Raw genomic sequence first — 144,179 nt, 5'->3', positions numbered from 1 at the left:
TTCACCCCCTTTTACGGTACTAAGTTCGAATACGTTGATTTTTAAACTTAAAAAATACGATACATAAGATGGTTAGGTATTTTGACTTAAGAACCAAAGCCTCCAATCGGCTATCAATAACATTGTCCTTTAATTAGTTAAATTATTACTAGGGAATAGCTATTTTATTTATTTATTTTTTATTTATTTATTTATTTATTAATTATAAACGGGCGTGAGCCCATGATACAGATATGTATGGTGTAATGTTGACAAAAATTACATACTAATTTTAAGTGTGGAACATCGGTACTCCTTACATGAGTTATATATAAAAACAAAATAAAAGATAATAGTATAATACTATGGAAGAAATGACGGGTCCTCATTGGCTAATTTCATCATACGGTTTATTGGCTCGTTTTGTAAATATTTTGTAGGACAATGAGGAAAAAAAAAAGTATGTGTGTTGCGGGTGCACTTAACAGGAACTTTAAAGTTAATTAGTGCAAGGAGTGAAGGGGAGTCAACAGATCCCGATAAGATTTTATTAAGAAAAGCAAGAGCATGCGAGCGGCGACGGTCAGCTAAGGAAGATAAGTTCATGAGACGGAGTAGAGGAGTATAATCATGAGGGGGGTAGTTAACATTCAATTTGTGCTTCATATAGCATAAGAATTTACGCTGAACACGTTCGAGTTGAATACAGGCATCAGCAGTTTGAGGATCCCATACAATAGAGCCATATTCAACGATTGGGCGTACAACTGCACAATAGATGGATTTGAGAGAGCTGGTGAGTTTAAATTCACCAGATATTCTTTTAAAAAAACCCAAAACCTTGAGAGCTTTGCAAGTAATTTTATCGATGTGGGCACGAGGAGAAAGAGAGGAAGTAAATGTAAAACCAAGATCACAAATGCTAGAATCAACGGGAATTAAACAAGAGCCATTCAAAACGTAGGAGTAAGTGATAGGAGAGCGACTTCTGGTGAATATCATTGACCGGCATTTATTAACATTTAATGTAAGACCAAGAGTTTCTGCCCAGGCAGAGAATCTATTAAGATCATCCTGGAGTTTGAGACAATCATCGACCGTGTAGATCTTAAGGAAAAACTTCATGTCATCAGCAAAACAGAGTAGTTGGCTGTGTTTAAGGGAGGTACAAGCACTATTAACGAACAAAGAGAAAAGAAGGGGTGATAGATGTCCACCTTGGGGGACACCAGAGGTAGATAAAAATATGTCAGATTTTGTATTGAACATATTAACCCATTGCGGTCTATTTAATAAGAATGAATTAAACCAAGATAGGATAGGATCGCCAAAACCAGAAGCACGAAGTATAGAGATAAGAACCTCATGATTAACTGAATCAAACGCCTTAGCAAAGTCGGTATAAACAACATCAACTTGAGATCCTTCTTTAAAAGAACCGTGTATGTAATTGGAAAAGTTAAGGTTACAAGTAACCGTAGATCTGCCTGGGCGAAAACCGTGCTGTTCGTTGGCTAAAATCATGTTAACTGAAGGCTGGATTGAGTCTAGGACTAAGGACTCAAAAATTTTAGACATATGTCCTAGAATTGAAATTGGTCTATAATTTGTGACTAGTGATGGGTTGCCTGATTTTAAAATGGGAGTAATAGAGCCGATTTTCCACATGTCAGGAAATGTACTTTCATCAAGGGATCTTCGAAATAGAGACCAAAGAGGATTGAAAATAACATATCTTATTCTGTAGAGGAAATCCCCTGGTATTCCATCGGGTCCTAAAGAAAACACATTTTTCAGACTGTTGAGCTTGAGGAGAACATCATTAGGGGTGAAGTAACAGTTGTTTGGTAAGTCGTAAAATGGTAAGTCTAAAGACTGGAGGTTTGGAATAATTGATTTTGAAGAGTAGACAGAACTAAAATGTTTAGAAAATAAATTTACACTTTCCTGAATACAAGAACTATCGACACCATCGAAGGAAACTATGTTCGGAACAGCGTTGTGAGAACGATTCCTACGTACAAAATCCCAGAATTTCTTGGGATTCAAGGATAAAGATTTTTCTGACTGTTCAACAAACGTTTTGTGACATTTTTTAGACATGTATTTGCATTTTGAACGGAGTAGAGAAAAGACTCTATAATCAGCAGGATCAAATGTAGATTTAAACATAGCATGAGCTTTATTTTTACGATAAACTAAGGTTTTGAGATCTTTAGATACCCAGGAAGGAAAAGTTGATTTATAAAAGTGGGACAGAGGGACGAACCTCAAAATTGAACTGTGAAGAGAATCAGTGAAGGTATTAACCGAAGTATTTAGATCAAGGTTGGATAGAGTAGAGACCCAATCGTAGGAAGACAGAAAATGTATAATACAATTGTAATCCGCCTATTTGAAGTTGTGAAAGGAATGCGAGTTATTTAACGTAGTAGAGGTAGAGATATTATGTAGCGAAATATTAAGAGGTGGGTGATAAGGATCAGGCGGAACAAACGGTTCAAGAGATTCACAAACTATAGCGGAATCGGTGTTACAACAAATTAGATCAAGAATGGAACCTTTAGAGTTTAAAACAGAATTTTTTTGGTAGAACCCATTGAAGGCAAGTAGTTCAGGAACACAAGGCACACGAAGAGGGGAGGAAGAAGTATAAGTAAGGCCATGTGAATCATTAGACCAGGAAATATCAGGCAAGTTGTAATCACCACAGAGTAAGAACGTGTGTTCAGGATGTTGTTGATATATAGTTTCCAATAAGGACATACAATTTTCAAATAAAAAAGGTGGACTAAGAGGAGGAAAATAAGCAGCATTAATTATGAACCTATAGGACCCAACAGAGAGCATTACAAATAAGTGCTCGACGTTAATTTCGTGAACAGCAATTAATTTGGAAGATAAATCTTTTCTCATCCCAATGAGAACTCCGCCACCCCTTAAACAATTGCTAGTATTAGAACATCTATCATATCTGTAAATATTATAATTGGTAAGACCAAGTTCACTATCAGCAAAAGAATCGGTAAACCAAGTTTCAGTTAATACAAAAAAATCATAATTTATACAGGCTACATTACATTTAAAATTTAAAATTTTCGTCCGGAGACCACGGCAGTTCTGGTAAAAACCAGAGACAGACTTGCTAGCTGATGAATGAGTTAAGGGTTGTTGAATGTGGGCCTCTGGTTGAAATTTCCATTCCTAGGATTGCTAAACACGACCTTCGGGAGACCATTTATATGAACAATCTGCAGTCCAACTTCGCTATCCTGAGACCTACGCTCAAGTTCAGAGTGGCAGTTACGCAGTAGGGTACGTTGAAGTAGAGTCTTATCTTTTACAATTCGGAAGTTTGGCGGAAAGTTAGTACCCTTTTTCTTTACCTCATAATAGATAGCTAGTAATTTAGAAGCGCATTCTTTAGATTCAAAAATTATTTTCAAGGGACGAGGGTTGTTAGCCTGAGCTTTACCCAGACGAACCATTTTGTATTGAGCAGGAAGATTGCCTATAAGAGGAATTACAATACTCTCAAAAGTTGATTTGTCATCAGTGATACGTTGAGTGTTGGATTCAGCGGAAGACTCAGGAACACTGTATACCAATAAATTAGTAGAGCATCTTTCTCGTTCAAACGTTTCCTGGAATACTTGTGATACAACAGTGGATGAAAAGGCAGGAGAATCCAAGGATTCCAGCCTCAGGACTTTATCCTTTAGAAAAACCACTTCATCCTTAAGAATGTTATTTTCAGCTTTGAGTTCCGCAAGAAGAGAGGACAGTTGAATTATGTCATTTTTCAGCTCTTTAAATTGATTGTCTTGCGTCAATGACAGTTTTTTAAAAGAATCAGAAAACTCAGTTCGAAAGGATAATAACGTAGTCATGATATCATTGTTGGATGGAGAACTGCTAGCAGGTGAAGAGGCAACATTAGGAGAAGCGACAGCCAGTAATTTAGCGCCACTGCGAGTGGTTGTTTTTGGATTACTCATGACACAATTGGATACAACCAGTTTAACAGTAATGCAAAGTCGGTTGCATACACGGCCAGTAGGCGAGAGTTAATGTAGTTTGGTACCTTGCGTTAAAGTCTCCAAGACAGGAAAAAAATAAACAGCTGATCCAAGTAGACGGTGATAATTTGATAGTGTGAAATCGCCAAAGTGATAACGGATACAACAATAATTGGTACTCACGGTCCAAGCCACAGGAAAAATGCGACCAAAAAGTGGAATCCTTGGATGAAACTGGACTGAAACACCAACAACGCACTTTGAAAATATTATACACTAAATATTTTAAAATATTATTCCATTCGATGTTTTTATAAATGCTTAAAATTGTTGGTAGTGATAACGCACGCGTGACCTAGCAGAAATTTAAAAAAAAACGTACCTAATACCTATGAACCTATTATATGCCTATGTTCTACTTTTACCCAATCGATAAACTATAAACATGTAGGTTAGGGTGGTCCTTAATTTTAAACTTTCAAACTTTTTATTGAGCACCCCCAAATTTTGTTCATTACTATAAGAAAATAATTTGGGTTAAATTTGGTGATGATAACTGACTGTAGGTACGTAGGTACGTAGGACTGTAGGTACGATACATTATTGAGACTGTCCAATTCGTACGATAAGATAAAATGAATAACCTATAATATATAATAAAATATAACAACCTATATAGAGATACTGTATATTTATACCTAAAGGTATAGTATATTAATATATAATATTATATATTATTATATATATACTGTATAAGGTACTACGTATTTTAATGTTTTACGATTTTTTTATATGCACGTTATTTTATTCATTAAAACTTATAATAATAGGGTAGTGTATATAATTGTGTACCCATTATATATCTAATATATACCTATAAATTATATAATTTATTATTTCAACTAATAATGAGCGAGTTGCGAATATTATTCAATTTGATCAGACAAGAGAGACATCATAATATTAGTATTATATACCTATTAGGATCACAGTAAAAGATAAACGTAATAATTATATAATAAAATAATTTTTTGTAAGTACCTACCTAGTAGGTACCTACCTACCTATAGGTAAACATATTATAAAGTAGTTACCTATTGAATTTTATTTTGTATTTGGAAGTATTAATTCTAAAATTATATATATTTCTCTGTGAGCATGGTATTTATATGCTTTATTCATAATAAAATGGTATTTATATAATCTATTATATTATATAAATGCAGAAAAGTAGCGTGTCGACGAGGCGTATTTTTTAACCCTAAGGCCAAAAGTCACTGCAGGCTACAGTGGTGGAAATATTTGGTAATAGAACTTGTTTAAGTCATGTATCTTAATCTTACAAAAAGACTAACACCACGTTTTTAATTTTTGGTTCATTTCCCAATTTTATAGATAGTTTTTTGTGTTTCCTGAACATTATGAAAAATGGACGTATCTGGTTTTTGCACCGGGGCCTTCAATTGAATTTACATATATATTGTACCTACATATTTTGTACACATATAAAACATACATAATATATAGTGTACCTACCTATAGACATAATAATAATGTATAATTTAGGTTTAAATATAATTATATGGCTACATAATTCATAATTATTATTTATTTGATATATTGTTTTTCTGAGTGGTAAGAATCTATATGCCTATAATAACATATAGTAGCTATATTATATTATATTAATAAGAATTTGAATCTTGTATTAAAATTGTATTATCTATTCCTAGGTTATTTATATATAATTATTAAATTTGTATTATATTTATTTTATTTGTTTAATAAGACTATAGTTTATTATATTTTAATTATATATGTACTTATCTCTTTCTTTTTCATATATATTTTTGTTTCATCTCTATTGATCATAAAGTATTCCATTGCTTTGGCATTATAAAACATTATACTTGAATATTCATACTACCAGTAACATAATTTATATTTCTTAAATTAGAAAATTAAATATATTATGTATGAATAGTAATTATATATTATATAGTATAATTATATATTATAAACCTAGTATAATATATTATAGGCTTTCAAATATTTAACTAGGTACATAAAATGAATGCAGCTAGCAGTTATCGAACAGAGCGGAGAAAAATACAACAAGAGATGGAAATATTAGAAAATTTACTTGATGTAAATTTGTCAAATAGTTTAGAACCTCAATTTAATATTTCTCCAATTCAAGAAACGACCCAAGAAATTATTACTTTCAATAAAAGTGAAATTGATAATTTTGCTTCCAATAATTTGTATTCCTCAAAAAAGATCCCTCCAGAAGATGCAAGAGAAGACGGTGCATTGTGTTATAAGGATTTGCCTTCAAATACTTCAATAAATTATATTATTCCTAATGAAATGAATTATAGCAATGCAGTTTTATATGTTAATAAAGATGACATCAAAAAATCTCTTGGTGAGTGGGCCGTTGATTGTAATGTTCCTCAAAGCACAGTAAACAGGCTTTTGAGTGTCTTAAAATATAAAGCACAACTTACATACCTACCAAAAGATTGTCGAACATTATTAAAATCAACATCTACAAAGGTTTTAAATATAAGAGAAGTAAAACCAGGAATATACTACCACTTTGGCATAAAAAAAGGTATCCAAAGATATTCATCGATTTTGTCTACTAATGAACAAATAAAGATTGCTAGGAAGTAGGAATATACTATGGAAATGAAAAACCACAAGACAGTAACGATTTCCTTTTAGACTTCATTACAGAAATCATAGATTTATCAATGAATGGGATCGTTATTAACAATGAAGTAAAAAAAGTTAAAATTAAACTAATGTGCTGTGATGCACCAGCGAAATCATTCGTACTACGTGTAAAGGGTCATTCTGGTTTTTTTTCTTGTACACAGCGTGATTACATAAACAACCGTGTTTGTTTTCCTTACGACAAAAATGGAAGTATGAAAAGATTACATCAAGACTATGTACAAATGAAGTATGAAGAGCACCACATATCATCTACCATATCATGTGTTACATTAATACCAGATACTGATATTGTACATTTATTTCCTCTTGACTATATGCATTTAGTTTGTTTAGGGGTCACAAAAAAATTTATAAGTCTCTGGTTAAATACAGGGCCAACCAATGTTCGTTTACCAAGCTTGAAAATAAAAAACATAACATCTTCACTTAATAAGATAAAAAAATGTATAACAAATGATTTTGCACGAAAGCCAAGAGCAATTGAAGAATTTAAACGATATAAGGCAACAGAATTTCGTCAGTTTCTTCTGTATACTGGTCCTATAGTATTAAAAAATATTCTCCCTGATGACTGCTATCAACATTTCATGGTATTTAGTGTAGCTTTAAGAATTCTTTTGATTTCCGAACAAAGTTCTAAATATTTATGTTATGCCCAAAAACTTTTGGAGTACTTTGTAGAGCGATTTCAACAAATATATAGATGTCACTTTATATCCCATAATATCCATGGTTTACCTCACTTAGTTGATGACTATCATCTGCATGGACCACTTGACAATTGTAGCGCATTCACCTTTGAAAACTATATGAAGGAATTAAAGGGAATGCTTCGGAAGCATGAAACACCATTGCAGCAAATTGTTAGACGATACGAAGAGCGTTGCAATAATGAAAATATTGAAGTTATTGAACCCTCGCAATTCACATTTAGAGTTAATGGCCCCGATTGTTTTATCCTTTCAAATAGTGAAGATATTGTTCGTATTACTAAAATTAGTTCAAAAACTGACACCATAGTTGGTCAGAAATTTGAAAATAAAATAGATTTTTTTTTAAAGCCTATATGTTCTTCAAAACTTAATATATACAAAATTAAAAATTTAAGTGAAAATAATAAATTATGGAAAATATCGGATATTAAAACTAAAATGGTTGTTTTTGAAATAGAAAATGAACTTATAGCCATACCATTATTAAGATAAATATTATTTTTGTTTAGCAAAAATTAAGTTTGTAAAAAATGTTCACTCTTAAATTTGACAAAATATTTTTATTTTAATATGTTTTATAGTTTTATAGTTTTATATTCAATCAAATAAATTGTTTATTCATTTGATTCTTAATTTTTAGATTTTAAGATTTTAGAATTACCTGTATTTGAAAAAAATTAAGATACTTAAGTATAATATACTTAGGTACATAATAAGTAAATAATTATATATGTAAGAAATTAATACAGGCTATTAGCTATTGGCTTCAATTAGGTATAGCTGGTATACAGTATTGAACTGTTTTGTTGCTAATGTTGGCTGTAATTGTAACTTAAAGAAAACATTTAAAACCATAAATGGTAAATAATAGGACGTTTTTAATATATGTTGCTATACACTATGTATGAATAAATTATTTGATTGTATTTTCAAAATTAATTTTAGAACGGTTGTTTTAGTAAAATGTGGACTGTTGTTTGCTTCGAAGACAACAGCATAGCAGCTGTACCTCAATTTTGGTTTGAGAGAGGAGTATGCGCATGGCCCAAAAAATCACCGAGAAAATGTATAGAGCGACGCATAAAACCAAACGAAGTGGATTTTCAATACTTAAAAGCAAAAATTATTAAAAATAACATCAGTATGAAATAAAATACTTATTTATTTTATTGAAATTTGATGATTTAAATAATTTTATTAACTATATGATTATGATTTGAACTTTTTTTAGGCAGTCTTATTGATGCCCGTTCATTTGCTAAAGATAATTCTGAGGTTTCTTCAAATGAAATTTATGTGTTTGAAGAAAATAAAAAAAATAGAAACAAAAGTATTCAACGATCAAGTGCTGGTTCATCTAAGGAATTCATTGTTCCTAAACTTCCAACGGTTTCTTCTGATGGTAACTATAATAGCTATTTAATAATATAATATATTATCATAGGTTCCTTTAATAATATTAAATTTCATAAAACCGGTTTTTAAAGTTAAAATCAGTTAATTCATTCAATAATGAATATATATATATATAATTTAATTATAGCATTTTAATGTATTAATTATAGTGATATTATGTGTTATTAAAAAATGTAGTATTCCTATTATTGTAATTTTATATATTCTCGTATTCAATATAAAGTCACTAAAACGTGAAATGCATATTTCAGAATCTGAAGATGAAGAAAATCCAGGCAATTCATGTTATCCAGATGCATCATCATTATCCCAAACTGATGAACTATTCGCCAATAATAGTCCATCAAACTCTGTTGAATCTAACACTAAAAAAAAAATATTTCAAGATCAAATTCAGAAATTGATGAAGTACAGGAGTTTGTTAGTAACAAGAAATTAAAAGTTACTCGTGACACAAGTTCTGAAACGCCTAGGTGCCTATCTTATGGCTCTACTCCAAATAATAATAACTGTGAAAATGAAAGTGATCAAGGTATTATAATATATATGTTTTTGTTACAGTAAAATAACTAAAAACCTAATACTACTAAAAGTATTAATGCATAGGCATTTTATTTATACCTTATAAATGTTTATTTACTTTCCAGCTTTTAAAAAAATTGTAACCAGAAGCTTAACTTGCATGAAATATGAAATTGAGGTAGTTCAAAAACGATTAGATTCTATGGTTACTTTAATAGAGAAAATTCATGATAAAATTGAAAATCCATCTATATCTTCATTAAACCTTCATAATGTAATAAGTGATATGGAAATAATTAGTATTGACAACAATGAGTCTTTAGATGTTATGGAAGAACGATTGACTAACGATAAACCATTCAGAACTCAAATGGTAAATATTGAATGATTTTTTTTAAGTTAATTGACAATTATTAGTTCCAGAAATATTTATATTAATTTAAATGTTAAAGGTATCAGCATTAACACGTCTTATGGGAGATACCATATCAGAAACTGTGCGTAGAATAATGCAAAAGATCTTCACAGACAAATTTCTCTCCAATTATTCATACATTGGTCATAAGGGAAAATTAAAATTATCTAATCTACAAAGCTGTACTATAATATTTGGTAAATACTTTAAAAAAAATTATTTAAGACTACATATTTTATTTATTTACTTTAAATATTTTTATTTGTATTGTTTGTTATTTAGATGCAGTTCATAAAATGAAAAAATATCGTGATATACCTTTTAAAGATATTGAAAAACCTATAAAATTGTGGATGGCTCAAGTATCAGAACGCATAAAAAAAAGAAATGAAAAGAATACAACGGACAAAAGTGGATAATAATGTGACTTAACAAATAATTTTGCATTTAAGTAAATTAAATTATAATTTCAACTATATATATTTTGTTTTTTTAAATATTTTTATATGAACTGATTATTATATAGCTAGGAAAGCCATACGTATACCTAATATACTTATATATATATTTTTTAAACAATTTATTATTAACTGATTATATAGCTAAGAAAGCCACATTTCTATTTTTAATATAATATACATTTATTATTATATAGCTAGGAAAGCCATACATACCTACACCTAATATAATTTTGTACTTGTATATATATTTTTTTAAACAATTAATTATTAACTGATTATATAGCTAAGAAAGCCACATTTCTATTTTTAATATTAGGTATATACATTTATTATTATATTGCTAGGAAAGCCATACGTATACCTAATATAATTTTATACTTTTTTTTTTTAACTTTTTTGTCTATGTTGAAGAAAACATTGTAATAAACTATTATAATTAACTAGTTACATAATATTAGTATATTATAGTATTTGCAAATTATGTATTTACACGCAGTATTTAATTTGATTTTAATATACATTTTATTAGAACTATAACACAATTTTTTGAAATCTAATTCCTGTTTTGTACTAAAAAATTATATAGCAAATTGTAAGAAGTGTAAAAATTAAAAATATTATATTATAACATCGTCACAATATTGGAGTTGATTGTTTTTACAATATAGAAGAACAATATTATCATAATTACCTCCATATAATGTTATTACAACATTAAACTGAATATTTTTACAATCACCACAAATAACATATTGAAAACATGATGACATAGTATTTTGTGCCAGTGTTCTAATGTTAATTTCTTAACTGCAACGTTAGCACAGTGTCCAATTTCCTGTGAAATATCTGTTTTGATTAACATTGAAAACAATTTATTCTCACGAACACCGACTGCAATTACACGATTATCCATTTTAAATGTACAACCTTTACTGTCTGTCACCATTGTAATTCCTTTATCAAGGCATGCCCCACAAGAAAATAAATTTACTTTTATATCAGGTACATATAAAACATTTTCTAAGTGGCCCTTTATCCACTTATTGTTAACATAAGTATGAATATTTATGTTACCTTTTCCGACTGCCATAATGTGCTTACCATCCCCAATACGTACAGGCGAATGCACATCAAAATTTTTATAATCTACGAACCACTCTTTCCAATTTGTCATGTGGTCGCTCGCACCTGAGTCCACATACCATTTGTCTGAGTCGTCGATTCCTTCAATTTTTCTATGTACACCAATAAGCGCCAAACCGGAAGTTAATTTCTTTTCTTCTTGTTCCCTTTTGAATATCCTGCAGTCCCTTTTCCAGTGTCCTGGTTTTTTACAGTGGTTGCATTTTCCTGGTTTTGTATTATCATTTTTGTTCCCGTATTTTTTGTTCTTAATATACTTGCCTTTGTTTGCAGTCAAAGCAATACTTTCAGCACCATCGTTACGGACCTCCTGTCCTTGCACTTGTCGTGTTTCTTCCGCCATCAATCGAGTGGTTAACTGTTCTAGCGTTCTATTTGTACTATTCATTGAGTCCCATGCACTGTAGAAGTGCCTATAGCTATCAGGTAATGTCATCAAAATTGTTGTAATCAACATTGATTCTGAGATAGGTTCTCCCAATTGTTTTAGTTGTCTACTTAGATTTTCTAGTTTCGAAATATGACCGGCTATATTGTCCTTAGGATCCATTGTATAACGATAGAATTTTTGTTGTACTATTGTTATGCTTGTGTCCGACATCTGTTCGTACACACTAAGTAATTTGTTCCACATACCATTTGCTGTGTCACAGTTCATAATGTATTGTAGAGGTTGTTCATCTAGCGAAGTGACGATACATATTTGAGCCTTATTATCTGCCCTTTTCCATATTGAAAAATCAACACTATGCCTTTTTCTCGCTTCATCTTCAGTTTCATTACCGATTTTTGCTAAAATTGGTTTCTTTGATTTTCCTGTTACTACATCAAATTTTTTAGCTGCATTCGTGATAACCTTAATTTGAAATTTCCACATGTCCCAATTTGATGCATCTTTGAGTTTGTTGATTTTATATTGTTCGTTTTCCATATTTAAACAAAACGTACTTCGCGAATTATTATTGCTGTACACTGTCTGTACACAAAAAACACGCAATTCGTTAATCAATTATTATTTTACTAATTATTCACGACTTTAATATAAAGACCTTACTCTGGGCCCATAACCTGTTGAAGTACACCGATATACAGAAGTTAAAAGGTAAATAATAATATAATCGGATATATATATAATATAATAATAAGTATAATGATACGATGTACAATAGTGTTACCAGGCGTAATATAAATCAACGACTAACTATGTATACCCGGCTACATTACGCAGGTCATATATGCTGTAGTATATAAAAATGTATAGTCAGCGTCTGATGAACTACAGTGTGAATATATTACTTATACACTACATTATATAGGGTGTATGTTTATAATTCTAACAGAATTAAACACAAATATGCTAATACTTACTTCTCATTTTAATATTTTAATTTTTGTGTAAAATAAAAACAACCGTGATAATTAAAAACAGGCTGTAACAATTATAAATATAATAATATAACATATTTATATGTTTCATAACACTTATGTATATAATACGAACTCTACCTTATGTACGATTAACTGCTGATCGATACTTTAATATTAAAACAAACACACACACATAATTGCAAGGGTTATGACCAACACACACCATGGATTAGTAAAGCAGTTCACTATACACTTCATATCTCAATACACACTACGACTATGTATGACTACGATACAGTCACATATTATAATAGAACATAGCTTAGGTATATTATATTTGCGAGTATTATTATTATTTGTCAGTGCTTAGTAGACAATAAACCATAATTATAACTGAAATGGAATCCTAGTAATTTAAATATATTATTTAAGATTCTGATATCTACATATCTGCCCCTAACCTATGGTATTTATATCTATAGGATCCTACGATTTTCCCTGAATATATTATATTTAACTGCTCATCCCCCCGATCATGATACAAAGTTTTTTTATTTATTGGTAATAAATAATAATGCTACATAAGGTTACACCACAGCCGCACAGTGGGAGGAATACGAGTTCTAGCCGGCCAAAATGTATAACATCAAAAAATTAACAAAATTAATGCATTAAATATTGGTTAATATAGTGTGTTTGATTTATTATTTTTAGAATACATTTTTTTTAGTTAATACAAAACAAATCTTAAAAACTCTTCAATATTATATCTAAGTAATACATTTTAAAATTAAGTCTAGTCACTACTACTTTCAGCTTCTTCTTCGTTAGACTCTTTATCTTTGGAGTTTTCAATATTCAATAAATGTATTGCTTCCGGAGGTAATTCAGTTGATGATACTTTACTCTGAGGTCTTAACCCTGTTATTACTGGGTCAGATGTTATCAAAAGAAAGTTAAATAAATCTGTATTTGTGTTAACGCGCGACGATTTTCTTGTATGGTGTTCTCGCAATCGTATATAGTCTTTGTTCCGTGACTCTTGAGCTTCCTCAGATAACTGTCCAATAGGAACAAGGGCATATTTGATTGCTAAAGAGCCATGTATCAAAATTTTGTGTAGGCTTGGAGGCATTTATATGCCATTTATATGCAACCAATTATATAACTTTACATACAGTTTTGCAGTTTCTCTAGCATACTCATCAAATCTTTCGTAATTTATTTCATGACCACTAGAAATCACTGTTAATATAATTGAAAATTTATGGATTAAACGAACATCAACTCCTGTAATCTCAGAGACTCTTTCCGGGTTCTTAAAAAATCTTCGAGCAACATTCCCCGTATTTGATGTGCCCATACCCTGAACTACTCTGTCAACTTTTAAACCTAATTCTTCCCAAATACGAGATTGTATTTCTTTCTTTTTTTCTGAAATTAAAATTTTTTGTACAGCAGTTGTCCTTTTTGTCGTTGGAGCCGATTCCAATTTATATGCAATATGTAAAATGCACTCTAAAAATTTTATCCAGGCTTGTAATGTGGATAAACCGTACTTAAAATTATCTTCATTGATTTTAAATTTGTGCATTTGGTCTAAATTGTTCATACTTGTAGGATTGCATTTACAAATAAAACAAACTTGGCTTGAAGATCCAGTTAAAGTGTTTATTACCTTGCCATCAATCATTGTCATTACCATTGTATAATTAATAGACACAACATTATTATTTATATTTAATTTGAGGGGTTTTAGTTCTGTAATTTCTTTTTCCACTTTTTCTACTTCATTTTTTGTTGTTTCTACCGTCTCTTTATTATACATAAATTGTATTGGTCTACAATAGCGTGTAGACGAAGGTGTTGGATTTTTCCATAAAATTGTATTTTCTTTTGAAATTGTTGTGGTCCCTGTAAGTCGCAATGGGACCAAAGAAAATAAAAAAACACTTGCGTCTGTTATATTTTGACCATTGAAAGTTTGGTGGTACTCACTATGACCAGAACTCCCATCACAACCCCACTTACATAACAAATTTAAATCGGTATAAACTTCTAGATTTTCAATATTATTAAAGTCAAGCGTTTCACATAATCTAGTCAGTGTATGATCTAACAAATGTTGAAGTGGGACAGAAGCTTTTTCTTCACTAATTTCTATGCCTTCAGGGTAACATCTTTCTTTTGCCAAACGAATGCGATCATAAGAAGGATAAATATTAGCTCCACGTTGTTTGGCCCCAAGTCTAGTTTTATGATATGCATCTTTCGTCATGCGTGTATCAACAATAAATGCTAGAGCCTCATCTTCGGTATAAGGCATAACAGTTTTAGAATAATTTTTACACATTTTTTTAATTTTAATTGCTCTACACGGAGAGTACTCAGTTACTTGTGACAATATGTGAGCAGCTGTACGCTTACCTTCAGAGTACAATGTACTTTTCGTAGCACTAATTAATGTCTCACTTGTTATCGTTTTCCTTAAATGTTCGGTTTCTCTACGTTTTGAACGTTCCCATAAATCAATAAATAATTTACGTGGCCTACCGCGACTTGTTGTTGGCTGGTAGACCATTTCATTCTTTGTTTTTATTGGAATGTTGAAATCTAATTGCAGCCAGATTTTATTTTTAACTAAAAATTTTGACATACACCGATTAGATGCTTTCCATTTTTTATTTACTGAACTACAAAATCCTTCAATTTTCCCCTTAACGCATTTTTCAAAGTCCTCATAAGAATCCCACTCTTCGCCTATTTTACTATACAAATACATGGTCAACGTATTGCGAACCTCACAAGAACTTGTATGGAAAGCAGATTCAGAATTTTTGAATACTTCAAATAAACAATTATTTTTAACTCTTTTTCCAGTGTCAGTTTTACCTTTAAGAAAAAACAAAAAGTTATTGTAATTAAAATCGTAATTCAAAAAGGGGCAAGTGTGAGCAACTTTCCGATATAGTATTATAAAGAAAATATAATTATGTATAATATAAAAATAACGGCAACCTCTAAGAGCTCCTAAATAATTGTTATACTCTATTATTTAGAATGAAAGTATAATTTCTTTAATTGTATGATATATATTCATATTTTTTTATTTTAACTAATGATATAAATACGAATTAATACACTTACCTAGTACTATATGTTGATCCATTTTTGATTTAGAAAACTAGAAAACTACTTCTGTTCATATAAAATATCGAAAAACTGAAAAATATAATATACGCGCACACCATGTGGTAGACTGAAATTCATAAGTCTTTATGAATCATACCTACATTTATCGGCTCATTAGTTAATGATTATCGCATATTGCAGTATATTTGTTATCTTAAGATAAGTGGCAATAGATATTGAAGTTTATAGTCGCTGATTACGAAACTAAAATTTACTATTTTTGACCAGCTAAAAGTTTGATTACTCCCACTGTGAGCCGTCTCAATCAACATTCGCCAAACACCCCGCACCAGCACCATAACACTTATGTATATAATACGAACTCTACCTTATGTACGATTGACTGCTGATCGATACATTAATATTAAAACACGCACATAATTACAAGGGCTATGACCAACACACACCATGGATTAGTAAAGCAGTTCACTTTACATTTCATATCTCAATACACACTACGACTATGTATGACTACGATACAGTCACATATTATAATAGAACATAGCTTAGGTATATTATATTTGCGAGTATTATTATTATTTGTCAGTGCTTAGTAGACAATAAACCATAATTATAACTGAAATGGAATCCTAGTAATTTAAATATATTATTTAAGATTCTGATATCTACATATCTGCCCCTAACCTATGGTATTTATATCTATAGGATCCAACGATTCTCCCTGAATATATTATATTTAACTGCTCGTCCCCCGATCATGATACAAAGTTTTTTTATTTATTGGTAATAATGCTACATAAGGTTACACCACAGCCGTCTCAATCAACATTCGCCAAACACCCCGCACCAGCACCTACGCAATGTGAGACGTAGATTATTCTAATATTTATAGGAAATTAAATAATTTATATGAAACAAAAAGACATGATATATAAAAAGTATTTTCAATTATTAAAATAACATTAAGGTTTACAATAAATATTTACAAGGTTCTTACTTATCCATTAAATGGATTATAAAATTGTATCATTATCTGAGTAACATATATTTCTCGGTATTTCAACATCTTCTAGGTAATAATATATAAAAACGTATATGATGCCTCATCCATATTATATATCCAACGGTATATTAATTTTCATATCTCCTTTATACTTTCGAACCAACGGATACATTATGTATCAAACAACGTCTTGATCAATTGTTATGTAATACATCTGAGAAAAACAACTTTCATCAAGACTAGTCATGCATCGACATGTTTGTATGCTAATAAAACCTTAACTATTGTTAATCAATAATTGATATATTTTAAGAACGCATGAGAAAATCATACATGTAAAAGCCATATCACTTGTGTAATATTTATTTTTTACATTATATATCACACCTTGATCACTAATTCTTAATCATTACCTATCACTTATTCTTTATCCCTTGATCCTCTGATCTCGTGTTCTATATTGTTCATACCTGTGCATGAGAAAACACATACACGAACGCGCATACAACAACTTACATATTATCAATAACCTGACCGACATATATATATATATATTAATTCATGCATGTACACAGGAAAAACACACACCATTACCAGTCACAGTCACCACCAACAAAACCCTTCCGACTCGAGCAAAACATATTTTTTCACGCTTACATATGAAAAAACGCATGTGTGCTTGCACATCAACAACTTACATATCACTCAAGTGACCGATGCGTATATTTTATCAGCACATACGTACAACAGTCATATCACTTGAGGGGCTATATTTTAGCCGAAAATATTAAATCCGACAGTATTATAGCCGACAGATATTACGGCCGACAGTATTTTAGCCAACAAATATTACGACCGACAGTATTTTAGCCGACAAATATTACAGCCGACAGTATTTTAGCCGACAAGTATTACGGCCGAAAAATATTTGCATCGAACCGTATTTTAGCCGACAAATATTTACGCAGAACCATATTTTAGCCAACAAATATTCGTGATAAGATATTATAGTTGAAAATATAAAATGATAAAGACCTGGGTTGAAAGACGGCGGCATAAAATGTGTTGCCAACATTTAATTTCTTAAAATTATATTTTTGTATGTGAGGTTTCATCATTGTTCCACTGAATGATAATTATTATATTATTTGATAATAATTATATTTTATTTAAACTATATACCACGATTTAAGATAATATACTATATATACTGTATATCTTAAATCGTGCTATATACCCATAGATAATAAAGATATCTTTATTATCTATGTATATACCACGGTTGTCGGGTTGTGGCTGCAACAGAATTACAGATTTTGAGAACAGAGAGACATAAATTTCTCGAATATTTAAAAATTAAATAACAGCGTTTTCAACATACAAATACAAAAATCTTAATATAAAATATCTAAAAACCTAACTACTGCTAATAAATTATAACTACAAGTTAGCAATACTAACTTAAAAATAAATAAATTAATATAATAATTTATTGCTTAAGTTGTATACTACCGACGTACCTACCTAATACCTATTGGTTGTAACATCTTATAATACGTGTTTTGGGTATGACATTTAATTTTAAACTTTTAATTGAATTCTGATTGTATCAAATTTGTGATATTTGTGTTTTTAGACGGCTTATTATGCATAGATTACTATTACCACTACACTACCACCACACTCATTTGCAGGCCGTACTTCAAAATATTTTTAATATCACAAAAATATTGAGTTATAATGACACAGCCCACAAGTGTAGAACAAATTGGAAATGTATCTCTCATACAGATTTTTTACTGCTACTAAAATAAACATTATTATTTATATGTAATATTATACCTACTCAGCAACCTAATATTTTATAATTGGCAAGAAGACATACATTTGCACCACTAAACACATTATCTTTCTTGAATTACTGTTAGAAGCAATCATAATAAAATAAACCACTAAGTTTATAGTTTAAGTTAATTTTATTAAAAATATTATCAATTTCTTGTGTTAAATTAACAAAATTGTTTTAATACTACTTATATTAATTAAACAAACAAATCTGAATTATTTCAGTACACACTATGCTATGTTAATAACTATCAGGCACAGCATTAGAACTTTTTTGCAGGGGGTTCTGAGTGGTTCAGATACATTTTGTACATGAACAAAAACAGACTGGTTTTTTCATAAGATACAGTGATTACTAAAATGGTCTATGGTCGAAATACGTGCGATCATTTTTTCGCCCGTAATCGGAGTAGCAAAAAGTTGAAAAATACATTAAGTGATTATTCGTATAACCAGACGTTTTCTTATAGTATACGTCTGTATAACATTTTAAGTAATAAATATTTTGAACTTTTTTTCGCATTTATTTTAGTAGGCGTGTAGCTCATTATTTATTATTATAAATCGATAGGTATATAAGAATAACAAATTAAAACCTATAAAATAATAGGTCAATACACTCTAATATATATATTTGAGCAAACAACACAACATTGGATATACATTTTGAAGTACTAGTACCTTCAATATGGGTTGTATCGTCTTGTAATCTTTGAGGCTCAATGCAGTTAATTAAAGACGATTGGGACGTACATAGGAATTTCCACAAATAGTCTGTTGTCAATTTTATTGTACCTATTACTTATAATATATTATTATTGTCGAGTGAAATATTATTATATAATTATGTTTACGTAGCATAATATTCACTATTCAGTCATCAGCGTACCGTTATCGTGTTCGTAGCGCAGTGCGTACATTAAAATTGTATTAATTCGATAGCTTTTAACGTTGTTATAAAGAAGTGTATTATGGATACAAAAAATAAAACCAGTGGTGCATTTAAGCGAAAACAGAGAAAACAAAGAGAAGAAATGAAACAAAAGTTGCCGAAAATGGATAAATTTTTAACTAAAACTAAATGTGATATAAGTACTGTTAGTACTGAAACGGAAAATGTTGACTCATCAGTATCGAATGAAAAATTGACAACACCCACGATAAAAGAACCTTTGGTCTCCGAATTATTTAAAATGTCCAATGACTTAGGTAATTTTATACACAAAAAATTAAATGATACTGAAAAACGACTTATTTTTGATATGGGACCATTAAAACCTTCAGGACCATTTCCAAAAGACCCTCATCAGGGCAACAGGAGTTTTTCTGAATCATATTATATTTTTCAAACTAAATATGGACCAGTTAACCGTTTTTGGCTATGTTATTCCCCATTGCTAGATGCAACCTATTGTCAACCGTGTTGGTTGTTTTCTTTGCAAAGAAGTACTTGGTGTACGGGTCTTCGAGACTGGAAGCACTTATCAGAAAGAATTAAGGAACATGGTTTTTCGAAAAACCATATTGAGGCATGTGCTGTATACGAAATGTGGCAAAAAAATATAAATATTGACAAAGATCTTGAAAATCAAATTCGTAAAGAAGCATCATTTTGGAGAATGGTTCTTCAAAGGTTATTTGATATTATAATTACTCTTGCAACTAATTCTTTGGCATTAAGAGGACATCGGGAGGATTTAAGTCTAGAAGGATATCACGGCAATTTTTTATCAGTTGTACAACTTGTCTCCAGATATGATCAAGTCCTAAATCAAGTTTTGGAAATGCCAAAAGGTAATGAAATGTTTTTAAATATTAATCATTTTAATTAACTGTAGTTATTTTTATTTATAGGATCAACGAGATATCTCAGTCCAACCGTTCAAAATGAAATGATTGAGTGTATAGGTAATACACTTGAAGGCCATTTGTTGGAAAACATTCGAGCATCGCCATTTTTCGCTATTATTATGAATACCACGCAAGATATAGCAAAAGTAGATCAGCTGAGCATTGTTGTAAGGTACGCAGCAATATCCAGGTCTGAAAATGGGCAGCCAGTTGATATAAAAGTAAAAGAAGTGTTTCTTGGTTTTTATGCTGTCACTAAGCATAGTGCTGTAGATTTAGTTAAACAGGTGATTACATTATTTTCCCATAAAAATCTTGATTTAAAAAAGTGTGTAGGCCAAGGTTATGATGGGGCAAGTGTAATGAGTGGTAGGTATAATAGCGTACAAAAGCATATTAAGGATATTCAACCAAACGCTGAGTATGTACATTGTGCCAGTCATAATTTAAATTTAGTAATAAACGATGCTGTTCGCGGTTGTATGGAAATACAGCATTTTTTCGTTACTTTACAAGAGCTGTATAACTTTTTGGGAAACAGTATTAAGCGCTGGGATCTGTTATCAAAATTTACAAGCGAATCTGAAGTCACTTTGAAAAAATTAAATCCGACAAGATGGTCTAGTAGGATAAATACAATAACTGCAGTTAAACTCCGGTTTTTTGATATTATTAAATGTCTATCTGAAATAGCTCTTAACTCAAAAAATGTTGACGAACGCAATGAAGCAGATAATATTAAAAAAAAATTGTTTAAATTTGAATTTGTGTTGCTTTGTGAATTCATGTACCATGTTTTAAACAACATAAATTATGCATCCAAAATTTTACAAAAAGTTGATATTGATTTGGATCAAGCAAGTAACGTTTTAGAAGAGACTAAAGACAAATTGAAAATGTACAGAAATGACTTTGAATCATTTTACAATAAGGCCACAGAAACTGCAAAAAAATATGATATTGATCTTTATTTTCAAGTAAAACGGCAAAGTAAAATTAAAAAACACTTTGACGAATTAGCTTCTGATCACCGATTTGGTAACAGAAAAGAGATATTTAAAATAACCATTTTTAATAATATATTGGACATAATTATCACTCAATTAAATACACGTTTTATTGGTATGAGTAAAGTCAACAAAATATTTGATTTTTTAACTCCAAAAGTATTACGTAGTATTGACGAAAGAACTCTGTTGCAAAAATGTGATCAGTTTCAAAGCAAGTATTCAGATGTAATAGGACCAAATTTTTCGCTCCAGTTTCTCAATGTTTACCATCGAACTTTTCCTGAATTAACTGAGACGTGTAATGTTTACCAGTTATGCAAGGATATAATAACCAAATTCGGAGTGATGGAATGTGATATAACAGAAGTGTTCATGGCAATTTTACTATTTTATACCATTCCTGTAACTTCAGCAGGAGCTGAAAGATCCTTCAGCAAACTAAAAATAATTAAAAATTATCTTAGAAATAGTACCGGACAAGATCGACTCAAATATTTATCATTGATTGCAGTTGAAAACAAAGCAGCTTCAAAATTGGATTTAAGTGAAGTGATAGATCAATTTGCTAATATTAAAGCTCGTAAAAGATTATAAATTTGATTTGATAGCCTTTATTTTATTTTATTTGATTAGATAGAATTAATAAATTAATAATGATAAAATGTTAATATTTAAAATTTGTTTTAGTAATTAAATGGATTTCCTTTTTATTTTGAGTATCAATTTATTATGTGTTTATTTAATAAACACATAATAATAAACTTTATTATTTTCATTAATGGTATTATAGAGGTATTTATATTTTAAACAACAATGTAACGTATAATGTGGTCTTTCCTATATACAGAATTAAGGGGCCTAATTTATTAATTGCCCCGGGGCCCATTCCCATCTTGTTACGCCACTGCCTAGTTAATAATTGAGATAAAAAAACTATTACTGGCTATCAAATGATCTAGGTACGCTTCTGCTTCGGTCCTTGAAGGTTTCATAACGATAGAACTTATATTGAATGATTTAGGTTTTCAATATAATACGAAATTGAAAAACCTATCTAAAAGCTTAAATCCTTCAATAAAAGTCCTATCGTTATGAAACCTTCGAGGATCGAAGCAGAAGCGTACCTAGATCATTTGATAGCCAGTAATAGTTTTTTTATCTCAATTATTAAGTAGGTAAATAAAGTGTTCAATATTTGAATTATTCAAAAAAAAAATTGGCGAGAAATTTTGTTTTTCTAATTTCTCAAACTTAAACACGATACACGGTTTTTTTGAGAACATAAATTTGATCTAGAGGTGTCACTGCATTGAGCCTCGAAGATTACAAGACGATACAATCAATCTACATGCTATTTTAACTGAATATGGACATTTTGTATACACCATATTATAATGTTCAAAATATTTATTGAAGAGTTGGAATATACCAATTATATTTTTTAGTCCATAATTGACAAATGTACAACATAGCAAAAACTGTTTTGCGTGGGTAAGAACCGAAAAAGAGAACTTTGGCTGTGTAATATCGATTTTATTTATTCGTTATCGGTTAGGTTATTAAAGTTTGAAAAATAAAGGATTTTGAAACAATAAGAACTTTTTTCGTATAAGTGATATCGAAAAAATAAAAACGATATTGCACAGCTAAAGTTCTCCTTTTCACGTGGTGAAAATTTCGTTTCTTAGTTATGTAACTTTCTCGGTTTATTCCCCGTGCCAACACGTTTTTGAGTAAGACAGAGACAACACAATATGCGGGTACGACGTCTAGACGTCTAGACTACTTTCGAAGTAATTAAATAATTATAATGTACAAGATGTTATGATTTGTATTTTTATAATTGTATTCCTCAAAATCGTTCAACTAGCGGCGTTTTTACTTATGACGGCAGTGTTATACAACAGTATTTGTATTCAGTGTATTCAACCTAAATATTGATTCATCGTAATTTGTTTCTACATTTTTGTACTTGTCATTTGATCATTTAAATACAATTCCATTTTACTTGATCATTTTTATTTAAATAAAATTTATTAAAATTATTTTACCTTGCTTTGCTTGCTTGTTTGTTTTATTTTTTTTTTTTGAATTGGAACACGAAGGATTTCACTATAAAATAAATAAAACTCGTGGAGGTAAACGGTAAGTCAAGATCAAATTTTCATTATTTTTTTTTTTATTAAAAAATTACAGTTATACATAACAAATGGTTAGTTAAAATGTTGTCCCTAACATAATTATTACAGTTACTATATCTGTGCTACACCTAATGTGTACTGCAAAGGCACAGCTATACAAATGGAAAATGGCACTATTATAGCTAAAAAATCTCACACTCATGAAGCTCATGGTCCAATGTTTAATGAGCAAGAAGTTATTAAACGTTTTAGGAGCACTTTGATTGAAAGATCAAAGACAGAGACTACGCCTCTAAAAGTTATATATGATGAAGAAATAGTTAGGTATGGGTGATTTATAATGTATTTTAAAATTGTTAAATGCAAACAATATTTTTATGAAACATAAATTTGATAGGAATCCGGATGCGGCTTTAGTGTATAGTTGGCCTACAGCGGAGTCTTCCATTCGGCAGTCGCGAAGAAGTGTTTGTCCAGCAGTACCATCCACATTACGCGAGTTAGGGGAATACTTGGATATGAATACTGATAGGTAAGATTATATATTAATAAAATTAAAAATTATTGATTGTTGTAATTTAAATATCTCATTTACAGGTATCAATGCAACTATAATTTTTACCAGGAATGGATAGTGGACAATGATGGAAAGTATAGCGTGATGTTTACGTTCCAAGAAATCATTAGTGCTGTAGTGCATCAGGGGGCCACGGAACTACACGCTGATGCAACGTTCAAAGTAGTGCCGTCAATGCCTCATTGTAGACAACTGTTTATGTTGCATTTGATCCTGCAAAATCACGTAAAAAATAATTATTAATTACCATTCATTTAAATTTATAAATTACAAATATTAAACTACCTACATGCATTTGTCTAGTCTGTTCCTGTATGCTTTGTATTGATGGAAGTAAAGACTGAGGCTGCATATAGGAAAGTTTTGGAAAGATTTTCTCGTAAATTTCCCGAAGTCAGACCATTGACAATCACGATTGACTTCGAAACTGCACTCCGCAACGTCTTCTCTGATGTATACCCTGAAGCGACAGTATCTTCGTGTTGGTTTCATTTTGTACAGGTTTGACATTTTTCTTGTTTCATTTATTTTATTTTAACATTCCCCATTAATTATAATTAAAGTAATTTATTATTAAAAATAAATTATTTAGAGTTTGCTGAAAAATATAAAGAAGATGGGCTACTCAAACCACGTACAACAGCACAGAGAAGCTAAAATGTGCTTGAGAATGTGTGCAGTATTAGCACTATTGCCTGCTCATCAGATCGAGCAGGGTTTTCAAGACATAAAAATGCATGCCCAAAATAATAGTGTTTTGATACCGAGATTTTTTACATATTTTACCAGGTAAATTGAGTATAATAATACACATGAGTTATATGTTTTATTATCATTGGAGAATAAAATGTTCTCAATACAACCTAATAGTTTCAATTTTATAGTTTTTGGCTAACTCGCAAAGGCCCAGAGTCTTTTTCGGTTTACAACCAACCACGCCGAACGAACAATAATGTGGAAAGTTTCCATTCGAATCTTAAACAGACTTTTCAAGTGTCACACCCAAATTTGTGGAGAATGTTGGGTAAGTTTTTTTTGATTTATTTTTCATATAAAAAAAAATATTGTTTATCATGGGGATACAAAATATAAATAGTATAAATCTCTTCAATTTCTGTTAGAATCTGAAAATAAATAAAAATTGGCTTTCATTAATAATAGTCAAGTCTTAGAATTATATATATTTCTAGTAACCCAGAAATAGCTATATACTTATAATATGTATTATGTATCCATGACCCATGTACCTAGGTTATAAGACATTTTACTTTATTTAATAATTTAGTAACTATATTTTGTGCATACTATTTGGCAGGATTGTAGAGCATATAAATCTAACACCTAACCTATGAATAGTAATTGTTAGTTTAAGACCAATGACTAAAATCGTAAATGTATGTAGATGTAGATTAATTAATATTACTAAATTACAATGAATGTCCTTTGGAAATAAATAACTGAAATCAAATTTTGTGTACGCCTAGATCACTTGAAAAATATATCCATTAAGCAGCATATTGTGATTAATCAATTGGCAGCAGGAATGGCTACAACACGAAACACAAAATTCAAATTTATTTTAAATAGCTTGCGTATAAAGCATGCAACAGCTCTACTTGCTACAGGAGCAATAACAATAAAAGAATTTTTGCTCCAGTGCTCACACTGTGTGGATGGATATCTCACCAGAGAACTAAATTGGCATGATGCTACCGATGGTTATTATTAATGGACAATAATTGTTTGAAAGTTTTGTTTATTGAGGTACGATGCATTCGTATTTAAATTGGGCCACTACAATATCAATCTTGATATTATAATATTTATTTGATTATTTGCAGTTCGATTTCGTTATATTCCAAATACTATCAAAAACGAATTCTTAAGGTGCATATAACTGTGTTTTACCCTATATATTATATTATTAATAATTTTAGATATATATATATATATATATATTTAACATTTATAAATTATGTATGTGTATTGTGTCACATAAAAATGCTTCTTAAAAGTTATGAGAATGAAGGTGAAGTAGACCCAGGATACAATTTACTAGCATAAGTAATAACACCATTAGGAGCCACTACAATAAGTCCTTTCAATGTATTTTAATGTTTATATGAACTATACTTCCGTCAATTTTTGGTCCAGTAGTGGTTTAGGAATATTGAATGAAATTTCAGTACAGTCTAATGTTATTCTACAATTTTTAAAATTATTGAAACCTTCTGGCAAGCAATAATTTTGGTTGAAGTTAACATACAAAATGCCATGAATAACACTAATTAATGTTAAAATAGTACTACCAACAATGGATTCACTAGTTTTAAATCTGGCTAAGCTAAATTCAATCTTAATTGTATTAAAATCATGAGAATTTGGTCTTTAAGACAGAATTTTTCAACTTTCCAGCTATAAAAATAACTAAAATTAATTTTTGAACATAAATCAATAATTGTATCAAACATAGATTTAAGTACTAATAGTAGAATTCAAACAATATGTTATTAGATTCAAGAGAATGGTAACCAAAAGGATGATTTCTTAGGAAGGATTCTTCTTTTTTTAAATCTTCAATTTCTTTTTGAATTAAATACATTTCTGCTTGATGAGTTACACTGGTTTTGGATGTTTTAATATTTGTTTCTGTTTCAATAATATTTCATTTTCCTGTGAAAATTATGTATTTTTTACTTTTTTACGCCTTAAAACAGAAGTAGAATTTTAGTTTTTAATACCAATATAATTGTAATTTAACAACACAAATATGCAAGTATCATATAATTATGTTTACTTATTCATTCATTTACTTATCGAGCTGAAAAGCTTTATTCTAACTCAATTCTACACTACACATTTATTTGTGATAAAACAATTATAAGTAATAATAATAAAATATATATTTTACAAAATAAACAGTTATACATTGTATAGAAAAATATAGTATAAATTAGATTGCAGCACCCCATATAAGCAAAGCTTGTGCTGGGGGAGCAATTCTTATCAATACAATATTATTAGAATACATAATTAAGACCATTATATTATATAACACTCATTTGACCCAAAACTCTATTATGAATAGGAGTAGTATATATATACCATTCCTGGCGCAGTCCATATTATATCAATAAAAGATCACAAAGAAAACAATGTGTAAAAAGATCAGAAAATCTAAATGCAATAATAATTAAAATATTTTTCGCAAAACTTATGAAATGCAATAATAATTAAAATATTTTCCGCAAAACTTAATTATTAAAAATAAAAATCGAAATGCAATAATAATTAAAATATTTTTCGCAAAACTTATGATATTAATAATTAAAATATTTTTTAATAGAATTGTTCTATCAAAAATAAAAATCGAAATAGCATATTTAATTGCAAAATGTATTAAAAAGAAATTGAAAAAATTAATTTAAAAATTAAAAATATAATAAATAATAAAATAATGGAAACAACTATCAATGATTTTAATAAATTACAAAAAAATGAAATGCAAAACGAAATAGAAAACTCAATATTAAATAATGAAATCTTTGTTAAGTTTTGTAAATTTGAATACTATAATACTAATAAAAATAAAAATATTAAAATTATGAAATATAATCTAAATAAAATTCCAATTAAAGGAAATATTTTAATTGTCGATCATGGACACAATATTTCTGGAAATGGAAAACCTTATGCTTCTAAAATACTAGAATCACCAACATGGCTTGAAATTTGTAAAATTGCTAATGATTTAATAAATACAACTGGTACTTATTTTTTCAAATATCTTCATGATATTTGTGTTGTTCAAGATTTAGGAAATATTAAAATATGTTGTCTTGGTATGGGAGGTACAGATTCCGATCACAAAATGCTTAGAATATAATAATTTAATTAATTTAATTTTTAATAGAATTGTTTTATTAAAAAAAATATGATATTTAACACTCACCCGAATTGGGCACGTGTTATTAAAATCCAAAAATCTTTGAAAACAATTTTACACTATGATACTATGAGGGGGACTTATAAAGAATTAAAATCAAAAATGTTTAATGTAAAAATGAAGACTCTAACATAAATAGCAACGGAGTTATACTTAAATGAAAAATATGAAGCGGGGGGTAAACTTTTAATATGTAGTGTAGATAAGCATATAAAACACATCTGTGTTGATCCGACATGATAATATCAAATATTAAATGAAATATAGGACTTGTAATATTTAACTTTGTATAATTATACGAACTCATTATTAATAAAAAAATGCAAAAAATTTGCAAAATATCTGTGTTGTACAGACATCCAGAATGGTGGCCACCTCTCACTTTTTTTTTATTTTTTTATTTTTTATTTTTTTAACTGGTTGTCTGTACAACAGAGATATTTTTTTTACCTAAGCACTGTGACGTGGTGGGTTAGACAGGTATTTATTTGTAGAATTTAAAGTCAGAGGTGGACATTATATACGTCAGCCTTGGAACAAGACTGAGGTAGATACAAATCAAGGTGACAACGTAGGCCGCACCACGTGACAACCTACATTCGCATGTAAATCACCAATCGCCCGAAGCGCTACAATTGCCGGCTTTATAATGCCCCCCACCTAATTTCAAATCCTACTACGAGAACAAACACAGTAGGAACAAATCTGCTGCAGTCAGATTCGAACCTAATATGTTCAGTCTCAAAACACACGCCTTAACCCACCACGCCACAATGCTTAGGTATGTAATGTATACTATGTAACACTATTTAAATAAAATTAAACTAGTATAATTATACCACGCTGTATACTTCACACTGTATACATCACACTGTATACTTCATATTGTATAGTAGTCAGCTGATAACATTCCACAACAGGATGTTAAAAAATAATCAGTCGAGTTACATATTATTATTAAAACTAGGTCATTACACTTTAATTATTATTATTCGAATCATGTAATTCCTCTTGTATTAATTTACGTAGTTTGTTTAGTGAAAGTTTAATTTCATTATAATATAAATATATTTTTTTTAACATCGAATTATTAAAACATACATATGAGTACATCAACGACTCGTTAACGTAAAAAAACGACTCGTTAACGTAAAAAACGACTCGTAAACGTAAAAAAAACGACTCGTTAACGTAAAAAAACGACTCGTAAACGTAAAAAAACGACTCGTTAACGTAAAAAAAACGACTCGTTAACTCGTTATTTTTTAATAGAAATATTTCTATTAAAAAAAATTATGATATTTAAATAAATTTTTTATAATTTTCAATAAATTCTAAACATAAATGACCACATATAGGTGGATCATTATAGTATTGAAATTGGGAAACAGTACAAAAAAGATTATCTTTACCCAAATATTTTAAAAATTCTTTTGGTGGCTCACCAACTATATGACCAAATGGGTCAAAATATATTTTAAATGTATTGTTTATTTTTTTCCATGCAACCCAATGAGAACCATTTTGAGTAGAATCATTTAAATTAAATACTCCACATTCATTTTCCCATGGTGTTGTAGGTAATTCATTTAACATAAAACATCCTCTATAATTTTTTATTTTATTTCCAAAGTAATTTATATCTATATTACTCAATGGGTCAATTTTTATATTATTTTCTTTAATCCAAAACCGTGTATAAATACCTTCAAAATTTTCAATATTATTTCTAAATGTTTTTATTTCAAATTTATTCATTTTTTTAATTTTTTTTTCAATATTTTTTTTTTTTTTTTCAAACCAGAACCTTGTGATCTAATTTTTTCCATCTCTTTATTATGTCGAATTGTTTCTTCTTCCAATTTTTTTTTATGTTTAGCATCAGTTATTGCTGTATAAACTGCACTTGCACCTGCAGCCGCAGCACTTAAACCTTCAATCACAGCAATAGCTATTGGTAAAAATCCACCTTTTTTAATTTGAACATGTTTAAGTTCTAATCTTGATCTGGTATTATTTTTTTTAGCGTTTTTTAATTTTCTTATTTGTTCTGGCTCAAGAATAAATTTATGTTTTCCACTATCAATTTGATTATTTTCAATTAGAATTGATACATCTTTATTATTTTTATGAGCTTCCAATATTTTATTAAATTGTTTTTTATTTAAATTTAGATTCATTTTATAATACAAAAAAATAAATTAAATTAAATTCATTCCAAATCGTCTTTTAACATTCATTACATTTGCTGTAAAAATGGCTGCAGTTTTTTCACCTATAGAACTATGAGGATCATAAAATCTTTCCATTGCTTTTTGTTCTAAAATTTTATCAGCAATATGTCTTGTTTTAGTATCTTTATTAACTTTATAAAAATAATCATGTTCTCTCGCAGCTTCATCTAATTTGTTTATAGGTTTTTTATTTTTTTCTAACTTTGTTCCCGGTCCTAAATAATTATAACCAGGCCAATGTATTTGAGGTAAACTTGAACAATTCAAAAGAAAATTAACAATTCCTGAACCTGTAATAATTTTCTTTGGTAAACATGAAACATATGATGATAAATAATCTGCACCAATAATAGGTATATCAATTAATTTTTCCATTTCTCTAATACAAATATTAAGAATATCAAGTTTTTCATCATGGTAAATATTATTTCCTGTACTTTCTTCAATTGATATATAATGTATACGTTTAATTATTTTTTCTTTTGATATATTTTTCACATCATTTGGTAAACAAGTTACATATTTTAGTAAATATTCAATACCTTCAGGAGTATCAATATGGTTTTCCATAATTATTTTAAACAAATGAAGAATACCAAGTTTTTAGTTTTTAAAATTATTATTTCCAGCTCTTTCCTCTGCAGAAATAAATTGTAAATTATCTATAACTTGGTTTACATTACTAATATAACGATATTCAATACGATTTTCTGTGTATTTCTTTAAACCCTCCCCTATTTGATTATCTTCAGCTAATATTTCATTATTTTCTTTCTTTTCCATAATTTCATTATCATCATTATTTTCTTTCTTTTTATTAATTTTTTTATTATTTTTTTTATTATCAGTAGTTTCTTTCTTTTTATTATCCGTAGTTTCTTCATCATTTTCATTCGTTTTAATTCCATTCATTTCTCTCCAAATGTTTTTAATCATATCATTATATTTTTCACCACGACTTGATTTAGCTCTTTTCGTTGAAGGATCATTGTTTTGATATATAGAATTAGTTTCAATTAATATATTTTTATAAATATTAAAATCATCATCTGTATAAAATTTCGGATTGGTAGTATCTACATGAGTTAATAATCTCCACAAACCTAGAGTTCCTGTATATGTTTTTCCATTTAAAATTATATTATCATTTTCAAAATTTATTTTATCTTTTCCAATCATATGAATATCATCTTCTTTATTATAATATATTCCAAAAGAATTAGTATCTTTTACAGTTGGTAAATATCTTGTCGAAATAGCACCTAAGTTTATAACATTTTTAGGTAATGGAGAATTACTTGTTGATTTTTGACTAGAATATTTTGGAGTTCCAAAAGTCTCTTCTGAACTTGTTAATCTTTTTAATTCTGGATTTCTAGGTTGATAATAATAGGGTTTATTTAATTTTTGAATGTCTCCTTCAGTTTTAATAGCAACATCTTTAACTGCATTCATTGTTGTATTAACATTTGTTAATGCGTTTATTATTGGTCCAAACTTTTTTTGTTGTTCTTCAATTACATGTTTTTGTTTTACAACTGTATTTCTAAATCTATCCTGTAAATTTTTTTGAATATTAATTATTTTATTTACATCTGTAGATTTATGTTGTTTTTTTTCTTTTTTAATATTATCTTCATCTTCATCATCTTTTTTTATAATAACAGTCTCTTTTTCATTAGGTTTAAAAAATTTATCTTTAAATCTATTTTGTAATTTTTTTTTAGTATTAATTATTGTCTGAATCTTTACATCTGATGTGTTTTTTAAATTATTTCCTACCTTGGAATTGTTTTGTTTTTGATCTTCAAATGTAACATTTTTTTTAATTTTTTTTTTTAATTCTTTTTGAATTTGTTTAATATCCATTTATTATACAAAATAAAAATAAAACATAATCATTCATCGATTTATAAAATTGTATTACCTTTACTGTCATAGATTAAATTTTTTATCAAGTCTATTGTTATGAAACCATATGATTTTGTTTTACTTTTTTTATCATATTTTTTACAATAAGTTCTATTAATTTCTTTAAATTTTTCTAAAGGTACATCTTCACTAATCAAATCGGACCATATTTTTTCAATATAATAATTTGATTGATTAAAAACAATTAAAACATTCAAATTATTTCTTATTGTTTTTATATCTACTGAAGTATAACTTTGTGTTAAATAAATAACACTAATATTCTTTGATCTTGATCTTATAAAATATTCAATTATCATGTCTTGTTTTTCTTTTAGAAAATCATCAAAAATCACTAAACTATTTTCTTCACAATCATCTACAGATATTATTTCATTATTAGAAAAATGTGTGTTTATAGAAGGTATATCATCAAATATTTTTTTAATATATTTATAGGCTGGTTGATCAATATTTTTTGTAAAAATATATAGATTTAAATAAGGAATCCAATAATTTATAATCAGATTATACAACAAGTTTGTTTTACCACAACCAGATGGTCCTATAATTAAAACACGTGAAGGTAATTCAAATAAAGATTTTTTTTTATTTTCATCTTCAATAAAAAATTTTACTTTTACTTTATCCATTTATTTAAAAAAAAATATATATTTGGTAATATAAATAAGAAAATGGAAAATATTTTAAATAAATATGATAATTATATAATAAATAGCCAATATGAAAGTTATATACCTCAAATCACAACAGAATTAAATAAACCAAACCGAAATACAATAGTTATAGTAGATGGTAAAGATAAATTTCTGAATGTTAAAAATTCAAAACTTTATTTATTACTTGAATATGTACAAGAAGATGGTACTAAATATCCAGCAAAATCTAATGTTATGTTATCTGATAATGGTGGAGCATTTTTGTTTCAAAAAATTACAATTAAATTAAATAATAAAATTATAGATGAAAGTGAGAATACTGGAAGACTAAGTACAGTAAAAGGTTATATGAGTTATGCTGTTGATGGAAATGGTCCTACACAAAATTCAGGATTTCAATCTACATCTGAAGGAGGAGGAAGTGTTGAGCTCATCATTCCTTTATCACACTTAGGTTTAGGGTCAATGAAAGATATAAAACAAATTTACAATGCTAGATTTGAAATAATTTTTACAAGAAATACTGATGATGATGCATTGATTCTAGAAACAAACACTGAAGCTACAGCAGAGTCAAAAAATGTTAAAGCAAAACGTGGTAAAGTTAATATTTTAGAATTAAAAGTTCAAATGCAAAATATAGAATATGATGAAATAACAAAAATTCAAATAGTTGATGAATTAATTAAGAAACCGTTTATTTTAGATTTTAAAAAATGGCAATGTATTGAAATCAGAAATCTTACTGGAAAAAATATAAGATACGATTTATCATCTAATTATCGAAATAATAAACATCCATTTTTTGGTGTTGTTTATTTTCAAAAAAATAAACTAGACAATCAAGATAGTAATGCTGCTTTTTTTGATGATTGTAATGTTGTAAATTATTCTTTTAAAGTTAATGGAAAAAAATATCCTAATGAATTGCAAAATCTTGATTTTAATGATTTGAAAATTTGTCAAGCATATGAAGATCATATGAGTTATAAAAAAACCTATTATAAATCACATGAAGAAAATCCATTAATGTATTTAGATAAACAAATGTTTAAAAAGAGACCATTTTTTGTTGTTAACATGAGTAGACACCAAAGTCAAATTGCGGTCACCAACTGTACACTAATTTTAAACGTAGATTTCAGTAAAAATTTACCTGAGAACACAATTTGTTATGTTTGTTTAATTTCTAGTGCAGTGTATACGTTTGATATTGAAAGAGGAATAGTTGAGGAAGTTTTATAAAAAAGATCGTTCCATACTTTATTTTTTCAAGATATTTTATCTTGAAAAAAAACTTTTCATATTTATTTTTTGATTAGATCAAGAACACCAATAAATTCTTCATCAAAATTAACAATATTACCTTTCAAATCTACAATATAAATTTCTATTTTTTGAAACCGATTTTTACTCACTGGTCTATATATCATTTTATGAGGTTTAATCAAAGCACTATTAGAATTATATTGAAATAAAAATAAAACTTCATCATAATGAGATAGCTCATCAATATGATGTGTAATAGATTCTTCAATTATATTACAATGTACTTCTAATATTTTGTTGTTATTATTTAATGATGAATTTTCTCCATAATGTGTATGTATTGTATCATTCAATCCTAAACTTAAATTTAAATCTTTATCAAATGAAAAATAATCTTTTGTTGTTATTTTAATGTAATCACCATTATTTTCCAACTTCATAATCGAATTGAATAAGATATTTAAATGCTCAATTGAATAATTTCCTTTTAATAATGTTTTACTATTTTCATTAGAAATAATACCATTTATTTCTTTTAAGAAACCTTGAGTGTAAAATTGTGGAGTTTTTATTCCTATTACTGTATAAGCAATATCTGGTGCTGTATACACAACACCTAATACAATTTCTTTCCCTTTAGGCCATGTTTTATTAATAGGGATTAATTTTTTTATAAAATTAAAGCCTAAACAATTTGATAAATATTCATCAAACCACAGACCAATTGAAGCAGTTATTTTTAATAAATTTTTATTTATTTCAAGATTTATTTTAGGAAAATTTTCCACAAATTTAGTTCCGAATGAATTAAATAAATTTTCAATTTCACCTATTGAATAAATACCAATAAATATTGTACCTAGTGGGATTTGACCATTTCGACCTAATCTAAATTCACATTCTTTTTCAATATTTATGTAATATTCACCATCAATAGGAAAGTACATTTTTTTCTCACTTGTCATTGAAAAATCTATATTACCATTAAAACCTAAATATTTTTTTAATTTTTCATCTAATTTATAATAACAAGGAGATTTGATTGTAATTCTATTAGTTTCATCAGAAAATGATATAATAAGTGGTTCTATTTCTTTGTTCAATTGTTCAATACTATATCTACCTGTTTTTATATGTATTATATTCTGTTTAATTGTTATACAACACTCTGATTCAATATTAATAAAATTGTTGCCTTTCAAAACTAATGAATAGAGACCTAAAAAATGATCACTATCATTATTGTGAATAGGTTTGTTTAAATGAATACAACCCTTTTTAACTTTTATAAATACCATTTATAAAAGTAAATTTATTTTTTTATTTAAAATCAAAATCATGTCTTGTTTTCCCATTCTTTAAAATTTTTTCACAATTATAAATAAGATTCAATTTTGTTTCCGAACATGTATTATACCGTGTTATTTTGTTTTCTGTAAATTCATTTGTATATCTTTCTGGTAAATTTAACATATATTCATCGTTTAATACAACACTTATTCTTTTTCCAAACTTTGTATCAATCATTATGAACTTATTTACTTTGTATGGTTTTCCTTGTTCCAAATCATTAAATTTTATAAATGTATATCCATTGTTCATTTTATTTAAAGCATCTTTAAAGTTTTCCATTTCCATTTCTTATTTATATTAGAAAATATAATTTTTTTTTATTTTCAATAATTTTTTTAAAAAATTTCTATTTAAAAAATTTTTTTCAATATAAATATAAAAAATGAACGAAACTATATATTGTCTTAAATGTAAAATTCAAACAAAAAATATTAATGCAAATAAAATTCAAACAGTTAATGGTAGATGGAGAATTTCATCAATATGTTTTAAATGTAACACAAATAAAAGTAAATTTATAAAAAATCCTACAATTGGACATAATATTTCCAATAAAAAATTAAATGACCCAGATAAAATGATATTAGCTAAAGAACTTCATAAACCAGTTAGAAAAAAATTTCCTAAACGAAGAATAATTACTAAAGGTATTGATGATTTATGGGCTGCTGATTTAGTTATAATGAGAAATTATTCTGATGAAAATGAGGGTTATTCTTATATAATAACTGTTATAGATACGTTTTCAAAATTTTCTTGGGCTTTAGAACTCAAAAAGAAAGATGGAATTAATGTTTCAGAAACATTTCAAAAAATAATAAAACAAGCTATATCACAAAATCATCAAGCACCAAAATTACTCCACGCAGATAAAGGTTTGGAATTTGAAAATAAACATTTTAAAAAAGTTTTGCAAGAATATGGAATTAAAATGTATCACACCCAAAATGAAGAAAAATCGTCAATTATTGAAAGATTTAACAGAACATTAAACAGTAAAATGAGATTACATTTTGAAGTTACAAATTCTAAAAAATGGATTAAAATTTTAAAAAGTTTAATATATGAATAGATATATAAATATATAAATTTCAAAGACATACATCGATCTATTGGTATGAGACCTTGTGAAGTAAATAAATCTAACGAAGATGATGTTTTTCATAAATTATTTTCTACAAAAAACAAACCTAAACCAAAAATTAAATTTAGTGTAGGTGATAGAGTAAGAATAACAGCTTCTAAAAAAACATTTGGTAATAAATATAGTAATAATTGGACAAAAGAAATATTTATAGTTAATGAAATTTTATACACAAATCCTATTACTTATAAAATTATAGATTTAAACAATGAAGAGATTATAGGGAGTTTTTATAACCAAGAGTTACAAAAAACAAAATTTTAAATGATATTTTTTAATAGAAATTATTCTATTAAAAAATTGAATGTAAAAAAAAAAATAATATTTTCTATAATAAAGAATGGAAGGATTAAATAAAATTGAATCTTTAGTTAAAGAAATTGATATCAATAATAAAATGGATGTATTAAATAAAAAAATATATCCTGCTAAAACTTGTGATAAATGTAATTTAACAATTGGTTCCAAAAGTTGGTCTGCTCATTTGAAATCTATTCGACATCAAAAAAATGATATAGATCAAACAATTTTACCTTGTAGAGTTAATACAAAATATAATGGTGTACCAATTAATCAATATAGACTAAAAAATTTTAATTTTTTGAAAGTAATGCGAAATGAAATAAAAAAAAGTATACAAAAAAAAAATAATAAATGTTATGTGAAATTTTGTGCTTTTGAATACTATGAATATTCTGAGAGTATTAAATATAATCTAAATAAAATTCCAATTGATGGAAATATTTTCATTATTAATCAAGGAGATGATGGTTTTGGAAATGGAAAGCCTTATGTTTCTAAACTATTACATTCACCAACTTGGTTAGAACTTTGTCATATAGCCAATGATCAAATTATTGCAACAGATGATTATAATCACTATTATCTAGACGATATTAAGATTGTTCAAAATTTAGGAAATATTAAAATGTGTGAATTTAGTATGGGATCTTAATATTATTTAAATATTATTTTTAATAAAAATTATTTTTATTAAAAAATTGAATGTAAAAAAAATAATAATATTATCTATAATAAAGAATGGAAAATAAAAAAATTGAATCTTTAGTTAAAGGAAATGTTAACAATAATAAAATGGTTAACAAAACTTGTGAAAAATGTAACTTAACAGTTAGTTACAAAAATTGGTCTAGACATTTGAAATCTATTCGACATCAAAACAATGATCCAGATCAAACAATTATACCTCGATTTAGACGAACATACAGAGGTACAACAACAACAAATGTAAGAACAAGACAAGAGAGCATACAAAGACCTGCAGATAAAACTTGTGATATTTGTAAGATAACTGTTAAATACAACAGTTGGTCTAAACATTTGCAGTCTATTCGTCATCAAAATAATGGTATAAGACCAATACAAGAGAGAATACCCAAACCACATAAAGTTTTCAATTTTAATGCAAAAATGTTTGAAAATAACAACACGATTAGACCTGTTTTAAAAAATGAAGAAACAGCATTTCAAAGTAGATTAAAAACTTATATTATTAAAAATAATATGGGTATTAAAGATATACAAACATTTTTAAATCGTTTAGATAAACCAGTAATAGGACAACTTAAACATTTATTAAAGAATCAAAATTTAAAAGTTAATATTATGTTTCTTGCTATATATAAGAGAGGTACTAATAAAGAAAATATGGAATATGAGGAAAAAAATTTTAAAACAACAAATAAAATTTTAACTACAAATTCTGACTTAAATGTTTATTATACAAATGAAAAAATTAAAATTGTAAAAGAAGAAGAAGATTTTATAATAAAAAATTCTCAATGGAGACTTCATCAAATTTTAAGTTTGGGAATAAATATAAATAAATATGTTCCTTTTAAGGGTTCTTCATATATTGAATTACCTAAAAACATTGGAGATAAACATGCTATTATAAATGTTAAAAATGAAGATGATAAATGTTTTCTTTGGGCAATACTCTCAGCTTTACATCCTGCTAAAAAAGATGGACAAAGAGTTACAAAATATAAAAAATGGGAAAATGAATATGATGATGTAATTAAAAAATCTAAAATAGAATTTCCAGTAAGTACCAAAGATGTTCCAAAATTTGTTAAATTAATTAACAATTTATCTGTTAATATTTACTACCTAGAAGAAAAAAATAAAAATAAGCATATAATTGTACCATTAGAAGTAACTATAAATGAAAAAACAAATCATATAGATTTGATGTATTTAAGAGAGGATAATGAGAATAAAGGTCATTATTGTTGGATTAAGGATTTATGGAAACTTTGTGGAAGTCAAATGACAAAAGATGGTCATAAAAGAAAAATATGTAAAATGTGTTTAAATAGTTTTGATACAGAAAATAAGTTAAATGAACATAAACATTATTGTGCTAATAATAAAGCTGCTAAAATAGTTCTACCAAAACCCTATAATAAAACTTTAGTATTTGAAAAATATAATAATTCCTTAAGAGTACCTTTTGTGGTTTTTGCTGACTATGAATGTACTCTTAAACCAATATATACTTGTCAACCAAATGATACAGAGTCTTTTACTAATTGTTATCAGAAACATATACCCAATAATTTTTGTTATTATATTAAATATAGTAATGGTGATTATAAACCTCCTGTAACATATTCTGGTCCAAACGTAGCTCAAGTATTTTATGAATGTATGAAAAATGAAGAAATAAGTATTTCTGAAATATATGATAAAATAGTTCCTATGAAATCATTGAATGAAGAACAATTAAATAATTATTATAATAAATCTAATAAATGTCATATTTGTGAAAGATATTTAAGTGAAATACCTCCAATGTTAGAGAAAAAATTTAAAATATATAAAAACACTATTGAATATTATAAAAATACTGATGATGTTAAAAAATTTAAATTGTATGAAGATAAACTTAAAAACGAAATAGAAAATAAAAATAAAAATATGAGAAAAGTTCGGGATCATGACCACTTAACTGGAGAATATAGAGGAGCAGCACATTCTATCTGTAATCTTAACTACCGAAATCCACGTTTTATTCCAATTGTTTTTCATAATCTTTCAGGTTATGATGCCCATCTATTTATAAAAGAATTTGGGAACGATAATGAACAAATAAAAATGCTCGCAAATAATGAGGAAAAATATATTTCTTTTTCAAAAATTATACCACGTGTAGTAACTAGGAATGGCAAAGACATAAAAATATCTACAGAATTAAGATTTATAGATTCATTCAAATTTTTACCCAGTTCTTTAGACAAGTTAACAAATAATTTAAGAAATGATTCGAAATTAAATTTAAAAAATAAATTTAAAGAACTTAGTAAATATTTTCCTGAAGAACATTTAGATTTAGTTACTAGAAAGTTAGCTTATCCCTATGAGTATATGGATTGTGAAGAAAAATTTAATGAAACATGTTTACCTCCTATTGAAAAATTTTATAGTTCTCTCATTGATAAAAATATAACTAAAGAGGAATATGAAAACTCACAGAAAATTTGGAAAGTGTTTAATATACAAAATATGCGTGAATTCACTAGTTTATATAATAAGATCGATGTTTTATTATTAACAGACATAATAGAAAATTTTAGAGATATTTCTTTAAAAAATTATAAATTAGATCCTATGTGGTATTTTACAACACCAGGATTTGCATGGGATTGTATGTTAAGAATGACAAACGTAAAATTAGATTTATTAACAGATATAGATCAAATATTGTTGTTTGAAAATGGAATCAGAGGTGGTTTATCTCAATGTAGTCAAAGATATTCAAAAGCAAATAATAAATATATGGGAGATAAATTTAAAAAAAAAGAGGAATCAATATTTTTAGAATACTTGGATGCAAATAATCTTTACGGTTGGGCAATGAGTAAATATTTACCTACTGGAGATTTCAAATGGGTTGATAATCTAAATGATTTTGATGTAATGAATATTTCTGACAAATCATCTAAAGGTTATATTTTAGAAGTCGATTTAACTTATCCTGAAGAACTTCATGATCTACATTCAGATTTCCCTTTAGCACCGGAAAGACATTTTGATGACAAACAACTCCCAAAATTATTAACAACTTTGTATGATAAGAAAAAATATATAATACATTATGAAACACTAAAATTATATATTAAATTAGGTTTAAAAATAGAGAAAATTCACAGAGTTTTAGAATTTAGTCAATCTCCTTGGTTAAAAGTTTATATTGATTTTAATACTAATCTTAGATCAGAAGCTAAGAATGATTTTGAAAAAGAATTTTTCAAATTAATGAATAATAGTGTTTATGGACGTACTATGATGAATGTTCGAAATCATGTTGATATAAGATTATGTTCTAATGCACTCCAAGTAGAAAAATTAATTGCAAAACCAAATTTTGATCGAAGAACAATTTTTACTGAAAATTTAGCTGCAGTACATATGAAAAGATGTGAAATAACTTTCAATCAACCAATATATGTAGGAATGTGTATTTTAGATTTATCTAAAATGTTAATGTATGATTTTTATTATAATATAATTAAACAAAAATATGGAAATAGAGTTAGATTGTTATATACAGATACAGATTCACTTATATTAGAAATAAAAACTAATGATTTTTATCAAGATATGAAAATTATGTTAGATCATTTTGACACTTCAGATTATCCAAAAGATAATATTTATGGTTTACCTTTAGTTAACAAAAAAGTCTTAGGCAAGTTTAAAGATGAATTAAATGGAAAAATTATGACTGAATTTATAGGTTTAAGATCCAAATTATACTCACATCGAATCTTAGATTCTGAAAAAGAAATTAAAAAAGCTAAAGGTGTTAAAAAAAATGTTGTGAAAAATAAAATATGTTTTAATGATTTTGAAAATTGTTTACTAACAAAAAAATCAAAATATGTTAAACAAAATTTATTTAGAACTAAGAAACATGATATTTTTACTGTAGAACAAAACAAAAAAGCTTTAAGTGTTTATGATGATAAAAGATTTATTTTAGAAAATGGTATTGATACATTAGCTTGGGGACATTATAAAACAAAAATAGACAGAAATGATTTTGTAGACCATCTCAATACACTAATTAGAAATCAAAATCAAAAAGATTAGAAAAATATATAATAATAACGTGTGCCCCATTTGGGTGAGTGTTAAATATATAAGTTTTTAATACATTTTTTCATTTAGATTTTAATTATTAATATCATAAGTTTTGTGAAAAATATTTTAATTATTATTGCATCTAGATTTTAATTATTAATATCATAAGTTTTGCGAAAAATATTTTAATTATTATTGCATTTCGATTTTTATTTTTAATAATTAAGTTTTGCGGAAAATATTTTAATTATTATTGCATTTCATAAGTTTTGCGAAAAATATTTTAATTATTATTGCATTTAGATTTTCTGATCTTTTTACACATTGTTTTCTTTGTGATCTTTTATTGATATAATATGGACTGCGCCAGGAATGGTATATATATACTACTAATAGGTATAAAATGTTTATTTTTCTAAAGTTCCACTTAATTAAAAATATACCTAAAATCATTTACTTTTAGTTCTTTATAAATTAATGTGATACTTGTATGAATTGATAAATTAAGTAGATATTTAATTATGCAGTTCATAGTTACTATTAATGTGGATAGATGATTATTGAAAGTTCCTCCCCAAATTCAAATACCATAAGTATAAATAGATTGTACCAAGGATAAATAAATAATTCTTTTTTGTTCATTATTAAATATATATAACTAATTTATTTTATAAATGATTTTAAAGATAACATTTGTCGCGGGAAGTCAGAATTTATTTATTTATTTGTTAACGGGCTGGGCCCTATTCAACAGTTTAACATAATACAATAATTCATAATTTATGATAATTAATACAATGACATAATTAAATATATATAAGATAATAATTACAGAATAATAAGTATAATAATGATAATAAAACAATATAAAAATATATAATAATAAATGTATCAGTTTTTATGAACGGTGCTCTCATTGGCCAGCCACATCATGCGGTCTAACGGATTATTTCTGCCATAATTGGTAGTGTGCGCAGGAACAACGAAAGGAGCATGGTATCTAGTAGTACGGGAAGGAACTTTGAAATTGACTATCGAGAGAAGTGAGGGAGCATCTATACGACCATCAACCAGTTTATTCAGAAACTCTATGTTAGCGTTAACTCGCCTGTCAGCCAGTGAAATGAGGCTGAGTTCCTGCATAACTAAGAAATAGTCGTGGGGAGGATGATTTATTTTTAAGACAAAAGCTGCGCAAGATAAGAACCGTCTCTGAACACGTTCTAATTGACATGAGTCAGATACCGTATAAGGGTCCCATAGGACCGATGGATACTCTTAAAGTGAACGGACCAATGAGCAGTATATAGTTTTTAATGAAGAAGATAGATTGAACTCCTTTGATATGCGCATTACAAACCCAAGCGTTTTTAAGGCTTTGCAGCATATCATTTCAGTGTAGGAGTGAAAATTGAGATCGGAATTAAAGATAATACCTAAGTCTTTCTTACTACAAACCGATGTTACACCTGAACCATTGATGAAGTAAGTATAGTTAATAGGGGAGCGGTGTCTTAAAAATGACATGGAATGACATTTATTTACATTCAACTGTAGACCAATATTATTAAACCACGAGACTAGGTTGTTGAGATCATTCTGGAGCGTAGAGCAGTCAGATAAGTTATCAATTTTCCTAAAGAGCTTCAAGTCGTCGGCAAACATGAGTAGTTCAGAGTTTTTGACAGTTTCCTTGATGCCATTTGCATACAAAGAAAACAATATGGTTGATAAATGTCCTCCTTGAGGAACTCCAGAAGAGACCTTTGAGATGGATGATTTGCATCCGAACACTTTTACCCACTGGACTCTGTCTGACAAATAAGATTTGAACCAAGACAACAATGGTTCACCGAACCCAGTTTTGTATAGGGTCTCGATTAGGCGGTCATGGTCGACTCTATCGAAGGCTTTAGTAAAGTCTGTGAAAATAACATCAACTTGGATGTGCTTCTCGACAGCCTTCCCACACAGCATTTTTCAATGAAACTGATTTAATAAATATTTGTTTTAAATATAATTTTAAATATTGAAAATTAAAAATGTATTAATATTTTAATAAATATTTAAGTAAAAGTATTTAAATTTAAATATTTAAAAACATTCTACTAAATATAAAACAATAAATATTAAATTACCATTGCATATTAATATTTTATCAATTTATTAATTTAAATATTAAACGAACACAATTATTATTCAATGTTAACAATTAATCTTGATTAAATTTTTAAAATGTATGTTTAATTAATAACAATACCCAATTTGTAATAAATATATTTATTGTATATATAATGTATTTAATAATATATTGCAGTTATATAACAAAATAGGTGGTAAATTGTTATTTTTAATTTTAAAATATAAAGCATTTTCTAGGAGCTGTACAATATATTCACTATTATATTATATAACTACACGCTGCTCATATACTTATATATACGTATTGTATATTTGTCGTGTTTACTATACTACTATGTATTTATTATAATATTATAGAGCGAAGATTATATTGCGTATCTATTACGTATAATAAGATAATTTCGTTTAAATGATCCCTGCAACTTAGCTAGCGTGAGTCTATGTTAACATACAAATGCATACTTACTATACGATGAGGTGTTTAATTTAATTTAAAAATTAAAAAAAAAAAATAATAATAAGAGGTAAGTACCTATATATGTATAATAGTTATTTTTTGGAAATACTATTTAATGCAGATACATGTATCTATCATATTATGTATTATTATAATTTATAATTATATAACATTTGATGTACGAGTCAAATATATGTATTATATTGGGAATGAGATCTCATATTTTTATTAAATAAAGCATGTTATAACCCTTTCAGCCCGAGCTAACAAATTACCATCGTAGCAATTTTCACCTATCCTACACTTATGTGCATAATAATTAAATACCGAGCCTAAGTTTTATTTTAGTTCTTATTGTTTACTAACCTACACAAATGTGTAAGTTAGATTCAAAATATTGTATTATTTTTATGAAATATGATACGGGTTTCGTTCCTACACAACACGATTGTGTATGTTACCGATAACCAATCAGAATAATTCTACAATTTCCTATTTATAATTTAGTACATATTTTTTTTTTTTTTAATTTCTCATTTATACAGTCCAAATATAGTCAATTTCCGATGGTTATAAATAACTCGTATTTAACATATTATCTTATCGTAATACATAAAGACTTAAATTAAAATCTTACGAGGTTTTTAATTTATTTATTAGACATTAGTTGTTGTTCACCATTCACGTGAAATAACGTCGTATTGTTGACCTACACATTAGTGCGTGTTCGGCTTATGTGTTAAGTAGGTGTCATAATAATTTTAAATATTTTTTGATTTTATTGAATTTTAATTTAAATATTAACTATGCGTCGTGCGAAGTTAAGTACAAGTTTTATTGAACTGATGGCTACATTAAGTGATTCAGATTTTGAATGTGAGAGTGGAGATGATTCAGATGCTGATCGTACTTGGAAGCCCAAAACTTCATAAAATGTTGGAGAATCTGATTTTTTAGATTCAGATGGAGATTGTGATCAAAGTATACATAATGGTAATGTACCAATTATTATTCCTAATCAAATTGAAATACCAATTATGTCGGTCCCTGAACATGCAATAGGCGATTCTCTTGTACAAAATGTAGTAGAAGTAAACATTGGTTGGTCACAAAAACCATTTACTGGAACACTGTTGCCAGGATATAATACATATGGACCTCACTTACCAATTAATATTCCCTCACCTCTGGCTTATGTTCAAAAATATCTATCAAATCAACATTTTGAAAACGCTGCATTATACACCAATATGTACGCTTTAAATAAAATGGGTAAAGAACTTAAAACAACAGCTGACGAAATTAAAATATTATACGACGTTCATGCAATGATTAGCATAATAAAGTACCCACGACTTCGTATGTACTGGAATAGAAGTTATGGTTTGATTTGTATTTCTCAAGCTATAACTAGGGACAGATTATTAATTGTACGTACTTGTCTACACTATGTTGATATAAATAACCATCCAACCGATAATAATAGTAAACTTTGGAAAATTCAACCAATTGTCGACCAAGTTCGTAACGCTTGTAGGAGTATATCACGTTCGGTTGGCTGTTATTCAATCGACGAGCAGATGATACCTTTTACAGGTCGATGTCCCAACAGGCAGTACGTAAAAAATAAACCCCGACCTACAGGTTTAAAAAATTTTGTTATTACAACGTCCAAAGGCAAAGTTTTAGATTTTGAAATATATCAAGGTGCCGAAACACCGTTTCAAGATAAAACGTTGGGACTAGGACCTGCGGTTGTCATTCATTTATCTCAAACTATCCCTGAAGGATCAGTTTTATTTTTTGATCGATATTTTACTACAGTGCCGTTAATGGATCGATTGATAAGCAAAAAAATAATGGCTACAGGTACAATAATGTCAAATCGGCTTAAAAATGTTCATTTTAGTCAGGACAAAAAATTTGAAAGAGGTGCCTGGGAAGAGTTCACTAGAGGTGATAACAAAATTACAGCAGTTAAATGGAAAGATAGCAAATGTGTTACTTTACTATCTACTATAACAGGAGCAGAGCCACATGTTACGGTAAAGAGGTGGAGTAAGACAGAAAGCAAAGAAATTGAAGTTCCTTGTCCAGCTATTGTAAAATCATATAATCAATATATGGGTGGAGTTGACGTATGTGATCAACAGATTGAATGTTATCGAACATGGGTAAAAACCAAAAAGTGGACCCTAAAAGTGGCATTACATTTTATCGATTTAACTATAGTGAACGCGTGGATGGAGTACCGTGAAGATGCTGAAAAAATGCGACTACCTAAAAAAGAAATCTTGGACCTTATGAACTTTAAAATGTCTGTTGCTCAAGAATGGCTATCTACAACTGTAAAAAAACGTTCATTACCTGAAGAATCCAGTTCGTCAGATACTGAAGAAGTTCCTCAAAAACTATATAGGCCACAAAATTATAGAGCTCCAGTTCCACCAACAACAAATGTAAAAGACGGATTTGAACATTGGCCCGAAGTAAGTAAATTATCAACGGCTAGGAACTGCAGGATGAAGAATTGCAAAAGTAGAACGAGGGTAATATGTACAAAATGTAATATTTATTTATGCCTTACAGCAAAAAACAACTGCTTTACTAGTTTTCATAAAAATAAATAAAATATAGTCATATTTAATAGATTTTTTAAACTAAAAATTAACTCAGTATAGGTACTTACTGTTTTTATAAGTTTTAAAATTAAAAGTTAAATAATTATGTTAAAGTCGAGATGACTTATTTTTTTTTTGTTTTTATTTTATAAAAAAAATTCAAATTGTAATAATTATTTAAGAAATAAAAGTATGGGTATATTGGTGTATAAAAATATATTATTTTAATAATTATTACATTTATTGATACCTAACCTACACAAATGTGTTGGTATGTTTTCTGCTAACCTAATCAACAAATAATATTTTTAATAATGGTTTACAAGCCTAGAATACTATAATGATGTGTATATAATATATTTAAGTGTTATAAGCACTTGGTATATCTCAGGTTTTTAGGACAATATTGATTTACCTACACAAATGTGTAGGTCAGTACCAAAGTTATATTATTGTACAAATAATTTAAGGCTATTAAGTGTATTGCATTATCATACACAAATGTGTAAGTTAGAGCTGAAAGGGATAAGCAAAGCGTTGAGAAATTATACATTTCGATATTTAGTAGGTATTAACGATGTACAGATAAAGTCAATATAAGATCGAACAAAATCGTATTTATAGAGAACGCTATACCTATATGCATTTGTTATGTGACCGACTTACCACGCACGGCATGACAAATTTTCGTTCCCTAGTTTCAATAGTGTGCAGCTGTTCGTTTTGTTATTAAAGTGAATTGACCTATTATAAATTTTTTAGATAATAACATTATCAGATGTGCCTATAAGCTTTGGCGATTTTTCAATTTTTGAAATTGACATTCCTAGAAAAAAACATAAAAAAATAGGAAAATGATGAGTATGTCAGTAAACAGTTCAAAACAAATCAAAATATTTTGAAAATTTTATCGTGTATAGAAATCGCTAATATTAATAACCAGTAAAAATTTCATGAATATACGGTCATTTGTTTTAAAGTTACAGTAAAAACCAAAATTGATTTTGTCAAAATCCGATTTTGCGTAAAAATTCCCGTTTTTCCTTAATTTTTCTTTTGTTTTTCCCTGCGCTTTTGAAAACTATTGGCAAATGACCCTTCAAATGCACAAACTAGATTCACTTTCCAATCGAACAAGCTACTGAAGTTCCAAATCGAAGCATTATTTCAACTACTTATCGTGTACACGGACAAAAAAAAAAAAAAAAATACATCATTGTAAAATCAATACATTCATCGCTCCGCTCAGAATCTAAAATAACAGCACACTATTGTCTATTGAAATTAGTGAACGTAATTTTTGCTATGTCGTACGTGGTACGTGTGTGAGATGGAGACAATACATAAACGTATGGGTAGCATATAATCCTCTTAATAATATTTAAATTATTGTAAAATATTTAACCAGGTTTTTGGTCTGATGTTATTTTAATAACAGGCTTTACGCATTATTATTGTTGTTCTTGTTAGTAACAAATAATAATTATATAAGATAAGGACCGGATACGGATAAACTGCAACTGTTCGCAACCACTATATTATAATATACCTATATTTATATTTTATTATTATTTATTATTGATCTTTCCCCGAAATACGAACACAATAATATTACAAAAATAGCTTATTCCAATATACCTAATTCAATATAAATATCAAAATACTTATATTTAGTATTTACTATACCTACATGTACGATGTACTGCAGGCTGTGTATTGCCCGTGTATACCACTACCTATACTCTGTACCAAATAAGAGCGCACCGGGCGGCACACGAAAACCGGTCGAAACTCGCGCATGTCAGAGAGCGCTGCCGTAGCGTATTCCGGCGCAGGTCAGGTCAACTCTGAATACAGAGTGTTGTATATTATCACAACCATTTCAACGGTATACGCGGTTATACGTTGTTATATTTTTTGCGCGCATTGGCGAATATTTTGAATTTTTCTTAAGTTTCATTTTTTTTTTTTTTTCACACGTGTCACTGTATGCACTATGGCGAATATTTCACCTTCAACAAAAAATCCTATGGGAAAGGTTAGTAAAACAAATATGTATCTATTATGTATTAATATTATAAATATTATATTATATTATATTATAAAAAAAATTACATATTATAAATAATAGTTTGTTTTAAATTACGATAGTAATATATTATGTGTAATATGCCTCGTGCCTACATTCAATAAATTATTGTTTGATAATTATTATTATTATTACCTACCTATATTTTGTATAATATTTTTGTATACTATGTTATTACTTTTTAACTGTATTATTTGACGTATCGATCATTCGAAATATTTTTATATGCCATATTTGTGAAGTTGTTAATTTAGTTAAGTTGAATTACACATAATATATTATCGTAATTTAAAACAAAATATTATTTATAATAAATATTTTTTTTAATCATATAATTATACGTATTTATATTAATAATGTGGTAAATGTGGTTTTTTTCCCCCAGGATTCATATTATACATTATTTAACATAGTTTTTTTTCGTATTTTTATTCCAGCCTGTTTCATCGCAATCACGAATAATGATTGTTAATTGCTACAAGACGCAGTTAAAAAAAAAATCCGACGTTAACAGTTCGAGAAGCTCGTATTTGTATATCACAAGAACTTGGCATTGGACAGCGAACAGTGTCGAATGTTATAAGTGAATATAATTCCAGAAAAACCTCTCCGTCCAAAACTCGTAATAAGCCGTCAATTAAAGACAAGCTTGATGACATACAACTAAATACAGTACGAAGGCATATTCATTCATTTTGGTTCAATAAAACAATACCCACATTGGACAAAATATTGCAAGTTGTTAAGGATGACGATAGTTTGCCAGATATATCAAGAATGAACTTACAACGTTTGTTGAAATTCATGGACTTCGTATACACGAAACGCAGTCGCAATAGTGCGCTCATTGAGAAGGATGAGATTGTTGTGTGGCGAAGACGGTATTTACTTAATATACTTAAATATCGTGAAGAAGGGCGAAGTATATACTACCTCGATGAAACATGGGTCAACGCTGGGGACTGTACAAGTAAAACGTGGATAGACAAGACCATTAAATCACCCCGTGATGCATTTTTGCAAGGTCTCACGACGGGGTCTCAGAATCCATCTGGCAAAGGCAAGAGGCTCATTGTTCTACACATTGGGTCGGAAGACGGGTTCGTGCCAGGTGGCCTATTATGTTTCGAGTCGAAAAAAACCATGAACTACCATGAAGAAATGAATGGGGAAACATTTTACAACTGGATGACAAACATATTACCACGACTTAAAGAGAACAGTGTCATTGTAATGGACAACGCTCCATATCATTCTATGAAGAAAGAAAAGATTCCAAATACAAATACCAAAAAACAAGACATCATAAAATGGTTACTGGAAAAGGGCCAGGTAATTGATCGACCTATGGTGATCCCCGAATTACTCGAAATGGTAAATCAAATAAAACCACAATTTGATAAATATCTAATTGACGAACTGGTCGAAACACACAACCGCAAAATTTTAAGACTCCCTCCTTATCATTGCGAGTTAAATCCCATAGAACTGGCGTGGGCTTCCGTGAAAGGTCACGTAAAATCGAACAACACTAGCTATAAATTATGTGACGTGAAAACCTTATTAATGGAAGGTATAGAGCGAGTAAATGAAAAAAATATGTGGAAAAATTTCATAAGACACACAACAGAACAAGAGGAAAAATTCGCTAAAATCGATTTTATTGTTGACGAAATGTTGACGGCAGAAACAGAACGGGTAACGATGACAGTAGGCGATACGTCTTCAGAATCTGAATTATCTGATAATTAATATTAATTATTTATTTTATTTTTATTTTTTATTTTCTATTTTATTGTAATTCTAATTAATTTGTCAATGTACAAGAATATAAAGAAAATTGTGTCCTATTAAATGTTGTTATTTATAATATAACCTATCCTATTTATGCAAAAAAATTAAAATATTATTTTTATTATTATATCAATATTGTATATAAAGGTGCATATGAAAAAAAAAATAAAACGTAGGTACACAAATAAAGGAAAAAAATGGTGGTAGGATCGGTAAGAACGTTTTTAATATTATATTGTGTTCAATACCTATGTTAAGAAAAAAAAACGAAAAGTATGTGTATTATTTTATTGTATAATATGCGTGTAACGCATTATTACTTCAGTTCCCTGTATTCACGGCGGCGTCGTCGGCGGCGGCAACATCGTCGACAGCGGCGAACCCGACCGACGATCGGCGACCAATCACAGAGCGAATAGACCCGACCAGGGGGTCCAGACGTCGCTCCGCGATTCATTTGGATGCGCCAGCGCGGTGCGCTCTTATTTGGTACAGAGTATAGGTACTGTGCAGAGTAAAATAAAACAATGATATTTGACCGCAAATTATTCTAAATTGAATTTATTTTGTTAAAATTATTATTTTAAAGTTCAAAGGTTGGTTTTACTGCAGACTGCAGTTGTATGTGTTTGGTCGTGTAAACAGTATTTGCAGTGTGCCCGTGTGCGTACTTCTTACTCACGTGTTATGGCCATCGGTATATAAAGAAAACAGAAGAAACACGTCGTGAATTTTGAAGTTATCCGCGTAGTGTATAAGTGTAATGTGTATAACATTAAACAACAGTGAACACTGCAGAACAACCGTTTTTGTTTGTCATCGAAAATACGGTAAGTTACAGGCTACAATTAATAAGTTAATAAGTATTATAGGTAGATATACTTATATAATATTATAATGTACCTATTTTGTACTCCGTAGGTATAAAAGGTATATAAATATATAATATATAGTATAATACTTTTGAATTTTGATTTTTGGCGGAAGCTTTTTATTAATACCTACCTATAGGCTATTATAATTTGACTTTTAAATATATTATACTGTATAGGTTGTACCTATGCATTTTTAGTTGTAGTGTACAGTATATTTTTTAAAAATCATATATTTTATACTTTATTATGTCGTACTCAACCATTAATAAATCTACTAAGCACAGAAGATATTTAGAGGAATTAGAAATGATAGAACTGTATGATGAAAGTGTCCATAGTGAACCAGAAAGTTTAGTGCCACCAAATATACCTAGTTATAGTGGCAGTTTAGAACTAAATTTTTTTTTGCCCGCACCACATCAAATTCATAATTTACCCTACGTTGATACAATAAATATGTGTAATGATGAGTACGATGCAATTAGTTTTTCATCCAATTCTGATACTGATAATGAATTAAGTAATAATGAATATCCAGATGAACATCACTCCATAGATAATGAAACTGATTCATCAATTTTAAATAATTTGGCAAAATGGGCTGTATCTTATAATATTTCTCAAGTTGCTTTGAGTGCTTTATTGAAGGTTTTAAAAATACACAAGTGTCATAATTATTTTCCTATAGATGCCAGAACTATATTAAAAACTAAGTCATCTGTGCAACCTTTACAAATACAGACTGTGACACCAGGTAGTTATTATTATTTCACAATATATAATAGTTTGAAAAATATTTCTAACTCTGACGATAAATATTTTGTTGAAGACAAAATTAAAATAGTTATCGGAATTGACGGTCTGCCCTTGACAAAAAGTTCGTCTAGTTGTTTTTGGCCAATACTTGGATATGTTCGTCATCCTGTTTATAAACCTCATGTTTTTTTAATTGGGTTGTACTGGGGTAAAGATAAGCCTCTCAACTGCAATCCTTTTTTGTTAGAGTTGGTGAACGAAACAAAAGAATTGTATCAAACAGGGTTTCAAACAGCATTTGGTATAAAACAAGTAATTGTAGATGCAATATGTTGTGATTTACCAGCAAAGAGTTTCATCTTAAAAACTAAAGGACATACTGGTTATTATTCGTGTACTAGGTGTTTAACAAGTGGTTTTTATTTTGAACGTAGAGTCTGTTTTCCTGGTACAGATTTTATCACTAAGAGAACTCACATAGATTTCTTAAATAGAACTGATGAAGAATTCCATATGACTGATGAAGTTTCTATTATAACTGAAATACCTGGTATAGATATAGTAAATAGTATTAGCATTGACTATATGCATCTAGTGTGCTTAGGAGTAACAAAAAAAAATAATTCTGTTGTGGCTTGGTTGCATTAAAAATGCTCCTGTTTCAGTTAGATTGCAAAGTAAAAAAGTCAATGATATAACTAAAGGACTTTTAGCTCTAAGACCTTTAGTATGTAGTGATTTTTCTAGAGTTCCTCGGGGGCTAAATGAAGTTGCTAGATGGAAGGCAACTGAATTCCGTCAATTCTTACTTTATACAGGTCCAGTTGTCTTACAAACCATTTTAAATAATGAATGCTACTTACATTTTCTTTGTTTACATGTCAGTTTTCGAATTCTATTAGCACCAAATGTTGGTACAGACCTTGTAAATTTTGTTGAAAAAATATTAACATATTTTGTAGAAAAATTTTGTGAAATATATGGTAAAGAATTCATATCACTTATTGCACATTGTTGATGACTATAAAAAGTTTGGTGCCCTCGATAGTTGCTCTTGTTTTCCATTTGAAAACTATATGAAAACTCTAAAAAAAATGATACGAAAACATGAGAAACCTGGAGCAGGTTATAAAACGTTACCATGAATTTCAAATGTTTGGTGAATATGAATTGAATACAAAGTCTAGGTCTAGTAGTATTGTTATTAAATATTTAAAAATGTATAGTGGTGGACCATTGCCAGAAGAATGCATAAAACCTGAATTTAAAATTGCTATAAAAGATAATATAAAAATTAATATAAAATCATTTTCTGATGCTTACATAGGTTATACTTTTGGAGGCAAACTTAATATATTTAAAGTTGTTAATATATGCGTTCATAAAAGTAGTAAGAAAAAAGTATTTGTAGCTCAATCATTCAAAACGATTCAGCCATTCTATGAAAAACCAATAAATTGTATGAAGATAGGTATTGCTATTGTGAATGAACTGTCTAATCACTTTATTACAATTGATATAGAAACATGTACTTATTCAAAATATGTTATTCTAAACAATAGTCTTGGTAAAGTTGCTTTCCCTATTTTACATTCATCTAATAATTAGTACATTTAAAAAGAAATTGTAATTAACTGTATATAATTACAATATTATATGATTTAGTTTTTTTTTGTAAATATTGATTAAAATGGTAATATTGTACCTAATTAAATTATAATATGATAAAATACTTGATAACCAAAATTACTACTTAAGCAAACTTGTAATAGCATATAATATGCTGAAACATTTTAATTTTCAATAAAAAAAAAAAAAAAATACTACTTAATTATTATTAATATACTTTAAATACTTTAAATACTTAGACTTGAATAGGAGGTACCTATCATGTTTTGTTATTTTTAATTTGTACCTGATATTTATATTTCAAAATTATAAATTTGTTGCACAAGTTGATATAAATAATATTTTATACCAACTAGTTTTGTTAATTTAAGCTTGTTTTTATAGTTATTATAACAACAAAATAATGGATACAACATATTCTGTTGTACATTTTTATGGAGACAACAGTGTAGCCGCTGTCCCAAAATGTTGGTATTCTGTTAAAAATGGCACTTGTGCATGGCCAAAAAAACCACACAATACCAAAAAATTGATTGAGCGTTGCAGCATACCAAATAAATACGAATATGAATTTTTAGAAGCAAGAGTAATGAGTTCAGGAATAGGTAATCATTAGAAAAATAATTGTGTTATTATATATAATGTATATTACTAATAATATCTCATTTACTTTTATTTAGAATCTTTGACAATTGCTAAAGAAAAGGCTAAAAAAGCAATGTATATTTCAGATCTTGATGAAGATGATGTTAAACCAAAAAAAAAAAAACTAAAATCTTCAATAATTGATTGCCCTGTTTTTTCAGGTAAACATAATATATATTTAGTTTGTATAAGGTATTGAAATAGACAGTGTTCTAACGTATATATCAATAGAATAGAATATGATTTGTAAGCAATATGATATATACAATTTGCATTTTAATTACCAAAATAAATTGTAATTTTTAGTACTATAATATGCTTAATTAATGAATAATGATTTATAGAAAATGATAATGGCCTTGATTATGTGTCTGATAAGTCTGTACTTATCCCTGAAGTCAATACTGACAAATATAACAATGGTCAATCCACTTCATATGTGAAGTCTTATAATGTTGATAAATCACCTGTTACATTGAGTGGTTGGTCACCATCTCCTCAAAGAACTGCTGCTAAAGGTAACTTATAAAGTAACAATTAATAGGTAGGTAGGGTAACAGAGCCAGTGAATGAACACCTAAGGATTTTTAAACCTTAAAACTAAATAACTCTATGGAATTCAGAATTTCTGGCCATAAAATATATTTGTATTATACATCAAAATGTTATGAAACATCAAATTCACATTTTGATTGTTGATTTTGACATTTTGATGTGTTAAAACAAATTATGTTTTTAAAAAGTCAATCATAAAAAAAAAACAAGTTTTTCTAGTAAATGAACAAATCGTCCATTAAATGAATACCAACACTCCTGTAAATGAACACTGATATTTACTATGATATATTCTTTTTTTTATCTTCTTTACTTTTTACTATTTGTTTATAAGGTATGAGATATTATAGTTTAGTAATAAAAACTATAGAAGTCATTAAACTTTTAGGCGGTTTTAGGTATAAAATATTTATTAAAAACAGTTGTAGGTATTTAAAACTACAATACATAAGATTTAAACAATTGCACATTAGGAACTACTAAAAATAATAAAATAAAATGAAATCAACAACATTTTCTTTTAACAGTTAACTTGCCTAGGTATATGGTGTTTAAAAAATAAAAAATGGTAATTCAGTTACTATAGAATAACATTAACAGCTGGGTACTGTAGTATTTAAAATTAAAATTATAAATATTTAAACAATTTAACATAGGTAAATACTAAAAATAGTTAAAAATAAAAAATACAAAATTTCCTTTTTAATAGGTAGGTAACTTTCCTACATGATCCTTATAAAATAAAAAATGATAGTTTAATAATGACAATACAACCTATATAATAACTGGATATTTGCTAATAATATACAGTTATATCTTAAATAATAGGAACATTAATTTGTTTAATTAATTCAATTTCTGGAACTGAATATGTAATTGCATCGATTGACAAATCTGCAACAAACTTAGGAGTTGCAATTTTTTCAATAATTTCATTTCTATTGAACCAACACAAATCATCCAACTCTGGCCATTTCCAATGTCTTCCTGACATAGCCATTGCTTTAACCTATAAAATAATAGGTAAATATATAAAAATAAATAGTTATTGGTTTTAATGCTATTTGATTTATTACCTTATATTGAGATTGTGTTTTCTTTATAGATTTTATTGCTCCTGGGAAATATTCTCCTTCATAAATCACAACGACATAATCACCCACATTCAGGGTCTTTTTGATTTTTTGTGCTTCAAAATTTGTTTTTTCTAAATTAGGAACATCCTTAGAATTAATGACTTTTGGTTTTTTAATAGCAACTTTGTTTATTTCTTTAGATTTTCTCTTATTTTCAGTCTCAATTTTTTTCATCAGTCTTGCGTTTCTTTTTTCTAAGCTAAGAGTTTCTTTAGCTAGCTTTTTATCTTCTTTTTCTTTTTGTATCTGCATCCATTTACTTGAAGTTATAGCATAAGGAACAGGCATTGTTTTAATTTTATTTTTAAAATCACTATTTTCTTCTTTAGACCATTTAAAATGTTTATCCCAAATTTGTTGAGTTGAGTTTTTAGTAAAATTATCTGGATCAGTTTCTTTATTTTTTATGGCTCCAGAAAGTTTTACTGTATTTTCTACTAATTCATAAATATTTTCACTGTCAACTTTGTCAATGTTATATAAACATTTTGTTGGATTTTTTACAGTACTAGAAATGTTTGTATAATCATTTTCATTGCGAATTGTATCACAGTTTTTTGAATCTTCTACACTTGAAACTTGTGTCACAGAAGTTTTTGATTTATTTATTACATGATCAAAAATATTTGAGCATACATTTTTTTTTACAACCAAGTCCAAATTAAAATTTTCTACATTTGAGTCTATTATATAATTTTCAGAATTTGTTAACAGCGATTCTTCATTTAATACTTCAATCCCTGACAACTCAAGTTCATTATCAGTAAACATGAGAGTTGACCCTTCAATTTCAATTGGCATGTCTAATATATTAAATTCTTGAGTTTGTTTATAACTAGTAATAATAGTATCATCGCTTCTACTATCACATTCGTTCCATATTTTGGCTAACAATGTATTATTATTTATAACATTTTCTAACTCGTGGTCTCTTAAAATATAACTGATTACATTTTTGCATACAAGATAGTCATTTGAATTTGGAGTTAAGAATGAGACCTCTGGTTGTTGAAGTTCTGCTATCCTTGTAGGAATGCATTTATTGTAGTCCACAGCATCAGGATTAAAAGGATATAACCCACATGTTCTAAACCCATTAATGATCGATTCTGGTTTAACTTTATCAAAAGCTTTTTTAAATATTATACCAAAATTATTTTTTGTGATTGGACTTTTTGAATTTAAATTATGTGCTCTGGTAACTTCTTTCCAATAAGATTTTAGAGGTTTGAATATGGAAACATCACAAGGTTGTAATATGTGGGTGGAATTTGGCAACAAGCAATACAAATGAATTTTTTTATCATAACAAAATTGAGAAAGTTCCAAGCTTAAATGGCTTTTATGACCATCGACATAAAGAATGACAGGAAACTCTATTTTGTTTTCAACTAACCATGGATAAACTACATTTGCAACATATTCATAAAATGTGGCGGATACCATCCATCCACTATCCGAACGGCCAATTGCCCAATCGTCTGACAAAGATTGGGCAATGTGCAAAGGAATCCTTTTGTATGGGTATATAATCATTGGAGGTAGTGATTTTCCATCTGCAGAATAAGTGCAAAGGACTGTAATATTTTCTTTTTCTGCACTTCTAGCTACTTCATAAAAATTATTCATTGTCCTAGGTCCTAAAACTTTGCCAGATTTCGGACATAACTGTAAGCCAGTTTCATCACAGTTTAAAATCCTTCTCGGATCATTAAGTATATCTAAGCTACCTTCTTCCTCTAAGTATAATTTAACATCACTAAACCAATATCGAATAGATCTCTCTGTTACTTTAGCTCTTGCTTTAGAAATAATCTCAGCATTTCTTTTTTTAATTTCTGGATGTCTTTTCAAAAATAAATTAAACCATTTAATGCCGGGTCGATTATTAATAAAAGAATTTTGTTTTGGGGATTCTTTTAAAATACTTTGTACTGAATCTTTTAATTGTTCAGGGTGCACTGGAAAACCAACTTTAGCATTTGACAATATCCAATTTACAATTTGATTTTCTTTGACAACTGATAAAACAGATGGTGGTCCCATTTTACGTTCTAAAGGAACTTTATTATTTACCTTGGTACTAAGAGTAGCTTTAGGTATTCCTGTTTCCTTGTGTACCTGATTGAGTGATTTTTTTTTACTCACAATAGCTTCAACTGCATTAACCAAATCATTATGGGTATATTGAAATCTTTTGTATTTCTTCCCTTGTTTTAATTTTTCAGATGATTCCGTTTCACTCATGTTTAAACTATAAAATCAAAATGTAGATAATGAAAACAATTAATAATATTTCTATTAGTTTACAACTATAACACTTGAAAGCAATTAAAAAAGGTTAATGCACCTAGTTTGAGTATTTTTTTTCCAAAATGTCAAGTGTTCATTCACAGGACTAAAGTTGTATTTGTGAATAAACCCAGTAAATAAACAGTTGTTCATTTACTGAATACAACAAATAAAATTTAAAACCAGTTAATGAACACTGTTCATTTAGTGGAATTTCGTTGATTGTAAACACCAGTGCTTAAACAGCGATTAAATAGTAAGAAAAATAAGAAAAATGCTTAAAACCAATTAAATATATGTATTAAAATATTAACTCTATCGAAACTTACCTTGTTTGAACCTCTGTCGATAAAATTAAAAACGTTATACGCTCTTAAAAAAATAAAAAAAAATCACAAATTAAATAATTTGATAAAAATTATGGTGATAATTAATGGAGGGAAAAGCTTATCATTCTAACAAATTGAATAATGCTCCTATGATAATACAATTTACAGTGTCACCTTATTATAAGTTCAACATAGTGTTAAGCTAAATACATTATTGTATTAATCGATGTATGCCTTATTATTTAAAGAAAACAACGAAGTGTTCATTTATTGGTGATTTCAGTTATCTGCTGTACGTTGACCTGTATGGTCGTTTGCGTTTTACGTCGGTCTCTTATCGTAGTTACCGTTTTATATCCATTTTTCCCGTGTATTTAGCAATTACGTCTATAATATAAAAATAAAATGTTGTTATGTGGAATTTGCAATGAAGAAATATTTGAAAATGACGACATTAAGTGTACAAAATGTAAAGTGTTTTTACATTTTGGATGTGCTGGTCAAAGGGAAGCAAATTTTAGAAAAATGAGCCAAAAAGCTATAGAAAATTGGTCATGTCTAAAATGTAAAAATATCATTGCAGGAAATGAATTATCTATTGCTACTACTTCGCCTATAAAGAATGATTGTTTTACTGGCTCGAATAAATTACTTCAGGATTTAACTGACTCAGTTAAATTCATGAGTGACAAATTTGATGACTTCAGTAACCAAATACAAGATTTGGTAACAGCGGTTAAAGATTTAAAAGAGGAAAACAAAAAAATAAAAGAACAAAATCTGAAATTAGGAAACGAATTACATATAATGAATAAACGAATCAACATATTAGAACAAGAACAACTTGGGAAACACGTTGAAATAATTGGTGTACCCATTCAAGAACATGAAAACTGTGGAAAAATAGTAGAATCTATTACATCAGCACTGGGCGTTCAATTAACTACAGTAAATGCATATCGTGTAAGATCCAAAAATGTGAACAATAAGTCTGGGAAAATAGTGGCGGAAATGAAGACAAAAGAAGATAAAGCAACTTTAATCGATTTAGTAAAAAAGAAAAGACTGTCTGCGAAAAATGTAAATGACAAATGGGATAATAATGGTATTTATATCAATAATTATCTAACTCAATCGAACAGAAATCTTTTTTATAAAACTCGAATGTTAGCCAAAGAACACAGTTACAAGTTTGTATGGTTTAAAAACAATAAACTATTTATAAAAAAATCAGAAAACTCCAATACAATCTATATAGATGATGAAAGTATCCTAGATAAAATTAAAAGTTAATTGTTTAAAATAATCTAGAGTTAAAAATATAAAATAAAAAAATAATTTTTGTTACATTATGGACAGTATCAGCACAATAAATAGTTTTTTTGAGTACAAAACAAATTATTTTGAATCATTTTCAGAGTTTAAAATTAAATATAATATTGTACAAGAATCTTTTATAAATATTTTGAGTTGTAATATTAGAAGTATAAATGCAAATGTAGATGAATTATTACTTTTACTTGAAAATGAAAAAAATATTTTTAAACCAGATATTATAGTATTAACTGAAACCTGGCATGATACAAATTCTTGTAATATATTTTTACCAGATTATGACATGTTTTTTTCAAAAAAAAAAAGAAACCAAAATGATGGTGTAATAATTTTATATAAAAATAATTTATGTTTAGATTGTATTGAGTTTGATAAAACAGAGGCAAACATTGTAAAAATAACTTTAAATATTGTAAATAGTATTGTAATTTTTTTCTGTATCTATAGATCACCGGCTATGGATAGCTATGACTTTTTGACCACTTTTAAAAATATATTATTAAATGAAAAAAATGTAAATAGTACGTCTACAGTAGTTCTGGGTGATATGAATATAAATATAGTGGGAACACATTCAGTAGATAATGATTACTTGGATATGTTATCTATGTGTGGTTTCAAATCTTATATTAATGTATACACAAGGACTCCTTTAAACTCTAGGCATTCATGTTTAGATCATATTTTCGTAAAAAATAACAAGTTAGTAGGAAATATTGAAGCTGGTGTAATTCAAACAACTATTACTGATCATTACTCTACGATATTAGCAATTCCATTAGTAAAACAAAATAACTCTAAATCCCAATATAATATTAAATCAATAAATTTTGATAAAATAGTTAACAATTTAAAAACTGAACTATGGATAGATCTATACAATAGCAAGAATGTAAATAAATGTTGTGATATTTTTTATAACAAATTAAACAATAGTATATCACTGGCAACGGAAGTTAAAAATATAAGTGCTAAGTACAAAAGAATAAAACAATGGATGACTGCAGGGCTACTGTGTTCAGCACGAAATAAACAGAAAATCGCAATGAAAGTTAAAAAACATCCAAATAATACAAACTTACTAAAGTATTATATCAATTATAAAAATAATTTTACAAACATTTTAAGACTCACTAAAATAAATTTTTTTAAAACAAAATTTAAAAATGTTGCATCAAGTCCAAAATTGACATGGAAATTAATTAAGGAAATTACAAACACTGAAGTTAACTCATTGAACGAAATAAAATCTATATTAATAGATAACAAAGTCGTAAACGCCGTAGATAATCCACACGCTGTTTCAAATTTTTTTAATAGCTTTTTTACTGAAATAGGGAAAAATACATTAGAGAATAACACAAATTTTAAAGATAACGAACTTAAAGATAATAAAAGTGATCACTCATTTGATGATATTTTTAGTACAAAAATTACAGAATCAGAAGTCTCAAATATAATTAAGAATTTAAAAGATGAAACAGCTGCTGGAATTGATACAGTAACGGTAAAACTAATTAAGTACATTGAATCAATTATTATAGGACCACTAACTTATTTATATAACTTAAGTATTGAAAAATGTGTTTTTCCTGATAATTTCAAAATTGCAGTAGTAACTCCTTTATACAAAGGTGGTGATCATAAATACGTAAATAATTATAGGCCGATATCAATGTTAAATAACTTTTCAAAAATTCTTGAAAAAATAATCAAAAATCGACTCATTAATTACTTAGAAAAATATAAACTACTGTCTAAAAATCAATATGGCTTTAGACCTGGCTTAGGGACAGTTAATGCACTTTATAACGTCACGAGTCACGTATATAATGCCCTTGATCATGGTAAAAAAACTTTAGCTATTTTCTTAGACCTAGCAAAGGCATTTGACATGGTTAATCACGAAGAACTAATAAAGACTCTACCTAGTTTTGGCATAAAAACAACTAGTTTACATTGGTTTAGATATTATCTAAAAGATAGGCAACAAATAGTTAAAATAAACAAAACATTGGGTCAAAAAAGGAAAATCATATGTGGAGTCCCACAAGGTAGTGTTCTTGGTCCTTTATTTTTTATTTTATATATTAACTGTATATGTAATATAAATATAGATGGTAAAGTTGTAACTTATGCGGATGACACTTGTCTACTCTTCACAGATAGCTCGTGGCATTCTGTACAACTTAAAGCAATATCTGAGCTCAAAAAAGTAGTAAATCTTTTTAACTCAAAGAAATTATCTTTGAATATAAAAAAAACCTACTTTATGGCTTTCAGTATTTACAATTCGGTTATTCCTTTTCAGGAACTAACAGTACATTGTTGTAAAAATATCGCTGAATGTAATGATGATATGTGTAAAAAAATTTCAAAGGTCCAGTCTACCAGATATCTAGGTGTAACATTTGACAGTAATTTAAAGTGGAATTTACATATAAATAATATAGTAATGAGGCTACGTTCTTCACTCCACAAATTTTATAAACTAAAAAATATCCTGCCTGTAAATATATTACGCAATATATATTTAGCTCTATATCAATCAGTGTTCCAATATGGATGTTTAGTATGGGGTGGACTGTCCGAAATTTATTTAAAGCCATTACAACTTCAACAAAACAAAATAATAAGAATCTGTTTAGATAAAAAAACTATGGTAGGCTCTACAAATCAAAATTATAAAGAGTTTAAGGTTTTGCCTATTAGATCGGTTTACAAAAAAATTGTAATATTTTGGTTAGATACTAACAGAAAAACATGGTTCAATACAGAGTTATACAAAAATAAAAGACAACACAGGGCATTAGATGCATTAGTAAATTATGTAAAAACAACGTGTGGTCAAAAATTCATTGATTACCTTGGGCCTACTACATACAATTCATTGGATTATGATTTAAAACAGAAATTACAATACTATACAAACAAAATTAAAAAAAAAAAATTAATTAATGAATGGTTATTGTGCAACTTACCTTAAATCAAGTTCTTTTATATTTTAAGTTATGTAAATAATTTTAATCTATATTTGTTTTAGACGGGTATGTTTGAATATAATGTTATTTTATAGTTTTGTTTTTATAATGTACAATTTCTAGAAATGTATTTGATATTTGTTTATTTAGTTTTATATGTATTTAAAATCTTAATTTAATTTAGTATAATTTCTTTTATTAATAATTATATTACATAATTTAATAACTCTCTATCTCCAACACAAGCTTTGCTTAAAGGAGATAGATAATCGAAAATGTTATCTATAAAAATAATTTATGTATTTCTTTCTTTTCGATAAATAAAAAAAAAAAAAAAAAAAAATTGGACCTGTTCATTCACTGGACCTGTTACCCTAATTATGGAAAAATTATCCATTGGAATAGGTAGTATTCTAACAAATATCAACAGAATATATCATGATTTGCAAACAATAATATATTTTGCAATCTACATTTTAATCATTAAAATAAATTATAGTACTATATATTTATAATTAATGATTTATAGAAAATTATATTAGCCCTGATATTGTGTTTGAGAAGCTTGAAATTGATACTAAAAAAAGAAACTATAGTCAATCCATTTCATATGTGAAGTCTTTTGTTGATACATCGCCTGTGGTAATGAGTGGTTGGTCACCATCTCCTAGAAAAGCTGTTGCTAAAGGTAACTTATAAAGAAACAACTAATAAGACAAATAAATTGTCTATAAATCGGTATCTAAAGTTTTACTTTGATTAATAGACCAGATAAGAAGTGCATCTATGGAAAAAATCAATTCATATACTAAAAAAGTTATCTCCCCTATAGGTATGTTTCAAAATAAAAAAAGTTAAGATAAAATAATTGAGACTACTTATAGGTATCAACGTGTGCAAATAGTTAAATAATATTTTAATTGATTTCCTTTTCAGTTTCAAGAAGACTTAACTTTTGCGATAATAAAGAAAAATCATGTAAATATAGGTATTAGTGTGATATTATATTTGTATGATATTATAAGTAAGGAAACTGTATACATTTTTTTTTCGAATTTACAGACAGCAAAAAAGTAAATTTTGACATGCTGTCGGATGAAGAAACTTTTCAAACAGCAATAATAAAAAATAAAGTTTCTCCTCGTAGGTTTATGGGAATTATTTATTATCAACTATTAGTTGTGTATTAATATTATTTATTTATTTGTTCTTTCTAGTTATAAAAAAAGTTACACATGATCATCATGAACAAAAATCAGAGTCAAATACTAAAGATAGAGAAAAAAATAAAAACAGATATTATAATATTCATTTAGTTATATTCATGATCTTAAAAGATCCACTAAGACCGTGTGGTTATGTATAAGTTAAATTTTTTACTTGCAAAAATATTATCTGACATTCTAAAATGTAGTTACAATTTTTATTGTAGGTTGTACGCCATTACAAACAATTGTTAGCAGTTCTCAAATCTGCAGTAGTAATTCGGCTGTTGATAATTGTTAGTATAATATAACGTAATAATATATTATAACCTACTATAGCGAATAGTCCTATATTACTATAAATGTATTATACAGTTAAAACTAAAGCATCATAAATATTTTAGAATGAACTGTATAGATAGGTACACTATTAATACTTGGACTATCATATTATACTATTATACATATTTCAGAGTATACATGTTATAATATAGATAAATAGTATAATTATAAAGGTAGAAGTATAATTAGTGGCCTAAGGATTATTGGTTGTTCGCAGCTCTGAGCATGCGGTGTAGAGTGTGGTTGTGCCCATACGAGGTCTTGTGGGTTGGGACATAAAATTGTGATTGGTTTCTTGAAGAATGAGAAGGAACTCTGAATGGTATGGCTGCAAGGAGATCAGGAACGTCTAAAGAACCACTTAGAATTAAATTTAGAAAGTCTAAGTCTGCTTTTGCACGACGAGAGGTAAGAGTTGGGATGTTCAAAACTTGCCTTATGTTGGAATAATCATGATTTTCGTGATAAATGTGAAAATTCGAAGGAAATAAAGTTAAGAAATTTATTTTGGACGCGTTCAAGTCGTAGCTGGTCTTTGACTAAATACGGTTGCCAGATCACAGATCCAAATTCAAGAAGAGAGCGGACAAGGGCATAGTATAAAGTACAAAGGCATCCAACCGACTTAAATAATTTAGTATTACGTATGATGAACCCGAGGACTTTAAGTGCTCTATTAACCATCGAATTTATGTGAGTGCTAAAACATAGATTAGGCGAGTAAATTATACCAAGGTCCTTAATGGAGGAAACTCGTTCAAGTTCCGTGCCGTTAAGAAAGTATGTGGTTAAAATTGGAGTTAAAGATCTGGAGAAGGAAATAACGTTACACTTAGAAAGGTTTAGGGTTAAACCTAAATGAGAGATCCATTTTGTAAAAATGTCTAATTCACATGTCATATTGAATGACTTCGAAGTTGGTTGTTGAATGACCTGACACGGTACGCAGCGGCCACCAGTACAAAGTACAGGTACCGCAGCGACCAGTCTACATTTTTCATCAACCGCCACTACGGGCTACAGCGCGACAACGCCAACTCCCCCACCACGCCACAAAGGCACAAGGTGGGACGGGAAGGCGAGTCGCGTAGAACGAGTACCGGCCGTCGTAGACTAGTCACTATAGTCGGCGACACGAAAACTGGCGGGTGATCGCAACGATCCTAGCGGGTTTTTCGCAATAGTGGTCATTAAACTTTTTGCCGCGCTTTTTCAAATATTTCGTATTCATATAAATTTTTTTTATTATTTGTTGAAAATAATAATATTACGCATTTTTATTTTTCTTAATTTTTCTTATAATGTTCAACTTAATATACAAAAATAAACACATACTTTACTTAAATTATTAGTAAAATTACATATATATACATATACAATTTACAAAAAAACTAAAATACACGTACAGATCAATTGTTAATAATTAAATACAATTTATTATACAAGGCTATTCAATACACTCTTCGTCATTATCGCTAGAGTCCCAATCGCTGTCGTCTGGTAATATAGTCAATATAATAGGTTCTAACAAACTGTCTCTTAAAATTTCTTTATCGTAGTCCTTTTCTTGTATTGATTCGGCATGTTTCACACATTTTTCCCAATCATTTTGCGTAATTGAATCTAACGCTTCATGTGTTAGCTTTTCTATGTCAACCATTTTAAATGTATTATTTTTTGTCGCTACCTTATTTTTTACTTGAGCCCATATCAGTTCTATGGGATTGTATTGGCAGTGATATGGTGGTAGTCGAATCACCTCATGACCCATTTTCAATGCCAATTCGTCTAATTCATATTTTTTTTCGATCGGAATTAGTAATTTGACCCTTTGTTTAAGTTCCGCTAGCGTCTCTAATGGAGAAAATGTAATATTTTTTTTGGTCAGCCAATCCTGAACATCTGATTTTCTAGCATTACACTTAGGAAAATTATCAACTAGTGTCGAATGGTATGATGCATTATCCATCACAATGATAGACGGTTCTTCAAGGTTATTTAACATTGTGATGAACCAAGATTTGAATACATCCGAGTTCATTTGGTTGTGGTAATCTGTGGAATTACCGGTATAACTACGGAAAACCAATTTCGAATTTTGTATGAACCCGTATTTAGAACATCCTGCGTGAACAACAATAAGTCGCCCTCCTTTACCTGTCGGTATTTTAAGACCTATTGAGTTTGTTTCATTTTGCCATGCAATGGTCCGTGAGTGGTTTTGATTGACCCATGTTTCGTCCAGGTATACAATAGGTCGAGTATCATTGTTCACTCGCAATGTGTACATTTTTCGTAAGAATGTGCACCTAAGAGAAACTATATCATTGCGCTCCATTAAAAACTTACGGCCATCACTGCATTTTTTATATGAAAATTTTAGATTTTTTAGAAGTCTTTGCATTGATCTAAGACTTCCTGGATAATCGTTTTTCTTCTTGACAGAATTAAGTATAAGTTGTGCTGTGGGGTACTCACCCTTGTCATAAAATTCGTGTACAGTTCTCCTTACTATATCACCATCGAAATCATCCACTTCTGATACATATTTTGCTCGCTTGTAAGATTTTCTCGGTGACACGAAGGAAGGACCAGGCGCTTCTTCAATTTCTTCAGTTTTTCGAGCTTCTAAACAAATGCGCTGAATTGTCCGCTTTGAAATCCCGCAAGCCTCAGCAGTCACGTCTTGAGTTTTTTAAAAAAAATTACCGTCTAAATCTTCTTTTTCCGATAACTTTTTTAAAAACGAATAAACACTATATATAATTTTTTTACTTTGGCTATGCACGTCGCTGTCTTTAAAAGACATGTTAATGTACGCAAATAACAAAAAAACAAATTACAAATTAATAAAAAACAACTAGGTTTTTAAACGATTTTAACGAACGTTTTACAAAAAACGTGTACACGCTGGAAACACAGTATACACAATAAAGAATACAGCGGCATAAAATGTACATAACCATACTTACCTTCCCCCTCTTATTACTCTATACAAAATAATACGAACAGTCGAATGTGTAGAATGCAAACTCGAAAAAAAGGGACCAAAATGTTGGTAAGTAATGCCTGGGTAGTATTCGTATTGTTCACGTTATAGCGCTGTTGGGCGCAACAGGTGGTTGCACTAAAATGAGAACCATTGTCTTCTGGCTGGGTGAGGTTCGGGGTACGACGGCGGCCACCCGCCAGTTTTCGTGTGAGCACACGCCACGACCACGACCATATATATGTCTTCTTCGTATAGCCCGCCGTCAATTGTTCTTTTTTTCTCTTTAATATCTTTTAGTATACATATATTATATATACGTGTGAAATAAACACCGATCTTGTTCACCCGAAATTGTGTTTGTCGTTTTCTTTTTAAACGCTCGAGTGTGCCACCCATCCTACCACATCAACGACCGGCTCTTCGCGGACCATCTACCACCACCGTCGTAGCCGCGTCAGACCAATGTGCTATATTACACATTACTTTTATAGAGTTAATTGTGTTTAAATTAGCAGCTTTTCTCGACCGAAGATCTTCATGTAATGGTTCATAAGTTCTCTTTTCAAATCCAAAAACAGATGCTATACTGTTTGGAACATTTAACTTTAGCCTTCCATTGCATTTAATGTATGTTCTAAAAATCATCGTGATCAATAGATACGTTGAATGTTAGCTGTGTTCTTCATTCATTATTGAAGTGAAATAACTCTTTATTAATTTTGTTGTTAATATCTTCAATTTCATAACATCCTTCTTCCAAAATAAATATAAACGTTTTTAGGATAAATCTATTACTTGTTGAAGGAATTACTTCTATTTCCAGTCGGTTACTAGTTGAATTTATATTTGGAAATAAATTGTATGTTTGCAAACATAACAAAGCTATTTCCGAATCCTTGTAAACGTTTAGAGATGGAAAATAATTTGTAGATAATATAGTTGAATTTCCAGTCAAACTTAATGTAATAGATTCATACATTGTAAAAATTCAAGGTATAAATGACCACAGTTAAATGTATTGAAATCTTGATAGTTAGAATAGTTGTATACTATTTTGAACTGTCTGAAATAATGTTGTAATTCAATTGGTGGAGGTAAATCCCCAAAGCTATCAAAATATATAACTTTGTCCTTATTTTTATAAAACGCTACCCAATGACTTCCGTCACCTGAAGATATATCCAAGTTTAATATACCACATTCAATCGTATGCGGTTTATTAGGTAAGTTATCCCGTGAAAAGACACCACGGAAATGATTGATTTTTAACTTTCCTACATATTTTATAATATCTTGCGATGAAAGTGGCCTGTCAGGTAGCGTGATCATCAGTCTTATATTTTTTTTTTTCTTAACCTATTATTGTTTGAATTCAAACCACCACCTTTTTTCTTTTTGAATTTTGAACCGCATTATACACACTGGCACCCCGGACATTAAACTACCAAGTGCTGACAATCCCGCAAATATAGGTATTAAGGTGATTACGCCTCCTCTCTGTCCTGGTTTTAAAATCAATCTTTCACCACTATTCTTTTTCTTTGATGATATTTTTTTCTTCGCAGCTAGCACACCATTGTTTTTTCTAACACGTTTCCGTTTACCTTTACAGCCCATACCTAATTTTCTTTTAGCTTTCATCGCGTTTGTTACTGCGTACGCAACCAATTTCTCTTTTCTTGGTGTATCTTTTGCTTTAAATCTTTCCCAAGCGCTTTTTCTAACACTTTATCAGCTTTAAGTCTATCGTCTAAATTTTTACTCGCTGCATACACAATATCGTGATCACGACAAGCAGCATCCAATGGGTTTATTCCTTTATCACCGTGATCTAATCTATTTTTTAATTTTGTACTAGGACCACAATACTGATAGCCTGGAACATGGCCTTCAACTGGGAGACTATTTATAAGGAAGTTTGCAAATCCTTTCCCAGTCTTACCCGATTGGCACTTTCGAGATGAACACCTCATCTATAACTGATTATCAATTGAAAAATTCTAGAGTATTTATAAAAAAACAATGGATTGTATCGAACAGAAAGATAAATTAGATGTTATAAATGTGGATGTTCAGATGGTAAAACCATCAAGGCACGATTCGTTATTACCTGATACTATACGCGCTATATTAGTTGGTCCCAGTGGATCAGGAAAAACAAATTTAATGTATAATCTAATCACACATGCAAACGGGTTAAGGGTGCTGGTTTATATATAAGATGTAATACCTCAAAGCCAGTTAGTTTATTATGACGACCCAAATGAGCTAGTGACTAGATTAAATCTTTTAGCATCATCACAAAGTGCTGGTAATACTGGTGTTAATAATGAAATTAAATCTATTTTAGAAGAGTTACGTGAGAGAAATATTATATTATAATGGCAACCTTAGATAGTATAGCTAATGAACTACATCGGCCAGCCAGAAAAATATTTCCTAGACGATGTGTAGTAACACGGTTTATTGATGACCTCTGGCAAGCTGATTTAATGGATATGCAATCTAATTCTAAAAAAAATCATGGCTTTAGATATATTTTAGTTGTTATAGACACGTATTCAAAATATATTTGGGTCGAGTCACTGAAAAATAAGTCCGGTAAAGATTGTACAAAAGCCATGTCTAATATATTGAAAAAAGCTAATCCAAAATTGTTACAGACGGATAATGACACAGAATTTTATAATATTCAATTTCAAAATTTAATGAAAAAATATAAAATTAAACATTTCAGTTCATACAGTGTTATCAAGTGTTCGATTTGTGAACGTGTTATACAAACCCTTAAAAATAATATATATAGATATTTCACTGCAACAGGTACATGGAATTGGTATGATAAAATATCAAAAATTATACAAAACATAGAACAATCAAATGTACTCCCAATGAGGCACGGATGGACGCAAACAAAATTAAATTGAATACCCATATAAATGATAAAACATTATATAAACCCAAAATTTAAAGTTAATGATAAAGTAAGAATATCTAAGTATAAACATGCATTTAGTAAAGGATATACCCCAAATTGGACAACGGAAATATTTACAATTTCAAAAGTCTTACAGACAAACCCAGTAACTTATCGACTAAAAGATGGAACAGGCAATAAAATCTTAGGTGGTTTTTACGAACAGGAAATTAAGTTAACCGATTATCCAGACACTTTCCTCGTTGAACGTATTATAAAAAAAGTTGGGAATAAAATGTTTCTCAAATGGTTAGGTTTTGATTCGAGCCAAAATTCATGGATAACATCATCAGATATTTTAAAATAAAGATATTTTAAATAAAACTTTTTTGTATACAATAATCAATCTTTTTTTATTTCAGGAGATAACCTATGTAAATAATTAATTTGACTTGATAAAAAAACTTTTATATTTTTTTATTATAAAAAGTTTAACATATAAGTTTTTTTATCAAGTCAAATTAATTATTTACATAGGTTATCTCCTGAAATAAAAAAGATTGATTATTGTATACAAAAAAAGTTTTATTTATAAAAAACAATTATTTATTATACTAATAGGTCTTGTAATATCATATCAGACATTGTGTTAAAATGAAATTGCAATATTTCATGTAAAAACGATGTGTCATCGTTTTGTAGATGCGAATAATAACTAAAGTCATGGTTTTGAATATATTGGTTTGTAAATTCATTCCTCTGGCAAGTGATGAGAAGACCGCGGACATCGTTTTTAATCAGTTCGTAAGCTGTGTCAAATGTAACCTGATAACTTGTCAAACGTTTCTGTTTTTCTACAATATACAAATCGATCAAATTTTGTATTTGCTTGAGACGGATGAAGTCAATGTTCGTCAAACTAATGTAATTGTCGTTTATATGCAAGGTAATTAAACTATGTTTAACATATTTGGTTGAATATGAAAAGTTATCTGTTATTTTTACACGTCTACATCTGATATGTAAATTATTCATAATTGAACTGTAATTAGATTCAGACATAAGTGTAAACAATTCTTCCAAACTTAATGTAATAATTTTCTTTGAAAGTTTACACTCCAATAGCAAAATAATAGAAATATGATTATTAATTAATAACCCCACTGTAATATTTTTCTTGTTAAAAGCACGGATGTCAAAAGTAGACTTACCAATTATTGGTGAACTCATTGTTAAATAATTTTGATAACTTTTTTATAAGTTAAAAATATTTTGTACACTATAAGCATAAATATAAAGTGAAATATAACTGCTAGAAGTCCTACGTTGAACTGTGAGTTTTTCCGTTTGTAAACATATTATATACTAAACTCATTGATAAAAAATATAAAAAATTTAAAAAAATAGATATTATAAGCAAAAAAAACATGATTTAACAAATGGTATCGCCCGGATAGGTTTCATAATTACAAATAACTTATATTTTACAATAATTACTTAACAATTTTTGTATATACTGATTTCCCTTCATTAATAATACAAATACACATTTCAAAAATTTCAAAATTATGTAGTTCGTATTGGTGCTAATTTGTCTGTAGTCCTTCTATAATTTCTTGTTTCAATGTCATCAAATCGGAGTGCCCGTAGTAGAATGTAAAATCGCTGTTCAGACATGGTTGATCGGAAATATTCCGGTCGAAACCCTTCATCACACCATAAATCCTTTAGAGTAGGATAAAAAAGACAGTTCCAAAACCTGATCCTGCAGGCGTTTCCCTATACCGCCTTGCTGATTCCTGACACCCGGTTCCAGACCCTCTGCTGATTCCGCCGCCGACGGCTGATTCCACCACCGGTCGCGCACGTGCGCGAGATACCCCCCACCCTCGCCGCAACCCATTCCATGGCCGCCGCCCGGGGAAAATAATTTAAAAATTGTTTTCCCCGGACTGGGATTCGAACCCGGACCCATTGGTTGATGAGCGATGACCGTACCACTGCGCCACCCCGTTACATTTACTTCTCATTAATAACTAGCCTTATTTAACTTGTAATAAAATATGTCGCCAACGTGCATGACTTATATCTGCGTTATCACATCTGCGTTATCACATCTGCGTTATCATATCTACGTTATCACATTACTTCTTCCCCTATCGAACTTGTAATAAAATATACCGCGAACGAGTGTATATCATATCTACGTTATCACATATACCCTTATTTTGTAATAATAATATACCGCCAACGTGCATGACTTATATCTGCGTTATCACATCTGCGTTATCATATCTACGTTACCACATTACTTCTTCCCCTATCGAACTTGTAATAATATACCGCGAACGAGTGTATATCATATTTACGTTATCACATATACCCTTATTTTGTAATAATAATATACCGTCAACGAGTGTATATCAGTTATCATATCTACGTTATCACATTACTTCTTCCCCTATCGAACTTGTAATAAAATATACCGCGAACGAGTGTATATCATATCTACGTTATCAAATATACCCTTAACTTGTAATAATATACCGCCAACGAATGTATAGCTGCGTTATCACATTATTTTAATATATATGTAATATTGTTCTCCACTTTAAATATTATATTCCCAAAATTATTAAAATATATACATATCTGTTTGTAAACGTCGACAGCCTTAACGAACATATGGCAACTAACCCTCCTATAGTCAAACAATTGTAAGCGTTAACGGACATGTAGCTGCATGCAACATCCCTGCAGGGACATGTAGATGTTCCTCCCTCCAGATGATATTCAATGTATACGTTAAATACCATAAAATAAAATCAGTCGCTCTACATCCACCCGAGTGTCTACTCTGTCCGTACGTTCATCTCGTTTTAAAATAAAAATATTTTTTCGGTGTTTAAAATAAAATAATTTTTCGGTGTTTAAAATATTTTTTCGGTGTTTAAAATAAAATAATTTTTCGGCGTTTAAAATAAAATAATTTTTCGGCGTTTAAAATAAATATGGCTGGACCAGTCGCAAATATGGCTAATATTTGGAAGAAGAAGCCTTTTAAATATACTCCACCATCACCGCCAGCTAATCTCATCGATTGTAGTAATTTAACTATCGATTTCGCGGCTCGTAAGTTTTTAAACATTGGACTAGACCCTACCGACGAATTCAATACCAGGATACATATTATAACAGCTTCACGTTATGTAAATATTCCTGTCGACTTTCTAAATCGAATATTCAGACTTATGGGAAACATTCTATCGTTCATACTCGATCGACCAGAAAAATATAAACGAAAATTATTTTTGGAGACAGACTCAATTTCATTATCTAGTATGGTATATCAATCGGAGAATACACTCGTTATAGAATCAAAAATTCAAGACGGTTATCGTGTTTTGTTAAATCGTACCGACCTATTACTCTTGCAAGATTTAGAATCTACCATTTCTGAGATCATCGATAGAAAATCTATTATAATTAAACCAATTGTAATACATCAAATTGATCTAATCGCACCATTCTTAAAATCAAACTCGATGTTAAGACACTCGACACTCGAAATAATGAGAAACCGTGTGAGAAACGTCAATAATGATTTCATTTCAATACACGTTATTGGTGAGAACGACTACATTTTCACAAGTCAGTTAAAATTATATGCAACTGATTGTATCGTTCAAAAATGGATGGAAAAATTGGAAAAAGATGAGGTACGAATATATTATATTATCATTATTATGTTATGTTAATAAATTTAATTTTTACAGGGATACAATGGTCAGTGTTCATTAGTTTATTCTCCGCCATCGTTTAACAGTTTATATGGACAGGTAATAAACAGTTTTTAAATTTAACCCACAAAACATATTTTAATTTTAAATATTTTTAGGAAAATCTGCCATTAATCTCGCCCTTATCTCCACCGACACAAGAGAGCCACGTCGAAAACATGGAGTATTCTCTACCCACACAGGAGAGCCCCGTCGAAAACATGCAGTATTCTCTACCCACACAGGAGAGCCCCGTCGAAAACATGCAGTATTCTCTACCCACACAGGAGAGCCCCGTCGAAAACATGCAGTATTCTCTACCCACACAGGAGAGCTTCACCGAAAACGATGGACCATTTGGACCACAGTATATATATAACTAATTTTATTTGTACTATTGTAATTTTTGTGTAAAATAAAAAAACAACCGTGATATTTAAAAAACAAGTCTTTTTATTTATTAGTCATAAGGTTTTATTATATAAGGTTACAATATATATAATACATTCATATATATTTGAAAAAAAAAAATATATAATGTACATTTTTATAATTTTCTAACATCACCACTAAACGGGTTATAAGTTATAATCTGGTCATGTAATATTAAGCAATATGCTGCAGTCTTTTATGGTATAACTGTATCCGTTTCAAATTCAATACGTAGATCTACGGTCGACGACTTTACATTGTCGTTTTGACGTGATAAATCGACAACGATGATTGGAACATAGTTTTGATAAATATGTTTTGATAATAATGGTTCGCAATAGTCTCTCTCATAATACGATTTTTGAAAATCTGTATAGGCCTTATACAAAATACTAGTTGTATTATTTTTAAAATCAGCGCGAAAGTCTTCATATGGATACACTTGAGAATTTAAGTGAACCTTAAGGTTTTTTAGTTGACAGTGATCGAATCGTCCAGCATCGATTTCAATATTTTTTTTTCGATTTGTTTGTAATCCAAACAGTATAAATCTCGGTTTTTCTAGCAAGCTGCTGGACTTTACCGTCCACGAATGAGAAGTATTTCTAGGAAGTATCGGATATTCACACAGGTCCCAAGTTCTGAACGCACACGATAGTGTTCTATGTGAATCTATTACTTTTATCAGCCTTAATTTTTCTCTATCACTAACTCTGATAATAGGCATCTTCCAAGTCACCTTAGTAAGTTCAATTGTAATTTTTTTTTTTTTTCAACGGATGCAGTTGCGCCCTCCCCAACAACATGTATCGCATCCGGGTCGGTAGATGCACGATTTAAAATCAGTTGTTGATTACAATTGAGTAATATTTTTTTATAGTCTTCGCAAAATCCGAATAAATGTTTTAGAGGGATACACCCGGCAAATACATTGTTACTCATAAAGTTTTTATTATCTTCACTATCCATCGCTGAATCCCAGGTATTTAAATCGTTTGGAGTATACGAACAGTAGGCTTTCAAACAAGACGAAACTCCCGGTGTTTTTAATTTTTGTATTTCTATTCCGTTTATTTCATATCGCATTTCAGAGAATAAAAATGCTAATCCATTATTCAAAAAACGAACATCTCCAGCAGCATCGGTAGGTTTATTTACTTTCCCCTCGATGTAAATATAACTTTCACACGGTAAAGTGTATGAATCCATATTTAAAATACTTATCCTGATTTCATCGTTATTTGATAAAGACATGTTTGAGTACGGGGTGAACGAATGATAATCCATTTGTGTTATTTTACACTCGTCGACATAGTCGGCCGTAACGTCTAAATACGAGTCATCCATGATTAAACTTGCAACGAACGGAGAAAATTTAAATTATTTTTCGTGAGCTTGGTATTTTTCGGTTTGGAAATAGTTTTTTTCGGTTTCGATATAGATGTCGACTTCTTGACGGCAGACGGTAAACTGACAGGTTTTTTGATTGTACCGGTTTTTATATTAAACTTGAGCGCCATATCCGCGCACTATTTGTAAACGAACTGTTATCGGCTCACCACGCAGATTAATTAAACATTCGTTCTGGTCTTTTAGCACGATATTCACTCTAGATACTGATCTCGTGTTGAGCGCATAAAAAACTAGATGTCTAGGTATTTCAACGATTTTATACCCTGCAGGTACAGATGGATACAGCTCATGTATAGTCTGGCTCGGTGTTCCATCACAGAATGAACCGGTAATCAAGTTACACTCTACTTTTATACAGTTTATTTTCATAATATTAACTATATTTTCCGATTCGTAACTAGATCCAGTGGTGTATACACCCTTTTTAAATCCTAATAATTTGGCTACACTATTTTCAACTGAGAGGTCTACATCGTGACTACACGACATAATACACTTTAATGTTCTACTGTTTGCTTTTAATTCAAACCAGGGGACAGAGTCTGGTAACATTTTTTGTATAATACTCTCCAATTGGTCCAACTCATACGTCCCCGTAGGAATAACTATGTTTTCGTTCTGTCCGATGAAATTTCGGAAACCGATAGTATTGCATCCAGGCTCAATGTTAGGTATCGAATTATTTGTTTGTAAGCTCAAAAGGCATATTTGTGCTGTGCTTTCTACTTCCAACGGTGGAAAAATGTCACATGAATATTCGCTCGAGTTCCCGTTTAATGTTATCGTGTACATGATAAAATTTTAAACACAAGTGTCCACAGTTTGTAGTATTATATTTCTGTTCTCTGCTATAATTGAAATCGATATTGCATCCGTGAAAATATTTTTGTACTTCTAATGGCGGTGGTAGATTTCCAAAACTATCGTAATATTGTACTTGTTTTCCGATTTTCTTATACGCTATCCAGTGAGTACCTGTACCGTTTTCTGTATCCAAGTTAACAATCGCTGATTCTATTCGTTTACGACGAACAGGTAACCTGTCTCGAGTAAACACGCCGACGAAATGAGGTATTTTAATCAAACGAGCGATTTTTATAAGTTCAAAATCATACAGCGCTCTTCTGGGTAACGTAGTTATTAGTTTTTTTTAGTTTTTCTTGTTTTTGAACCACCAACACCACCACTTTTATATGGTGTGATTTTATACGAGTTGCCTTTATACGGCGCGACGTATAATCCGCCGCCCAAATGAGATTTCGAATTTCTTTTAAATTCACTAGCCATCTTCACAACGTTGGCAACACCACCAGTCAACGCTCCGAATCTTTAGACTTGAACCTATCCCAGGCTCGCTGCTCTAATATATAGTCAGCCTGGTTACGATCTGTGATAGAGTTACTACGATCGTATGCAATATCATGGTCTTTACACGCAGTGTCTAAAGGGTTTATTCCTTTATCTCCGCGAGCTAAACGTTTTTTTTAAATTTGTACCAGGACCACAATATTGATAACCTAGAGAGAAATATTATTATTATTATAACTAATATAATATACGCATATTATGATCTCACCAGGTACGTGAAGCTCTAATGGTAATTTGTTTATAAGCGTGTTGATAAGACCAGCGCCTTTATTGTTGTACCTCCTTCGAGCGAGTGACATCGTGTACTGATCAAGTTTACTGTGTTACATAGATATTTATTTAAAAAATGAAATTCCTTAAACAAGATATACAACTCACAGTTGAAAATGTGGACCCACCTACTTCGTATAAAAAACAAAGACATGGAACGCTTCTACCTAATACTTTTAGATCACTTATCGTAGGTCCTTCGGGTTGTGGGAAAACTAATTTAATATTCATATTATTAACACATATAAACGGTGTACGATTTAACAACGTTTACATATATTCGAAAACATTGGATCAACCGAAATATAAATTATTGAGTGATATTTTATCAGACATTGCTGAAATACAATTATTCACGTTCTACGAAAACGATCAAGTTATTGAACCTGAAAAAGCTTTACCAAACTCTGTGTTTATTTTCGACGATATTATAACTGAAAACCAAAAGATTGCTAGAACTTACTTTTCCAGAGGTCGACATAATTTAATAGATGTTTTCTATTTAGCTCAGAGTTATTCAAAAGTGCCTAAACAACTTTTGCGCGACAACGCTAATTTTATTGTACTATTTAATCAAGATGATACAAATTTAAAGCACGTTTACATGGAACATTGCTCTGGTGATATGTCATATACAGAGCTTAAAGATTTTTGTACTTCATGCTGGCGTAAAGGGAGATTTGAGTTTATCGTCATAAACAAAGACTGTGAACGCGATAATGGACGATATCGTTACGGATTCGATACGTTCGTCGTTATATAAACTGGTGTTTTTTATAAAAACACTTCATTCGTAAATATGTCGCCTAACGACGAAGTACTCGGTGAATTAATTAAAGCCAAAGAAAATATTAAACGCAAGTACACTGCATTATAACACGGAAAAGCTGATATTCATTCAATAGTAACAGAAAAATTAAAGCCGATTATCGAACCATTAAACGATATTCATAATTCGACATCACAACCTTGGGACATAAGTGTTCGAAATATTGAAGAAAATAATACAGAAAATAATACAGAAAATTCTAGAGTTTTTAAAATAAACGAGTTGTTGGATTCATACAGCATAGACAAAACGTACGGTCCTAAATTACGATCGAACGGGGACGCATATTTGGGTAAAAAAGAAATTAAACTTGACGGAAATAAATTAATTATTGAAGATATATCATACCCGTTAACACAAGGGCTTGTTAGTTTAATAATCTCAAAAACTCCGAAAATCTATACCACAGACGACCTAGACGCGTATAAGCGCATATTAATTCAGACATCAGCACATTTGACATCAGACGAGAAAAAAATTAAAAAAGGTGGAAATAAATTCACTGATATAATCAAACCATTGTTCCCAACTGGTAGTGGGTTATCTATGAAACTACAAAATAAAAGTATAGTGTACTGGAATGATCCTAATGAGCTAGTCGATCGTTTACGACTACTTTTAGCTTCTCAAGCTGCTGGTAATACAGGGCTTTCCAACGAAATACTTTCAATTTATGAAGAATTGTATGAAGCGGGTTTGATAAAACGAATTCCAAATGTCTAAACGTGACATCGCTTTCGAACTACACAAACCAGCCAGAAAAAATTATACGAGGCGAAGAGTTAATGTGTATGGAAAAAACGATCTATGGCAGGCCGACTTGGTCGAAATGATTCCTTATTCAAAGATTAATGGTGGTTACAAATATTTCCTGGTTGTAATTGATGCATTTACAAAACTTTCTTGGGCGAAACCGTTAAAGAGTAAATCAGGGAAAGAGGTTACTAGCGCTATGGCTACAATATTACTTGATCGGTCACCAAAACTTTTACAAGTCGATAACGGAAAAGAATTTTACAATACGACATTCGACGCGTTGATGAAGAAACATAATATACATAAATATTCCACGTATAGTACAACGAAAGCGTGCATAGCAGAACGCCTGAACATGACAATTAAAGGAAAAATGTATAGAGAGTTCACTGCACGAGGATCACATGAATGGGTTTCCATTTTACAATCTCTGATTAACGAATATAACAATTCAAAACATAGAACAATAGGTATGACGCCTATACAAGCTGATGCAAATCCTTCTTCAGTGAAATTAAAGCAACGTCAAATTAAAAATGTAAAGATTAAATTTAACATCGGTGATAATGTAAGGATAAGCAAGTATAAAGGGGTATTTGCAAAAGGTTATTTACCGAGCTGGTCCACAGAAATATTTAAAATTATAAAAATAAATAAAACTTTTCCTACTACTTATCAACTACAAGATTATACTGGAAAACCGATTGCAGGCTGTTTCTACTCTGAGGAAATTCAGAAAACCATTTACCCAAATGATTATTTAGTCGAAAAAATTATTCGTAAGAAGGGAAACCAAATGTTTGTAAAATGGTTACGGTTCGATAATACACACAATAGTTGGATAAATACGATAGACATTAGAAAATAGTGTCAGTCGAGCTATAGGCATGGACGTGTTCGGAAGTTCTCAGGCTGGTGAAACAAATAAATTTGTGACAAATCTTGAAAAGACAATCAAATCGTTTTCGTCTAAATTGGATAAAATCGAACATTTACTTGAAGAAAATCAAAAATCCGTTAATATACAACAAGAACAAACAAAAAAGTTAGAATTAACGTGCATAGAGATTACAGAGCATATGACAAGAGGCGAAGTATCATCACAATATATCAAAGAAAGTATAGGCGAGATTAAAAAAATAATACCAGCTATACTGAGCCGTCTTAACACTATAGAAACTTATTATAAAGACAAGCCATAATGTCTTCAGCCATCATCGATATACAATGTGTTCTTGGAATGGATAATAAATACATGATTAAAGAAATGTCTATTGTAGACACAGAATCATGGGCAAGCCAACATTGGATTTTTAAAAATTCTAAATCTAAGCAGGACAATAAGAGTCGAACAACTAATAAGTGGTTGGAACGTAACTGTCATAATCTATCAATAGAATATGGTGATGTCGAGTATGAAGAACTAAGTAGAATATTGAATTCCTTAAAGTTTAGAAACATTTACGTAAAAGGGGAGCAGAAAAAACAACTTATTATAGAATTTATACCACACGTCGTAATTATTAACATTGAAGATATAGGATGCCCTCGATTAGATCAAATATGTGATGAAGAAACTTTGCCATGTTGTATTTTTCATATGGGGATTAACCCTAAACAATGTACATTTTATAAAGTATTTAGTCTAAGAAGATGGTTTGTAAATAATTGTTGAAATGTTTTGTAAATAAATATCAAATTTATTTTTATTACTGAAGAGTTCTTTATCCTAACCTATCCTAACTTAATATCTACCTACAATATCTAGAGGGATACTTTACAAGATAGAAAAAAATAATATCCCTGTAGATATTTTACAAAAATGAAATAACTACAAAGGTATTTTACAATTCAACATCTATTTTAGAATAAAAAACCATCTGTCCAGCTTTAGAAGTTGTATTTATTCATCTTGCTCAGCTAGTGCATCGGGTTCCCTATAAAATTCATAAATATTATAAGTAGAATAAAATTATTTTTAACTCACTCTGTGGAGTAGTGTCCGTGAGCTAGGGTATGTATTTTATCCTCGAGTATAATCCTCTTGTCATCGAAACTATTATAAGTGACTTTGTTTGATTTAATGGTCTTCAATTGATGTTTGAATGAACGGATAGAGACATTTTCTGTCTTCATATTCAAGGTTGCATCCCCAAACAGACAGCGATAATGATCGTCGAAGTTCATGTGGTTTTTCACTACATGTCCTCGGATTCCTTTCGCCCGGATCTTCTCCTTACCATTGATCTTATATGCATAAGACTTTGAACGTAGTGCACAAAAATCTGTCATAACCTCTGAATTAGTCTCATCGGAAAACAGACCCGGAATTTTCTTTCGTTCGGCAATGTAACACGGATGGTCTCGTGGTAAGTCTGATGTATCCATTCGATCGAGTAAAATGGAATTATTTTCCGAGTCTTTGTAAAAATCATCGGTCTGGATATAGTATACCAGTGAATCTAAAATAACATTATAAATTAACATATGAAAATTAGTTTAATTTGAAAACATTTACCTGTATCAGTATACATGAGCTCAATTTTATTTCCATAATGAGCTTGCATAACGTTGTAATGATAATCATACATAACGGTCTTAGAAATTTCCAATACTGCAAAACCTATTGAAAATTAAAAAATATTAAAATATGGTTGATAATAGTAAATTAATTGTATATATTTACCTATATATATTGGCTTGCAAAACTTGATAATTTTATTTTCTAATGATATGGCATTCAGAGTTTCATTGTATGTAATGCAGTGTTTGAATGTTGTAAGGTTCATAAGTTTTTGCAGACGTTTTTCACTACAAACAAGCACCATTTTAATTCTAAGTCTTAAATTCTCCATAGTCTTCCCTTTAATTAGATATGTTAGTAAGATAATTAAAAATATATTAAATTTATATATATATACCGAAAACAGCGTTGTTTAAAAGTTTGAAAAAGTCCTTTTCGAAGTCGTTTTTAGCTTTTTTTCGCATCTCAGTGTTTAATTCTATATATTTCTTAAGCCAGTCTGACTGATTAAACTGTATAACTCTGTGGACCTAAAATAAATTTATAATTTATAATTTATAAATAAAATAAAAAATAAATATGGTACTTTTTCCACTACTAGTCCGTTTTTAATGGCCTGCTGTAGGTTCCGATAATGAATCACGTAGTTTTTCTTTGAATGGAGTGTTGCCATTAGTTTTTTAACTTTTGAACCGGGTGGAATATCATTTTTCGGTAGGAATGGCAAGTCATTATGTTTGTCATGAAGTTCTTTTGGGTATGATATGTCAACCTCATACATCCGACCTATTGGTGAACTATCGTCTAAAGCATTTAACCCATCTAGTGTGGGTTCGACCCACTTAAATCCACCGTATGGCATGAATTGTGACATTGCGTAACCATACAAATTGTTACCTGGAATTTAAATAACAAATTAAATTAATTTAATTTAAAATATTAAAATTATTCTTACAATCCTGATAAACAAGCCATGATTTCGGTTTTGTTGGATCATAATCTGGTGTCTTTTCATTATTCGCCTTTGCATATCTCATGCTCGCCTGAGTCAACCCACCACGAATTCCTATAATAAAATCAAGTATTATTTCACATTTTTAAAAAAAAAATAAATAATCATTTTACCTTTTTCAATCATTAACAACATGTCATAATCATGAAGTAATTCGAGTTGTTGGCCCGTGTATTTCAACATACAGTCAAAACTAAATCCTGGCGCCGTGTAGTAAAATGATGGATCCAGATGGTAGGTGGTTAAACAGAGGTCTCGGAAATTTTCAAACACATCAGTCAACAGTAGCACATCGATTTTTAAATAAAGATCAGAGTATTCCCCGAGTGTTTGACAGCTGAAATGGTTCCAAACTGTATTTGCATGTTCAAAATCCTCATGTTTTATATGTGATTCTTCCAATGAACTGTAAAAATCTTTTTCTGCCGGTAAACTGGTTTCTTCGAGCTTATCCCAATCATCTGTATAGTCATACGGGTATACACCCTTACGGGTAACTAGTGGTAAATCCTGTGCGGAAAAATGTTTTGCGCTGTTTCTAAACTTTTCAAATCCAGGTGTGATTAAATTTTTTGAAAGTGTTGATAAGCTGGAGGCCATAAATCTCAGTGTATCGATAAATCTTAATGTGAACGAATTGCTTATATATTTTGAAAACGTAATAAACTTTTCTTCGCTGTTTGGTATTACAGAGATGGAGTTTGTATCATATCCAAGACGAGTGACAATGAAATGTGAATCATAATTCGATAAATTATGAAAAAATACCGGTACAAAGTTTGGTGTTTGAAGTTTAAGATTACACGTATTGCATAAGGATTGTCTAAATTTTCCCGATAAATGGCAGTGATCTGCCACTTTATGATTTTCACGAGAAAACTTGGTCTTACATAAATTACAATTATTACATAATTCGTGTGTTTTTCGTTGTTCACCCGTGAAAATTATAGGAATGTTTGTTTTGAGTAATTCTTCAGTTTTTTTAGCTATATCCACAATACTATCTACAAAATGTTTCGCCACGTCCTTATTATTTTCATTTCCACGGTAGATTACGGGTGATGTTGGAATTCCGAATTTTTCAAGCAGTTCCATCGGTATTTCGTCATTTGCTTTAACCATATACCCATAGCTCATGGGTTCGTGTTCTTGAAAAGCTGTTGTTTTTTCTCCAATTTTCTCATCAGTTTTCTTGAGAATTGCTTCGAAATCTGCATAAATTACTATAGGATGACGTTGTGTTTTATCCCATGCAGTAAACTCGAGTATTGACCCAGGTTCAGGTATCTGAGGTAGTATGGGTTTGTGCTCCCCACATATTAATTTATGTTGTTCTAGTCCCGCCACGCCGTTTAATTTATATTTGTACTGTTGTTTGTCGAATGTTGTGAAGCACCGTTTGCAAAATATTGTTTGTCCATCGTGTTTGGTTTTTTGTGATCTGATGAGCCGTGAAAAATTAGAGATGTAGCTATAGTGACTGTTATCCCCGTCTGATATTATAAGTAGATCAAAATGGTCGGGTTTTTCTTCATGTACTACTTTCAGAGGGAATACTTTATATTCCGGAAATTTTGGTGGTTGAAATTTCTTATCGATACCGTAAACATTTACGGAAACGTTTGGGTTATTTTTTTCAAAAATTTTAACCTGGTGTAGTGGTGTCGGGAACGATATATTTGTAAAATTATATTTTTTTTCGTGTTTTATATAATTATCACCAATACGACATTTATTTTCTCCTGTAACATGTTTTGCTAGGATTGCCCATTTGAAGCATTGCATGTCTATGTTTTGAGGGTTAATCGTGGCTTTTTTATTTTCTATCGCATCTGGTAGTTGTATGTAGGATGAGCCGCCTATAGGTGTATATTTATATACACCTAACATTAAACCGTCTATACATTGTAATGTGAAACCACTACCCTTGCTTGTATACTCGTCTTGCTCTTTCATTAATTTAGCGAATGCCTCTTCAACAATTTCCTGTACTCCGGTATCACAGAAAACCGCCTTAGCCGATGTTTTAAAAGCACGGTTTTCCGATGAATATTCGACCATATTTTTACCATGAACATTATCGGGGGTGGTTGTTTTCGGCATGATTCGAATATTTCTTTGCAGAATCGGGGCTTGTATAACACCTAGTAAAAAAAAAAAAAAAATATGTATATAAATAAATATTTAAAGTGTAAAACAGAAATACTTACCATGAACATTTTTCAAATGTTTTTTGAGGTTGGTCTTGTAACTGAATGTAATGGAGCATCTAGTACACGGGAAACGGACACCGCCATGTGTTTTTCGGTGGGCAGTTAAATTACGTTTCGCCGTGAATTCCGAAGAACATTGATCGCATTTAAAAAAATTTATATGCGTTTTTCGGTGAACCATCAAATTAGTTTCGTACATGAATACCAAAGGGCATTGCTCGCATTTAAACATTTTTAAATAAACGCACGAGAAAAATTAATACGGCAAATTAAAATGGAGTAAATTACGTACGTTGTAATACAACAGTGTGAATCGTACTAACCGACTTTCCCTTACAGACACACCAGGAGATGACATCCCCCGCCACCGCTCGTCCTATCATCTGGACCTAACATTCCTCACCACCACCACTCACCCCCCAATCATAGGGATCTATACCGTATACGATGTTCGGACATCTGTTGTATAGATTCCATGAATCCGTATCCCTACGGATAACAAAAGATTTTTTCAGACCTTTTTTTTTCTATAAGTAATATATAAACTAAAATATTTAAAACTATAATATATATATATATATATATACAGGATATAACCATCTACCAAGTCTCCTCCTCATAGTATAGACGATTATGTACGTAACCAAGATTAAATACACTACCAAAATTATACGATCGATTGGTTAATGTTATATTAAGTCTCCTGTGATTAACTTCGATGTCTAACTGGTAAAGTATATTATCATGGTTTTTCGATTCTATGAGGAGTGTGTTGGATAAATCTAAATAACTTAGATGTTTAGTATTTACATTTTTAAAGAGTAAAAGAAAAATTTTAAACGTTAAATGTTGCCAATAATCCTTACCTACCATAACGTCCCTCAACTCTAGGTTTTCGATATCGAAATATTTACACATACACAATTTGAAAGCTAGATCATCCAAATATCGGGAACCTGAATTATGATCCCAAACCAGGCTCCCCCATAACAAATGCTGGTTCCAGCTAGCATGGCCACGATCACATTTCAAGTTTTAAACATATTCATATAATTTACGAAAAAAATATTCGAAATCGTAGCTTGAATACTTAGCCAGAAGCGGAACCAGCCATTCGAGATGGTATTTGAACTTTTCAGCAATAAAGTTATACCATAACTGCCTATCAAGCATATGGTATAAATAACAGAAATCCCTCATTTTACCCCTACAATTTTGACAATTATTTTCGAAATTGCTATGGGCACTACATGTAGAAGTTAATAATTTTTCTAATGTTGTTTGAAAATAATTATGTACTACTTCTAAGACTGTAAAAAAAAAAAAAAAAAATCGTACTAATATTAAAAATTATACTTATATTAAATATATGTATATATTTACTTGAATCAGAGTCCATTATATTTGAATTGAGTGTTACAGAAATAAAAAAATTAGATACAAACACTTTGAATACTGAATTGGTAAAATCGAAATATTTTTATATCATTTTAATCACAGAAATAAAAATATCAGATACAAACACTTTGATAGTTTGAATACTACTGAATCGTTAAAATCGATAGATATTTATACGAAAAAAAGGATTTGATATCATTTTAGTAGTCATATAATAGGAGGTCCCGTTATACCCTTATAATCTGTTTGACCCTGACAATACTATACAGAAAAATGTTATATGATTTGATATATTATAACTAAATGTAAGTATTTTGGGGGAAAGAGTTCAGTGGGTAAGGGACATGATTATTTGAATAAACATGTGTGATGCATCTTCATTGTATTAAATATTCTTTCAGTTACATCGAATATTTCTAAGATAACCCTATACGATCATAAATAACCTCTTGCTCACATGTATACATTTTTAAAATATACTTATATATCCTAGCATGGTAGGTTTATCGTATACATGCTACCGGTAGATATGATGATTAGAACTTAACAGAATATTATTTGAATTCGTAAATTGCTTGAGAACGGTTATTAGCCTTTTATTTTATGGTATTTAACATATACATTGAACATCTAAATGTCCCTGCAGGGATGTTGCATGCAGCTACATGTCCGTTAACGCTTACAATTGTTTGACTATAGGAGGGTTAGTTGCCATATGTTCGTTAAGGCTGTCGACGTTTACAAACACATATGTATATATTTTAATAATTTTGGGAATATAATATTTAAAGTGGAGAACGTGCGCGACCGGTGGTGGAATCAGCCGTCGGCGGCGGAATCAGCAGAGGGTCTGGAACCGGGTGTCAGGAATCGGCAAGGCGGTATAGGGAAACGCCTGCAGGATCAGGTTTTGGAACTGTCTTTTTTATCCTACTCTTTAGATTTACATGCCTACTGCGTAGAAATCCTGCTAAGTATAGTAGTCCAAGAAGCGCATCAATTTCTTCTTTATCAGTATCTGGTATAATAGTTGGTCGTTGATATTTCGCACGTAATTTTAGCAAATATTTATTTGTACATATTACTATTTCAATGACCACAGAGTCAAGGAAAAATAGTTTCCAGCAATCTAAAATAGTTGTAGCATTTTTAGCGACGGCATTGACACCAAGGCGCTGAGTTATAATGTTATGAGCACGTTGTTTAGTTTTATTGGGAAGAGAGTTTTTATACCATTTTGTTTTTTCGTCTTTACTCAAGTAAAACTCATTTTCAGAAGAAAAACTAGTATTATTATCGGTATTACCAAAATCATCATCATTTTCACTTTCATTTTCACTATTATTATTACGCAAGTCAAATGCATTACCTGGTACGAAATTGGGATCATCGTCAGAGTCATCACTATCCTCTAATTCTAGGTCTTCGTCAAATTCATCCAACCTAGCACATACTTTGTGATCACTTTTACGAGACATTTTTTGCCTAAATCTTTTGTAAACACGTAAATATAATAAGGTATTAATATATTTTCCGCGAGACGACCGTACGACGAAAATATACCAGCAGTACTGATAAATAATAATAATACAAATATGTAGTATGGAAAATGTTTTTCTTTTCTTCTTAGTATCTTTTGAGACACCCTGTCCACAGCGCCAATTTTGTAACGAACCAACTACTTCAGTTCAATAATGGAAGTATTTTGAAATAATTAACAAGTTGAATGTATGAGTTATGTATATTTATTTGTAATTTTAACGTAAATATTCTAAGTCCAAAATAATTAACTAATAACTTTTGGTAAACGAGATGTGACTTAATAATTGACTTGGTGGTTTCTCTGCTGGTGCTCGTCTGATGGACACTTGTCCATCGACGTACCTCGTCGGTTATTCCTAATAGCTCCCTCCTATGGCATTTTAGTATAAAAACGGTATATCTCTGCGTACTCCTGAGATCACCTTTAGACGTCATTCGTATAATTATGTTATTTTAGGAGTAAAACGACGGTGGAACGAACCTAATTTCATTTTCTTCCATGACACAATACAACGCTGAGGGTGATTCATCTTTATTATTATTATCATCATCATAATTTGCAGTATTATTTATTTATTTATTTATTTATTTATTTATTTATTGAATATATTCAACGGGCAATAGCCCTTTACAAAGTATATAATATAACAATATGACAACAATCAAAATAAATATAAATTAAGTAGGTAATAAAAATACAAAAATTTAAATAATGTTTTAAAAATTAAAAATAAATGACTAATAATAAATGTATACGACAAGTAACAATATTAAGTAATAATAATAATTAGATAAAATGTGGTATTTTTAGAAGCAATACAGTATTTAGTTTAAAATTAACACGAGTAGAATTAAAAAAATCAAGATGGTGGGAGATTAAATTGGCTAACCTAAGAGCTCTTGGTAGAAAAGAGAAGGCTCCACTATTAGTTCTATAATGTGGAATAACAAATAAATCTAGATTGCGCGTATAAAGACGAGGAATTCGGAAACCAATCATTGCTAATCATTCAGGACAAAGAACAAAACCATTAATAATGTCAAAAATAAACATTATATCTGTTAGATTCCGTCTCAGAGAAAGACTATCAAGATCCAATGATTCCTGAATTGGTATAATTGAGTCTCTGGAGAAAGGAAGATTTAGTTTATATGAAATATTTTTGAGAAACTTGTTTTGAACATTATCAAGTTCAGAGTAAAATGTTGATAGATTTTGCGACCAAACAAGGGAGCCAAATTCAAGGTTAGATCTAACTAAAGAAGTATAAAGTAATTTTAAGCATCTAGGATTTTTAAATTCTTTAGTATTTCTATTTAAGAAACCTAACATCTTATATGATTTGTTGAGGATTGATTTATGATTCAATTTGAAGCCAAGATCACTATCAAAGTGAATTCCCAAATCTTTGATTGAATTAACTCTAGATAAGGGACACTCATTAATTATATACTGATTCAAAAGAGGATTAGCTCTACGGGTAAAAGAAATTACATTACACTTATTAATATTTAATGGTAAATAATTATTTTTACTCCAAATAACAAACTTATCTAATATTGATTGAAGATTTATTTGATCAGCTACAGAATTTATCTTGCAAAAAATTTTGGCATCATCAGCAAATAATAAAATATGTGCTATGTTAGAGTTATCTAATATATAATGTGGTAAATCATCAATGAAAATTAGAAACAGTAGAGGACCTAAATGGGAACCTTGAGGGACACCAGAAGAGACCTGAAAATTTTGTGATGAGTGAAATGAGATTTTGACGGCTTGAGTTCTATTTGTGAGGTACGAATATAGCCATTTAAGAAAGTTTCCATCTATACCAAATGATTTTAATTTATAATAAAGTAAAATATGATCAACTTTGTCAAAAGCCTTCTGAAAATCAGTGTATATGGTGTCAACTTGAAGACCTTGATCTAAAGCATTAGTTAGAAAATTTTGATACAATAGTAAATTGGTGAAAATCGAGTGCTTCATTAAGAAGCCATGCTGAGCGGGACTAATTTAATAATTTAATAATATAATTTTAATTTAATAATATACTGGACAGTTTTTTAGAAATAATAGCTTCAAATACTTTAGGTATAGCAGAAAGTTTAGAGATTGGCCGATAATTACAGATATCATTCTTACTCCCAGATTTATGTATAGGTGTAACAAATGATTTTTTCCAAAAGGTGGGAAAAACACCAGTTGATAAAGAGAGATTAAATAAGTAGTGCAATGGCTTGACTAACACTGAAAAGCATTTTTTTAGGAAAATCGGTTGAATACCATCGGGACCAGTAGATGATTTATCATCAATAGATATTAAATAATCAGCAATTTCATCCTCAGAAATGTACATTGAGTTAATATTTATATCATGCATATTAACATTAAGAGATTCAAGAATATCATCAGGCAATTTATTTTTAGAGTAAACAGAGGAGAAATGATTAGCAAATAATTGAGAGATTTCTTCTATATTATGAGCAGTTGTATTATAAAAAAACATTGACATTGTAATATTGGATTTATTTGATTTGAGAGATTGAATATATTTCCAAAATGATTTTATATTAATATTAATGTTATTTTCAATCTTAAGTATGTAATTTAATTGAAGTTGTTTAGATAGTTGTTTACATTCCTTGTGTAAATTAGAAAAAATAGAATAATCAGATAAAGAATTTGAAATTTTATATTTTTTATGCGCTAATTTTTTTAATTTAATAATTTTTCTTAAATTGTAATTTGACCAAGAAACGTTATGATCAGTATTAAGATCTAAAGTTATCATTGGAACTAATAAATCAAAAGAATGATTAATTATTTCATGGAATTATTTATTGAATATTTTTTCTGAAAATGTTGACATATTTAAACCAAATTTTGATTGAATATTATAAGTTATATTTAACTTTGTGCACTAAGGATAATAGGCCAATGAAAATGGGTATAGAAAATATGGGGGTATTTTCAGGACTTTTATCCCTAATATATATATTTTAAAAACTGAGGAACTACTCGTTCAAATTTTGTATTAGGTACAACATTATCAAAAAAATTATCTACTAAAATAACTAAATAATTGACACTAAAAAATAGAGATTCTTATTTGGAAAACAGAAGATTATATTGCCACAAGACACTCCTTAAGCAGTACAAAAAAGTATGTCCAGAATTTGAAAATGTGGCCTTGAAATATATTTTAAAATTCAAAGTCAGAATTCGACATTATCAAATGCAAAAATGTAGATAAGTATGTTGGGTAAATCAGTATGTATATGATTTTAAAATCGGCATATTATGATACATGAAAATAAAAAGTACACTTTCGAGAGATAAAGCAATTGATATACTACTAACAAAGGATTTTCTCACATTATATATAGAAAAACAAAATTAGGTTAAAACTACTAATAAATTAACTACTTATACACAAAAGTATATTTTAGATACCTGTAGACTTTTTGACAGAGTTTATGTTCTGCTTATCATGTTCATAACTAGACTTCAACAAAAAAGACTGCTTAAGATGATTTCCTAGGTTGTTTGAAGTGGAGCATCTTGAATTAGCTAATTAAAATAAAAAATAAATAGGTACCAACTAGTAGCTGCTATCAATGAAAAACCAAATTAAAATTACAATTTAAAAAGTTATTACCAATTGTTTTTGTTTCGTAGTCTTGTGATATTTTTGTACTTGAGCTCTTTGGAGGCGTTGGGAAAGAAGTGATATTTTTACAGTTATTTTTTTTTTTAATTTTAGTCTGAAATGTTGGTGCTAAATGAAAAAATTAAAACACTTATGAATTGGGTAAATAAGATTAAAGATAAATTGATAAATATAAAAATTATTTTTACCTGAATCAGAGAGGTCATCTTCACTGGAAAATATTTTTCTTTTAGCCCTTAATTTTCGCTGAGACTTGTAAAATTCTTCTTTATCGGTACATACTTCTGATAAGTTGTATGACACTAAATCTTTTAATTTTTCAATTGCTCTATCATAGATATCTGCAATTGAATTAATAATAATTATACAGTTAAATTAGATAATATAATTGTAGTTAAAGACTGGAATAATATCTTGAAATATAAGCAAAAATATATTTTAGGTAGGTATAGAAATCATATTTTTAAACTATGGCATCAAATTAGGTATTATAATGTTATAAATAATTGTAATTATAAAAATTAAATCTATGATTTAAATTTATTTTAAAATTACTTACCACTTGAGCCTGCAATTTTGGTAATTTGACATATTCGCCAATGTTTCTTGTCAGGAGGTATCATATTTTTTGACATTTTACAAAATGTTTTTTCGCATTTCACACTTGGAAAAAAACATGTTGTTTCCCCATTAATATTTGTTTTAATCCAGTTCTTAGGTATGACCTGACTCCCATCGGGGAAATCCACAATCAAATATTTACTAAAATAACAATATAAAATACATATTAAAGAAATCATGTACCAAAAAAAAAAAACTTGTCTAGAACCATTTAAAATGACAATGGTACCAGTGGCAGCTATCTCCATAAATACAACATGTGCCACTTAAAAAAAAACTAATACCCTTTACAAGTATTAATACTAACCCAAAAAAATACTCATTAGGGTAGGTTAGGTAATATACCTTCCAAAATGCCGACCAGCGTATTTAATGTTATAATATACGAATACTATAGGTACCTACGTCTAGTGGCGTGGGAAAGTGAAATATTTTATCGAGCAATTCATTTTTTGAATGACGTACCACCCCTTGATTACTCAATATAACACTTATTATTGAAGTTAATATTATTATTATCATATTCAAATGAAGTTAGTCTTGTACTTTAATTTCACACTAAATCCAGTACCCACCTACCTAACACTTTAACACGCCACTGTCTGCCTGCTATATAGTAAATACTAATAAATAACACAATAAATTACACTTACACAAGTTCACATTATACCACATGGCATTGTGATTTCAGAGCACAGAGCACTGAGCTATAAAACCTAATTTGTATGGTACTATTCGAACATTTAATTCCTCCTTATAACTCGCAACATCAATATCATCATCAGTAAACAAATAAAATACGTACCGTAAATCACCCATAGCAATTAGTATTAGTTTTTAGAATGAACTTAAAAACGCGAAAAACCTTTGAGAGTTTGAGACGTCATGTGTCTGGCACTAACGGAAACGGGAAAACTAGCCTAGAAAACTAAGCGTTAGGGAGACGTGGCATATGTGATTACTGATTATGTGAAATGGGGAACAGTAAACCATAGAGCGGTAAACAAGCCGACCCCGCGTAGCTTACCCCGCCATCTGTTAGACGGTTGGTCACATTGTTTTCGCGCCGATCGCCGGCCTCCGCGCCGCGGCAGTGGGCGGCGCCTGTTCTCTTTACTCATAACCGTCAAGGCGTCAACCGAGCGTACTGTCGTCTATACAAAATACAAATATACAATCGCCGACGCCATTTGTTCCCGTTTACAAGACAACGACGCTCTCATGTTCCGCACCACGAAATTTCGTGACCGACCGTCCCTTTCTGATCACTGATCACACAACATTTTAAAACATTTTTTACTATCTTAACATTTCTTATTATCTAAGATAGTTATTTATTTATAATACACGTACTCATAAAACATACAATGTAAGCACGAAGTACCTACCTACTACCTACAAGTTGCAATTAATTATTATTTAAATTATATGTACAATTTGGTAGGTATAACATATAACAATAAATTATTATTTTCATCTTTACAGATTCAAATTGTATAGATAATTACATGCTATTATACCTAAAATAAAAATATAAGATATCTACGTCAATGTATATAATGTACATTATATAAACCTATTATCATTTTTGTTTCTTAGGCCAAAGAAACCATTATTAGAATTGTCAAATTCTCGTAGACAACAATTGGTTCGAACAAAATTGAATGAACGACTGCAAAATATTGAGGTTAATATTACCTAAATATTTATAATTATTTAAAAAATATATTTATTGCACTTCAAAAGTACCTATATTACCTAACATTATATATATTAATTCGAGTATTAATTGCATAGTAATATTTGCCAATTAAAATTATAATAATGTAATGTAGTAGATAGGTATAGCTGGTATAAGCTATAGTATAAGTACCTATTATAATATATATTATAAGTATTAGATTGATATATTATATTACAACATCTATAGATTCCTATTTCATCATTGGATGTATATATGTATCATAATATATAGGTATATATAATCAGCAATAATAATAACAATAATACAATATTTTCTTGTGCCCATTTCTGAATTTAAGGATACCTAAATAAATTTGCCTAATAGAATATGTTTACATAATTATTGCATTATTTTTTGGTTTTATGTACCTATATCTACATAATTATATTACTATATTTCTATACTGTTCTATTTTAGCAACTTATCGATTTTAAAATTTTTTTTTCCAAATTGTGTATTTTAGGGTGCTTTATATATAAAAATATTCTTATAAGAATGTAAAAAAAAGCCCGGACAAACTTTGTTTTAAAGTTATTGATAAAAAACTTAAAAAACTACATTTTTTTCGTAACGCGCATATTTTTAAAAAAATACCTAGAATAGAATATTTTTTAATTTAACACTCTAAAATACACATTTTGGAAAAAAAAAAATTTTAAAAATCGATAGGTTGCTAAACTAGATTCGTTCTCTAACCGTTTTGTTTATTTGTTTCTAAATTTTAATATTTTGTTAATATTTCCAAGAATATTAATTCTAATAGTATAAATGAAGAAAGACTTCAAGTTGATATAGATCCAAACCTGTCGACCCCAAATTATCTATCTTTGAGTGATATAAATGATTTTAGTTATGAACATGAACCCTTTAATGCAACTGCACATGGACTCTTAAACATAGAGGTAATAACATCTAAATAGTCATTTATTTCTATAACAAACAACAATATAATTAATAGCAACCTTATATTACTTTGTTACAGGAAAGAGAGAAAACTGAATACAGAAGTAATTTTAATATTTTAGCAGAACTTAGAGAGTGGGCCTTAATAGAAAATGTTAATCATTGTACTATAAATTCACTATTGGTGAGGTTAAAAAAACATGATTGTTTCAAACATGATCTTCCAATGGATGCTAGAACACTATTACATACTCCAAGAACAATATTTGTCAGGAAAATAAATCCAGGAGAATATCACCATTTTGGTATAAAAAATGGAATTTTTGAATTTTTAAAAAAACATCCAAAATTTGTTGGTCCTATTAATGTTTCATTTCATGTTGACGGACTACCTATTTCCAAGTCTACTCAAAGCCAACTCTGGCCTATTTTAGGATCTATTTTTAAACATAAATTTGTTTTTGTAATTGGGCTATACCATAGTTTTGTGAAAAAACCAAATGATGTTTGTCAATATCTTCGAGAATTTGTTGAAGACGCCAAAGATATTGTGAGAAACGGTATTGAATTCGACGAAAAAGTATTTGAGTGTTTTATTAAAACATTTATAGCTGATGCACCAGCAAAAGCATTCTGTCTTCAAATAAAGAGTCACACAGGGTATTTTTCATGTACAAAATGTAAAACAGAAGGAGAGTTCATTACTAGAATGTGTTTCCCTGATATGGATGCACCCATACGTACCCATGAAGAATTTGTTCTACATTCAGACGAATCTTATCATACAGGTATTACTCCACTTACAGAAATACCTACATTTTCATTTGTTAACAATGTTCCAAATGACTATATGCATTCAGTTCTTTTAGGAACAATGAAGAAATTAATAGCCCTTTGAATAAGACCTGGAGGTCCTTTAAGTGTACGTATGCGATCCAAAATAGTTGAAGATGTATCAAAAATATTAATTGAAAACATACGACCTGTAGTACCTAGCGAGTTTCAAAGAAAACCTCGTTCATTGAATCATTTTTCTCAGTGGAAAGCCGTAGATTTTAGAATGTTTTTGTTGTATACTGGTGTTGGAGCATTAAAGAATAAAGTTAACTCAGTTGTGTACAACCATTTTGTTACATTTCATGTTGCTATAACATTATTGAGCGTAGAAGATCAAATTTCTACAAACATTGATTATTCTGAAAAGCTTCTACAGCATTTTGTAAAAAGCTTTGGCACAATTTATGGTGTAAAATATATAAGCCATAATATCCATGGTCTTATTCATTTGTCGGAAGATGTTAGAAACCATGGAGCACTTGACAATTTTTCTGCTTTCAAATTTGAAAATTTTAAGCAACAATTTCTTAAGATGTTACGTAAAGACGAAAAACCTCTTCAACAAATAATAAAAAGATACAATGAGTTATTAATCAAGCCAGGTCAACAATCCAATTGTTGTGATAACGATTTAAATTATCCAATAGTATTAACTTCACAACGAAATGCTGATCAATTTACAAGGATTAAATTTCAACACTTTACAATTTCTACTTTAAATAAACGAGACAACGGATGTCTAATGAAAAATGGTGAAATTGTTTTAGTTAAAAAAATTAAATATAATACAGAGAATAAGTGTTATGTAATTGTTGGTAATAGTTTCTTAATTAAAAATGATTTGTATGTTATACCATGCAAGTCGTCATATTTGGGTATATTTAGTGTAAGTAAATTATCTCAAAGTTCCAATACTTGGCCAATAAATTATATTGATAAAAAAATGTTTATATACAAAATGTCATCTATCACTTTAACTTATGCAGCTTTTCCAATGTTATGAATTTTAATAATTGTATATGTGTAAATTATGAATTATATAACTAAATAAATAATCCTTATCGAGCATAATTATACTGTGATGCTTTTGCTATTATTATGGATCATTGAACTGTTCATTGTGGCGTCCAACCCTATTACTAGGTGTAGTGGTTGTGATCTCTATATCTTTGAAACTATAGGTTATTATACAATTTAAATATTGATGTAACAAAATATACTAAAAAAGTAATAATGTTACCTCAATTTCGGGTAGTAAATAGGTAAAATAATATCTAACTATACTTATAATACATGTCTTGGGAGTCAATAACAAGAGCTTTATAGTGCTCCAGTACAAACTTGATATACTATAGTACAGTATATAGTATAATATAATAGTAATTGGTAGGCACCTTCATCAAATTGAGCTACTTACTTGGAGTGCATTGTAGAGTCCTGGTGAGATAATTCGACCATTATAGTCTTAAAAAATAAAAATAACATGTATGTTGATAGGGAATCCTATAGTTATCCTATTAAATTCCTCATTTGGAGTCCTTTATAGGACATTGGTAGGATTATATCAGAAAAGTCACAGTGTTATAAGGGAAGCCGACAGTACTCCTGTGGGGCTCCCATATAGAAGTCCTTTATAGGACATTGGTAGGATTATGTCATGAAAGTCACAGTGTTATAAAGGAATCCGGCAGTACTCCTGTTGGGCTCCCATATAGGAGTCCTTTTTAGGACATTGGTAGGATTAGGTCATAAAAGTCACAGTGCTATAAGGGAATACGACAGTGCTCCTGTTGGGCTCCTTTTGAGGAGTCCTTTATAGGACAATGGTAGGATAATCCCACTGGAGTCCTGGTGTTAAAAGGGAATCCAGCAGTACTCCTGTTGGGCTCCTTTTGAGGAGTCCTTTATAGGACAATGGTAGGATAATCCCACTGGAGTCCTGGTGCTGTTAGGGAATATACGACTTTGTTTTTTTCAAAAGTTGATGCGGTGTAATTTAACAAATCGTTTGTATCATTATCTTCGTCTTGAGCAGGTTCGTGGACGTTGGATATAGTTCTTTCGGTTTGAAAAAAAATAATTTACGATTAATTTATATTCAAATAAAAATAATAAAATAGTTAATTAATCGGCAAAACTCATATGTTCTTTCAAATATTCCATATGAGACGCCCAATGCCACTTTTTATAAGCAGAGAGGTTTTTATTTTTGGTCCCATTTACACTTTGACCCGTAGATGTTTTGTTAGCTCCCAAATGCTTTTGATACGTATCGCGTAGGTTTTTCCACTTCGGTTTTAATACATCTCCTAAAAAAGTATTTTATTATTATTATATATTGTTTTATTATTATTTACAGATTTTTTGCAACGGGTGATTCATATAAGACAATTGGTCATAGTTAAAGGGTAGGATTTACAACAGTAGGTCAAATCGTCATAGAGGTATGTGAAGCTATTATTAAACACATGGGTCCTATATATATGCCGGAAACTACTGAGGAAATTTGAACAAAATCAGCGCAAGGTTTTTTTGAAAAATGGCAATTTCCTAATTGTATTGGAAGTGTAGATGGTGTTGTGAACCTCTGTCTGTATGCTATACTCAGTATGAGATATAGTAATAGTATAATATAGAATAGTGTGTAAGCATATTAATATGTGAACAGGCAGAGTCATACGGTCTAAGGGAATTCGCTGTGTGGACAGTTTTGAGCCCGAGTGAGCCCCTACCGTGTCTCGCTGTCTGTATAAGAGTGAGTGTAGTACTGTCAGACCATCGAGCAGAATCTCTGTTAATCTTTTAAGTCTAATAAGTATTCTGTACAACTAAATTTCTTTTAAAATTGATTATATTAATAAAGTATTAGTGATAACTCATACACCACGTATTTCTTTATTAACGAACAAACTCAGTTTTGGAGACGTCCATAACAATAGGAAACACGTAACAATTAATGTCCTAATAATAGTAGAACAAGAAACTTTTGTTATTTAAAAAAAATTTCAGTCGTATTAATGGCAATTGTGGACCCAGACTATAAGTTTATTTGTATAGATGTCGGTGGATATGGACGAAACTCTGACGGGGGAATATTAGGAGAATCTATTAGGCCAAGCGCACACAGTGCAACCATTTTGTGACAAAAGTTGCAAATCAGTTGCACGCGCAACTGTTTTGTGACCTTGGTATCGTACGGCTTTGGCGTCCGCACACGAGGCGATAAAACTAAAATTAGTTTGCAATCAGTTTACAATCAGTTGTACACAATCGTTTCCAGCGGTTGCAGTTGCGTTGTTATTATAATTAACCACGTGTAGTGTTCGTGCTAATATACCTAAAATATAATATATTCAATTTTTTGTTTACGATTTTTACGATTTCTGAAAATGAGTGACCAGGAACTTAACTTAAAATTTGTCAAGGAGGTCGAGAAGCATGAGGAGCTCTATAATAATAGACTTCCTGTGTATTCCAGGAAAGATTTGACGGAGAAAGCATAGCAAGATGTGGCTGCCCAAGTTAATATGCCAGGTATGAAAAGTTCAGTAATTTATTACAATTTAAAATGTATTGTATTTGTATTTTGTAAACGTAAAGAAAATTTGCATTCAAATATTACCTATATAGTTACAAGACTGCATTGTGGTATAAATATTGTATATCGTATATACATATTACATAATATATATTTATATATACGAAATTTCAACTACAAAATTATTTGCAAATTGTGTGTTTCACAAACAGTGGAAACGCTTCATCTCCGACAAAGTAGTAAGGAAATGGAGTGTTCCTTTTATCATGTCGTAATGGGGAGGGTGAAAGGATGTTAAAACCTCCATGGGTTATCCAGTAGTTCATTGCACATGCTTTAAAAATTCCTCCGTCACTATTACGTCCGGCAAAACCCGGTTCAATAACGGTGAAAAGGCCATCTGCGTCACAACATGCCATAAGTACTGTAGAGTGGAAGTGCTTATAGTTGATATTTTCAGAACCTGTGTGTGGAAATTTTTCAATTCGGATGTGCTTCCCATCCAAGGCACCAATGCAATTGGGAAGGTTCCACAGCAGCTCAAAACGATCAGCAATGTGTTTAAATTGATCTTGTGTTGGTACAGGCATATGAATATCTTTCAGTACATTCCAGATGATCTCTGTAGTTTCCTTGATAATTTTTCTGACTGTGCTTTCACCTCTTGCAAAATATAACGAAAGCGCAACAAATGTTCCACTAGTAGCCAAGTACCTGTATTAATACGAATTTCAGTACAAAGTTCTACAACTTTATCGATGATAAATATTTATTTATTTTCCTACATATCATATAATATATTATGCCGTAGGTCATATTCTAGAACATTATATTTGGCATCACCTATGCATGGTATAACTTTTGAAAGATTAGGAGATTAAAACTTAAACTAAATCCAACAATTTTTGAGATAGTAAAAATTTAAAAATTAAAAAATTCAAGCGTAACTCGCGTAAGGTTAGGTTATATTATATATTATAGTGACCTATTCTATGACCGAGGTCCACTTCACCTCAACTGTACAGCATAGCAAGTTCCCGATTTCTTTTTTTGATTTCAGCTGCTGAATGCAAAGAGAAGTGGCGAAATCTACGTACAGTTTTTATGCGTAAAATTAAACCACCACCAAGTGGAGCTGGAGCAAAAAAAGAGGCATACTATTTGGAAAACGCCATGCATTTTTGTTTGCCATTTATAAAAACATCCGCTCCTCCATCAACCAAAAATTTTCCACCAGTACCACTCAACTCACCTAGTGAAGATGTCGAAAACACGGAAATATTTGAAGATTGTGCATCCCAAATGGATTTATCTCAAGCATTTGTTCCTACCCAAACATTATTCCCTAAGTATCCAGTACATTCACCGTCTCATCTTAGTAATTCAACACCATCTCAACAAACAATTGATCCAGCGGTACAGTTTTCATCGTCCAATCAAGCCAAGAAAAAATTGACTTTGAAAAAAAAACATCAGCAGCAGACGCAGATTATTCTGTAGCTGAATATTTTAAAGCAAAACGAGCAAGGTTGCAGATAAACGAGGCAGAGAATGGCTCTCAAAAAATTGATAGACAACTGGGTATCAAAATGTTTCTACTCAGTCTAATACCAGAATTGGAAGATCTAAGTATTTTCAACATTATTGACGATATATCAACTCCGCTGCAGTACCAGCCACAGGCATCAACATTCCACACAATGATCCCATCAGTGTCTGATTCATCTCACGTGTCGCAAACAACCGATTTTTACAACGATTTTTCACATGGTCTACAAGATTTAGATATAAAAATTGTATTTTTTAAAAAAAAAACCGTTTCTCTAATTGTAAATTTAAATAAAATTGATTTGCTTACTTATTTTTTTTTTTTTTGTATATCTTATAATTTGAAATATTTTGTAGAATAAAATTAAAAATGAACTTACCGCAATGTGATCAATATTCTTTCACCGGCTGGTACACATTCCCTCATATTTGTGTTCATTTTCCTCCAGGAAAGGGCCAACCATCCTAGCTAATTCCTGATAAGTTTCTTTCGACATTCTGTAGAAAGTAATAAACAGGGCTGGGATTTGTATGTAAATACATATTTTTAGTGAAACACGATAAATTAATTATTGCAAATGATAAATTCGTTTCACGTGATTTGCAATAAAATAAGACATATTTTATTTTACATATTTTTACATATTTCGTCATAAATACATATTTTTACATACTTTGTAAAATTTTCGTTTTTATTTACATATTTCGTAAATTTTGACAATTTCAGTGGTTTAGTAATATTATAATACAGTAAAACCTGTGTAATATGGAACCTGAATAAAGTGGAAACCTGACTTTTATGGAAAAATGTTACGGTCCCGGCGAACCTAATGTATTTTTAAATACATCGTACCCTGAGTAAGATGGAACCTGATTAACGTGGAAATGGAAACGATATTTTGTCATGTACCTGTATATCATGGAAATATGTACAACGTACATATTCTATTTTAAAATTATCAGTCTATGAATAGAAAACTTGGAAAATCTTGCACTTCAATAGACGTTGAAAAATCCAGTCCCGAAGACAAAACTAATAATGTACCATTGCACGGCAATGATATTAAAACGTATAAAAACGCCCTCCATGAAATAAAACGATTAGAAATGTTCGCATTGGATTAAAATAATGAAAATGAACTTCTTGAATCAATTCTCAACTTTAAAAATTTAGTAGAAAAGAAAACGGCAAGTCAAATAACAAAACAAAAAACATTGGATGAATTTCGGAGTATATAATTGTGTAGAATAAAACGTAGGTAAAATGTAATAATTAATATGTAAAATATATGAAATAAATAAATTAATAATAAATAATAAATTACATTTAATAAAGATCTATCGGGAAATTTTTTTTTTACAACCTGTATTAAACGGAAACCTGTCTAAAATGGAAAAAATATCCGGTCCCAACCGTCTCCATATTACACAGGTTTTACTGTGGTATTTCGATAACAGTATTCAGAAAATTGTAAGTGTATAATGCATATAGGAAATAAGTAGGTTAAAATAAATAATATTAATAACTTGATTTTAGTTAGAACGCTCCTTTAGTAGGTATAAGTCAGTGTTAAGACCAAATCACCGTTCATTTAATTTTGAAAATTTAAAACAATATATGGTTTGTCATTGTTTCCCTTACAATTGATTAAACATCAATTTATTGTATTTTTTTAAATTTTTCTTTGTACAAAATTTTTATTTTATACTACATATTTTGGCAATTTTAATTACATATATATGTACATATTTTTGGTTTTTATTACATATAAATCCCAGCCCTAGTAATAAACTTTCTATCCATCTGAGATAATTCCTGTGCTGCTACAAATAGCCTTAAGTTCGCATTTTCTTTTATGTATGGATGTACCCAATGATCCCTCTGTATTCTTCGTAGCTTGCGGTATTGATAATAATCAATGATATCTTCTTCATCTAAATCTGAATTTGACATAGCAAAAAACCGAAAAAAACAACTGCACTGCTCGAATAGATTAACACCAACCGATCTAAAATCAGTCATGTCCATGTGCGGACACCAGTTTTGTACTGGTTTCAAACTGGTAGTAAACTCAACTGATCTGCAACTTTTGTCCCAGAACAGTTGCACCATGTGCGCTACGCCTTATGAGTAAGCGATTAGAAGTTGGGATGTAAGTTGAATGTACCTGAAGATAAACCTTTGCCCGGTAAAGTTGAAAAATCGCCTATGGTTATTATCGGCGATGAAGCGATTTCATTAAAAACTTATCTAATGAAACCATTTCCTAGACGACAATCACGAATTGATAGAAAAAATGATACTTACAATTATAGATTATGCCAGGCACGAAGAGTAGTAGAGAATGCATATTTTGGAATTTTAGCGAAGAAATGGAGAGCATTTTAGAGGCCAATGGAAATGCAAGAAACAACTGTAAAAAAAATTATTATGGCAACATGTATACTACATAATTATTTGAAAGTCCAAAATTGTAATATATACGACAATGAGCTTGAAGCCGATGGAGAACCGTTTTTACTACGGAATAACATTGGAAATAATCAAAGAAGCTGTACAATTGAAGCTTTTCGAGTGCGAGAATGTTTTGTTGAGTATTTTAATAATGAATAAATAATGATTTACTGATTATTTATTTATCTATATATATAAAAATGGAGACAAAAATGTATAACATTGCATCAGTTGAGAACGGCTGGGCCGATTAATTTGATTTTTTTTTAAATGATAGAGAATGTCGGGGAGCGGGTTTATAGCATAAATTATGGACCTAACTCCTGTGTCCAGAATATTTAGAGACAAAAACTGAGTTACGCCAGTGGCGCCCTCTAGCAGATAAAAATAAAAATATTAATATATATAAATAATAATAATACAAATATCGATAATAGCAGGGCTTGAAATCAATTTCGAAATCGATTTTAAATATCGATAAAAATCGAAAAAAAAACAAAAAAAAATATACTTTTATATTCTGGTTGATATACATTTTTGATTATAGACACTTAGAATTTTAGAGTAAACAAATATAATAGTTGGCACATTATTCATTTTATTTTGGAACATATGTTAATTATGAATTTTTTCAATAAAAAACTTGATTTATTGTTTTTTGGAGAAAATTTTTATGCTTGAATCATGCCTCCTATGAGAAGAACAAACCTTGGACGGCGTACACGTAATGCAAGAAACTGTGATAATGTCCGTTATAATCAAACGCAAGAGGAACGGGCAGAAGCAAATGAATTGAGACGTGCTCATAATACACAGGCCCGTGCTGCACAAACGTCGCCTAAAATTCGACAACATGTTAATATAAGAAGAAGAAGTTCAGATGTAGCTTTAAATCGCGCTGCTTTCGAATACGCTTCCGCAGTCGCCCACAAAGATCTTTTGTGTGTTGATATCGGTTCATTATCTATCGTATGCCAGCATTGCAAGGAATTGAAGTTTCGATTGGAAACCCCCGGCTTATGCTGCGCTGGTTGCAAGGTTAAATGACCAGTTTTAGCTCAACCACCAGAGCCATTGTGTTCGTTTCTCTATGGAAATACAATCCAATCAAAACATTTCCTGGCGAATACACAAAAATATAACGGAAGTTTTCAAATGACATCATTTGGAGCCGAAGTTGTTGAACAACCAGGCTACAACCCGAGTTATAAGGTAAAGGCGTTTGTAATAATAACACATTTTTTTTTTACAAATGACCATTTATGCTTTGTTACCACAACCAAACGAAGATCATAAGTTCCTTCAGATTTATTTCGTTGGTAAATCGGAAAATGAACTAGAACAGCGGTGTGCAATTTTTCCTGCGAATAAACGTGAAATAATCGGACAATTGCAAATTCTTCTGCATGAGCATAATGAATTGGTCAGATTGTTCAAAACCGCATTTAAAACGATGCATTCTGACGACCACAAAATCATTATCAGAGCAGACAATAGACCCAATGGAAGCCATGCAAGACAATTCAATGCTCCCACAATCAATGAAGTCGCAGTGGTGATTGTTGGCGAAAATGTGGCATCACGCGATATTGTTCTTAAGCGTCGCGTGTGGACAATTGCAGCGCGTGTACAAGACTCATCGGTCATATGATGCACTTCAATACCCGTTGATGTTCTGTCGAGGAGAGGATGGCTATCACTTAAATATAAAGATGGTCAACCCAATGACAGGTTTGTTTACAGGTCATCAATTCTTTTTGATACTATAACTAAGTTTAAATTCATATTTCAGGAGAAGAAACGAATAAAAATGTCAGCTCAATGAATTTTTATGCATATCAATTGATGATTTGACAAGATGTTGACAATCATCTATTGAGATATCGCCGGTTGTTTCAACCGCACTGCGTCGACATGTACGTCAATGTCAAAACGGAGCGTCTCAATTTCATTCGCTTCAATCAGTCAAAGTTACGATCAGACGAGTACATCCACTTGCGTGATGCCATCGCTACCGAAGGAGACGCGGCCAACATTGGTCGTTTGACTATTCTTCCAGCTACTCATATTGGAAGCCCGCGCCACATGCTTGAATATGCTCAAGATGCGATGACATACGTGCGGAATTACGGACGCCCTGATTTGTTCATCACGTTTACTACACCCGGGACAGAAATACCACGTAATTGGACTGCCGCCGCCGCCTACCGTAATCGCAGTAGTGGGCCGGATAACGCCCACACGCGCATCCGTGACAACACTCCGCGAAAACCGGTTACTGTGATCGCCCGGCAAGTGCAATACCATAACAACAACAACCCACTGACCTACATCCCGTACGCAAATAAACACTGATAAACGGTCAAAACAGCTGATCGAAGGAACGCGACACCCGTTCCACCGACAACAGCCACATTTTATATTCTCCCGTAAAAAACACCGGAAAAACAACCGGGAAAATATATTAATGAATTGACCGCCGCGGAGTTGCGCTACGAATGCAGGCATCGCGGGTTGTCGGATACGGGCGCGAAGGATGATCTCAAAATCCGGTTAATACAACATTTCACGGATCTGAACCTACAGGCCAATGAAGTCCGGTTTCCGCCTATGGAACTGTAACGTGGTCGGGGGAACGACCAGTTAAATATAAGATATCCAGGGAGAATCGTAGGATCCTATAGATATAAATACCGTAGCCAGGGGCAGATATGTAGATATCAGGATCTTAAGTATATTTAAATTACTAAGATTCCTTTTCAGTTATAATTATGTTTTATTGTCTACTAAACACTTACAAATATTAATACTCACAAATATATCAAGTATGTTCTATTATACTATGTAACTGTATCGTAGTCATACGGAGTCCGGTAATCGTTGTGTGTATTGAGGTCTAAGAAGCACACCGAACTAACTTACTTTTTTTTTTTATTATTATTAATAAAGTGTTACTAACATCAAGGTCATCTAACTTATTGATAAAAAGACAATTTTTAACATGCAATAGGTGTTATAAATAAATAAGTAAATACAATAAATTAAAGTTATTTACATAGATGAATAGCTAGATAATAAAATGTGACATCGTAATAATTAGTTAAACTAGGTGTACAATTTTTTTTTTTTTTTAAATATATATATACATTAGGGTGTTCCTTAATTTTTGATTTTAAAATATGTTTGGTCTCACCCCCTAATTGTGTGCCTATATGTATAAAAACGAACTACAAAAAGTTTTGGTTCGATCAGATAAGGTTAACCCGTGCCGACTTGTGATTTAAGTTTGAACTTACTACATTTTTCAATATTTACGAACATTTTCGACATTTTTGTAAATATTTTATTAACCTTTAGAAATATTGATATTTTTAATACTACATATTTTAAAGTAAATTAAATTTGCTATAACTTTTATTTTATTACATTTTTTCATATCTCTAATGGTTCGTGAATTATATTGATTTGACTCTAAAAAAACACGATATCTTTGGAAATACGAGCAACATAGTAACGATTAATTATAATAAACAATGTTATAGAATAATTAATAATTATGTTAATATTTTATAATATATATTAAAAAAATGAAATATTTTTATCATAAAAAAAAATTCTATAGAATAATGAAAATTAATATTGTTGTTGTAAGGTGCTTTTTTTACAATCTGGATAAATTTTCCGATGTTCTTGTACACATTTTAGTATAAATTGTTTTTGTTCTTCATCTAATGTGAGTGTAGAATTGTATTCTTCCATCAACTTCACGGCTCTCTCTGCAGTATCGTTAGCTATTTTTAATGAATTAATAATTTTTTTACCATTTATGTAACTTTCACTAGATTCCCAAAAAGTCGGATCATGTTTTAAGAATCCGTCATCAATTTTAAATCGGGAAAATAGTTTTAAGCTTTCTTCTGTTATAAATGCGTCAATATTTTTTTCTGTAAAAATTATAATATTAAATATAATTAATTGCTTATTTTTTATTTTATGAATTATTAAACGTATTCAATATATTTTTTAAACTTAATGTTTATTTACTTACCAATAAATTTATCATCTATTTGGTTTGGTTTAATTATCAATCGTTTGGCCGGATATTTTGTCGCTTTTTTTTTTAAGGCTTTTACCATCTGACGCTTTACCTCTAGTGGTATAGAATCATCAAAGAAAGATAATGCAGCAGCCTCTTCAGTTAAATACCACAAATGGTTGCATAATTTTTGAATTGATACTCTAGATATTTCTCTATCAAATACTTCATATAATTTCATATCTTTTATAAATTGTAAGTCTTGATTTGGGGACTTATTTGGCAATGGACAAGTAAACCAAGCTTTGACGTAAAATTTAATAATAAAAACACAAATTTCACCGATTGCTTTTTTTGTTAAGTCGGAAATATTGTATTGGCTTCTAAACAAAAATATTTTTAAGCAATAAATTGCTCGTGCCATCCACCGGGCTTGATGCATGACTCCGGGAGGATGCATTTTAATTTTATTTTCCAAATTACCGCCAATAAAAATAAATATTAACTCCAAAAATTCACGATAATCTCCACGAGGCTGTTTAGTTTCTAATTTACTTTTAACAAAATTCAGAATATCTTCTTTAACATTTTCTAAAGCCACGCCACATGCCTGATCTTCAATTCCGATGTTATATTTGTTAATATCTAATTTATACAATTCTTTTTGAAAATTTTTAAATAATGGAATGGCTGGGCTTGATGTAACTTCTGGTATTTTAATTTCAAAAACAGATCTCAAAATTAGCTCATAAATATGATGCCTACAAGGAAGATATAATAGGTCTTTACCGAGTTTTTGTTCAATTAAAATACATGCTCCATTTAAGCGTCCTGTATTGGAAGCAGTTGTATCAAAACACAATGCCTGAACAATATCACATAATCCCCATTCTTGTAATGCATTACACACAGCTGCAGCCTGTTCATTGCCTGTCGACCGCTCAAGTTGCGGAACATTTATAATTTGCTCGATATTCGTACTTGTTATCACAATTGGTAGTCGTTCTACAGTTGTATTTCTCATTTTAGTGTCTGGTAATAATTTCCCATCCCAATGTACAACCACGTAATTAGGTGCAGATTCTTTAAATCGTAATTTAATTAGTTCACTGCGCTCGCGACGATATATTTCTCGACACCTATGTATAGAAGTTTGATTTATAACATATTCCTCAACATTAAAATGTAAGGCTTCTAAAGTAGCTTGAAGAACATATACTGCATCCCGTATGCTTAACTGGCACCTATCTAAAGCTCCGGCTAGTTTTGGTGTAATAAAATTAATTTTTCCTCGGCATTTTTTTTTTTCTGGAGGGGGCTCTATTTCTAGTGAAATATTCATCTCTAATTCTGACGAATCACTACTTTCTGGACTCTCATTTTCTGAAGTACTATCAAATTGAATAAAATTTAATGACGAAGTTGAGGGACGATCTTTATTATAATTATCTTTTCTATTTGATTCATTCAACTTTCGTTGAACGTTCTTATTTTCTTTTACTGTTCCTGTAATATCTTTACCTAAGAGACATCCTGGACGCCCGGGCAAACGTTGGTTCAATAAAAATTGTCTATCAACGTCAATTTTTATTAATTTTAAAGCATCGGAATGAGCAATATCGAATAATAAATTTAATTTATTTTTAAAATCGTATTCTTTTAATCTATATGACTCACCTACTTTTGTAGAATTTTTTTGGAGACTGCGCCATTCATTATATAATTTAATTAATTTGTCAATGCAATGTTGAATCGCTCGAATAGGAATTCTTGCTTTTTCCCAAAAAATACAGCATTCACGCACAGCCAACGCTGCACTTTCCCTAACAACAAGGTTAACAGTTCGCATATTGTAAAAGAATACTGAAAGCATTTGACCGTTTGATGGAAGCTTGGAACCGTGAATTTGTGTCTCTTCAGACCCGATTAAAAATATTTGATAATCACTTCTCAGTTTTTTTGACATTTTTTTATTTATAATAATACAAAAACGGGATCAATTTGAAAGCATACAACGACAAACGACGGTAAATGTTAGATCTTCACTAAACAGCTATTACGATCAAACTAACATTAATAATAAGGTACAATTGTACCAAAATAAGAACCAGACTTATCTTGCTATTAAGACGTAATATCAAAATAATTAACCATACGAATCTATACCATATCTAATCTATTGATATTTAATTTTTATGTACGGAAATATAGAGAAATAATTAGGTGAAAGAGATTAGATTAATACATTATTATTGTGAACATTATACTTGTATTGTGATTGTTATATTACCAGCGATAATATGAAGGCAAAAATACATAAAATAACTTTATAGAAAATTTCATATGGGAGTTTTGTAACAATTATTTTAGCCCGCACAATAATTCATAATTATGAAAAACTACCTAAATTGTGTTTTTTTGGAGTCAAGTCGAAATACTTCACGAACCATTGGAGATATGAAAAAATGTAATAAAATAAAAGTTATAGCAAATTTAATTTACTTTAAAATATGTAATATTAAAAATATCGATATTTCTAAAGGTTAACGAAATATTTATGAAAATGTTAAAAATTTTCGTAAATATTGAAAAATGTAGTAAGTTCAAACTTAAATCACAAGTCGGCACGGGTTAACCTTATCTGATCGAACCAAAACTTTTTGTAGTTCATTTTTATACATTAGGCACAATATTAGGGGGTGAGACCAAACATTTTATGATATTTTTTTCCCATCATCTATAGCTAAGGAACACCCTAATATACATATATTATTGACGTTGAGAAAGGGCAGGGCATCATGAGGACGTCCGCGCTTGAGACGTCGGAGGGTAGGCTTGTCGTTGAGTTTGAAATATTTTGCACTTTTGGTGTTGTTTAGTTGGCCAAAGAAGTTGACTGAGAGATTCTGTATGTAGGATTTAATCATCGGGAGTCTGAAGTCTGTGTGAAGTGCTTCGTTTCTGACGAACCACGGCGCGTTGGATATTATGCGTAAAATCTTGGACTGGAAGACTTGAATTTTATTTATGTAAGTTTTGGCACAGTATCCACAGATAGGGGAAGCATAGAGTATTAATGGTCGCAGAATTTGTTTATAAAGAAGCATGGAGCACTTCCAGCTTAGGGCGGTTTGACGGTTGATTAAGGGATAAAGAATTTTAAGACGTTGATAGCCTTGTTGAAGTTTCAAAGAAATGTGAGGGTGCCAGGTTAATTTTTTGTTTAAGATAACCCTAGATATTTTATTGTTGGAGACCAGGACATGTTGTCTCCATTAAGTACTAGAGAGGGAGGGTTATTGGGACGACGAAGTGTAAATAATACAGCCGTACTTTTTGAGGGGTTTAGGATAATTTTCCATTTTTTCGCCCAGTATTTAATTTTGTTTAAGTGGCTCTGTATATTTTCAGTGACAATGTGGACATCGCTGGAGCTTGAATAGACAACACTGTCGTCAGCGTATAGGGAAACTTCTGTGTTAGATGTTGTGTGAAAGTCCACGATGTATAAATTAAAAAGCAGGGGAGAGATGTAGGATCCTTGGGAAACACCGGCTGTTATTTTTTTTATTGCTGAACTGGTGTCATTTATGCGAACTGCAAAACAACGATTAGAGAGGAAGGTTTTAATTATATTAAAGATAGTAGGATGGGTATTTAATGTTTTTAATTTGAATAGTAGGCCGTCGTGCCAGACACGATCATATGCTTGCGCAATATCTAAAAAGGCTGCACCGGTGTGAAGTTTTTTTTCAAAACCATTATTTATGTGTTCAGTTAGGCGGAGGAGTTGTTGAGTAGTTGAGTGCATTGGTTTAAAACCAAATTGATGATGTGGAATGGCTTCAGTTGCGTCTAGATGTTTTGTTAACCTGGTGTATATGATTTTTTCAAATATTTTGGAGACTGAAGACTATCTTCAGTCTACTATAGACTTATGGGCCGGTAACTGTCAGGGTTTTTGTTATCTTTTCCAGGTTTTTTTATCATTATAATTGTGGCTTTTTTCCATTCAGTTGGAAAGTGGCCGATTCTCATTAGTGAATTGAATAAAGTAGATAAGTATGTGATTGCTTTTTTTGGGATTTTTTTTAATATAGCATTTGTGATGAGATCGTGTCCTGGAGATTTTTTGTTTGGTAATCTTTTTATTATTTCATTAGTTTCAGTAGGAGTGGTGTAGGTAAGTATGTTTTGAGGATGAATATCTGGTTCCACTAGTTTGTTGTACACCGCGGTTTCTATTTCGGTGTCAACAATATTGTTCGGTGAAAAAGTGTTTTCTAGGGTTTTGGCAAAGAGTTCGCATTTTTCAGCATTCGAGTTTAGGTAGACGTTATCAGATTTTAACGGGGGTATAACACTAGCGTTTGGTTTGATTAAACGTTTGGTAGCGAGCCACAGGTTTGAGTTCGAAGGATGAATTGTAGATAAATAATTTTGGTATGAAGCTATTCTTAGTTCTTCGAGTAAAATTTTGACTTTTTTAGTAAGATAATTAAGATTTTTCCGGTCTTCAGTTTGCCTATGGAGCTGCCACAGTCTCCTGGTACGGTGTTTTATTTTTATCAATCTTAGAATTGAAGTAGGTATTTGAGAAAAAGTATTATTTTGAGATATGTTACAAGACAGGCTTGAACAGTGTTCCGCTGCTAGATGAATAATTTCCTGGAAATGGTTTGTGGCTTCGTCGGCTGCAAAGTGTTATTTATGTTTTTCGGGATTTTTATATTGTGAGTTATACAGGGTGTCCCCCTGAGATCTGACAAATGAAATAACTTTTGTTCTAATTAATATTTTTAAAACATGTCTTTTAAATATAATTCATAGACTATTGCGCTACATTTTTAGTGTACATTTTTTATTTTTATTTTTTAATACTGAAAATAAAAAACTTAAAAACTGATAAAAAAAATTGTGACGTCCAACGCAAACGATACTACCATAGTTTATAATTGTACTAGCAGGTACCGGAGAGCGCGAAATGCGACGAGATAGATAAGAAATACTATCCCCCGCGCCTCAGTCTCCGCCGTACTGCACCACCGTTCCGGCAGTCGCACACACGCTCCCCTCCTAGTACCCACGGCCCAGAGTACCGGCCACTCACGTTATCTGTACGTATGTGCCCCCCTCCCTCACCTGTCGTGTTCCGTGCCACCAAAGGTCGCAAAGAACTGACCGACACCAGCAAAAGCCATCACTACCTTTTTTCCCGTCTGAGCTCCCGGTACCATGAGCGAGTAGCACGCGTTTCGCTGATGCGCCGAGGGGCGGCACGGGACCCACACTAATCTACTGGTAACGTTTTGGGTACATCTTTATTACTATTCTCACCGTGGCCGGTACTTATTTGGGGTATTATTATTATATTATTATTATTGTACTTGTTGTTATTGTGGTACATTATTGTTGTCCTCCCGCCGGTCAACCGCTCCGTCGGAGCCGTGTGGTGAGTAGTGTTTATGTTTTATATTATTATTATTAAAATGTATTATTATTATCTTTATAGCTTTACTTTGACCGAGTTTTATGCCTTCGGCTTTCTCGGCACCAACTTAATACAAATTTATTCAAATAAACTCATATATGTATATCTTTCCCCAAATTGAGGTGTTATTATTTCACCGTCGGTCACCTATCCTATTACTGGGTAAAATGTATTCCCGTTCTTAAATAATAAAAAAAAAATCCACGGCACTCCGACTTTCGGGTCTCGGTCCGTGGTTGGCGACCGTGAAATATTCGAGGCGGCCACATGACTCTCGAGAACATGACAAACATGATCGAGCAGTCACAAAATTCCAAAATATCCAAAATAGCCAATTTGTAAATCTGATTTTCAGAAAAATTTATATCGTAAAAACATTTATTTAAGTCAAGTGGCTGATTTTTTACCATTTTTTTAAATATCAATATTCTTGTTAAATAATATACGATCTAGTTTATGTTAGAAACATTATAATTTCAAAAAATATAAATCATTTTGAAATTATTTTATATGAACATTTAGAAATAGGTGCATGTTAAAATCTAACTATTTTTTTTATTGTATTTATTATAATAATAAGTTGTGTACTGGTGTATAAACTATATAATTCATGTGCTTATTACCAGAAATGTATAATACTATTTTTACAATTAATTTTAGTGTTTATACTTTTCATTTTAAATAATCCGTTGGCAGAATACAGTTATTTCAAAACGCAGTAATAGAAAAATAGAAGACGCGTTTAGCGTTTACTGTTCACATTTACCTGCGGTATTACGTAATCGCGGTGGCAGACGAGTTATTACCCGTCCATAACCTGTTAACACAAAAAAAAAATCGTCCCCACCCATAACTTACACAGTTATACAATATTATTCTATGACACGATAAATATAATGATAATCACAGAATATGTCCAATTGATAAAGACGTTGATTGTTTATTACGGACCACGGACTAAGAATAGAATAAATGGTAAATTATCTTGGGCCGTGTTCATGATCAATAATATAAGATATTATAATCACAGATTTCTAAAGTTAGTGATTATAATTTATAACCTTAAAATAATAGTGATAAATGATAAGATACCATGTGGTTGTTGGTTGATAATCTGATAACGCTTGTGTTAGTTCTTCATAATTTTTATATGACTGTTAAAACACTTAAAACAAAAAGTTAAACTAAATTTAAATACGCATCTAATTATTTCATTATTTCAATCAAGATGATATTTTTAAGTCATTGTAATTAGTGCGTTTGAATTTTTGTTAACTGGTTTAGTTTACTATACATATCTTTGTGTCTAGCTTATTTTAATATACTGAATGAAAACAATAATTCACCATTCAGATAATTTTATGAACAATATGTAGATGTGAATATTGTAGATATGAATATTGATTTATTAATAAATAAATTACTATAATAAAGCTTACAAGTTTAATTAATTGGTTATTTTTAATACAATGTGTCATTACAATGACTGAGTATTTATTGTCCGTCACTGACTGTCAAAAAAGTCTATGTATAAAATGTAAGTATTAATAATTTGATTATACTATAAATTTATTATTTTTTTACATACTATTTAAATTGTATTCATTTTGTGATTCAAATGTATACCTACAACATTGATGATCACACAATCAATATCTTGTCTGTTTAAGTATTAACATTCAAATAGTATGTAGGCTATATACACTACTATACTGCCTCTATAATCCTCTACAGCAGCGGTTCTTAACCTGTGGTCCGCGGCCCCCTAGGGGTCCGCAACACTCATGTCGGGGGTCCGCGGCAACTTTACCACCTAACATAAGTCAATTTGTGACATGAGTGTATTTTCGATTATTATTTTTGTTTCATATAAAATTATAAAATATATCTTATATTGTAAGAGATAGGTAAACCTATCTTATCTTTATTACACCGATTACAATGTGGAATTCGATACATACCATCAGTCACATGGCATCATTGTTGCATTCATCGCGAAGCCATAGTTTCCAAAAAAATACCAATACATTTGAAAACAGTTTTGGACGAGGCTGTAAAAATTGTGAACTTTATAAAAGCAAAATCATTGAATTCAAGAATTTTTAAACAACTTTGCAAAGACATGGATAGTGAACATTATCAACTTCTGTTGCATTCTGAAATTCGTTGGTTATCTCGAGGTAAAGAGCTCTCTCGTCTATTTGAATTGAAAGATGAGGTAAGATTATTTTTTATCGAACATAAATCATTTTCGTTGAGTGAACGCGTGAATGATTATTCTTGGTTGGCTACTTTAGCATATCTATCAGATATATTTACTCATTTAAACGCACTTAATTTAAGTCTTCAAGGAACACATATTACAATTTTCAAAGTTGAAGATAAGATTGAAGCGATGATTAAAAAGTTGGAACTGTGGAGTCTTCGGCTGTCAAAGAAGAATTACGATCCATTTCCAAATCTCAAAAATTTTATTGAATCAACTGAAGAAGAATTGTCAGATAAAGATTCTAAATATTTCATACAACACATGGGTGATATGCAACGTAGCTTCCGTGATTACTTTCCTGTTCCAGATATAAGTAGAAATTGGATTCGACAACCTTTTGAAATTGATATTCATCAAATAAATGGACTGACATCATTGGAAGAAGATAGCCTTGTAGAAATGTCTACAGATACTAGTTTAAAAATGCAGTTCAATCAAAAGTCATTAGAACATTTTTGGTTGCATGTTCGAAAGGATTATCCACAATTATCGAGTAAAGCTCTGAAAGTTTTGATTCCATTTCCCACAACTTATTTATGTGAAAAAGCATTCTCCGCCCTCGTTTATATTAAGAATAAGTTTCGAAACCGATTAGAAAACGTAGAATCTGAACTACGATTAAAGCTTTCGAGTATTGAGCCCGATGTTCAAAAACTAGTAACTGAAATGCAACATCAACCATCGCATTAAAACTTATTAATTAAGTAAATAAAAATTAAGTTTTAAGAATATTAAGAATAAGATAATAATAATAATAATTAATAATAAAATAATTTATATTACAATTTTTTTTTTTTTAAATTTAACTGTTTAATGATGTTCAAGTGTAATAATTATAAGTTTAATATAAATAATAAATAAAGTTTAATTATATGTTTTGTAAAAAAAAAAGTATTTGAAAAAAAATTGGTAGGGGGTCCGCGATCTCAAAATCTTTCATCGGGGTCCGTGTTCTACAAAAGGTTAAGAACCGCTGCTATACAATATTTATCCATCTGACCAACCGACCACGCCCAACACACTAGTAGCAGACTATGCGGACGATAAAGTCATAATATCATCCAGTCCAGATCCTATTGTAGCCTCCACTAACCTACAAAACCATCTTTCATTAATGGAAGATTGGTATAAAAAGTGGCGTTTTAAAATAAATCAAACCAAATCAGTACATACTACATTTACTCTTAGATTAGCACCATGTCCAGAGATATCGCTTTTTGGTACTCAGATCCCCCCATCCCCAAACGTTAAATATCTCGGCTTAACTCTTGACCGCCGTCTAACCTGGGCTCACCACATCAAAGCCAAAACTTCACAATTAAATACCCTAATAGTCAACAACAAACACTCTAAATTAAATATTAAACTACTTCTTTACAAATCTCTTTTAAAGCCAATTTGGACGTACGGCTTACAGCTATGGGTAACGCAAAAATATCAAATCTAAATACAATTCAACGATTCCAAAATAAAATACTAAGAAAAATTACCAACTCTCCACTATATGTCTCAAATCACTCCCTGCATAAAGACCTACATATGAAAACAGTTCAGAAAGAAGCTAAAAATTATTACAAACGATTCCACCTACGCCTTAACTCTCATCCAAACGAACTTGTAAAAAATCTGGCTTCATTAACCATTCCTGGTAATCCTCCTCGTCGCCTTAAGCGTAAATGGTGTAGAGACCTACTTAATCCCTAACAAAAAAAAAAAAAAATAATAATAATTAAGTTAAAACAAATAATTTAATAAAACATAAGTGTCATCGGTGGGTGGCTTCTTAGCTCATAATTTCATGTTTTTTATTGTGTCTCAGCTCATACTCTTATTGTGCCGATTGTGTACAGATTGTGTATTACTAATAAAGAAAAAAAAAAAAAAACATGTATACACATATTTACCTACCTATTTTATAGTTGGGCGTACGTACCTATAACCTTTAAAAAGCCTCCAAAATTAACAAACAATATTATAATTAATAGGTGTAATATTTATAATTGTATTATGAACACAACGCGTAGTATTTGGAATTCAAATTTGGAAGTATATAGGTATACCTCCTAATGAAAACTATTTAATAGGTAATAATATTTTTGTTCGTTTTGTAATTGTGTCAGTGACCAGAATAATAATATGGTAAATATGTCTATAGTCTATTCAAAATGAGATGATGACTCGGCGGCGACCAGTTTTGGTCAGCCGCCGGTCATACTCCCTCCACAAGCATCGATCACGTGACCGAAGCAACGGGGACGTGTCACGCGAGACGTGGATGTGCGTGTGTGCGTCCGCGACCGACGGACATACAAAAAATACGCGCAATGCATTTTAAATTATCCACACACATCGGCAGTCGATACTAGACTAATTAAAGCTCCCGTCCGCGGCGGTGCCTCAAGCGCTACTACGGAACAAAAGCCACGCCCATGCGCACAACTTGGCCGCCGAGTCATCATCTCATTTTGAATAGACTATATTCTTATTCTATTCTGTGATCATACCATAATTAATATTATCTTTTTATACGTTGCTTTTGCGATAACGATGCGCGTCGACTTGGTGGTCGCGTAACTGGAAACTACGTAGTAACTTTATTTTTAATATTGTACTATCGATAATATGGCATATGCGTGCACGACACCGCGACTTCCTATTCGCTGTATTAAATATTAATATTATTATTTAATTACTATTACCAATCGCCTGTAGTCGCGTCTATAGAGTCGCGTTACTCGTTACTCGTCAATATCATTTTAAACTGTTTACCCCCTTGTGTCTATGCTCTCGACTCTACGTCTGTACTGTTGATGTCTACTGCTAACGTATTTTTCCTATAATGTGGTCAACCATACATTTTTTGGACGAAAATACCGTGGAAACTGTACCAAGCAAATGGTTTTCAAAAAATAAATGTGCCTGGCCCAATAATTAAAGCAAGCGGCATATTGCAGATCAATCTGATCCGATCCCACAATGTTTTAAGTGGTATAAAGCTCGGGCATTATTAACGGACATAGGTAAGTCTTTTTTTATTTCTACTTAATTTAAGATGATTGGAAGGAGTGAATGGTGATTTATTCTATTTTGGTGTGATATACCTAACTTAATAATGTGAAGTAAAGTTAACCACCAGATTAACTAATTAATATATACAGGGTGATTCTTTTATCAAACAACACTCATTATTTGAAAAAGTATTGACTTTTTTCAAAATTTTTTTTTCAAAATTGTAGATTTACGCTGTTCTAGAATTGAATATTTTTTTTATATTTTTCACCCTTATATTTATTAGGTAAACCACCATCAACTTTTGATTTTCAAATGGTAACCTATACTTAAAATTTCATAATTGAATAAAACTATTTTTTTCATTAATTATTACGTTCAAATTTTCATTTTTCGTTAATCCGTTGATGAGATATTGTTCCTCAAAGTTGGGTGGTTTTGGGAGGTAGTTATTGTGTGTAAATGTGTTATACCTCGTCAGTAGATATTATCTCTACTAGGATTTTTATGTCCCAGGGTTAAAAGATATTACACTTTTCAAATCAGTTCATAAAGTACTTAGAGCCCCTAAATGTATTTTATTATGCCGATTTTTCTGGGAGTCACACAGTTTTACCCCACAATTTTGAAAAAAGTCAATACTTTTTCAAATAATGAGTGTTGTTTGATAAAAGAATCACCCTGTATACCTATAAATTTTGATTTTAGAATCATTCTCTGAAGCGAATAGAAAATTCAAAAAAGCTTTATACACAACCAATTTATCCTCTACTGAAACAGAAAATGATGAAATGATGAACAAAAAGCAAAAAAAACCTAAAGAAATGTTACAGTATAATTTGACAAGGTGTAAAAAAATAAAATTGACTGGATACGATGACAATGATAAATTTTCAGGTAAAAAAATTTAATTTAATAGTACCAACTTAGTTTACGATCGCTATTACAGAATACCTATTTTCCAGCGGTAGACTTCATATTTTTAGTTAATTTAAATTTTCAATAAATAATATTATTATAATTTTCAGTGATCACAATGATACTGCAGACGATGACGATAACACAGTTCTTAAAATACCAACATACGAGTCTGGTAAAATGTGGAATTTTTATTTTATTATACCCCTTAAGTGGCCTCCATATCAACATTTGTTTTCTTACGCATAATATATATAGGAACATATAGATTATATTCTGTATTTCCACTATTACGACTTACTCTCTGGTTCAGTTTAGGGCAAATCCACCTATAGGTATTAAATATTTTATAAAGAAAAATATTTTCTATGCTTAGATAGGTTTTTTATATTTTCATTGTTGAATAAGTTAATTAAATTAATTAAAAATAATCAAAATTAAGTTAAACTAACATGCTTAAGTATATTTATAAAAAATTATCCGTCCGAATCACAGAAAATATTCATCTTTATAAAGTATATTATATAATTATAGGTGTGTTTGCCCTAAACTAGACCAGCTAGAGAGCTGCATCAGTGGAAACATGGATTAATATCTGTGTTTCTATATTACGAGCGAGATAGATAGAGAAAATAAATGTTGTTATTGGTGGCCCCTTATAATAATAACTGTATTATATTATTAACTCATAGATGATGGTACAAGTACAAAAGAAATTGTAGAAGGATCTAATAATAAAGAACTTCAAAAAAATCAATTCGACAATTTGTTTTTTATAAACACCATTTTGTATTGTGCGAGACTCGTTAAGTATACGAATAACATAATATAAATACTATATAGAACCATTGGAAACTCGAAATATTTGATGTTCAGCTCTTCCAAAAACCTTGATAAATTAAATAAAAAACTAAAGAAAATCCAAAGTTTATCAACGATCAGATAGCCACACCGAGAGGCTGTTATATGGGTTGATAATTTTATCACTGATTGTGTTTCTTAAAATGTTTTATTCCATATTATCTTTGCAAAAAATACTTGTTATCAAAATAAACTATTATACTATTTACTATAAATTGTTGTTTTGTCTACAAATTATTATAATACATTTATATATATTTGACATATTTGAACATTTGTATTACACATATATTTTTATAATAATATAGTAATGAACATCAATAACAAAAAAATATAAGTACTATTTAAAAGCTTCTTTATAAATTGAATTTTATTTTCTAAAACCTTAATAATTAGAAAACCTAAGTAAGTCAAAATAAATTACGTTTCTCTTGAACATAATAGACTATTATAAATAAATAAAAACTATTGATGATTATTATCAAGGTTCCACTGTATAAGTATACATATAACCTATATTTTAAAAATGTATATTTAAACTTCCAATTTATTACACAAAATATTTAGTAATTTTTTTAAATTATTTTTTAGCATTGTTATCATTACATTTTATTTTTATAATATATATGTATATTATATCATAAATTTTTTTCCTATGTTGATTATTTTTTATATATAATGATTGTTAAGGCGCGTACACACCTGAGCACGCTAAAGATGAGCACCGTGAGCATAATTACAGTGAGCAAAATATCGCGATCGCTGTGTGTACTCAGTATAGACGTCGCACGATGCGAGCCATAAATTAGGTGAAATAAATTAGGTGCAATGTTGAACGATTTTGGTGCTCAAGTCATTCGCTGGTAGGAACTGGTCACTAGTAGTTGCCATTTGTGTTCAATTTTTTTTATAACTTAGCACAACAATGGCAAACAATTTACAAATTGCTAGCGCCGCTTATATTGTTATGCATTTATTAACAAAAAAAAAACAGTCAAGTATTAAAATGAGACGATGGTGGACAACTCAAATTTTTCGATCAAGACAAATATACAATGGCACAAGTATGATACGTGATTTAAACTTTCATACAGACTCCGGTCAGTTTGAAAATTTTGCAAGAATGTCACAAGAGGATTTTGAACACCTTGTATCGCTACTTTCGCCGAAAATAGCAAAACAGACTACTCATTTCAGGGAACCAATTCCAGTTAATGAAAGACTTGCAGTGACACTAAGATTCTTAGCAACAGGTGAATCGTATACAAGCCTTCAATACGTATTTAAAATTTCAAAGCAATGTATTTCATTAATAGTTCCTGAGGTTTGCCAATCACTAATTGAAGTATTGAAAGAATATGTCAAGGTAACTATAAATACTTTTATAAATAATTCTAAATAAATTAAAATATTTACTTTTCAATGCATTTTTAAATTTAATAAAATGTAAAATATTATTCTTTATTTCTTTTAAACAAACTACAACAACTTTATTATGACGTATTAAAATTATTTCTTTCAAAAACAAAATTTCAATATGCATATAGGACATAAGTATTTAAAATTTTTAGAATATAAAATTGTAAATTGAAATAAAAATAGGTACAACAAAAAAAAAATTGTGATCCTTTACTTAAGGTTTTTACCTACTCGGTTGATGACGAATCAATGAAATTATAATATAATAAAAAATAAAAATAAAAATAAAATTATTAATTAAATGCAATATAATCATCAAACGTAGTAGTAGTAGAAATGTTAGACGGTGGATTTAAGGTAGGGGGATTAGATGAAACAGGTAAATTATACGGAGAATCAGGATTTGTTATTATAGAATTTGTAGAATCTCTTGACGAAGAATGCTGAGTGCCTTGATTTTGACAGGATGACGGTTGGTTAAAATGTTGAGGAATGCCTTGATTTTGATAGTATGGAGGTTGGTTAAAATTTTGAAAATAATTTTCAAACCTGCCTATGTCAGCTTCAAAAAGAATGTTGTTTATTGAATGTTATACAAAAGCTCTCGTCTTTGGTGTATATGTGTCTAGCTTACTAGCTACATGTTGGCCAAATATAACACTTCCACTCAACGGCTGTTGTTGTGGCGAGGAAACAGACTGTTTCAAAATTGTAAATGCTTCCTCCAGTCTGGAATCATCACAAGTGTTATATTTCTTTCTCGGACGCTTAACCGAAGGTTTGGGCACATTTGATGTAGACGTTCCTTGCACATCATCTAAACCATTATTCAGATCAGCTGCAGGTTCTTCACTGATGTCATCATTGGTAACAGAGTTTGAAATTGGTGCCAAACTCTGTATTTCTTCTTCGTTTTCATTATTTAGAAAGTTATCTAAATGGCTCTAAAAAATCCCAAATATCACTGTTACAATATATTAGGAGTCTTGTATTAAATTTTGAAGCTTTTTGACACGACAAAAAAAAAAATTGAAGCTTAAAATGTCCGTAAACTGTTCAAATCTAATCAAAATATTTTATCGTGTATAGAAAGTGCTAATATAAAAATGCAGTGAGGATTTAAGTATCTACACTAAAAACCAACTTCAATTTTGTCAAAAACCGATTTTGCGTAAAAATTCCAATTTTTCCTTGAGCTTTTGAAAACTATTAGGACTAACCAAAGTACTATTAACTAAAGTAATATTAACTTTCACAACAAATCTAAGCATATATACTGTTCTTTTATAAAAAGTTACCAAGAATTTTTTTTATAAGCTTTTTAGTTCAAATGTTCATATAATTTATCAAATTGAAAATGTACAAACTATTTTGTTGTTAAAAATTTATAAAATGAATAACTTTTATACTTAAGATTTGAAAATTTAAAACAAAGTTGCACTTAAGTATTTAATTCTGTAACCAAAAAATCTAAAAAATATATATAAATACAGTTTTTTTTAAAGTTATTTTAAGTTAAACTTTAGACGAAATTACTTATTAAATACCATGAATTTTCCTAGAAAAAAATATGAAATGTGCTATGCCTATAATTAAGTCATACATTTTTTTTTAAACAATAAATTATTGTAATATCAATACATTCATCACTCTGCTCAGAATCTAAAATAATTTAAATTTACTGATATTAAATTAATGTTCTTATGTTTCACGAAACTAACTTCTTTTAACTGTGAGTACATGATTAAAATTATTCCCTCTGGCCTCTATATCAACTTTAAAATTTAAAAGATTTAAGTATTTAAAATTCAACATTTCAGTTACCCAAAACTGAAGAAGAATGGTTAGAAATAGCCAAGGATTACGACAATTTATGGAACTTTCCACATTGTATCGGAGCGATGGATGGAAAGCATATAGTCTTACAGGCTCCAGTGCGAAGTGGGACTGAATACTTTAACTATAAGTCACATTTTAGTATCGTTTTATTTGCTTTGGTAGACGCTAATTATAATTTTATTTTTGCTGACGTTGGAGTACAAGGTAGAATATCTGATGGAGGTGTATTTAAGAATTCACAGCTTTGTAAAATGTTGGAAGCTCAAACATTAAATTTACCAACGCCATCAGCATTACCGGGAATAGAAAAAGAACTTCCTTTTGTTTTTGTGGCTGATGAAGCATTCCCGTTGAATGATAATATTATGAAACCCTACTCTGGCAACTACGGTAAAGGTTCAATGGAACGAGTATTTAACTATCGACTTAGTAGAGCTCGGAGGGTAGTAGAGAATGTTTTTGGTATTTCATCATCAGTTTTTCGTGTACTCAGAAAACCTATGCTGTTAGAGCCTGAAAAAGCGCAAGTTATTGTTATGGCTATCGTTCATTTGCACAATTTCTTAAGGAACAGTAAAGCATCTAAAAATAAATATACACCACATGGATCATTGGATTGTGAAGTTAATGGATCAATAGTAAAAGGAACTTGGAGAGAAGCAGGAGTGTCCACGTTGAATCAAATTAGAAATATTCCACGAAGATCGACACTATCATCTAAAGATATCCGTGACACTTACGCACAATACTTTACGACTACAGGATGTGTCGCATGGCAAAATGATTATGCATAAATAAATACTTATGTAGTTATGTATTATGTTACCTAGTATTATTATACCTATATTATTATTTGTATAAATAATAATATGTTTATTTTAGTAAAGCCAATCGGAAATCAGTATTTATTAGTTCATGTTATTTTAATTAAAGTCTTATTTGTCATCAAAAAATTCAATCATAAAATATAAATATGTGATAAATGTTGTACTTACATCATCAGAAATATTTTCATTTGAAGTGTTAATACTTGGACGTGGATCATCTCTATCCATCATAAATTTCATACTTTCATATGCAAACCATTTTGAGGCATAAATCTCTTTTCGACCTTATAATTTTTAACGTAAATTAATACAGGTATATTATTATATAATAGTATTTATAGTTTATTAAAACAAATAAAGACATTGTTATAATTTATAAAAATAAAATCTAAAATAACTAAATAAAATTTACCTTTCCCTGTTCCAAAGCTGTTTTTAGTTTTGGCCTTCTCTCGGCGAAACGATCCCGATAAACTTATCATTTTTTTCTTCGCTTCTTCTGTGTCGATATTTAAATTACGGCCAATTTCTGCCCAAGCGTCAATTTTTTTGTTTTTAGAATAATACATTGGATCTTTTGGGCTCCACAATACTGGGTACTTTTCGTATTCATTTATTAAATTCAAACAGCTTTCCTTGGACCATTCCATATTTTTTTAAATATTAAATACTAGTATGCGGTAAATGAATTGTTTAAACACGTATGTTTACAGTTGACAGTAATTAGTCGAAATGAATAAACATAAACTTAAAAAGACCCCCAAAGTCCCAACCAGAAACCAATCTTGGTTTTGTAGAAACATGTCTGTGCAGGATCGTGAGCGGCCTGAGCGCTGTGTGCAGATTTATTTACGTCCAAATTGAACATAGCACACTATGAGCTCGCGCGCCGTTTTCCTTTGAGCATAGCCAGGAGACCGACAGTCAGTGGCTCGTGCTCAGCATGGATCGCGATCACGTTTGCGCGGTTTGAATTTGCTCACTTTACCGTCCACATACAAATTCATCGCAAACAATTTAATGTGAGTATGTATGCTCACCATGAAAATGCTCAAGTGTGGACGCGCCTTTATATATTTAAGTACAATTTGTTATGAATAATGTGTCTATTTAGTAATAAAAAATGTTTTATTTGATATTATACAGATTCAGTCAAGTGTTTGAAAAAATTTCAAAGTGAAACCATTAATGAAGAGATCGAACAATGTATAAAATATGCACTCATTCAAGCACCGTTTAATATAAAAAGAAAATAAACTAATATATCAATGTAATTCTTATATTATACCTAATTAAAATAATAAAAATACATATGCAATTACACAATCATACAATTTTTTTAGTAATTTAATAATTTAAATTGTAAAATATTAATGCAGTGAAACTTCCATATTACAAAGTCTGATGGTCAAAATAAATACAATTTGTAGTATAAAGAATTCAATTAAATATATAATTAAATGAATTTAGTTCTAATTAGGTTTGGTCCATAAAAATATTTTGTTAAACGGGAGTTTTTAAAATGGATGATTCACTGCGTATTGCAAATATGAGGTCATGTGATAGATTGGGCCATGGCGTGGCCATTATGTCAAGTACCTAGTCTTCGTAATTATGTGCGTGCATTCGGGGAGAATATTTTTTCAACCGATGGTCAAATCATACTGTGCAAATTATGTGAAGTTAAAGTTTTCCATGATAAACGGTATTTAATAAACGGTACTCAACATATTAAAACTGAAAAACATTTAACATCAGTGAATTTACTACAGAATAAACAAGGCAATTTTCAGAGTTTATTCACTAATACTACAACACTGAATAAAGATCATTTTCTGCAGATTGTTATATTTAAATATTTATAATATAATCATATTTAAAGAATACATTTTATTTTGCTAAATTTTATTATGCATATTAACATTTTAGTGCATATATTTATGCATTTTTGGTTGGTTTTTAATGCACATAAATCCGTGCTCTACTTTTAAAGTTTGAATATTTAAATTACGATAACATTCTATACAGGTTGAATTATTTGGGATAAACTTTTAACTAATCATTAAATTAATGTTCAAATACAATTTGACTTATGTTTATTGAGTATTTAAATAGCATTCAATTAAAATAAAATTCTTAATGCTGATTGAATGCTTATTTCAAGTTTTCATTCAAGTTTGATTTTACGGCATTTCATCTTTATCCGATCTTTAATAAATGTTAAATTATACTACAATTGGTCATATGTTAACAATAATTTAAACTTTAAAACTGAGTTTTCAATATCGAATTAGTATTAAATTAATATTACGATGTTATGTGGGGGGGTTACCAAAATTACTGGAGGAAAAGTTTCTAAAAAATAAAAAACATTATGATTTACGCAAAAAACAAATCCGATTTGTAGTAGTAGAAAAAGTATTAGTAAAGATAGAAAATAAAGGGTCAAAATTTGCATACAGATACGGGGGGGGGGGGGCATTCAAAACTATACGACAAATATCAGAAATCATCAGATATACCTACTCATATTGTCGATTATAACTATTAAATAGAAAAATTAATAAGTAACAAAATAAAAAAACAGTTATAATCAAATGTATAGAGTGTAAGACAAACACTATTTGGATAAATAAAAATATAATTGTCCTCTGGCAAAGTAGAAATACTTGCAAGCAAATAAAATACTTACAATACACAAATAGTCTGCACTTGTTAATAAAGAAATATTGTTTGGTAGGGGCATCCAGTTAAAATAAAGTTTAATAATGATAGTTGACAATTTGGGAAATATTAGTTAAGAATACAGATAGTATAGTTTACTAAAATATAATATATAGGATGTGAAAAATAAAATTTATTGTTTTAAAATATAATGAAAAAATGTAAGTTTTTAAACATATCAACTAACCAATCCATGAAGAAGCATTGTTCAATCACAAAAAATTTCAATCAACAGTCCACCTTCACCATATTCAATCAATCCAGTCGGACAAGGGATGAAAATAATGTTTATATTCAAAATTTATTTTGTATTTTTTTTTTTTTTTAAAGGGAGGGGGTAATGTAACAATTATAAATATAAATATGTTACATGACACTTATGTATATAATACGAACTCTACCGTATGTACGATTAACTGCTGACCGATAGGCCAACACACACAATGTATTAGTAAGTTAGTTAGTTTTTCAGTAGACCGTCTACTAAACTGCATTATATCTATCGAAAACCGTAAAACTGATTCTAACATAACTCAATGCCAAAATTGTCAAAGATTCCAGCATACCAAAAACTTCTGTAAACTTCCGCCCAGATGCGTAAAATGTTCGGGAGATCATCACTATTCCACCTGCACGAAAGATTCATCTACCCCCCTACCTGTGTAAATTGTCTGGGGAATCACCCAGCCAATTACCAAGGTTGTACAGCTTACAAACTACTAAAAAATAAATCTCGTCAAACAAATTCAAAAAACACTACTACCCATAAGCAGTCTGATACCGAAGTATTAACTTATATATACAGCAACAATCACGCATCCACGACACAAAATGTTGTTTATAATCACCTCTCTCAGAATAGCACAAACCCACCTGTCCTCAGTATTATCAACAAACAGTCCTAGGCAGTCAACTTCAATAATATTAATAATTCTAATTTAGTTATCATAAATTGGAATGCCAATGGCCTTAAACAAAACAGAAATACTTTTGCTGCATTTTTGAACTCTCACAATGTAGATATAGCCTGCATCAGCGAGACACATTTAATTAACGCAGATAAGATAAAATGTAATGCCTATGTCACTTATCGCAAAGACAAATTAACAGTTCTACCCTCAGGCGGCGTAGCTATTATAATTAAATCTAAAATAAAACACCATCACACTTTTATACCTGTTCTACAATCATTGGAAGCAGTGGCAATTACTATATCTATCAACAATGTAATTACAACTCTGATTAGCGCATATCAATCTCCAAGTTTTAAAATGTTCACAAGTGATTTCGATATAATTCTTTGCAGTTTTCAAAAAGTAATGATTATTGGTGACCTGAACTCCAAACATACCACTTGGAACTGCAAAATGATAAATCAAAATGGTCATAAATTACATAAATACCTTTCAAATACTTCAGCAATTATCTCTTCACCTGACTCCCCAACGTATTATCCATATGACCAAAATAGAAATTCTGACATACTAGACGTAATATTATTAAAATCAATACCTCTATCAATTCATCAAAAGCCCTTATTTGAACTTGACTCAGACCACCTGCCTGTTAAAATTACAATAGGAAAATAAAAAACTTAAAAACTGATAAAAAAAATATCCAAAATATCCAAAATAACCAATTTGTAAATCTGATTTTCAGAAAAATTTATATCGTAAAAACATTTATTTAAGTCAAGTGGCTGATTTTTTACCATTTTTTTAAATATCAATATTCTTGTTAAATAATATACGATCTAGTTTATGTTAGAAACATTATAATTTCAAAAAATATAAATCATTTTGAAATTATTTTATATGAACATTTTGAAATAGGTGCATGTTAAAATCTAACTATTTTTTTTATTGTATTTATTATAATAATAAGTTGTGTACTGGTATATAAACTATATTAATAGAATGATACCCGCAATTATTGATTACATAATTCATGTGCTTATTACCAGAAATGTATAATACTATTTTTACAATTAATTTTAGCGTTTATACTTTTCATTTTAAATAATCCGTTGGCAGAATACGGTTATTTCAAATAATAAGAGACGCTACGGTATTGCGTAGCTTAATCGCGGTAGTTGTATTTATTAAAAACCAGTAGTTAAAATATTGTTCTTTTATCTGAAGATAGGCCATAAATTGTGTGCACAATAGCTTATTGTCAATGGTACTAATTGGATAGATATCAATTCTGTGGTACTCGTTTTCTGAATTACTGGAAAAACATGTCATAACAGCTATATTATAAAAATAACTTATTTTATTGATAAAGATTATATTGAATATAAAATTTTATTATCATTATCAATTATTATGTTTTATCAATTGGATCAAAGTATCTATCTAAGACCGTGATATCAATTATCATTTTTAAATAATAAACAGTGATAGCGGATCAATAATCCAGATTCAAAATCAACCACATTAATTATTCTTTACATTTTATAATGAAATAATTTAATTTTAATAGTTAATTATTTATTATAAAATTGTTTACATAGTAGCAATAATAACAATAACAATAATAACATAATATTTATTTTTGAAAAAAATAGTTAAATTATTTTAATGTATTTTCAAAATGTCAAGCTGCGCTTTATTTAATATTTATAATAGATTGTATGTAGGTACTAATATAATTTATGAAACATTTATATTATTGTTAATTATTAAAATATTATTATTATTCTACCTGTTTGTTGCAATGTATTTGCTACATTGGTTAAATATAGCTCGTGAAGGTTGTCTTCCTTTTGGATATTTTTGTAAATATTTACGAGAAGCATTTAGGGTACTTTTACCACATTCATAAAAAATAGCCAACATATCAGAATACTCTGCATTTCTATAAATAGCAGGCATCGTTAAATTAATTATAATATAATATAATATAATATATTATATTATAGTTAAAATTTGAGATAAATCTTCAAGTCAGATAGACATAGGCTGTTAGAGCCTCAATAGAAAACCCAACTAATAAATACATTACAGTTTTTAAAAAAAATAGGAATTTCAATTTAAACATAATTTTCAAGTCTGCACTTAAAGATGCCTTTAATGAAATGGATACTCTACGTCAGGTATGTGAATATTGAAATTAATATCTATTTTTTTTTAAATTTTATTTTTTTTCTGAAAATAATAATAAGACACTTATGTATATACACAAATTTACAGCAATACCATACGTTAGACAAACATTTAAAAAATAAAAATGTTGAAAGTAATTATTATGCTGAAGATGTGATACGCCTTCAAACAGAAAATAAGTCACTTGCTGAAGAAATTGTAAATAACTATAGCAGAATAAATAATAAAAAAATAATTACATGTTATGAGGTAACATTAAAAGTTCAAGAAAAGGCTTATAAAGAAAAAAATGTATGTTTATAAAACAAGGTTAGGATGTTTATGATTTTGCAAATTTTTTTTTTATTTTTTTTTACTGACACAATTTGTTGATTTTTTATTAATAATTTAATTTATCTCTACATATATATTTATATTGCATTTTTTTCACATTTCTTTATTTTTTTATGCATATTTAACTGTTTTTTAGTGCATAAACATCCTAACCCTAATTATAGGTGTAACATTATAATTGTATAAATACACTCTTATAGCAGTAATATTATAAATTACAATATTTTTATAGTCTGTACTCAAAACAAAAAATGACGGTTTAGAGAAAGACATTGTAATTACAAGTAAAAAAATTATTTAAAAAAAATATGCTAAGTGTTATTTTTATAGGAATTACTCAAACAAAAATTGGCCACTATTGAGGTGAATGATAAAACTGCAATAGATTACAAAGAAAAGAAATTGGTAAAAATTAATTTAGTAAATAATAAAATATACAAATAAACAAAATATCCAACACATTTCACTAAATTAAAATTATTTACATTCAGGAGCAACACATTTTACATAATTCCCCCTCATCTAATATGAGTAATTATGTAAAAATAGATAATTTACATCCACTTGAATCAAAGATTTCATTTATAGAAAAACTTGTCTGTTCAAAAATGAAAAAAATCATTACCAGCAACCTAAATGCTGGCCGTAACAATATATGTTTGTTGTACATATAATTTGTTTTAATTTAAATAAAAAAAACCCTATTATAATAATTATTAAATATCAATTTCTTTATCTTTAAGTATCTTAACAGCAACATTAACAAACTTGCACAAATCAATATCTGTGATGGTTAACTTTTATTTAATAATTAAATTATTGTAATAATTATCCATTTTGTAATATACAAATCAAGAAGATTGTAGGTTGAAATTATTTTTGTTTGATTTAATTGTTTTAAACAGTAGATAAATATTAAAATATAAATATTATATAAAAAAAAAGCATCAAATATTAATGTAACTGTTTTAGGCATGCTCAGACATTTAATTTAAAAATCAACTTTTTTTATTTAACTTTAACTGTAATATAACAGTAATAATTATTATAAATAAACAGTTCATGAACATTAAACAACTTATATTCATGATCATAACTATTTTTAAACTATATGTATACCTTATGCTTATTAGTATTGCAGTATAGTTTATTAATTATTGAAGGAAACCTATGTCAACGGTATACATCTGTGCACTCCAATGATTTCTGTTAAGATACAAATTCAGTAAAATAATTTTATTTCTGAAATACTGACTAAATTCACTTAATTAACTAAAAACGTTTAGAATTTATACCTAACGGATTGCATAAGCAGAGTATTTGTGTATAATCTAAAAACTCTTAGTAACTAAACAAATTCAGTCATTACTCAAAAAAAAAAAAAAATTAATTATCTGTTTATAATTCACCTCATTAGTGACGGAGAAATAAATTAAATTTTTTTTTAAATTATTGAAAAATAATCATATTTTAGAACCAAATAAAAGGTCTCTATAACCTAGAAGTTTACGACCATAAGTCTCATATTTTGTGAATTCAGAATAACCTTTCTTTGCTTAGCACTTTATAAAGTTTTTGATATTTCCCAGTATTCCTAAGATTCTAATTATAACACCTATAATATTTTTTTTTAAATAATTTAATTAATTTAATCATGCTATTAACTTAAATATAAATACATAATTTATCCATTGGTACATAAATTGATGATTTTCCAACACATTAAACTGTAGAGCAGCGGTTCTTTTGTAGAACAAGGACCCCGATGAAAGATTTTTAGAGATCGCGGACCCCCTACCAATTTTTTTTCAAATACTTTTTTTTTTACAAAACATATAATTAAACTTTATTTATTATTTATATTAAACTTATAATTATTACACTTGAACATCATTAAACAGTTAAATTTAAAAAAAAAAAAATTGTAATATAAATTATTTTATTATTAATTATTATTATTATTATCTTATTCTTAATATTCTTAAAACTTAATTTTTATTTACTTAATTAATAAGTTTTAATGCGATGGTTGATGTTGCATTTCAGTTACTAGTTTTTGAACATCGGGCTCAATACTCGAAAGCTTTAATCGTAGTTCAGATTCTACGTTTTCTAATCGGTTTCGAAACTTATTCTTAATATAAACGAGGGCGGAGAATGCTTTTTCACATAAATAAGTTGTGGGAAATGGAATCAAAACTTTCAGAGCTTTACTCGATAATTGTGGATAATCCTTTCGAACATGCAACCAAAAATGTTCTAATGACTTTTGATTGAACTGCATTTTTAAACTAGTATCTGTAGACATTTCTACAAGGCTATCTTCTTCCAATGATGTCAGTCCATTTATTTGATGAATATCAATTTCAAAAGGTTGTCGAATCCAATTTCTACTTATATCTGGAACAGGAAAGTAATCACGGAAGCTACGTTGCATATCACCCATGTGTTGTATGAAATATTTAGAATCTTTATCTGACAATTCTTCTTCAGTTGATTCAATAAAATTTTTGAGATTTGGAAATGGATCGTAATTCTTCTTTGACAGCCGAAGACTCCACAGTTCCAACTTTTTAATCATCGCTTCAATCTTATCTTCAACTTTGAAAATTGTAATATGTGTTCCTTGAAGACTTAAATTAAGTGCGTTTAAATGAGTAAATATATCTGATAGATATGCTAAAGTAGCCAACCAAGAATAATCATTCACGCGTTCACTCAACGAAAATGATTTATGTTCGATAAAAAATAATCTTACCTCATCTTTCAATTCAAATAGACGAGAGAGCTCTTTACCTCGAGATAACCAACGAATTTCAGAATGCAACAGAAGTTGATAATGTTCACTATCCATGTCTTTGCAAAGTTGTTCAAAAATTCTTGAATTCAATGATTTTGCTTTTATAAAGTTCACAATTTTTACAGCCTCGTCCAAAACTGTTTTCAAATGTATTGGTATTTTTTTGGAAACTATGGCTTCGCGATGAATGCAACAATGATGCCATGTGACTGATGGTATGTATCGAATTCCACATTGTAATCGGTGTAATAAAGATAAGATAGGTTTACCTATCTCTTACAATATAAGATATATTTTATAATTTTATATGAAACAAAAATAATAATCGAAAATACACTCATGTCACAAATTGACTTATGTTAGGTGGTAAAGTTGCCGCGGACCCCCGACATGAGTGTTGCGGACCCCTAGGGGGCCGCGGACCACAGGTTAAGAACCGCTGTTGTATAGCATTGGGGAGAGGATACCACCTTGCGGAACTCCTGCCGCAATACCTGCTATATTAGAGTCTGAAGAACCATAATGGACCTGGAAGTGTCGGTCTGCGAGATATGATTTAAGTATAATGTAGTATGTTGGGTGTAGGAATTGTTTTAATTTGTAAAGTAAACCTTCATGCCACACTCTATCGAAGGCCTGCGATACGTCAAGGAATGCGCAGGTGCAGTAACGTTTTTTTTCGAGGGCAAAAGAGACAGCGTCAACAACTCTATGGACTTGGTGAATAGTCGAGTGTTTAGCACGAAAACCAAATTGATAGTCGGGTAAGATTTTTTTATTTAACATGATAGGTAGGATATGTTTAAGCAAAAGCCTTTCCAGTATTTTGCCGAAAAACGGTAATAAACTAATTGGTCTGTAAGAATTTAAGGAGTCCAGTGGTTTGTTTGGTTTTGGAATTAGGATGATTTTAGAGAATTTCCAGAGAAGGGGAAAGTAAGAGAGTCTTAAGGAAGCATTGGAAATGTGGGTAAGGAGGATGATTGCACGTTTTGGTAGGCATCTGGTGACTTCCGCTGTAATTAAATCAAATCCTGGGGATTTCCTAAGTGAGTATTTTTGTATTGTAAATTTTACTTCACTGGGCGTGAAGTGTTTTACTGGTAGAGAAATAGGAAAAGGAGAGTCAAGATACATTTGTACAGAGTTAGTAGTAGCTAGTGAGAATGTTTCAGGGTTAGGTTGGAAAATGTCATGAAGATGATTTTTGAATAATCCTGCTTTTTCAGCATCAGAATAAGTAAGGCTACCATCTGGGTTTTTATTGGAGGTGATGCGGCTTTGTATTGGAGAATTTGTTTGGTTGCCTTCCAGAGACTCCCGTCTTTGGTCGAGAGGTTAGACAAGCGATTTACAAATGAGATATCTTTATTTTTAGATAAAACTTTCTTGAGAGAGTTGGCCAACTTATTATATTTTTGTTTAAGAGAAGGGAGACGGTCACGTTGGTACAGGGCTCTTGCTCTCCGTTTTTCCACTATAAGTGTACGTATATGACTCGGCAAGGAAGGTTGGTATAAGCAGGAATGGTTTGCTTCAGAGGTGGATGACCATGCCGCTGATTGGATTATATTTGTGAAGCTATTTACTGCTGAGTCAATATCCTCCATGGATTTTAATTTAACATTCAGTTTTATTTTTTGGTTAACAAGATCATGACATTTGTAACGATCAGTTGTGGCATTGAAGAGTTTGGGAGGTTCCAGGCGAATTAATGGATTACGAAAATTGGGGGAGGAGGTTTAATTTGTGGATCATTTGTACAATCAGTCTGCATGTTAGTGGTAGTATTTTCAGTAGAATCATTGAGAGAGAAGTCGCATTGATTATTCAGCTGATTAGAATCTTGAACTTCGTTAGAAGCGAGAGCTTCGTAACGATTTGCTGATTTGAATATTTTTTTTTTTGTTTTGGGAAGTTGCTCACGTGGAGAGTTTGGTTCAGAATTAGTAGAACTGGAGAGATTTCTTTTAGATTGTTTTATGATCCATCCTACATCTGGTTGATTATTACTTGTACCAAGTGATGAGTTGGAGGTTTTATTTTTACTGATAGTTACCGGGGATACGGTGTTCTTCATTTTACTAATATCTTTATTATTAATGTTGTTGTTGTTGCTTCTGTTAGACATTTTGATTAGAATAAATTATTAATTAGTTTTTAAATAAATACAATAGCAGTCACGATAAGTACGATTGAAGACGACGGCGGGTTGCGATAACGTAATTAGATTGTTATATAATAATATCGAGACCGCCGAGGCGGTCGCCGATAAGACCGTATGCGCTAGAACGCTGACAATATTGCATATGAATATTAATTTCGTTTGTTATTGTACACGAGACTTTATTGAAAGAGAAGAGCAAATATGTACATTAAGACTAAGTCACATCTTTGATTAACCGGCTTAAGAAAAAAAAAAAAAAAAAACAAATAATAAGCGAGTACACGTTGAGCGGTAAGACTAGCGTACTGTACGCACGTGCGTGCCGAAGGACAGCTATCGCGGAACTGCGTGTATACATGTAAATATATAATATTACTTATTAGTTTTGTATGATTGTATAGATTATAATTGCATTTAATTACATCAATTTTATTATATTATTTTTTAACAGTGAAAGACATTTTAAAATGAGCGATAGGACGAAAAGACGCCGTTTGTTAGACGAAATAAATGAAGTACGACATATTGGAGGTGACCGCAATTACTACTGTATAATAATTATTATTAACACTTAAAAGTTATTATTTTTTTTATTATTATTATTTATTATAGTATACAACTATGATAGCTCAAAAATTATTACTAAAACTTAAACGTTAACACACATATTTTGGGAAAACAATTTTCGAAAAATTCTCTTGGGAGCTAAATTAGAATTGTGCCTTGTAATCTTGCAATCAGTGGCGCCCACCTAAATGTTTTATACTTTTATGTGTGGATTAATAATGTGGCCCCATAATGAAGTGGCAATGAACAATGATTTACTTGATATAGGTAGGTAATGTCAAATCATTAAGCTATTGTAGTAGCTAATCTAGAAATTTGTTTTGCGGGAGAGGGGGGGCATTGTCTTTTTCCATGTCTTACGACACAAATATTAAAACACGGCCCAATTCATTAACCTAGAAGGCTAGATGGTTGGCCGATTGGGGGGGGGGCTGGCCCCTCTGGCCCCCCCATTAAACCCACCACGCACTGTATAAATATCTGGAAACACTTATTTTAGTCAATATTTTGGTAGTATACCTATTGTAGGGGCTTGCTTTATTAACTTTATATAACGCTATCACACACAGTTCGCGTTATTTTTAACATTATTATATACCTACAACTACTTTCTTATATTTGCATAATTGTGAAATAATTTGTTCTTAAATACATATATTAAACTATTTTTTAAACTATACATTATTTTGAGTACCTACCTACCCACCTATAATGATTACCCACCCGTCAATGCTAGTCTGTATTATAAATAGCGACTCGTTAAATTAGGTTCGGCGTCACTGATTCTAATATATTATTATATTGCCGCGTTAGTTTGAAAATAAATACTATTATTATTAATCTTAACATAGTCAAATGATATAGACTCGGAAATCGACGAAACAAAATCGACTGTATTTTGCCACAAAGGTTGGAAAATTTAAATAAATATGTGACAAACGATCAGGGTCCTAGCTCTATTAATAACCACTTTAACATTGAAGTAGCTGTTGATCAGCAGGATAATACATTTAAATATGGTATGTATATATTTTGTATCTTATGACTTATTCCATCATAAACTATAATTATTTCCTGATATACTTTTAAGTATAAAAGTTTCAGGTAACTATACCTTTATGGCTTTATATACAGGGCCGAACTTCCGCCTAGGCAAACTAGGCAGCTGCCTAGGGGCCCTTGCCTTCCTGGGGCCCTCAGGGAAACAAACACAAAAAAAAAAGGTATCACACACATAAATTGATTAACACGGAAAATAGTTCGTGTATAATATAGAATATTATTGAGAGGAAGTAATTTAGAAATTAATATTATTATGTTGTGTTTTAGTTTTATGGAACCGTATATAAACATAAATAAATACATTTAGTGGTGTTTATCAGTGTTTGTTTCTTTCTATTCGATTATATTTATAGCCGAAACCCGTAAATAAATGTATAGCCGTAAACACTTAACATTCTTAAAATAGTGAATAATTATTATCGCGTCGCCCGCTCGCCAGCCCGCATGCAAATGCAAAACCAGTTCAGCAGTTCAGCTGGTACACGGCGTTATCTTTATCTTTACATCGAAACCAATAGTCTATGGTACATAAAATTATAAATAATTTGTTTTGAAAGCCAGGGGTACGATTATTAGTTATTACGATTTAATTTTCATTTACACTCCGATCGTGTTGGTGTCAACTGATAAATTACGTAAGTACAATAATATAGCTGTTCATAATATAAATCAGTAATGATTTATTCTCATAAGTTATACCTATTAAACGATTTTAACTTTAAAAATTATGCGATATATTTAAGTCTGTATGTTACTTAAATATACCCAGTTCATCTAAGCGACTAACCCGACGGCGACGTGACTATTTAGTTTCAAACAATAATAGAGATTAAAAATGTTTATTTTATTGAAAAAATGTAGGTACTAATGTCAAATGTAAATTATAAATTAACCCGTCTCCAGTGGTTTATACTAACTATATTGCATTATTGCTACTATATTATAGTAGTTTATAGACTATAGTAGCAGTATATACTATAATAATAATATATTAATAAAATAATAAGATTATAGTAATTAATTTGTGTTTTATTTAAATTGTATTTTGTAAACACTGAATAATACTGATTATTAATAATTAATTGACCAAAATGACCGCTATTATTTACTATTTATTTTTTTTTACCACTTTATTTGCTTTTTACTATTTTAAATGATGCCACTATTGTATGTATAGTTTGGTCAAAATGATGTTATTTTAGAGGACGCCGATGATAACAGGTTAAATTGTAGGATATTTTTTCAGATTTAAACGAATGTCACAGGCTAAGATAAACTGAACAACTTATAAATATATGTGTTGATATGCAGATCTTAACAATATTTAATTCTTTAAAAAATTGTTTTTTTTGAACTTGTTAAAATTGTAAATTTATTGGTAATCAAGAAAATATGAAGTAATTTTAAATGTGTTTTTGGTGAATAATTTAAAGGTAGACCTTTTGAGAATAAGAGTGAAAATGTCTAATACCAACAAACCATTGAGTGGGTTCCAAAAATGAAAAAAGAATTTAGAGAAATTGCAGAAAGAAAAAGAGCTTCTTCTTAAAGTTCCAAAATTGGATTCGTTCTTTGCCTCTTCTAGATCTAATAATTTAAATGAATTAGTATCTAATGATTGTAGTGAAGACAATCAACCAGAAAGAGTATCTGAAAAAGAAAAGGTACCTCAAAACTTAATTTCAGAAAATATTACCACTCAAAACGAGATATCTATTAGTGATGATCCTGCCAAGTGGGTACTGGATGATGCTACAATTAAATACTTAGTTCTAAATGGTGTTAAACAAAATATGGACATTGATTTTTCGTCTTCAAAACGTCAGTATGCAGATACTACCAGATTTCTATCCCTATCACTTTTCAGTCGGAAATTACTGAATGGTCAAATACAACCTCGGCCTTGGTTAATATTTTACAAGGTGGTCTGCTCAAGGCGATGCTTGTAAAAGTCTTTGTATTTCCTGGACCGAAATCATGGAAGCTCTTAAGATCATCGCCAATGACATGAGTGAAAAACCATCGACCCGTTTTGAGGCTTCGGGTCTTCTTAATTGCTTTGGCTCACTGGAAATGTGTTTTCTGACTTTAATGTGGAATGATGTACTTGAAAGATTTAATAAAGTGAGCAAATCTCTGCAATCTGTAGACATTGGACTAGCTACTGTTGTTGAACTGTATCATTCTTTAGTTACGTATCTTGAAGACTAAGAGTATACGAGAAGACGGAATATTCGATCTTTATGAATCAAGAGCTATAGAGTTAAGTGGTGAAAAAAACTATACATATTATGATCTAAAAAGAAAAGCTAAACGAAAAGTACAGTTTGATGAAGTAAAAAGAAATGATACCGAACTCTCAGGCAGGAATAGATTCAGAGTTACCACCTATAAAGTAATTATTGACAGGTTGATTACTAAACTACAGAGACGTGGCACAGCTTATGAGAAATTAAGTAAAAAGTTTGACTTTCTTACAAAGCTAAATATTTTAAATACTCAAGAAGTTTGCGAAGGAGCATTTAATCTAAAAGACTTTTATCCAGGGGATTTGGACGAGAATATAAAAAACGAATGTTTGCTCATTTGTTATCCACAGAAGCTACAAAAGAAAAAAAAATGTCATCACTGGAGCTATATATATTTATTTTAGAAAACGGTTTTATAGACATTTATCCAAATATAGGAATATCACTTAGAATGCTGTTGAGTACCCCTGTATCAAACTGCTTAGCTGAACGGTCATTTTCGGCTCTTAAAAGAATAAAAAATTATTTAAGGTAATTAGAGGTAATCACTCGCCGTGTTATACATTGAGTCAGAAGTAATGCAAGGAGTGGACTACAGTGAAGTGATACGTTCTTTCGCAGAACAAAAAGCTCGACGTGTAAAAATGTGTATATCATTTTTTTATAAATCTGTTCTTTTATGTTTAATTTATATACTTATATTTATTTTATAATTATGATAATAGTATGTGTATCTAATATTTATTTTATCTATAAGTATGTTGAAAATATACAAATTAAAAGCAGTTTTTATTAATATATATTTAAAAGGGCCCTTCTTTAGTAGCTGTCTTGAGGCCATGAGACCCTTAAGTTCGGCCCTGTTTATATAGGTAGGTACATATACATACAAATAATACTTACCTAACTATAATTATTTTATACAATTATATAATTGTTAGTATTGTTATATTTTATCCACTGACTAACTCATACCGGCTTTTTTCCACTTTTTTACCGGTCTGAATAATCGAGATGCAATAATATATTACTTTTTTATGAATTCTAAGATTTTTTACTGTTTTATAGACATTGCAGTTGGTATTACATTCGACGATTCTATTATAAATTCTGATTATGAAGATTACAATTATTGTGATACATCAAGTAGTGATGATGAAACTGACGATTTAATTGCACAGCAGCCTCTAAACGTCATTAATAATCATTTATCAAATGGGGCCGTCGGTCATAATATTAGTAATGTGGCAGTAAATGATTTATTAAGTATATTAACAATACACCACTGTTTCAAAACCCTACCGAAAGATTCTAGGACTCTTTTAAAAACAAATGTGTCATCAAAAAGAGTCGAAGTGAAAAACGTCAACCCGGGGTTTTATTATCATTTTGGCATTGCGAATTGTATAAAAAAATGTTACCCAATTGAGAGGCATATTAATGATGAATGTTTAAAACTAGTATTTGGTATTGACGGATTACCTTTAAGTAGGAGTTCTGGTAGTTCTTTCTGGCTTATATTGTGTTATGTAAGACCATATAAAGAAACCGTTTTCCCCATCGGTATTTATTTGGGCAATAAAAAACTAGAGGACAGTAAGAATTTTTAGTCGATTTTTATGAAGAAATGTCATATTTAATTATAAATGGAATAATCTTTGAAACAATAGATAAAAGACGTATTTTCAAACAAGTAGTTTTAGATACTATCGTATGCGACGCGCCGGCCAAATCGTATATATTAAAGATTAAAGGTCATTCAGGGTTTTTTTCCTGTACCAGGTGTGAAACACAAGGTATTTATAAATGTAATAGACTTTGTTTCCCTGCTTTTGACGAAGAAAAGCGTACCACGAATCTTTTATTAGTAAAATGCAGGAAAAACATCATTTAGCCAACACCGAAATGTCAATTTTGATAAATTTACCAAATATTAATATAATTAATGTGTTTTGTCTGGATTATATGCATCTCTGTTGCTTAGGCGTTACCAAAAACCTTTTAAAATTATGGCTGTTTCCAAAGTCTAAGGGCCCAAAAAATGTTCGAATAACTTCAACAAAATTGAACGAAATAAATTCAAACATTCTATATATCAGATCTTGTATTACCTCTGATTTCCCAAGGAAACCTAGGAGTTTAGACGAGGTGTCTAATTTCAAGGCAACCGAGTTTCGGCAATTTGTTTTATATGTTGGGCCTATTGTGTTGAAAAACAATATTAATGATAAATGTTATTTTAATTTTCTTTGCTTACATATTTGCATGATAATTTTACTATCTCCAAATTTAACTAAAATGCTTAATTTTTGTGATGCACTTATAAAATACTTTATAAATTAATTTTGTTTAATTTATGGCTCGGAACATGCATCACACAATATACATGCACTCCAACATCTTATCGATGATTACAATAATTTTGGTCCCTTGGACAATGCAAGTGCTTTCCCATTTGAGAACCATATGAGAACACTTAAAAAAACAATGAGAAAATCAGCTCAGCCGCTACAGCAAGCTGTAAAAAGGTATGAGGAAAAATTTAAATTCCAAAAATGTACCAATACAGTTAGCTCGGCCGACACTATATTAAAAAAACAACATACAAATGGACCCTTATTCCAAGATTTACACAACCCACAATAAAAAATTTTAATTTTAAAAACTTTTCAAATAAATATTACCTCTTCAGATAATTATATTTCTACTAAACAAAAGAAAATTGTAAAAATTAAAAATATTTGTTATGATAAATCTGGAGGGATAGTAATTGTAGGTAAATCGTTTTCTAGTAAAAATCCTTATTATAACAATCCCATTGATAGCACAACAATTGGTATTTATGTAGTTGATGATCTGTCCACGGAATATGAATATTGGAGTATACACGATATTGAATGCAAATATATGATTTTAAAAATACAAGATCAAAAAATAGGTTTTCCAATAATACACACTTCGTCAAATAAATTTATATAAATATATACGCCTACTATAATCCCTGCGCCTTTTAATAATTATATTTTATTTAAATAAGTATTTATTATTGTTTTTATTCAAACTATATATACATTATAATATATTATATTTGTATTCTGTACGACTACAGCAAGGTTTATAGATAATAAAGGTTGCCTGATATTGAAAATATCAAAAAGTAGGAGTGGGAGAAATCGGACGCTGACGTCACCCGTAGGAGACATTATTTGTTTACAATAGTGAATATAGTAAAACATTATATTGTTTTCACTTTTCACATGCGTTTTTACGAGTTTTGTAATTAATTATCGTTTGCACATTCTTTTTTGCAAATTGTCTGTGTCTATCGATAATATTTAATTTGAATACAAAATTCGTTGGATAGGTATTATGTCTACAAATTCAAAAAAAAAACACTCAGGTGGATCATCTTGTGCAGTAGCGACGTGTAAGCATTATGCTAGCAAGACTAAAGAGCAAGGATTCGACATATCATTTCACAGGTAGGTACTTACTTTTACTGTACCTAATTTTTTCCAATATAGGTAGTTTATTTTGATGACAACTAAACTTCAATTTTTATAGTTAAAAGAAAACTATCCAATAATAATCTTATAACTTTTACATTAGGTAGCTACTAAAAATCAAAGAAGCATTTTGTGTTAACAGACTATTATATTTAAAATATTATTGTACTTTATTAAATTATTAACATGAATAAATAAGTCTTGAATTAATTATTAATGTTTAACATTAATTGTAGGTACCCAAGCATAAAATGTTTTTACACAATGAAATAATCTAAGGATCTTTAATAATGTTTTTAATTTAAATTTTAAAATTATGAATTATGTACCTATAGGTTCCCAATAAAGAATGTTGAGATCTATAATATGTGGGTACATAAATGTCGGCGAGGTGATAAGTGGAATCCTAAGACATCGTTGGTTTGTTCTAAACATTTTACCCAAGATTCTTTTGTTCGAGATTTGAATGCAGAACTTTTGGGTAATTATTTTTTGTAATTTTTTATTGGTAGTCAAAAATAATATATTTATTATATTAATGTTTAATAATAATTTATGTTTTCAAAAACACTTAGGATACACTCCTAAAGTTCGTTTGTTGAAACCTGATGCAGTCCCGACTTTATATTTACCACCGGATCATTCACAAAGTGTAACTTCTTCTTCAGCGATCAATCGAAATAAGAGAATTGAAGCTAAATCAATGAAACAGGTAAATTTTTAATGTTTAATTTTTGTACAATTATAACAAAATGTAAATTTTAATAACTAGATATTTAATTTAATTATAAAAATAGTATATAGGTATTATTAGTTTATTAAATTTAGGTTTTAGAACACTGTCTTTTATGTAAGACTATGGGCTTAACATTTTAAAATTGTATTTATTTGAAATTAGATTTGTAGCTGTAAAATATTTTCATCAAATACGTGAGGTAGGTATCCAAATAAATAAAAATATTGTATACCTAATAAATATGGCAGAATATATATCATAGTATATTCTATACAATTATAACAATGTTAATTTTTTATAT

At 29.7% G+C, this 144,179-nt stretch overlaps 13 protein-coding genes and 1 long non-coding RNA gene across 14 annotated transcripts; 4 read left to right on the top strand and 10 right to left on the bottom strand.

Moving 5' to 3' along the window:
• The first annotated feature begins 19,753 nt into the window (after positions 1 to 19,753).
• On the top strand, positions 19,754 to 24,118 carry LOC132933095 (zinc finger MYM-type protein 1-like). The gene is made up of 4 exons (XM_060999425.1): positions 19,754 to 20,576; positions 20,637 to 21,494; positions 21,654 to 22,223; positions 23,931 to 24,118. The coding sequence occupies exons 1-4, from the start codon at positions 19,754 to 19,756 to the stop codon at positions 24,116 to 24,118; spliced, it is 2,439 nt and encodes an 812-aa protein (XP_060855408.1).
• Positions 24,119 to 24,161: 43 nt separating this feature from the next.
• Positions 24,162 to 26,090, top strand: LOC132933094 (uncharacterized). Its single transcript, XM_060999423.1, has 6 exons — positions 24,162 to 24,316; positions 24,382 to 24,586; positions 24,665 to 24,862; positions 24,954 to 25,150; positions 25,246 to 25,385; positions 25,846 to 26,090. Exons 1-6 carry the CDS (start codon positions 24,162 to 24,164, stop codon positions 26,088 to 26,090), a joined length of 1,140 nt encoding a protein of 379 aa, XP_060855406.1.
• A 25,855-nt stretch (positions 26,091 to 51,945) lies between these two features.
• Positions 51,946 to 58,752, bottom strand: LOC132933093 (uncharacterized). Its single transcript, XM_060999422.1, has 3 exons — positions 58,260 to 58,752; positions 52,014 to 52,098; positions 51,946 to 51,952 (listed from the first exon to the last, which is right to left on the bottom strand). The coding sequence occupies exons 1-3, from the start codon at positions 58,750 to 58,752 to the stop codon at positions 51,946 to 51,948; spliced, it is 585 nt and encodes a 194-aa protein (XP_060855405.1).
• Positions 58,753 to 66,637: 7,885 nt separating this feature from the next.
• Positions 66,638 to 67,999, bottom strand: LOC132933092 (uncharacterized). Its single transcript, XM_060999421.1, has 2 exons — positions 67,966 to 67,999; positions 66,638 to 67,875 (listed from the first exon to the last, which is right to left on the bottom strand). The coding sequence occupies exons 1-2, from the start codon at positions 67,997 to 67,999 to the stop codon at positions 66,638 to 66,640; spliced, it is 1,272 nt and encodes a 423-aa protein (XP_060855404.1).
• A 6,698-nt stretch (positions 68,000 to 74,697) lies between these two features.
• On the top strand, positions 74,698 to 75,300 carry LOC132951306 (uncharacterized). The gene is made up of 3 exons (XM_061023133.1): positions 74,698 to 74,818; positions 74,876 to 74,938; positions 74,998 to 75,300. The coding sequence occupies exons 1-3, from the start codon at positions 74,795 to 74,797 to the stop codon at positions 75,259 to 75,261; spliced, it is 351 nt and encodes a 116-aa protein (XP_060879116.1). The 5' UTR covers positions 74,698 to 74,794; the 3' UTR covers positions 75,262 to 75,300.
• A 206-nt stretch (positions 75,301 to 75,506) lies between these two features.
• On the bottom strand, positions 75,507 to 76,037 carry LOC132933090 (uncharacterized). The gene has a single exon (XM_060999420.1). The coding sequence runs from the start codon at positions 76,035 to 76,037 to the stop codon at positions 75,507 to 75,509; it is 531 nt and encodes a 176-aa protein (XP_060855403.1).
• Positions 76,038 to 76,045: 8 nt separating this feature from the next.
• On the bottom strand, positions 76,046 to 76,657 carry LOC132933089 (uncharacterized). The gene has a single exon (XM_060999419.1). It carries the CDS (start codon positions 76,655 to 76,657, stop codon positions 76,046 to 76,048), a length of 612 nt encoding a protein of 203 aa, XP_060855402.1.
• A 5,272-nt stretch (positions 76,658 to 81,929) lies between these two features.
• LOC132933499 (uncharacterized) lies at positions 81,930 to 82,334 on the bottom strand. The gene has a single exon (XM_060999769.1). It carries the CDS (start codon positions 82,332 to 82,334, stop codon positions 81,930 to 81,932), a length of 405 nt encoding a protein of 134 aa, XP_060855752.1.
• A 29-nt stretch (positions 82,335 to 82,363) lies between these two features.
• LOC132934372 (uncharacterized) lies at positions 82,364 to 82,695 on the bottom strand. The gene is made up of 3 exons (XR_009663017.1): positions 82,633 to 82,695; positions 82,465 to 82,569; positions 82,364 to 82,408 (listed from the first exon to the last, which is right to left on the bottom strand). It is a non-coding gene; the product is annotated as an uncharacterized LOC132934372 (long non-coding RNA).
• A 158-nt stretch (positions 82,696 to 82,853) lies between these two features.
• LOC132933088 (uncharacterized) lies at positions 82,854 to 83,605 on the bottom strand. The gene is made up of 4 exons (XM_060999418.1): positions 83,596 to 83,605; positions 83,426 to 83,536; positions 83,057 to 83,367; positions 82,854 to 83,000 (listed from the first exon to the last, which is right to left on the bottom strand). The coding sequence occupies exons 2-4, from the start codon at positions 83,505 to 83,507 to the stop codon at positions 82,854 to 82,856; spliced, it is 540 nt and encodes a 179-aa protein (XP_060855401.1). The 5' UTR covers positions 83,508 to 83,536; positions 83,596 to 83,605.
• Positions 83,606 to 98,321: 14,716 nt separating this feature from the next.
• LOC132933087 (uncharacterized) lies at positions 98,322 to 100,983 on the bottom strand. Its single transcript, XM_060999417.1, has 3 exons — positions 100,979 to 100,983; positions 100,166 to 100,669; positions 98,322 to 98,475 (listed from the first exon to the last, which is right to left on the bottom strand). Exons 1-3 carry the CDS (start codon positions 100,981 to 100,983, stop codon positions 98,322 to 98,324), a joined length of 663 nt encoding a protein of 220 aa, XP_060855400.1.
• A 6,573-nt stretch (positions 100,984 to 107,556) lies between these two features.
• Positions 107,557 to 108,143, bottom strand: LOC132936693 (uncharacterized). Its single transcript, XM_061003458.1, has 2 exons — positions 108,007 to 108,143; positions 107,557 to 107,902 (listed from the first exon to the last, which is right to left on the bottom strand). The coding sequence occupies exons 1-2, from the start codon at positions 108,092 to 108,094 to the stop codon at positions 107,592 to 107,594; spliced, it is 399 nt and encodes a 132-aa protein (XP_060859441.1). The 5' UTR covers positions 108,095 to 108,143; the 3' UTR covers positions 107,557 to 107,591.
• A 7,464-nt stretch (positions 108,144 to 115,607) lies between these two features.
• LOC132933086 (zinc finger BED domain-containing protein 5-like) lies at positions 115,608 to 116,444 on the top strand. Its single transcript, XM_060999416.1, has one exon. The coding sequence runs from the start codon at positions 115,608 to 115,610 to the stop codon at positions 116,442 to 116,444; it is 837 nt and encodes a 278-aa protein (XP_060855399.1).
• A 16,364-nt stretch (positions 116,445 to 132,808) lies between these two features.
• Positions 132,809 to 133,645, bottom strand: LOC132933085 (zinc finger BED domain-containing protein 5-like). The gene has a single exon (XM_060999415.1). The coding sequence runs from the start codon at positions 133,643 to 133,645 to the stop codon at positions 132,809 to 132,811; it is 837 nt and encodes a 278-aa protein (XP_060855398.1).
• Positions 133,646 to 144,179: the final 10,534 nt, after the last annotated feature.

Source organism: Metopolophium dirhodum, chromosome 1 (genome assembly GCF_019925205.1).
Source record: "Metopolophium dirhodum isolate CAU chromosome 1, ASM1992520v1, whole genome shotgun sequence".
NCBI classification, from domain to species: domain Eukaryota; kingdom Metazoa; phylum Arthropoda; class Insecta; order Hemiptera; family Aphididae; genus Metopolophium; species Metopolophium dirhodum.
The sequence above is the reverse complement of the archived record's forward strand: the minus strand, read 5'-3'. Positions and strand labels throughout refer to the sequence as shown.

Excerpts from the sequence above, each read along its gene's own strand:
- LOC132933085 (XM_060999415.1), bottom strand. The coding sequence starts at position 133,645 with ATGGATAGTGAACATTATCAACTTCTGTTGCATTCTGAAATTCGTTGG.
- LOC132933090 (XM_060999420.1), bottom strand. The coding sequence starts at position 76,037 with ATGCCTATTATCAGAGTTAGTGATAGAGAAAAATTAAGGCTGATAAAA.
- LOC132933095 (XM_060999425.1), top strand. The coding sequence starts at position 19,754 with ATGGATACAAAAAATAAAACCAGTGGTGCATTTAAGCGAAAACAGAGA. Across the intron at positions 20,577-20,636 it reads AGTTTTGGAAATGCCAAAAG|GATCAACGAGATATCTCAGT; the intron begins GTAATGAAATGT and ends TTTTATTTATAG. Across the intron at positions 21,495-21,653 it reads TATTGATTTGGATCAAGCAA|CTTCTGATCACCGATTTGGT; the intron begins GTAACGTTTTAG and ends TTGACGAATTAG.
- LOC132933093 (XM_060999422.1), bottom strand. The coding sequence starts at position 58,752 with ATGGGACCACCATCTGTTTTATCAGTTGTCAAAGAAAATCAAATTGTA. Across the intron at positions 52,099-58,259 it reads TTGCACTTATTCTGCAGATG|GCTTCCGCCAAAAATCAAAA; the intron begins GAAAATCACTAC and ends TATTAATAAAAA.
- LOC132933092 (XM_060999421.1), bottom strand. The coding sequence starts at position 67,999 with ATGTCTTTTAAAGACAGCGACGTGCATAGCCAAA. Across the intron at positions 67,876-67,965 it reads CAGCGACGTGCATAGCCAAA|ACGTGACTGCTGAGGCTTGC; the intron begins GTAAAAAAATTA and ends AAAAAACTCAAG.
- LOC132936693 (XM_061003458.1), bottom strand. The coding sequence starts at position 108,094 with ATGGTAAAAGCCTTAAAAAAAAAAGCGACAAAATATCCGGCCAAACGA. Across the intron at positions 107,903-108,006 it reads AATAGATGATAAATTTATTG|AAAAAAATATTGACGCATTT; the intron begins GTAAGTAAATAA and ends TAATTTTTACAG.
- LOC132933089 (XM_060999419.1), bottom strand. The coding sequence starts at position 76,657 with ATGGATGACTCGTATTTAGACGTTACGGCCGACTATGTCGACGAGTGT.
- LOC132933094 (XM_060999423.1), top strand. The coding sequence starts at position 24,162 with ATGAAACATAAATTTGATAGGAATCCGGATGCGGCTTTAGTGTATAGT. Across the intron at positions 24,587-24,664 it reads ATTTGATCCTGCAAAATCAC|TCTGTTCCTGTATGCTTTGT; the intron begins GTAAAAAATAAT and ends GCATTTGTCTAG. Across the intron at positions 25,386-25,845 it reads AAATTTGTGGAGAATGTTGG|ATCACTTGAAAAATATATCC; the intron begins GTAAGTTTTTTT and ends GTGTACGCCTAG.
- LOC132933088 (XM_060999418.1), bottom strand. The coding sequence starts at position 83,507 with ATGAGATATGCAAAGGCGAATAATGAAAAGACACCAGATTATGATCCA. Across the intron at positions 83,368-83,425 it reads ATGGCTTGTTTATCAGGATT|GTAACAATTTGTATGGTTAC; the intron begins GTAAGAATAATT and ends TTTAAATTCCAG. Across the intron at positions 83,001-83,056 it reads ACGGACTAGTAGTGGAAAAA|GTCCACAGAGTTATACAGTT; the intron begins GTACCATATTTA and ends AATTTATTTTAG.
- LOC132933087 (XM_060999417.1), bottom strand. Across the intron at positions 98,476-100,165 it reads GGAGATGAAGCGTTTCCACT|AACTATATCCAACGTCCACG; the intron begins GTTTGTGAAACA and ends TCAAACCGAAAG.
- LOC132933086 (XM_060999416.1), top strand. The coding sequence starts at position 115,608 with ATGGATAGTGAACATTATCAACTTCTGTTGCATTCTGAAATTCGTTGG.
- LOC132933499 (XM_060999769.1), bottom strand. The coding sequence starts at position 82,334 with ATGGATACATCAGACTTACCACGAGACCATCCGTGTTACATTGCCGAA.
- LOC132951306 (XM_061023133.1), top strand. The coding sequence starts at position 74,795 with ATGGAAAAATTGGAAAAAGATGAG. Across the intron at positions 74,819-74,875 it reads AAAAATTGGAAAAAGATGAG|GGATACAATGGTCAGTGTTC; the intron begins GTACGAATATAT and ends TAATTTTTACAG. Across the intron at positions 74,939-74,997 it reads TTAACAGTTTATATGGACAG|GAAAATCTGCCATTAATCTC; the intron begins GTAATAAACAGT and ends AAATATTTTTAG.